The 144,179-nt window shown below is 42.4% G+C and overlaps 2 protein-coding genes across 3 annotated transcripts; one reads left to right on the forward strand and one right to left on the reverse strand.

Moving 5' to 3' along the window:
• Positions 1 to 5,717: 5,717 nt before the first annotated feature.
• On the reverse strand, positions 5,718 to 11,351 carry GDAP1 (ganglioside induced differentiation associated protein 1). The gene is made up of 5 exons (XM_066625277.1): positions 11,190 to 11,351; positions 10,614 to 10,787; positions 10,405 to 10,499; positions 9,167 to 9,281; positions 5,718 to 6,284 (listed from the first exon to the last, which is right to left on the reverse strand). The coding sequence occupies exons 1-5, from the start codon at positions 11,293 to 11,295 to the stop codon at positions 5,902 to 5,904; spliced, it is 873 nt and encodes a 290-aa protein (XP_066481374.1). The 5' UTR covers positions 11,296 to 11,351; the 3' UTR covers positions 5,718 to 5,901.
• Positions 11,352 to 32,832: 21,481 nt separating this feature from the next.
• On the forward strand, positions 32,833 to 120,565 carry JPH1 (junctophilin 1). Of its 2 annotated transcripts, none has more exons than XM_066623978.1 (6): positions 32,833 to 33,321; positions 39,564 to 40,320; positions 99,889 to 100,007; positions 110,919 to 111,541; positions 118,020 to 118,115; positions 118,234 to 120,565. In XM_066623978.1, the coding sequence occupies exons 1-5, from the start codon at positions 32,943 to 32,945 to the stop codon at positions 118,098 to 118,100; spliced, it is 1,959 nt and encodes a 652-aa protein (XP_066480075.1). In that variant the 5' UTR covers positions 32,833 to 32,942; the 3' UTR covers positions 118,101 to 118,115; positions 118,234 to 120,565. The 2 variants fall into 2 exon arrangements, with proteins under 2 accessions (XP_066480075.1, XP_066480074.1); XM_066623977.1 differs by having other exon boundaries at positions 118,293 to 120,565.
• Positions 120,566 to 144,179: the final 23,614 nt, after the last annotated feature.

A 144,179-nucleotide genomic window follows, 5' to 3' on the forward strand; every position in this document is an offset into this window, starting at 1 on the left:
GCTAGCAAAGAGGCTATCCTAAGTCCTTTTACATGGAAGGAGGGTCGGTCCACTGAAAACAATTAGGCATATTTCCAACTAAAGATGGTTAGTACTGGAAAATGAAGATGCCAGAGCATAAATGGTGGTGTTGAGTTAAATTCTCTGCCTGTAAACAGAGCATATCCAATTTATCAGCATTGCCAAAATTACTGGGCCATGAAGTTAAATTATATTCATCTGTTTTTACCACCTCCCCAAGCATAAAAGGCACCGTTTCCACAGTTTTAAAAAATGTTTCTTATTAGTGAGATTGAGTGGAGAATCAGAATCGCATTTTGCTAAACCATTAGAACTATTAAATAATTATCAGCAGTGCTCAACAAGTGACTGATCTATTTCAACCTCTGCTTTCATGCAGTCGATGAAATGGACTGTGGTCCACAAAGTCTTATCCAGAAATAAATCCATTTGGTTTTAGTGCTCCAGCAGTGCAAGGCCCTTTATGGTGGCACAAAAGGTGGACCACTGTCACATGCTGCTGGGCTGCTATCAGAAACAGTCAATGGTGCAGTACTGGCAGCAACAGCTTTGAAGCCTCTGCTGGTGCTGTTAAATTGGCAGTTGAGGCATGTGGTGGGCAGGGGGAGTTTTGGATGGGGAAGGCAGGGGGCTGGGAGAGAGAGAGAGAGAGGAGTGGATGTCAGTGGACCAGCATGCTCCAGATTCTGTTACCTCTTTCCCAGGCTGCTCTACCCCTTTTCTCTCCTTGGACCTATGCCAGAAAAATGGCCAGTATAGGTCCAAGGAGACTCATAGGTGATCAGTCATGAAATCTAAGAATTTTCAAGCTTGTCTACTATGTGGCCACAAAAAAGGGTATCAGTTACCATCTAAGGGGGGGGGGGAGTGCAATTCTCTGGAAAGCTCACAGCGCCTGAGCTGGAAGGCTCATCTCTGAAGGGCTTCTAAGACACCTTGGGTTCAGGCTTATCACTTGACTTACTAATTCATTTTTTCAGGGGACTATAATCTGTAAAAGAACAGGAGATAGCAGCTGCAGATCAAAGATCAACAACATCCTACAGGAACTTGAACCAAACAGAAGAACACTTGAGATATCAGATTTCTGGTCAATTTCAAGAACATAATACCTAGTTTTGGACACAGAGTCTAAAGCCGTTTCTGTATTTGCTTCTCACTGAATATAGCCATGCTGGAGTTTTAAGAAATATTGATTTGAAGTGCATATAAACATGGGGGGCCCTTTATCCACAGATCCCATATCCACTGTTTCATTTAGCAGCGGATTGCATCTGAGGCCCCCAGCACCCTCATCCCCTCCAGGTGTTCATTGCCTTGGTGACACTAACCATTTCGTCCTCTGCCATCATTTTGCCATCCATTCTCCTTTTGCCTTCAATTTGTTCCCTTTGTTTTCAATGAAAGGGATAGTCTCAACCAAAATCCCATCCCTGAAAGCCAAAACTGTGACATCACCATAATTTTTGCCTTGGTGCTCCTGCTCTTCATTTACTTCAAATCCTTAAAGCGGGGCTTTTCAAACTGGGGCATCGCGACACTTCAGCCTGTGGGCCCTGGCCTCTGCCCCCTTAAGGGGCGGGGGCAGCCTGGAGGCAGGGAGGAGGCAGCAGCATGATCCCCAGCATTGCGCTGCTCAGGGGGCTGCAGGGGCTTGGGTGCACTTACCCAAGCCTCCTGCAGCCTCCCCAGGGTGCGAGGAGCCTGGTGCGAACCTTTGGAAGGGCTCCCCGCAGCCGTGAAAGTGAAAGCGGAGCTATCACGCTCCGCTTCCATTTTAGCGGAAGGTTACATTCTCAGAAATTGGCATTTATATTGAAAATGCATTAATTGAAACGACTTTCCCCATAGGAATCAATGTAATTGGCATGGGTTCGGGTGGAAGTCTTTGAGTGCTCATGTTGATAACTAGGTATTACAGAGGGAGGCTACTGGGACTGGGATAATGAGGCTGCCAATGTCGATGGCTAAGACAATTCACTGTGAGGGGAAAAGTCATTTAACACTCATGCTAACAACAGGTGACTTGTACTTGCGCAAGATGGCGTAGGGGGAGGGAACCAAAGGGAGGCTGCTGAGAGTGGGAGTTGCTACTAATGTTGACAGCTGAGAAAGCAATGAGGAAAACAAAGAAACAGGTAAAGAAACTAAGAAGGCAATAAGTGACAGTGCTGTGAACATGTTTTATTATTTTTAATTTTCTGGCTTTAGAGACCACCCCTCCCCCAAAGGCTGCCAGGGTGTAATGCAGTTGCTCATTAGCAACTGATCAGCAGCTAATTGACCACACTATTTCAAAAATTACCAGCATAAATTAGACTTAACAAGTCCTAACAAGATAGTCATGCCATTTTGGATCTGTACTTAACTAGTCAAACTATTGGTTGATAGACCATTTTAATCAACAAGAAAATTGAATTACATATGGGGAACACAACTCCATTTACAAATGTGTGCATTTTTTCTGATGAAGCTATATTTATGGAAAAGACATGATCTGAGGCACATCATGGACTACATTCATAAAGAGGCACAAAAGATATGCTTATGTTATTTTTTAAAAAAGCCACACACCTACAAATTCTATGTACATAAGAACATAAGAACAGCCCCACTGGATCAGGCCATAGGCCCATCTAGACCAGCTTCCTGTATCTCACAGTGGCCCACCAAATGCCCCAGGGAGCACACCTGATAACAAGAGACCTACATCCTGGTGCCCTTCCTTGCATCTGACATAGCCCATTTCTAAAATCAGGAGGTTGCACATACACATCATGGTTTGTAACCCGTAATGGATTTTTCCTCCAGAAACCTGTCCAAGCCCCTTTTAAAGGCATCCAGACCAGATGCTGTTACCACATCTTGCGGCAAGGAGTTCCACAGACCAACCACACGATGAGTAAAGAAATATTTTCTTTTTCTGTCCTAACTCTCCCAACACTCAATTTTAGTGGATGTCCCCTGGTTCTGGTGTTATGTGAGAGTGTAAAGAACACTCTCTACACTCTTTATCCACTCTCTATCCACTTTATCCTTCCCATGCATAATTTCGTATGTCTCAGTCATGTCCACCTCAGGCATCTCTTTTCTAGGCTGAAGAGGCCCAAACACCATAGCCTTTCCTCATAAGGAAGGTGCCCCAGCCCAGTAATCATCTTAGTTGCCCTCTTTTGCACCTTTTCCATTTCCACTATATCCTTTTTGAGATGCGGCGACCAGAACTGGACACAATACTCCAGGTGTGGCCTTACCATAGATTTGTACAACGGCATTATAATATTAGCTGTTTTGTTCTCAATACCTTTTCTAATGATCCCTAGCATAGAATTGGCCTTCTTTACTGCCGCCGCACATTGGGTCGACACTTTCATCGACCTGTCCACCACCACCCCAAGATCTCTCTCTTGATATGTCACAGACAGCTCAGAACCCATTAGCCTATATGTGAAGTTTTGACTTTTTTGCTCCAATGTGCATGACTTTACACTTAGAAACGCATCTGCCATTTTTCTGCCCATTCTGCCAGTTTGGAGAGATTCTTCTGGAGCTCCTCACAATCACTTCTGGTCTTCACCACTCGGAAAAGTTTGGTGTTGTCTGCAAACTTAGCCACCTCACTGCTCACCCCTGTCTCCAGGTCATTTATGAAGAGGTTGAAGAGCACCGGTCCCAGACAGATCCTTGGGGCACACCACTTTTCACCTCTCTCCATTATGTAAATTGCCCATTGACACCCACTCTCTGTTTCCTGGTCTTCAACCAGGTCTCAATCCAGGAGAGGACCTGCCCTCTAATTCCCTGACTGCGGAGTTTTTTCAGTAGCCTTTGGTGAGGGACCGTGTCAAACGCCTTCTGAAAGTCCAGATATATAATGTCCACAATATCCAGTGCATGATGCAAAGTGCCTCTGAGTGAACCAGTGGTACATGAGACTGCTATGCAAGGATTATCCAAAGCACACATTCCCTTAAAATAGCTAACCCTCATGGATGATCAACGGGTCAGATGCCAAACTATTATTTGCACCTTGGAAAACTCCCTGCTACATACCTAGTATCTACTCATGCTTTTCATGTGCTTTCCAAATATGATTTAAAAGTGTGTTGTTGAGTCAAGGTACATTTAACTGACATACACTCTGTGAATAGAAACATTATGTAGATGCTACCCAGTGTATTTTTAAACAAATCACAGTGTAACAAGTCTTTGATGCAACAGTATGAAATTTCTCCACATGTACAAAACCAGCCTAAGCCCATTATGACCCTCCCATCCTATTTACATATTCATTTCAAAGTGACCTGATAGTGGTGGGCCACACTGAATTGTGATGAATGTGTAATTGTTAGGCAACTACATAAAATGTTTAAGGCTGCAGTCTTAGCTGCACTTATCTGGGAGTAAGCCCCATTAAAATCAGTGGGATGTACTTCTGAGGAAAGATGTCTAAGGACCATATCCTATCAAACTTTCCAGCACTGATGTAGCTGTGCCAGTGGGACTGGTACTGCATCCTGCTGTGGAGGGACAGTCACGGAGACCTCCTCAAGGTATGAGAACATTGTTCACTTACCTCAGGGTTGCATTGAGGCTGCATCAGCACTGGAAAGATGGATAGGATTGAGCCCTAAAATTAGCCATTTTCAACCACTGTGCTGTGGCACACTGGTGTGCCACAAGTGGTCCACAGATGTGCCACAGGGATTAGGGGGAAGGTCATTTATTAATAGGGCCAATGGGAGATGTGAGCCCCCACTGGCAGCATGGTGTGCTTTGTCAATTGTCAAAAACCTAGTGGTGTGCCTTGACCATTTTAGTGCCTTGTCAGTGTGCCATGAAATGAAAAAAAACTGAAAATCACTGCCTTAGATTCTGCTGGAAGAATGGCTTTCAGTCAAAATGAGAAATCTTAACTAATACGTCTTGTGCCTTATTACCTACAAGATCTACAGGTTGAAAAGTAAATTATGTTATCACATTTTCCTCCAAGATTTAGGATGCAATCCTAAGCGCCCCTTTGGCTGGCACAAGTCCCTTGCACCATCCAATGAGTGTCATGAAAGTGCCCTAAAGCACTTTCGTGCCACTCTTCAGGAAGATAGTTCTAGAGAATGGATGTGCACTGGCCTCCCCAAGTTGACACAGGCCCCTGGGATGGGTGATCTTGTGTTAACCAAGCTCAACCGGCACAGGGGTCTGGGGGGGCAGGGAGGAGGCAGGAGGGAGGCGTATCAGGACAGGAGGAGGGGGTGGTGGGCATTCCCGGGGCAGGTGGACGGGGAGTTGGTGGCAGGGCCAGGATCCAGCACTTATGCTGGATCTTAGCTCTGTTCCTGGGCAGCCCAGGGTAGTCCCAGGCTGCTCAGATTTGCACCACTGATTTTGGTGGCGCAGATCCAAGTAGCTGCTGAAACTCTTCCTGGGGTAAGGGAAAAAGTCTCCCCTTGCCTCGGGCTAAACATCACACAGCCCGAAGCTTGTGCTAGATACAGCGCAGGCCCACCAGCCTGCCTGTTCCAGCACAAGTTAGGATTGCGCTGTTAATTTCCTTGCAGCCCAATCCTAGCCAACTTTCCAGCACCAAAGCAGCCATGCCAATGGGATGTGCACTGATTCCTTCAGTGGGAGGAGGGGTAGTCACAGAGGCCTCCTCAAGGTTAGGCAATATTTGTTGCCTAACCTTGAGGCTGCATTGTGGCTGCATCTGCACTGGAAAATTGACTAGGATTGGGCTGTTAACTACTGTATTGTCAATATATTTCTGTAACAGCAGGTCGATACTGGTATATGACAATGTCATGATGGCCCAGTACCTCCCCAAGCATGTTCTTCTTTGGGATATAATGTGGTCCCTTCATAACCTGACAGAAGAAATATCTACACATAACTATGTCTTGTTCTAATTGATAAAAGCATGTTGCCAAACCTCCTCCGAAGACACACAAAAGCAAAATACCCTATTCCTGCTAAGAAGCCAACCAAAAGTGTAGTGCCAAGCACCCTTGGTGCCCTCTTTTTGGCCACTCGAAATGCAGTTGGAAGGACGGCTGAGATTAGTATGTTGTTGACATGTCCTAAAACCTTGTGAAATGCTTTTCTCTTCAACACACGCTCATAATAGGCTTCCAGGTTAGGTCGCTTTCCATTCCCCCAGTTTCTCCTTGCCAGTCCAATGAACTTCAGTCGATGCAACGTGACAGCTAGAGATACATCAGCCAAGCTGAAAAACTGGCCACAGAGCCAAGGTTGATATCCATTTTCTAATTGGAAATAAAGATGAAAAAAAGTTAGAAACCAATGAAATGCACTAGGAGTTGAAACACACACACACACACACACACACACTCACAGCAAGAGAGAGAGTCACATATTTGTGACCATTTTCTATATTGTACTCAAGTAGTCTTTGCAAAAGCATTCCCAGTGGATGGACAAAACATGCCCTGTAAGCTTCCACCCCCCCAGGCCATTGGAGCTATTCCAGGCAGCAAAAGCAGTTGGAGTAATGTTGCTTTCACCACCCAGAATGGTCATCTTGAGAGCATCACTTCAAACAAAACAGCCAGGAAGCACCTACCACTGGTAAAGTTTTTTCACCAAAAAGCAGTTTAATCTAACTTAGTGTGGGCTACGTTCGCTGAAGAAATCCATGCTTCTTTTTTTCCCCTCTAACACTTAAAATAGGATTGGGATTTTCACAGCCCAGGTGGCCAGCGAGTGACAGTCTGCTAAATTGTTCTGACCCTTATTTTCCAAATTAAGTTCAGTTGGACCGCACCAAATGAGTTCTTGAAACAGAAACAGCACATCTGTGTGTCAAAAGAAAGTTGTTCTGTGCAATCATCATCATCATCATCATACAGGTATTTCTATACCACCTTTCTTGGTCCTCAGATTTCTCCTTAGACTTTATTCAAGGCAGTTTACATAGGCAGGCAATTTAAATCCCCGTAGGGATTTTTACAATTTGAAAGAAGGTTTCTATCTTTCAAGAAACCACAACATTCAGATGTTTCTTTCTTGATCTGGTCACACATTCTGGCCTCCATCCTCCCACACTCAGAGCAGATAGAATAGCTCGGCTCAGCTTGTCAGATGCTTCAAGGTCGCATGGTGCCGGTGGCCTCGAACTGGCGACCTTTGGATGTTATCTTCAGGCAAATGGAGGCTCCGCTCTCTAGACCAGACCTCCTGCCCATCAACCATAGGCATGGTTATCAACCATAGGCATCTACAGGACTAGCCAATTAGCTATCTCAGGATAATTCCCATATGAACTTACAAATCTGCCTGATATTGAATGAGATCACTGATGCATTCTAGCCCAGTGTTGTCTACCCTTGACTGGCATCATATTTGAATCTGGAGCTCAAGCAACCACCACCCCCCCCCCAGATCCACAGATCCATATATAACTTTCTGTAGCTAGACCTATTTCCTCTGGTGGCATTGCCTACCTTCAAATGTTGTCCAGCTTCCACACTTTGCATCAGCCTGTCCTTCCTCTGCCTTTTTTTGACTAACTGCACACTAACTCTGCAGTACTTGAACTTAGCCCAGTTCTAAGCCTCACCTCACCAATAGGGCCAGTCACAAGGAAGGTGTGCCTGATCCAGTTGGAATTTTCTTATGCTCGTGTCTGGGATCCGGCCTGGAGCACAGCTCACCCAGGGTGCCTTACATGTTCATGTCTGGGATTCAGGGTGGGGGACTTACCATTGTGGTGGTGGTACCTGCAATGCAGGGCCTCCTTGCCTCACCAGCAGGGCAAGCCACAAGGAGGGCGCACTGGGCCCAGTGGCTGCTTTCCCCTGCAATCTACCTGCTGAAGGGACAGCAGTGGTAATGGCAAGCCAAGTGATGGGACAACCAGCTCTGCCGCTACTTCTGACACTGGGTGTGGGTGCCCTGCCCCTCCATCCTCGATCACAGGTGGGCCAGTCCCCCTGCAATCAAGGGAGAAGTCTGGTTGGACAACTGAAGTCCAGGCAAGGGGAGTAGAGATGCCATCACCAGATTCGGGAGGGGCAGAAGTGGCAAGTGCTCCTGGGATCAGGGGGCTGGGAGGCTGTCAGGCTGGGCCTCTATAGTCCAGTCAGGAGGAAGGGGTGGAGCAAGGGGCGGGGATGCTCCATATAACCCCACGCTAGCTGGTGATGAGGGCAGTCTGGAGGAGGCTAGCTAGCAGGTAGGATGCTGGCCAGATACTGAACCTGAACAAGGCTGCTGGCAGGCAGGGAGAACAGTAGGTGACTGAACCCCTTCCCCCTCCTCTGAGGCTACTGGATCTCTTGACAGGCTGGGAGACTGGAGGGAGCCCATCTACAACTTTCTCTGGCTCCAGCAGCATCCTCTCAAGACTCCCCAGTATCTGTCACCCCAGGGGTAGCTGTTCCTCCCCCAGAAGCAGGGATGGTTCATTTAGTGTTCCATTTACTCTTACTGAGAACTGCTGCTTTCATGATACTTAAAGAGAGTCTTATACTGAATCCACCTATTGACTGTTGTCATGATGACTGCAAACTACCTCTGGTTTTGCAGCAGTTGCCTCTAAATACCACAGCAGGGAAGCAATCGTGGGAGAGAAGTATGCCTTTCTCTCTTGCTTGTAAGCTTCCCAAAGGCAGCTTATGGACCACCGTGGAAAGCTGGATGCAGAGCAGCCTTAGGGCATGTTTGCACCAATTTGGGAGCTGGTACAGGGGACCTGTGCCTGCACAAAGCAACATTAGGATTGTGGTGCCCATCATCTTTTTGGCTATTGCATGTTGGCTGGATTTTTGATTTTAATGAAAACCTGATGATTTCAGCCTGCTAGATTTTTGTTTGCTTTGAGGATTGCTAGACTCTAGCCATGTAGGGATTCAAAGGCATTAACCAGCACTTTGAGCTCGTCCTAGAAAGCCAGTAGCACCTAGCTGAAAGCCAGTGCTACAATGTTTAAAAAAAAAAATGATATGATTTCTATAACTCATCCTCATCAAATGTTGCACCGGTTGCAGCTTTTGAACAGTCTTCAAGGGCTGCCCTATGCAATGCTCATAATGTAATCCAACCTGGCAAATATCAACACATCACACCATGATGACCAAACTAAAACAGTTACGCTCTAATCTAGAATTAAATTTGAAGGGATTCTTACCTGGTGTTTCTTCATTTCTTCTTTGCAGTTCTGTCTCAACCTGATCCAAAACTTTTTCAAGCTCATCGAGTATTTTCTTTAAGTATTTTATGTTATCATGATCCATCAGTTTAGACTAAAGAAAATATAAGGATTAGATATTTAGTTATGATATATGCAGTATTAGACCAACAAAGACAAAGTAGCAGTAATTAGCAGGGATGAGAACTTGAGTCAGGTGATTCAGACGAGTTGCGAAAATGCGCATTTTTCACTGGTTCATGAGTCGAGCATGTGGAAGACTCAGAAGAACACTTAAGTCAGGGTGCAGAGGAGGCATTTCAGGGAGGGGGAGGGCGGCCCCTTGAGCAGGTGGGGAGTGGGAGGCGGGGCCAGGACCCAGCAGTTAGGCCAGATCCTAGCCCCATTTCTGGGAAGCACAGAGCAGGTCCAGCCTGCTCACATCTGTGCTACCTCCTTAGGTGGCACAGATCTGAGTAGACCCATTGAGGTTGCTGTGGCTCTCCCAAGGTAAGGAAAAATTTTTCCCCTTGCCTCGGATTGAGCCTCAGACAGCCCAAAACTTACGCTGGATACAGCACAGGCCACTGGCCTGCCTGTTCCAGTGCAAGTTAGGATTGTGCTGCTCCAGAACAATCCTATTGGGTATTTACAACAGCAGAACTTACATTCTGCTGTCGTAAATGCCTCTGTCTCCATAAGTGGCATGAGCAGATCAGCATAAATGTTGAACACATTAGAACTGTTGGTACAAATCGTCAGAAGCTCTGCGCACCTGCCACTGACGGACCCAGTCCATGCCAGAGCAGGTATAATGACTGTGAGGTCATTGGTCACCAGTATATGGACAGTTTTGGTCAGAACATGGGTAGGGAGGGAACAATATCATTGGTAGTTGTGCATGCGGGATCCTATCCACCTTTCCTGGCCTGAACCTTTCCTCTCCTCTGACTTACATCAGCAAAATAGTTGGCATGGGTCCAGGTATATGCATTGGCAGTCATGCGGCCTACCAGGAGGTAAGTAAATGTTACTTTAATTACCTGTCTGATCAGACATACACACACCCCCATCATAGCATACAGCAAGAGCTCCATTGGTGGCGCTACATGCTGTGGACTGGTGGGGGATAGGTTTGGGCTATGAGTGACACATGGCATCCTATATTATTTAATATGTCCTATAGAACTCAAATATTCTTAGACAACTTTTGAGCAATCAGGCTCTTCTGTTCTTACTTTGAGACGCTTCTGTTTTGCTATGTATGCATCCTGCAAATCCGGGTGTTCTTCGGCGAGCTTCCTCAATTCAGATTCAGTGTTACCTATTTGGCCTGATAAAAGAGAAATAAGCTCACTAAAAGTTAGGATTGATACGCCAACATCAGAATGTCTTTAAAGCACTACAATGAAACATGAAATACTGATACTATATTAATGGCATGTACTACGAATTCTAGTCGTGGCATAGGCTGGAATCATAGAGTCAACAGCTAATTCAGGATGTAAAATGCAGCCATGTGTATACGCATCCATAGGTAAGGAATCCAAGAGCTCTCTGTAGTGCTGCACCCTTGGATAATACATGCTTTCTTCTTCCGGCATCAACTTTGGAGTTTTTTCTGGAAAAAAAAATGTATACGTGAATATTAACAATAGAAGGAAGCAGAGTTGTGTGTCCCATGTTCCCTCACTATTGTGATGCTTAGATGGGTGAAGTTATAGCTGCCCAACCACATCCTGCTAAACAGCTATGAAGGAATTGTGAGTAAGGAGGTAGTGATCACCCATGTCAGGCTGTGGCCATAATTTTGCATTGTCTGTACCTGCAGAGGGGTTTCTTGCAGCCCCTGTTTTCCTGTGCATGGCAAGAACCTAACTACGCACTACATTTGAAGTATCTCTTTTTTTTTTTAAGGCATGGCAAATCATTTGGGCATGTAAACAATATCTCATGTGACAAGATGTCATTTATGCACTGTATTTACATACAGTAAAATTGCCAATGTAATTGCTTTTCTTACCATCCACAAATGTCTCCTCAAGATAGTCAATGATCTGAGTTGCATCGCAAATTATGCTTTCTCCATGAATGAGCACTGGGACTTCTCCAGATGCATTTAGCCTCATGAACCAAGGCTCATTATGTTCACTCAGTGGGAGGCTTACATCATGCTCTTCACATTTCAGCTCCTTTTCAGCAATCACCAAACGCACCTGAAAAAGAGATATGAACTTGGTCTTCCAGGCTTTAATAATTGGTCACTTATGTTTAATGAAATGGCCGGAGTTAAACCCAAGCGCAGTCTTGTGTCTTTGTTGGGGGGTGCAAGGGTAAATAGTATGTCAGATGCAGGGGAGTGGCAGTCAGATACAAGTATGTTGTGGCCTTGTGTGGTCTATGTTGAGGCATCTGGTGGGCCACTGTGAGATACAGGAAGCTGAACTAGATGGGCCTTAGGCCTGATCCAGCAGGGCTCTTATGTTCCTGTTGAAGTTTTGATTTGTTGGCAAGGAAAGCAGGAAACAAATTCTTATAATAAATACAATAAAAAATACACCTCTCCAGTAAAACTAGTAAATTTCTCATTGATTCACAGAGATAAAACAGAGACCTGCATGAAGGACATTCATGTGGGAGGCATATATTGTGGGGGTTGTAACACTGACCAATTCTTTGATTTTTTTCTTAGCATATTCTTCTTTCAACCCTTTCACAGTTTAGTTTTATCTTGACTTCTGATTTATCCTGGAGTGGACCAAGACACAGATCCTTTGTGATTCATACCTGACATATAAAGCATTACTTGGTTTTTGTAATTTACCTCTGGGAACCTTCAGTTGTTGTGAGCTACTCTGTCCTGAGACGACAGAGCCAGAGCACAAATTATAGCTGTATAATTTAATGTTGTAAAAAAAAAAAGTCAGAGTTCCAAAGATGAATGATCTAGTTATAATACACAGGACTACGAACCACACTGTTCTGCATCATCACTTTGGAAATCTCCACACTGCTGGTGGATTCTGGCAGTAACCTAAGCACTCAGAATAGGATGGTATATATTCATAGGATAAATAACTCTATAGAACAGATGATGATTTTTTCCCATGGGTTGCCAATGTTGTATCAGTAATCAGTAGCATAGCTCGAGGTGGTACAAAGCGCTAAGTTTTGCAGGGAGCCTCACCATGGTGTGCAAGCAGTCCTTCCCCGCCTCTGTTTTGCTCCCATCACCTGGAATGGCTCTGAAGGAGAGGGGGGCTGCTTGCATGCTATGGTGAGGCACCCTGCAAGACTTAGTGCTTTGCACCCCCTCTAGCTACGCCACTGCAGTGAATCATGATTCTGATATATGCTGAGGCATGCAAAAGGAGCAATTTCCCTTGCTGTCTGCCCTGTATGACTTCTATAAAGAACTTCATGTTTCATACGAAGAAGCACACAGGTGTTCTTGTGTTTGAGGGCACCTATTCTTGGGAGCAGCTGATCACGTTCAAGTGGGCAACAGTCTTTCATCATTTTAAGGGCTCCGAGGCCTATTGAGAGAGGTTTCCGGCCTATGTCCCCTCCCTTTCAATCCACTCTTCCCCCTTCCCTCCTTCCTCTCCAGATGCCTGCATCATCTCCACTTTGCTGCGAGCCTCCTTCTTCCAAGCACACCAGTCGCATCCAAGGTGGACAAGATGGGCCGGGGGAGCTGTCCAGGTCCTGCAATCTGACACTCCTGGAAACTGGAAGCCCGTCTCCCCGCTTACCTTTTGGGAACTGAAGGACTGCGTCCAGTGATAGAGGATCAGCTTGGAAAGGGCTTTGGAATCCCCTTCGGCTGGAGGCATTTCGCCTGCACTCTGGTCTTCCTTGTCTTCTGCCATTTCACCCTCTCTCTCCCTTCCACTCCCCACCCAGAGCAGCTGCTCATGAGATCTCCTTCTCTCGCTGTTACTGAGGCTGCTCCATGGACTGAGCATGCTCACTGAGAGCAGAAGGAGCTACTACCCTGATCATATTCTCACAGTCTCTCCTAGAGGAATCATTGCCATCATTGTCCTCTGAGAAAAGTTTGAATCTAGGAAGATTTAGGAGAGGCATACAGGGAAACGTCAGAGACGAAAACATCAAGGGGCCAAAACCTACTTTAAGATCCTTCCTGCATCCCTTTTCTAATCTTCAAAACAGGAAAGCAGCCCATGTGATTCCAAACAGGTGCATTTTAAATGCAAAGCAGCAGAACCTTGAATGACAGACAACCCTCAAATGACTGAATAATTATTGTATATTGAGATTCACACACACACCTCTCCTTTTAAGAGGACTGGAAAAGGCTGTGCTGATCCCCTTGCAAACTTTGTCTTCCATATCCCAACTCCACAAATGAAATTTGTGATGAAATGAAATTTGAAACCCCTTCCATGAATTGTAATTGATCAGGATTGTGCTCTGTTGTGTTTAATCTATGGTATCTTTGTATAGTGGTGGTATGTATTATTTTTTCAGCAAACTTCTGACATATTTCTACGTGGACACATATTTGAAGGGAGTCTAGGAAAATATGGATCGCAGGCAGTGTGATAGAAATTGCAAATAAGAATAAAGGCTCTTTTTCAATCTAGGGTCCTCAACATGCATGCGTACATGAGAGAGAGAGAGAGAGAGAGGTGGGTTCATATTGTATATGATGAACAGGTTGTAAAGAATACCAAATAAAGAATATTAAATAATAAATACTAGGTTTTAAGAAAGTAAAATTAATGACAGCAGTGTACACAAAGTGATTAAAAGTAAGTAGAATGACTTAGGTGAGTAGCTTGGGAGAAGTGCATAAATACTATCTAGTGCACATATCTTGAAAACTTAATTTGATAAGCAACATTTATAAATACGTGATGAAAAAAAATACCACTGGTGAATGTCAGGATAGAATTCCAGAGGGAAGCTTCCTTAAGAGATTTATAATGGGAGTTTACTGCAAATACACAGGGTCTCCTTAATCTGTGAAAACTGAGCAAATCTTTTGGAAAATTCTGTTCCAGAAAAATAATCACATTAGTCTGCTGCAGTAAGATGTATTAGGGTGTAAACCAAACCTGCACTGGAGCAGGCAAGACAGGAGGCTTGCGCTGCATCCAATGCAGGTTTGTTTGCTGCAGCGGCTCAGCCAGGAGCAAGGGGAAGCTCTTCCCCTTACCCCTGGGTAAGGGTTGCTCACCCCAATGGGTCTCCTCGGACCTCCTCTGGAGGTGGCACAAGTCTGAGGAGAGCGGAACGGCTTGAAGCCACTCCATTCTCCGCGAGGATGGGGGTTAGGATCCAGCATAACTGCCAGGTGCCAGCCCCGCCCCGGCTTCCTGTGCACCCGCCCCCGGGGCCACCCATTGCCTGCCCTTCCCCCTTCCAGAAACATCCCCTCCCGCCTCCTCCCTGCCCCCCCCCCGCGCCTACCATTACCACTTGTGTCACTGCAAGTGCACTGACACAAGCAGCGGTGAGGAAGCCGCTGTGGAGGCTTCTGGTGGCCTTCACGCGTCAGCGCAGCTACATGTGCTGACACGACTTCCTCCCATGGAGACCCAAATGTGCTTTATGGCACGTTTGCGACCCACCCGGGGGACTTATGATGGCCTATGTGCCGGTTAGGATTGTGCCCTTCATCTGTTAACTGTTGAAGCAAAACCAAGAATAAGTCTAAAGGCACTTTAAAGACTGATGTATTTATTGTGGTATGAAGCAAGAGCAACTGATCAAGGAGGCTAATGCCACAATAAAGTGTCAGTCTTTAAGATTTTTAGAAGACTCTTCTTTCATATCTGGAAAAAAGTAAGATACAAAGCACAAAAATTAACGCTGACCATGTACCCATTAAATGGTTTATACTTGAATGACCACAGGAGGTCCTCGCAGCCCTAGAAATCATGAAGAAAACTTGAGTTCACAAAATCTGTTTTCTCCTGTGACGTTCAGAATCAATGTGTGGTCCACTTTTCTCAACGTAGTATTCTTTGTATTTTGCATTCAATAACACTATAATATTCACCGTTGTCAGTCCATGTGTTTCTTCTTCCTCTCATCTCATGTGCCTTTGAAGTATGGTTTCCAATGTATGTGCAACATAAAATGCTACTAACAAATGCACTATACCAGTGGTTCTCAAACCTTTTAGCACTGGGACCCATAGAATTACAATCTGTGGGGATCCACCAGAAGTGATGCCATTAACCTGGAAGTGATGTCATGGCCAGAAGTGAATATCATCAAGCAGGAAAATATTTAACACCTCCATATGACAAAATCAAATTAAGTAAATTAAAAATTTACAATAAGTTCAAAAAATTAGGAGGGTAGGAGGTCTGGTCTAGAGGGTAGAGCCTCCATTTGCCTGAAGATAACATCCGCAGGTCGCCAGTTCGAGTCCACCGGCACCGTGCGACCTTGAAGCAGCTGACAAGCTGAGCCGAGTTATTCCATCTGCTCTGAGCATGGGAGGATGGAGGCCAGAATGTTGTGACCAGATCAGAAAGAAACATCTGAATGTTGTGGTTTCTTGAAAGATAGAACCTTCTTTCAAATTGTAAAAATCCCTACGGGGATTTAGTTAGCCTGCCTATGTAAACCGCCTTGAATAAAGTCCGAGGAGAAATCTGAGGACCAAGAAAGGCAGTATAGAAATACCTGTATTATTATTATTATTATTATTCAAAAAACTATTTAAAATAAAGAACCCTCCTTCCCCCCCACCCCAGTAGTGGCTGATCTATTAAAAAACATTCCCCAAATATCCCAAAGGCTGCAGTCCTAATCACACTTACCTCGGCGTAAGGCCCGTTGACTATCATTGTTAAAAGAATATACATAGGAGCCTGTTAAAAGGGCATACATGTCACATTTCCCAAAATGCAGTCACATACCATGGTGGCATCAACCTAATATATCAAACATTAAATACACATTGACATGAATGGGGACCCACCTGAAATTGGCTCACAACTCACCTAGTGGGTCCCGACCCACAGTTTGAGAAACTCTGCACGATACGTTAAATATAGTGTAAACCAATTAAAATGAAGGCAGTATAATAGAAATTTTAGCTAAGCACATGTCCTTGTAGTCAGTCAGACCATTAGCATGATTTAGCCAAGACTATCCAAAGAAAATGTTGCCTTCAATAAAAGTGAAAAGTGAAATAATAAAAGTGAAAACATGATTAAAAAAATAAATAAACACTGTTTAAATAGTGAAATAAAGCCAGGGCAAAAAATAAAATGTTAATTTTGGACCCATTATGCGACTTAGGGCCCAGTCCTATCCAACTTTCCAGCACTGATGCAGCCATGCCAATGGGGCATGTGCTGCATTCTGCAGTGGGGAGACAGTCAAGAAAGCCTTCTCAAAGTAAAGGAACATTTGTTCCCTTACCTCGGGGCTGCACTGCAGCTGTATTGGCACTGGAAAGTTGGATAGGATTGGGCCCTTATAGTGCAATCCTATGCACATCTCTTTAGAAGCCCCACTGAGTTTAATAGATATTACTCCCATGGGTATATATGACTGAAGCCTAAGCAAAGTGGCATAAATCCCCACTTTAAATATTTGAGTCCTATCCTCCTAAGCTGGCCCTAAATATACTTAATAGTAAAATTCATTGGCTTCCATAGCACTTACTCATAGGTGCATGTCTTTAAGAGTAGGGCCAGGCAAATAGCATGGGATATTTCCAAGCTCTTACCCACTGGCTTGGTAATCTGTGCAAGTCACATAAGGTCTTGTTATGTAAGCAATGTGAAGTGGTATGTAAAACTGAAACAACTTACTCAGATCTGTTGCCTCTGTGGATTCAGGCTTGGATCCGATTACTTAGTGCAAGACTTCAGGGGCAGGAAGAAAGGTGGCTGTATTTTATTTCAATTTTAACAGCAGAAATTTTAATACTGAGAGGCTTATAATAAATCATATTAACAAAACTTGAATTGAATTTTTCCATATGCAAAATGGTTCTCTTTTCCTATCATATCTTATCCGTTCCTTTTTCAAAAGCTGCTCAATAGGGTGGCAGTGAGTTGCTTGAAGTCGCCATTATCTTTGAGATGCATTGAGGAACAAAACAGTTTGATCCCCTGCTTGTTAACTCAAAGGTCATGGATGGGAAGGAGAGGGCAGGGGGAGTTTTGGGAAGAATCAGGAGAGGGCAGGGGTAAACAGGAGGAGGAGGGGGTCAATCTTGGCAGCACCAGCATGTGTCAGATCTTACCCCCTCTTTCCCAAGCCACCTCACCCTCTTTCTCTCCTCAGGCATATGCCAATAAAATGGCTGGCATAGGTCCGAGGAGACCCATAGGTGATTAGGCAGCCTACTGTGCAGGGGGGGGAGGGGGGTAGTAGAAAGTATTTTATCATTGTATGCAATGCACACTGTGCCAGCATGATTGCATTGGCGCCAATGGTGGGGGATAAGATTGGGCAGTCAGGCTGTACAGGCTGAGTCTCAGTATTCACAAGGGTTCCATTCCCAGACCCCACGTGGATGGCAAAAATCAGATTAAAGCAAATCCATTTAAAAAAACAATTTCCTTTTGCTAGGTGGTTTAAAAACAGCCTTGCTGACCTTTGTGATATAAGACAGAGGCATTAGGCAGACAATCCATCAATCAGTCCCTCTCCAGGTGCTTAGAAAGGTTTCACTCCAAGACAGCAATCCCTCCCTTCACCCAGAGCGCAGCGCTGGGAAAGAATACAACGTGATTATCATTCTTTCACGTGCTCAGGGGGAAGGGAGGGGTTGCTTGCCTTAAAGTGAAGCTGTTCTAAGTGCCCAGAGAGAGAATGATTGATGGATTGTCAGCTGGCTACCCTCTCTTGCATTAACAAGGCTATTGTTAAATAACGTTTTTCCTTTAATTCAAAGGACCCTTCTCATCATGTTGAGATAAAACTGTGGGTGAAAACTCTGGATAATTAGGTTATACCTGCATTCCTGAAGAAGTCCCATTAAACTCAGTGGGTTTTAACCTGGGTAGAACATGCCTAGGATTGCACTTGCATTTCTTGTTCAGCACACTTGGGATTGCAGCCTAGGGTAACTGAAAGGATACTCTCTGTATAATCACAACCATGCTGTCTTAAAGCAAAGAGAAAATAGTATGAGTACACATTGGAGAACAAAATCGTCTTATGTACTATACAGTATAGCTCTCTTTTCTGGTATTTCATAAGAAGGCAAAAAGTATACATTCCAGTAACTTCTAACTTAAATAGAATGGTGTTTAGTTAGTATTATAAATCTTCTGTCTCATATATCCAGAAGGTCAAAGCACTTTACAGCCACAAATCCATAAAACCATAACCAATTCATAAAAACAGCCTTTCCATCCCCAAACCCAGACCACACCTGCTGCTCAGATTTACCAGTGTACCATTTACTGATTTCTCCTCTCAATGAAAATATGCAGGTATGAAGAGTCAGGGAGAAATTTAAATCCTGGCCTTGTAACTGATACAAATAAGAGCATGAAGCTAACTGTATGCCCTGTGTTACAACCATGCTGTGAAGGAGTCCATCTGGAAGAGCAGGGTTTATACGAGTTTTGACTCTTCTCTGGTCAGAGCACTGCATTATGAGTCAGTGCCCGAGACAGTGTCACCCATGAGTTCCCACGAATCTCGGAAAACGAGTGTTTTCACAACTTGAGTCAAGTCTGTAAGTCACCAGGCAAGGCGGGCATGCTGCCTCAGGTGCCAGGAAGTCTTAGGCTGGCATATTACATCTGAGCTTGTAAACCACAGCTAATAGATGTATCCTCCATACATTTTTTTAAACCCTCTTAAAGCCATCTAAGCTCATTCCTTCTCAGCAAGCTTTGTTCCTTTATAAGCCTCATAATTCTAGCTTAAATAATGCTTTCCACCAATTTACCCAGGATAGACATTAGGCTAACACAGGCCTGTAATTTCCTGGATATTCTTTGATTCTTATTTTAAAAATTAGAGTTCTATCAATTATCTTCCTGTTCTCCAGGAAGGAGGTCAATTTGCATATCTGGGTTGGAAGAATTTCACTTTCACATTTGAATTCTTCAAAACTGCTTGGGTACACATGTTCAGATTCAGTGACTTGCTGATTTTTTAATGTGTCAGCCCTAAAACATCACACCTTGTTACCTCTACTTGATTTTCAGCATAATCCAAAGTATGTCTACTCAGAAATAACTCCAATTTGTTGAATAGGGCTTACTCTCAGGAAAGTGTGTATAAGGTTGCAGCTTAGTTTTTTTTGTTTTTTGACACTTTCTGAGAAAGAAAGTGATTCAGAGGTGGATCAATGTTCAGTGACTTCCCAACAAGAGCTTAAGGGCCAAATTCTAGCCAACTTTCCACCCCTGGTGTAGCCATGCCAATGGGGTGTGCGCTGCATCCTGTAGAGGGAGGTAGTATGGAGGCCTCCACAAGGCAAGGCTGGGCTGTATTGCAGCTGCACCGGCACTGGAAAGTTGGATAGGATTGGGCCCTAAGAATCCATCAATACATTACCCACTGTGGTGGTAAGCTGAGTGGTAGAATTCTGGACTGCTCCATTTCCGGCTAAGGGCAGTGAAACTTTTTTTTAATTATTTGTTTAAAACACATCCTGCATATGGTAAACCATCAAATCAGGAAGAAAATTGCACTAAACCATTTCTCCAATGCAGTGAGATAGGGTTTTTTTTTTGTTTTTTGTAAGGGGAAGCAATCTAAAAACATGACCCTGCACCTGAAATGGAAAAGTCCAGAATTCCATCACCAAGCTTATTGCCTCCCTTGGCATAATGTGTAGACTGAGTCTATCACAAAGAATTCATTCAGTTTCAGCTCACTTCTCTGCTATCTCCCTATTCTCTTTCAGTAATCCTTTCACACTTTCGTTATCAAAGAGACTGCCTCTCTGGCTGGCTTCCTACCTCTGATGTATTTCTTATTGCTCTGATTAATGTCAGAGGCTGTAATGTATTTATATCAAAGAGCAGCACAGAAATGGAAGGTGTTGCTGTTCCTTTTTCTTTAAAACACTTCCTGTTTAATTGAAAAAGACATACACAAAATGTCACTCTTGCTGTTTCTTTTAGATGGCAAACTGACCTGGCCTGAGTTTCATCCCAGGAGAAAGTGACAAGAGAGTTGCCTAGGCCTCAGGGAATCCCTCCCCAATGGCGCTGCTCTTAGGGAGCACTGTGATGCAACAAACTCATTACAAACAGATTTTATTGAATACAGCCCTCAGCACAAAAAAAAACAAGCTAAGAGTGTAATAAGACATATGCTTTTCTAGCCAACCATTCTCTCACATTCACACATGCATATTCACCAGGGCTGACAAGTCATTGCATTGGCTTTTGCTGTCCCAGAGCAGGAGAGAGCCAGCTGCTTGGCACTGCTGCTAGCTTCCTACATTACCTTGTCTTTTAAATCCCTGGATCAGTGGTTCTCACACATTTAGCACCAGGATCCACTTTTTAGAATGAGAATCTGTCAAGACCCACCAGAAATGATGTCATGACCAGAAGTGACATCTTCAAGCAGGAAAATTTTTAACAGTCCTAGGCTGCAATCCTACCCACTCATACCCAGGAGTAAGTCCCATTTACTATCATTGTTAAAAGAATATACATAGTAGCTTGTTAAAAGTACAGGTCTGTAAAATTTCCCCAAATGCAGTCACATCCCATGGTAGCATCAAGTCTATTAAAAATAAAAATTGAAATGAATGGGGATCTACCTGAAATTGGTTCATGACCCAGTTTGAGAAACACTGCCCTGGATGATGCCTTTTGGTGTAATCATCAATTGCGATCCTGGCCCCTGTGCCACATGGGGCAGGTCCACAAAGTACAATCCCTTCATGCTGCTCCACCCTCCACTGGGCACGTCTGGAGATCTTCTAAGGGCCAAGGAGGCCATCCACGGCTTCCCTGGCCCCAGAAGTTCCCTCTGAGGCCTCCTGAAGGCCTAAAAATAACACTTCCTGTATTTGGTACCCTCTGAAGGCCACAGAAGGAAAGCCCTGGGGAAAAAACAGGTGGTGGGAGAGGCGTGGCACACCAGGGCATTTGTCCCCTTGAACTTCCCCTCAGGTACACAAGTTATAATAGCTTCTCATTGGCTTCCTCTCTGGCCATATCATATTGATCCTGTAGGAAGGGGTATTCTGGACTGGTCCAAACTGGATTTTTAAAAAATAAATGTTTGTATTTATTTCAATAGTCTTTGTTGTAGTTAATGTTAATTTAATTTATAGCCAGTCCATGACTGGAAAACCCAATACTGAATACAGTGCGTCTGAAACATCCCACTACTGACAAAAATGAAAAGGGGAAGAAAAGGCTCACAGGGTTGTGGGAAGAAAGGACCTAGATAGGAAAGCAAACATGTCTAATATCACAAGTGTTTTGACCCGAAGAATAACTTACGGATTAAGAAGGATAACAATTTTTCTGACTATTTTCACTGCAGTATTGTGAAATAGGCCACTAACAGGTCAGTCCTATTGGTACTGTACACTGCTGGACCCAAAGGTCCAGCTGTCACAAAAAGGAACACACAAGAGTGAACAGGCTGGCTGCTGCCACAAGCAACAAGCAGCCAACTCCACACACCTGTCCACCAGCCTAGTAAATCTTTGTAGGGAGTGAGAAAGAGGCAGGGATGAGAGGAACAGGCAGTGATGGGAAGATGAGTTGGGACTAGGAAGGGGGCAGGTTTGGTGGCAGCAGCCGCCACCAAATTCAAACCCCCTTCCTGGCCTTGATCCCCCTTCATGAGTCCACACTGTTTTGCCAGATTCCAAGGCCAAGCTCAGCCTAGAGAATTATGCCCACTTTCAGCTAATTAGCTGCTTCTTTCCCAAAAATGAGGCTAGTTCTGCCTTGCAGTACTGCTGAACCCCACCATGAGGGTAGCTCGCCTGTTTAACCTGCAGAGGTCCTCCTTCCTCCCTCTCCTGCCAGCAGCTCCTCCTGCCACTATAGCCGCACCTTGGCTGTCATGCCCAAGGCCTGCTGAGGATCAAACACCACTCTCAGTGTCTCCGGCAGTCTGTTCCAGCAGTCTCCAAAGTCCATTCACACATCAGTCCATCAGCAGTTCCATTACTTCCTCAGTCCATGTCTCCAGTCTCCCCTTCCTCAAGCTTTCTTCCTTCTACTACCCACACCAAACTCTACCTTCATCAGGTGCTTTCATGCCCGAGGGCCCTATTGCCTTCAAGTGGCTGCAGCTGTGCAGCACACTCTCTGCTGAATGCCCAGGCCACTGCTGACACCACATCCTACCTCCTTGTCAGATCTTCCATGATTCCAATACACACGAAGACTTGTGCCAGCTATGGAGCTGGCGCAGGTGTGAACAGACCCTGTGGCCCAGCAGGGGCTTAACCCAGGACAAGGGAATAAATGTTCCCTTACTCCAAGGAGGCCTTTAGAACTTGAAGCACCCTCATAGATTACAACAAACCCCAGATTGGTGCATTGCCGCATGGGGAGTTAGTTAAAATTAAGCTGCCCATCCACATGAAAGAAGTTGAGGGTTCAGAAGTTACCTAGGACTGCAATTCTATATATTCTTACCAGGGAGTAGGTCTCATTAAACCCCATGGAATTTATTTCTGAATAGACATAACTAGGATTGGGCTATCAACCACTGTGACTGGGCAAGGATTTGAGCCTCTGTTGAAATCCAGCACGCTATTCACTGGTCTAACCTTTTCTCCAAGGACTCCACATAAACAAGTCTCCAGTTTAAATGACCACTTCTAACATATCTGCAAAAAAAAACCTTAATTCTTTTTTTAGGACTTTTCTCAGGAGGTTTGAAGAAAAACTCTCTCAGAAAAACAGAAGGTATTTTCTCGCCATCTGAAAAACATAGCCACAAATACATGTGCATGCAGGGTGAATACAGTGCTGTATCATTTGAGAAGATATTTTAAATTAATGGGAAAGAGGAATGAAACACAGAAAGATGGAGATTGCCCTGCTTCATTTTGTGCTTGGTTGGTACCTCCACTGTGGACTGTATAACACCAAAGAAAGTCTTTGCAAAAATGTCTTTTAAGCCTTCCATTTGCATTATGCGAGGAGTTGCATGCTTCAGTCAGAGCCTTAAATAACACCAAGCTCCCATGCAGAACATGCTCCATATCCTGAAACACTGAGTCAGCTGCTGCTGGAATATATGGCCCAGGGAGCCTACCATACACCCTCCTCTCTTTTCACTTGATGTCAGCTTGATCAGGACAGGAATAAAGTCTCTCTTAACCACAGCTACATTTGCAAATGCTTTATCAAAGCCTTTTCATGCCTGGCAGCCAATGGCCCCGATGGGTCCTGGGAATGTGATCTGGGTCTCTGAGTGGAGGAGCAGCATGACCATATTTATGGCTGTTGCTATTCTGGGAGCAGCATGAGGCCTCCTCTTTCCTTGGCACCAGCAGGACATAGCCTGTCCCTTCGTCTTTCAACACTCACTTCTCGCAAGAGAGGATGAACCAAAATGTACAGTTTACACCAAGGGAAACAGCTAGCAGGCACCAGACTTCGGTTTTACAAATATCCCACCCATATACAAAAATAGGTTCTCCCCTGTATACTATAACAAAGCCTCGTGGGAACTGAAATGCATTTCTGATATTCAGACATTATATACCTCTCAGCTGGTTCTTTCATTACAAAATACAGCTAATCTCAAGTGTTAGGTCACATGGGTTCAAGGCTGTATTGGGTTATCGTCACCTACCATATCTTGGCTGGCAGTCATATTTAGCAGACTGTATAAAGTCAGTATCAGCATGTTAGTTACACACAGAACACAGACTCTCAAAGGTGGTTCAAGCATTGCAAAAAAGCCTTTTGTGGCTAGCTCTTCTGTGTGGGAAACAGCATGCAATCCGTGTGAAGATTATCCCTCATAAGAGGGATATGCCCATCTATTTTGCTGTATATACATGCACTATGAAGTTACACTTGGTTGTAGCTTCTGGACATAGGTGCGTGATTGTCATGCTGTGCTCTTTGGGGAAGATGGATATTATATTTTACGTGGAAATGTTGTCCATGTAGGGATTTTACAATACAGTAAGCCCTCAATTTTACAGACTAAAAGGATGGGGGTGGGGAAAGAGTATCTGTTAATGCCCGAAGTCCCTTAAATCCAAGTGCATTTATGCCAATGCACATGCACAAAACATATATGACTCATTTTTAAAAAGCAGACAATGCCTGTTGTTTTCAAAGTCTGTTAAATTAAGATCTGTTGAATCAAGAGCTCACTCTATTTAAAGGGTTCGTATGCAGTAACTCTGGCCATACATTTTTCTGACCCTAAAGGTCTGCTGTACATCCAACACTTCACAAAACTTCTTTAAAATGTAAGCTCATTTTGAAGCCTACCTAAAGAGCACTGAGAACAACTAATAGAAAGAGGCCCCCTGATATGTATGAGGCACTGCTCTCAGTTCCTCTTTATTAGCAATGAGAGACAGCCCCCCAGAGAATAGAAAGAACAAGTCTTCCTTTGAAAGTGCATTGGCTTTGCAGATTGAGAGCAGTGCACTGCTTAACCCATTTCTGCCCAGCCCACAGGCTGATCCCTTGTTTTGCCAGATTCCCAGTCCAAGCCCACTTGAATTATGCCTACTTTGAGCTCATTAGCTCCCCTTCTTTCCCCAAGAATGACCCTAGTTCTGCCCTGCAGCACTGCTTAACCCCACAACCAGAGTGGCTAGCCTGTTCTACCTGCAGAAGACCTCCTTCCTCCCGTACCCTAACCTCCCCTACCCTACCAGCAGCTCCTCCCACCACTACAGCAGCAAGTTGGTCCTCTGCCAGTCTTGGGCATGGTGGCTAAACATCAATTTCAGTGTCTCCAGCAGTCTCCACAATCCATTCACCAATCAGTCCAGCCACAGTTTCAGTAGTCCATTAGCCATCAGTTCTTCAGTCCAATCTGCCTCTCCTCCTTCTACCCACACCAAATGTTCCCTTCATCAGGTGCTTTTATGCCTGAGGGCCCTGTTACCTTCAAGAGGCTGCAGCTGTGCAGCACACTCTCTGCTGAATGCCCAGGCCTGACCCTGAAAGGGGCCACTGCTGACACCACATCCTACCTCCTCACCAGATCTTCCGTGATGCTAATACATCCCTGTTGCTTATATGCAATGTTGGGCAGAAATGGCTTCAATGCCAGTTACTGAACATCAAACTCCTTTGCCACTGACCTAAGCAAACAAATTTATCCTGTTTCTGTCCAGCCCACAGGTGCACACATTTGATCTCTGTTGCGTTTATGCAACATTGGGCAGAAATGGCTTAAGTTCCCTTGGTTGTGGTAGCAATTACTTGTGAGTGAGTCTGTTTAAAACAGAGCCTCTGATGAAACTTACTACATAAAACACCTGACTAACTTGTTTTGACAGCCACCCTTCAGTTTGCTGAACCCACATACTGTAAAAACTGATAGCACAATCCTGTGTGTGTCTACTCAGAAGAAAGTTCTATTGTGCTTAATAGGACTTACTTCCAGGAAAGGAATCCAGAGCAATTCTCTTTCTGTTAATTGCAAATAAGATTCTCTAGATTTATAACAATCTTGCTGCTAATTTAATTAACTACTGGACATTGTTTTCTCAGATCTCCATAGTCTTCTGAAAAGTATAGAGAACTAGTAAGAAATCATCCTTGCCCAAATTTATCCCAATTAGGCCCAACTCCTGTTAGGGCCTTGTACTGCCAGAACTAGTTTTCCAGCACTGCAAGATCTTTTACAGCTCTTGCAAAAGGTGATATACCATTTTGTGCAGCTGGACCACTGCTGCAAGTGGCAAGCAGCCATGTGCCAACGGCCTCTCAAGTAAGTCAACACAGGGGTGGGCAGAATGAGATGTGGAGGACTAGGGTGTGGAGGAGGCTGGGAAGGGGGCAGTATCCACAGCAGCAGTGCCACCTATCCCCCTTCCTGGGTCCACTAAGATTGGTGCCAAATTGCTGGCCCAGGTTTGAGTAGACATAGACCCAGCAAGGCAGTGAGGACTTATCCACTTGGTTAAGGGTTCCCTTACCTGGAGGAGACTTATGAGACTGTCTGTCCCAGAAGGATGCAGCGTGCATTCCAGTGGCTCGGCTGCATCTGTGGGGAGGGATTTAGGTAGGATTGGAATATTAGTAATATTGTCATATATGTGGTTTGTTGTTAAGTGAACGGTTGTTAAGCCTGTATACCAGTTAACAACCATGTGTACAGATGAATGAGTGCTGAACTAAATAGCAAAGAAAACCCTTCATCTTAATTTGAAATACACTTATGTAAAATATAAAGGAATAATTCATAGGAGTAACATCAGTGCAATGGATTTGTCACTTCTATGATATGAGGCGCTTTGGATCCCCTAGTTTGACACAGTGTCAATGCATCCTCAATTTGCCAAAGTAATGAGAATTTTAACAGGTTTTTTTTTTATAACTTCCTTAGGAAGAATATTTTCAATCCATAGCTGTAAAATGGTTCTCATTCTGCAGCCCCCTACACATGCCATATTTCTAGATTAGAAAGCAGATTCTTCTGGTTATTTGAAGTACAAAATAAGCACTGAAGCAGATTGGTTGCCAGCACATTTCTGTAAGCCTGAGGGCAGTGGTGTGTATGCTCTCTTGTTAAGTTAATGCATGTCAATGCTTTCAGCTGTGATTAGGATTTTTTTTCCTTTCTTTCTGTCAGGAACTGCACTTCAGGCTAAGCAAATCTGATTAAATTCCAATTCCATCAAAGAACCCCAATTTTAAAACAAATTAGAAGAAATCACAAATCTGCATGGGAACAATGTGGTTAAATCCATATTTTTTGCTATTTTTGTCAAAGAAAAAAGTTTCAATATTGAATGTGGGGGACAGTGGCAAGAATGAAGGACGGCATGATATCTGCATGTACAGTTACAATTAGAGTCAGTTTTGCCGTCTTCTTGTCAATAACATTTTTTTTAATAGGCCCAGTTATGGTGGTCAGGATTGAATGATTTGGGTATAGATGCAGCTGTAGGATCATCCAAAGCTGAGCAAAGACTCACCTCCCATCTGGGAATTCAGAAACAGCTGCACATCCAGGAAAACCCCGAGACTAAGGAGCTGCTCCTTCAGAGCAAGTGCAACTCAGAACTCGATGGTAGTTGGATACCTGCATCATGGATTTCTGGACCAGGAGAACCTCTGCCTTACCAGGATTTAATTTCAGCTTGCTTGCCCACATTCAGCTCCCAACTGCCTCCAAGCAGCTATCCAGGACTTTGACTGTCCCCTTGGAATCAGTTGGAAGGGAAAGAGCCGATTGTCATCAGCATATTGTTGACTGCCTATTCCAAATATTCAGATGACCTCTCCTGGTGGCTTCATACAGATATTAAACAGCAGGGGGGGGGGGTAAAATAGAGCCTTGTAGCACACAAGCCTTGCTTACTTACACACTTTAAGACCATCTTCCTTTTATCTGTTCATTTTTGCTTAAGGACTTGTGACTCATGACTCGAAATGACTCAGACTTGCGACTTGAAGAACTTGAACTTTTTCAAGTCAAGTCACAATGGGCACATGCTATGACTCACAAATTGATTCAACTCACGACTTGGGCTCAATGACTAGAGCACATATCTGTTCATGTGCCTTCTGTGTAACCAAGTGTTATACAACTGAGTATTAGCTTTATTCATAACACATACAAGTAGCTTTTGTAAGCAACAAATGTCTTGCAAATGTAATGAACTAATATATGCAGCTGTAGGGTACACCATCCTAAGAATTTCTGCTTAGAAGTGAGTCCTCCTGGATACAGTGGCTCTTGGCAGTACGTAATGGCAAGTTTCCATAGGACATCAACATTCATGTCCTTCCATCCTAGAAAGGATGGAACTGCACAACTCTTAATGGGACACTCTTTCACAGCTGCAAGGGACTATAGGACAGTCACAGGGTTTTCTTCTTCTTCTTCAGCATAATGTACATATGGGGGCAAACAAGGGGAAGAATAGCATCTATACGGCTAACCAAAAGTTCATACAAACTGCAGGACAGTAAAGTCAAACAATTCGCAAAAACGTTAATGCATCAGTGGAATCCTATGTAGTCAGTGGGTTGGATCCTGATGTTTGTGTGAATACAGGCAATTATTGTGGCAAGCGAGGGCAATTTTCACCGGTGCTTCCCTTCCCCCTACTGCCCCTGGTAATGCACATCTGAGGATTAGGGAACTCCCACAGCAGGATGGCACAGACTTCAAGAGGCAGGAGGGGGAACTGGTGAAAATTGCATGTTTCCTTGTATAAATAGAAGTGCTGTGCATTCATGCAAGCCAGTTTAGGAGCCAACCCAGTGTATTTAACAATGGTATATGTAAATAGAATAATAGTAGGAAGCTGCTTCCCAGTTTACACCTATGCAACTGTTGTTCACAAAACTTCAGGGAATGTCACTTCATTAATATTTCAGGTGTTCAATCATATTCATTACAAATTGTTCTCACAACAGCTTTTATTAAGCTAGGTTGGTATTATTATCCTCATATTGCAGGAGGATCTCAGAGAAGATCTATTGTAGTTTGTCTTAGTTTATGGCCGGAAATTAGCCCATTTATGGAGGACTCCAGAAGTGCATGGAGAAATAAATCGAGGACTTCCTGGTCCATAGTCCACATTCTTGTCCAACCACTCCATCAGTTCTGTTTGCCATTCAGCAGCATACACTCAACTTTGATTCTATGGTTATTCCTTGTACGAGACTGTAATTTTACCAGACACCCTCTTATGCCTCCTTGTGGGAAGGTGGACAGGGAGGGGACTGTCATTCCACTTATAGGGCTGTCATTTGGCTGTGATACTGCCATCCCACTCTGAACACTCAATCCTTCTGGTTCCTATGACAACCTACATGTGATTCCATTGTATCTCCAAGGCCCCCTTTCCTGTAGTTATTTTTTCCCTCTCCTTGTAATATTTATCCTCTTTTCCTTTTAGCATCCCATTGCCTCTCTTGTGCTCTTCTATTGTTCTGTCACCCATTCCTCAAGCTTCCCTTTCAACAGCTGCATTTACTCTTGACTTCTAGTTAAAAAAAAAAAAAAGCAAGCTTTGCAGTGCAATCCTATGTTTATGAGAAGGAAGTAGCACTGAGTTAAACACAAATAGGTAAGCAGTTTATTTTGTACTGACCATAGAACACAACCACTGGGTTTGACAGGACTTACTCCCAGTTGTATAGGATAACAGTTTTATTCTTTTTTTAATTTCATTGTTTCTTTACAGCTGCTGTGAGCATTCAGCTTATCATTCTGATCAGCACGTCTTGCTACTGAAAATGTTAAAAGCAGACTTTTGCTTGAGATAGGACTCACAAAATGACTGCCAACTATGTTATGATAAGGCATAGACACCTGTAAAATTATTATAACAGATTTTTAAAAAATCAACAGCTGCACATTTTCTTAGATCTGCAACTCTTTTCCACATTGAAAATTGTCTTCCTTGGTGAATTTCTGGCAAAGTTCCAGAAAACACAAAAGCTCACTTACTACTTTGTGATAGTTTAGAGTAAATCCTAATGAAGATATTAACACATTTTGGCTGTCACATACCTAATAAGAGTATGGGAGTTTTGCCAAGAAAAAAGGCAGCAACCCTAACCTTGGAAATGTTTGGATACGATCTACATATTTGGCAGACTGAGTTGAAAAGGAAGTGGCAGAGACCTGAGGGAACAAGATCAAAGGTATCACGACAGACTGCAGGTTGATAATGCCATTGTTGAATGCTTTCCATTATAAAAATTAATCCTTGAAGTTGCATCCTCTACATGCATAAGGGGGCTTCAGGATGCAGAAGTGATAGTGAAGTCCTTGTGCACATAAATCCAAATGGAATCCTAACTCAGCCTTGGGCTTGCGCAAACAACATAAGTCACACATAAAATTGATAGTACATCACTGTTGCACCATTTCTTCTGCATGAGGTTGCACACTGCAGCCAAATGCAAGATGCCACCTTATTTCTACACCTGTTCCTTAAGATGCTACTCCCTGAAAGTAGAACAGGGGTGTCAAACATAAGGACTGCAGGTCAGATGTGGCCCTCAGAAGCTTTTTATTGGGCTCTCTCTGCACCACCACCAGCTGCTGAGCTTTGCTGAGGTATCACACTGCTGATACCTGGGGGCTGGGGATAAGAATAGGCCCTCAGTTTGGCTGTACTTGTCATAAGAGGTGACTAAACAGCCACTGGGTAGATGGGACGCGTTAGCCTGGGAAGGCAGCTCATCTGAGAGAAGGAAAACTCTGATCCCAAACCTCCACTGCCTTGTGGCTACATCCAGTTATGGAAAAGGCTTCAGGAATCAACCTCGAGGCAAAATCCGGAGCCAGAGTCCCTGAGGCAGTTCATGGCTGAACACAGTCCCGTTCTGGCAACTCCTGCGACGCCACCGGAACCAGCCATATTGGCTTCTGCCTTTCCATTGGACCATTTCAGCGACGTGGAGAGGGGGATTTGCTGCATGGGTAACAGTCTATCCTCCATACCTACTTTACCCAGGCTTCGCACACTGGAGAGGACACTCTGTTCCAGAACACTATTCAGAGCACGATACCATAGTCTTCAGAGACTGAAGGATGCCAACAAGAAGACACTGCTGAAAGAACAGCCCATATGATAACTGGGCTCTTCCATATGTTGAAAATATGATCACGATTTGTGTATTTTCTCTTCTGCCTTTTGCAGCTAATGAGTTCCTAAGTGAAAAGGTTATTTCTCACTTAGGAACTCATTATTTCTGGTCATGACCAGCTTAATGACATCATTTCCTGCATAATGACATCACTTCCAGCTCTCAACAGGTATCATGAATGCTATTGGCTGGCTGCATGAAATGAGTTTGACACCCCTGAAGTAGAAAATAAGTCCAGTAGGAAGAAAGGTGGGAGTACCTCTCCCTTCTGCTATACTAGTTTTAAGCTTGCATGAAGGTTGATTGGTTGGCTGTGGAAGTCCCCACCAGGGGTTAGAGTTAGAGGCAGACGACCCAGGACATTACTGGGGCACTGGGCCTGGGGAAGTACTTCACTTAGTTTAAGTAAAACAAACATCTATATAGAGGAAACAATATTTTGTTTACTTACACACAGCATGGCAAATATGGATTTCTATAGCCACACATGCAAATATAATTATGTCATATGAGATACAGAAAATGATACCTGCAGATTGTACATCAAGGTCATGCAAATGGAAGAAAATAATTACTGTAGTCAGAAGTTGACTAAATGGAGGCAGTGCCAGAGACACCCCTTGCCTGGAGTACCATTCCATCAGAAGGGCCAGCCCCACATTCCCCAGGCCATAGTCTGAAGAGATTTAGGGCCCAATCCTACCCAACTTTCTATCGCTAATGCAGCAATGCCAAAGGGGTGTGCACTGCATCCTGTGGTGTGGGGGCAGTCATGGAGGCCACCTGGAGGTAAGGAATTGTGAGTTCCCTTATTTTGGGCTGCATTTGTTGCTTCAGTGGGGTAGGTCACTGACAGCTTGGCACTGCTAACCCTGCATTTCTTTCACCACTACCAATTACTCACAGCAGGGATTAAGCAGCAGGACAGAGCTTCACTCAGGTTTGCTTAACACTTCGAACCTCTCATTTGAGAAATGACTGGTTGCTTCAAAAAGTGCACTCAGCAGGTAGGGCATCATCTAAGAAGAGCTGCACTGAGGTTCAAGGGGGGGGGGTCTGGCTACCCAATCCTATGTATGCCTACTCAGTCCCATTGCAGTCAATGGGGCTTACTCCCAGAAAGGTGTGGCTAGGATTGCAGCCTAAGAGCCCAATCCTATGCATATCTACTCAGAAGTAAATGCCATTATAGTCAATGGGGCTTTCTCCCAGGAAAGTGGGAATAGGCTAACAGTCCAAGAGCCTGAGCCTATGCATGCCTACTCAGAAGTAAGTCCCATTAGAGTCAATGGGGCTTACTCCCAGGAAAGTGTGGATGGGATTGCAGCCTCAGTCAATCCTACGCCTGTCTACTCAGAAGTAAGTCCCATTACAGTAGGGTTTACTCCCAGGTAAGTGTGGATGAGTCAATCCTATACTTGTCTACTGAGAGGTAAGCCCCATTAGAATCAGTAGGGCTTACTCCCAGGTAAGAACGGACAGGATTGCAGCCTAAGAGTCAAACCTATGCTTGTCTACTCAGAAGTAACTTCCATTAGAGTCAATGGAGCTTACTCACAGGAAAGTGTGGTTAGGACTGTAGCCTCAGAACCCAAGCCTATGCATGCCTACTCAGCGGTAGGCCCCATGAGAGTCAATGGGGCTTACTCCCAGGAAGCCCCAGTCTCTGAGCGCAGCCGCACGCGCGTCCAAGCGCTGCCCGGCTGGCGAGGTCTGCGGCGCCCTCGCCCGCACACCTGGGCACCCCAGGCGGGAAGACGCGCTGCCGCTCCTCTCCATCGCCGGCAGCGGGGCAGCCCCTCGCTCACGCCCCGGCCGGCCGCCACCTGTCCCGCTGGGCGGGCTCCACCTCGCCCCCTCCCCGGGGTGGGAGCCGGCGAGGAAGGAGGGCGCGGAGGGAGGAGCGAGCGAGCGGGCGAGGGCGGGCGCTAGCCAGCCAGCGCGCGCCGAGCGAGCCGAGGAGCGCTGCTGGGCTGGGCTGAGCCGAGCCGCGCCGCGCACTGGTGTCGGCGGGAGGCGGCGCAGCGCAGCGCAGCGAGCGGAGCAGCGGCCGCGGTCCCTGGATGACGGGCGGCAGGTTCGACTTCGACGATGGCGGCACGTACTGCGGCGGCTGGGAGGACGGCAAAGCCCACGGGCACGGCATCTGCACGGGCCCCCGCGGCCAGGGCGAGTACGCGGGCTCCTGGGCGCACGGCTTCGAGGTGGTGGGCGCCTACACCTGGCCCAGCGGCAACGCCTACCACGGCTACTGGGCGCAGGGCAAGCGCCACGGGCTGGGCGTGGAGGCCAAGGGCCGCTGGGCGTACCGCGGGGAGTGGTCGCACGGCTGCAAGGGGCGCTACGGCGTGCGCCAGAGCCTCGCCACCCCGGCGCGCTACGAGGGCACCTGGAGCAACGGGCTGCAGGACGGCTACGGCGTCGAGACCTACGGGGACGGCGGTGAGTGGCGGCGGCCGCTGGGGGGCGCGGGGAGGGCTGCGCTCCGCACCTGCCGGGCGGCTGGCTGGCTGGCTGGCTCCGGGCTCTGCCTTTGACGGAGCCCCAGCAGAGGCGTGTCCCATTGCAGCCAGTGGGGCTTAGCCCCAGGAAAGTGTGGGTAGGATTGCAGTCCAAGCCCGCTCCTAGGCATGTCTGCTCAGAGGTAAGCACCATTGTAGCCAATGGGGCTTACTCCCAGGAAAGTGTGGGTAGGATTGCAGTCCCACTCCAAGGCATGTCTACTCGGAAGTAAGTACCATTATAGCCAATGGGACTTACTCCCTGGTAAGAATGTGAACTTTTAGTTGAAAAGCAGTATATAAATACTGTTAATAATAATTGCAGGCAGAGAACCCAGGGAGAGAGTCTACTCAGATAAAAGTCCCATTGTCTTCAGTGGGGCTTACTCTCAGGAAAGTGTGCATGCCTAGCTCAATCCTAGGCATGTCTATTCAGAAGTCCCACTGAGTTCAATGGGACTTACTCCCCAGTAAGGGTGACTTACAATCCAAGTAAGGATTGCTGCCTAAGGGCCCAGTTCTATCCAACTTTCCAGCATCTGGGCAGCTGCAGTGCAGCCCTGAGGCAAGGGAACAAATGTTCCCATACCTTGGGGAGGTGTCTGTGACTGCCTCACCACAGGATGCTGTGCACGCCCCATTGGTATGGCTGCACCGGCACTGGAAAATTGGATAGGCTTGGGATAAGTCCTTTTTCTTTGGCACTCAAAGTGTGGTGTTTCTTTCTGCCCCACACACCAATGGCTGGAAGAGTTCAACTTTCTTCCATCTCCAGAAATAGCAGTACCCATATTGCACCTTGTTTTTTTCCTATGTATTGGTGGGCCTGGTTGCCATCTATTGGTAACTTCAAGCAAAGGGATGATGATGATGTTGAGCTGCCTTCTGGAGTTGAAACAGAAGCGGACAGCGCAGAGCTATAACACCTTTTGCTACTTGATCTGCACAGGTTTTCCATGCCTGCATACAGAGTATCATACCCCTTTATTGCTTGATGTTCAAGAGAAACTGCCACAGCCCATTAGAATCCCCTTGTAAGCCTATATTGGAAAAAGATGGGGAGAGCCCACTCTTCGCCTCCTGCTTTTTGGTCACTCCTGCTTTAGAAACACAAGATGAAGAGACATGTTGAACTCAGTGATGTGAACTGAGCTCCTGAAAATGTTAAAGTAAAGATAGTTTGGGTTAAACTTAAGAGGGTGGTTTAAGTGGTCTCTGGCCAGTTCATATAAAGTAATGTCTCTAGGAAATTCTGTATAGCTTTTAGCCTATGCAGGGCCCAATCCTATCCAACTTTCTGGTACTGGTGCAGCTGCAGTGTAGCCCTGAGGTAAGGGAACAAGTGTTCCCATACCTTGCGGAGGCCTTCAAGACTGTCTTCCCAGTACAGGAAGCAGTGAATACCCCATTGGCACAGCAACACTGGCACTGGAAAATTGAATAGGATTGGGCACACAGTTATTCAATTTTTATTATACAGTTTAAAAAACACTTTGCAAGATGGTTTACTAGTTTAAAAAAAAGGCTGACACTTTCTCAGACTAAGGGTAGCTGATAAAACATGCTCATTTTCCTTTCTTGAGGAGTATCGGTTGATTTCAACAAAACTTGCAGCAAGGTAGAGCCCACAGATGACTAAAATGTCTGGGAGAGGGAAAGATGTCTCACACCAGGGTCACTTGAGGTCATCTGTATCACGCTACCAAGTGGTAAAGAGAATTTCACCACACTTTGACAGTTGGTGCCTGATAACATGGTTGTCTGAATAGGTTCCTGTGTACTGAGTACCATAGTATGTTTTTATATATACATCAGAATGATTTGTTTTGTAGTATGTGTATGACTAAAATAATAATCTTGAGCAGCCCATTAATAGAATATACAAAAACAATTTTAAGTTGAGATTAGAAGTGGTCAGAAAAGTGCAGGAATCTGGAAAGCTCTGGGTCATTGTTCACATTTTAATAAAGTTTGCGTTCATTTCTCTGGACAGCAAGTTCTGTATTTCAAGAGACCAACACACTGTTGTAATTCTAAAGGCAATTAGCTGTGTTTTCACAATATATACCTTACATTTATGCTGACCCAAACTCTTGATTAGCTCTGTTACTAGAAGTTCCATGGTAAATATATTGGCCACTTAATCCTGGGTTTCTTGTGGCATCGCAGTGAGCATAGCAAGAGATATCAAACAGAAGTTCATTCAGGTCAGTTAAGAGTACATCTTGTTCAGATAGACTGCTTCACTGACATACTGTACTTATGTCATTTTGAGCACTGTACAAAAAGCAAAAATAGGCCCGATCCCCTCCCATTTACACAGATGAAATTTCTTTAAAGCTGTGAAGCTGCTCTTGATTTATTCCACCCTGAGGCTATAATTGGATCAATTCTGATTTAAAGTGCATTGCATTGCAAGTCTTAATCCCTAAGCCACCTCATGAAGTCAGAGAGGCAAGATAACAGTATTTTAAGTAAATAAAATTTTGCTTTGGCAATTAAAATTGCACAGCATACTTTCTTGAGAGTAAGCCCCATTGAACAAAATAGGACTTACTTCTGAGTAGACCTGTTAGGTTTGTGCCCTTTGACATATAACTATACACGTTTTTCATTGCAACGAAATAAATATTGTTCCAGATTCACAGTGACAGTGTTGCTGTGAAATGTCCATATAATCCAGCAACCCATTCCTGCTCCTTTTCACTCAGTTGGAAGGCCCATGAATTTCAGTGAGAAGTTGCTTTCAGGACCATTTGCTCAGAATTGCAGCCTAATAATACAATCAACTGCATATTTTCTGGATGCAAGTCCCATTGAGTTAGATGGCATGAAGAAGGCCACTGAATGAATAAGCAAACTACATGTTACAGGCAAATACATCTAGCAGTTTCCTACATCTGCTACAATGCAAAAAAAGTTGTTTTGGAGAATGAGGAACTCGGAGCAGAGAAATGACAAGAGATGGAGAAGACACTTTTAACTTCTTTTTCTTTGCTCCAGATTCCCCCTCGAAGCTCCCCCAGAGTTTCAAATGCATGTTTGCTGTCACTGTATTTTGAATGCCACAAGGGCAAACCTACTTGGGGAAGTAAGATTTGGGGCAAAAAAGCTGTGGGTGGGGAAAAGTTTATGCATCTTCTCCCCCTTTGCCTGCATGATATTGCCAGGCTCAAGTCAAGGCATTTTTGTGTGTGTTTTGTTTGAAATTAATGAGGTTATTAATGAGGTTAAAAATCGGTGTATCATTTTGCTGGCTAATATATCAATCATAACTTTTAATATATATTTGAGTTATGCTTCAAAATATTCTCTGCATTTACTAGAAACATTTTTTAAAGTGGAAAATTTCAGTTTTTTAAAATCAAAAGGCCAATTCTTCCCATTATCCTCCTGCACAATTTATAGCACAGTTCTGTACATATTTACTTGGAAGTAAGTTCCACATATTCCATAGGGCTTACTCTCCAGTAAGTGTGCTTAGAATTGAAGCCTGAATTTACAAACAGCTCATCTATAGCATTTTTGAAAAAGTGCACATGTTAAAATATGCTTTTTAAACTCTGTATAAGTATGCACATACTTAATGGAAAGTACCAAATATACCTTTATGTGTTTTGCATATATAGATATCTCCCCCGTATCCGGAGGGAATATTTTCCTACTGCTACTGTGGAGGTCTGAAACCGTGAATAGTAGCAAACCCTACTCAAATTTCTCCCCCATCGCGCTCATAACTTACCTATCTTTGTTTGCCCACACTTTGCAAAAGGCAGCTTTTTCTCCTTTTTCTTTGGAAAAGGAAGGAGACAGAGAGAACCTAGACTTGTAGCTGCTAGAGGAGTCAACAGTGAGAACACAAACAGAAAGTTGACAACAGAGGCAGGCAGCAGAAATGCTAGACTAGGTTCTTGCTGTCTCCTTCCTTTTCTAAAGCAAAAGGAAGAAAAAGCTGCCTTTTGCAAAGTGTTTGCAAACAAAGATAGGTGAGTCACAAGCATGATAGGGGGAAGATTTGGGAGCCATGGATAAATGAAACTATGGATATGGGACCAGCAGATATAGGGGGATGCCTGTAAATCATTTTTTACTAAGTCAGTAGAAAAACAATAGATAAGAATGAAAAACAGATATTAATTCTGAACACTAAATAACAGTCCAAAGGAATATGTATACCAAAGATTCAGATTTTGTTTATTTTAAATTATTTGGTATAGAATGTTGACACTAGCTTAAGCAGAGAAACTAAATGGGCATCTATCTATTATCTCTGAAACTTATTATAGAATCAAAGATGGTTGAAAACAGAGAAATGAATGTTTAAATGGGTGACAGTGTTGAATTGGTGTATTGAGATTTTTTTAAGCACTGATTAGTATGAACTGAAATACATTTTGCCTTGTAAACTGGAGCTACTTGCATGCTAGACAATAACATATTGCACTGGTGTGCTTGTTATGTTTTTTAATTATTTATATAGTCACAAAATTGTATGTGTTTTAAGTCTGAAATTTAACTTGACTTCAGTCTGTTATAATATTGGTTGAATCAATTAGTAAATATTTTTACATTTGGAACTGATAAACTTGCATTGTCTTGCTGCCTAAACTTTTAATACAGCCATTCAATGGAAGACCATATTTTAAAATGTATGGTAAGGTGTCTAAGCTTATTCCATTGACATACACAATAATTGAGAAAGAGGATTCTTTGCCTGTTCACCCATTGGAAGTGATCCGCCCATGGCTTGCATCTGAATAGCTCAGAAATAAGAAAAAGCATTTCTCAAAAAAGTTGGGATATGATTCAATATATTTCCAAGCATATTCAAATTTAGCCTGTCCTAACTCCCATAAAACCGCAAACCAATTCAATTCTTCCCCTCCTCTTCCCTTCCAATTCAACTCTTTCCCTCTTCTCTTCAAATCCCATATACCAGGATGCCATGGCAAATACCATGCAGCACTTCAGCAACCTCAAGCAGTTGTGGAAACAGGAGAGATCTGTCCCTCTGGCACAGTGTGTAGCATTATTCTAGGACGGGGTGGCCAACCTTTCAACTAGGGTTCCTGGATCTTTAACAATTGTGTAGAAAAGGGAATTTCAGCAGGTGCAGCTTGTCATTCCACAGATGACAAATTGCACCTGCTGAAATTCCCTCCTCTACACAATTGTTGAAGGACAATTGGACTGGCTATGGATTGATAACCAGTGAGACAGGTATTCCAAGTGGCACTATAGGGTCTGTTCAAGAAGTGAAGAGCTTGTGAAACTTGGCTATAATGCAGCCTGGCCTTATCTCAGTTGCCTGCTTGCCAACCTAGTACTGCTCTGCTCTGAATCCCTTCCCCTTTGCACTCCCTCAGCATTGCCAGTCTGAGGGTGGCTTTGTAAGCTAACCAAGTCCAGACTATGAGAGAGGTTCCAGAGTACTCTCCAACCTGGAACCTTGGCATGCTTTTATCTCTAGTCTTCTGGATTAGGGAACAGAGAAGAATGTGCACCTGAGGAGAATAGGCCCCACCCCCTCTACACAAAAACTGGCCACCACTGCTCACTCATTGGGTTTTTTATTTCATTGAGGAGCTCCGTGACATAAGTGCAGTAACACATGGTGTCACCCCCCCACCATGTCCACCATTGGAGCTTTACATATGCTCAGTCTGCCTGGCCATCCATCTCTTTGCTCCTATCAGGTAGATCTGGCCTTACTGAAAGCTTAAAACAAAAGCGAATCAACCAGGAGGCCAAGTCAACCAGCATAGACCTGGGTTCGACCTCAGGAAGCCCAGCAGATGTGGATCTGGAGATCTGGGCTTGCAGCAGAGAAGTCCAATAGGGTAGCCAGGTGTGATGGGCAAATGAACCTGGGTTCTAGAGCTTTTGCTATCACCCCCCCCCATGGTGTCATGCAGTGTGGTCTGCACCCCCCAGTGTACGTCACTGAGCCCTACTGCCCTTTACAGTTGTTTTCACTGTAATGTTTACAGATAACTGTAATCTAGCCTGTTCTCGTTTTGCGTGTTTTTTTGCTCTGTATGCATGACTCACAACGAGAAATTGCTTCTTTTTACTCCAGTGTTCATATTTTAGTGATGAATATACGAAAGATGAATCTTCACTACAATTGATATGCTTTAAATGTAAGTCAGGTATTTATTGGTCGTCTTTACTTTTTTAAAGGTACATACCAGGGACAGTGGACAGGAGGGATGAGGCATGGCTATGGTATGCGGCAAAGTGTTCCCTACGGCATGGCAACTGTGATCCGTTCACCCCTCCGGACATCTCTGGCTTCACTTCGTAGTGAGCAGAGCAATGGCACTGTTCTACACGATGCTACTTCGGACAGTGTAGCTGGAACAAGAGGAGGGTTTGTGTTGAATTTTCACAGTGATCTTGAAGGTATTGGTGGTAAGAAAAAAGGAGGCCTGTTCAGAAGAGGATCGCTTCTCGGTAGTATAAAGCTTAGAAAGTCAGAATCAAAATCATCCATTTCTAGCAAACGTAGCTCTGTCAGGAGCGATGCCGCAATGAGCAGAATTAGTTCAAGTGATGCCAATTCTACCATTAGTTTTGGAGATGGGGACTGTGATTATTGCCCAGTAGAAGACCATGTTGATGCCACCACAACAGAAACCTACATGGGAGAATGGAAGAATGACAAGCGTAGTGGTTTTGGTATTAGCGAGCGCTCAAATGGCATGAAATATGAAGGAGAGTGGCTAAATAATAAGAGGCATGGATATGGATGTACCATGTTTCCAGATAACACCAAGGAAGAGGGAAAGTATAAAAACAACGTTTTGGTCCGTGGAATAAGGAAGCAGCTTATACCGATAAGGAACACAAAAACTAAAGAGAAGGTGGAGCGAGCGCTGGAGGGTGCCCAGCGTGCAGCTGCCATGGCGAGAACTAAAGTGGAAATTGCAACCTCAAGGTATGTCTTTTCAAAGCAGACTTCTTGCATCAGTTCCACAAATCAAGAACATGTTGTTGGTGACATTGCTAAAAGTGCTGAGATATGGTAAAGGTGCAGCTACGCAAGCACAGGTCTTGAATGGCATTATAATTGATTCAGTGGAATTGCATGTGTGACTTGATGAAGAGAATTTGGTTCAGCAGTTTTGAAAAGAAGGAATAAGGGTGTTCAAATAACAGCATGACTGGGTTAAACAGGATTGCACTGGCATTATTAGTGTTTATATTAGGGCATCTTGAGTCTAGGTATTTAGTTCAGGAACCCTGCCTTCCTCATCCACTTGCACTCTTCTTGAATTTTTTCTGTTGACAGTCCCTGATCTATGACATCCACTAGTGAGCACAAAGAGAACATCTGCCAGTTTAACTAAGGTCCCAGTCCTGTCCAACTTTCTAGTGCCAGTGCAGCCACAATGCAGCCTTGAGGAAAGAGGACTAATGTTCCCTTACTTGGAGGAGGCTTCCATGATTGCTCCCTCACTGCAGGATGCAGCACATGCCCCATTGACATGGCTGCACTGGTGCTGGAAAATTGGATAGGCTGCACTGGTGCTGGATAGGATTTGGCCCTCAGACTGTAGTCCTATGCACACTTACCTAGGAGTAAGCCTCATGGAGCACCATGGGACTGACTTCTGAGTAATCATGGATAGGATTGTGCTGTAAATGTCAACAGCCATTTCAGCATACTCTTAGGTTTGCCCTACTGGTATGGCCCATAAGAGGATCTCATTGTGATTTTTAGTGTCAAGTTGATCTGTCATCTGGATTTGTCTGCATTGTTGTTTCAGGGGTTATACGGACTGCACTTCCCATAGAGGAGGCCAACCAAATACATTTTGGTAGCATATTACTTTATTACAAGAGTGTCTTGTATAATTGCACAAGTGCCATATTTTTGTGTCTGCTTGTAAATTAATATAAAGTTCTCAAGGTTTCCTTGCAGTTCAAAATGTTTTTCTAAGCGCTGTCTTACATTTCTTACATATTGATTGCAGTTGCCACCTGTTTACTGGCTGCACAAAATTGTCTGTTTCAGAATTCCTGATGTAGCTGAAAGTTGTCAAATGTCAGTATGGAAACACCCATTAGCTGAATATTTTCATGGTGCTGACCTTTAAGCCTTTCACTGTTTGGGTCTAGGCTATCTGAGGGACTGCCCTCTCCCTTACATTCCGGCCCAATCTCTTAGGTCAGTGGTTCCCAACCTGCAGTACATGTGCCTCCAGAGATACTTGCCAGGACCTTTGGGGGGTACTTGAAAAATAATTGAATAATGGCAGGAAAAGGTAGGTCTGTATTGGAATTGTGGGGCTGGGAAGGCAGGAAGAAAAGCAGCTAACTGGCTGCAAAAGCCCCAGCAACTGCTAGTTTCTGGTCATCAATTTGTGTATTATCAGTTATGGATCAGTAGCTGAAAACATATATATATATATGAAAAAGCAAGTATGTTAATTGCAAACACTCTGCTAATACGAGGGGTACAATTTATGGAAATGTGCTGTCAAGGGGTATGCAAGTGAAAAAAGGTTGGGAACCACTGTCTTAGGTCATCTGAGGGGCCTTTCTTCAAGTGCCACCACCAAGTTAGAGGGATGGTGGCATGGGAGTGAGTCTTCTCTGTAGCGGTGGCACAGTGATGAAATTTTCTACCAGGGGAATTGAAAACTACCCCTTCCCTCTTGGCTTTGCAGCGAGAGCTCAAAACTTTTCTTTTTTGTCTTGTGGTTGTGTGATGTGCCCCTGTAGCAGTGCTTTGGCTCTATTAGTTGTGGCACCGCCCCCGTTGGATTGTATTCTCCTTATTATGGTTTTTTCTTTTTAACTTGTTTTCTGTATTGTATGCTTCATTCTGAAATTGTAAGCCGCCTTGGGCATGTGCTCTAGCATAAGATAGGCAGTGTATAAATCTTTGAATAAATATTTACTTTTCAGACAAGATACTCATGAATGTAGTAAATACCTTCTCAGCTGGTATTGTGAATTCTTTGGCAAGGTTCGTTAATTGGTTATCAGCAAGTTGATTTATAAAACTGAGGTGAAGAAATATTCCTGGAAAGTGGTATAAAGTTTTTAATTGCAGTCCCTGAACTATTTGTTCAGAATATTTTCTTTCAATCATTGCATATAATGTGGAGCATTTGCATTGCTGCAGTGGCAACAAAACATTCCACAACATAAATCGAAAGGAAGTGTTTGTGTTAGGCTATTTTAAAAAATGACCTTGTACAGCTGACCCTTGACATTTAAATTAAATCATCCTGCTTGTAGGCCATAAATCTTAAGTGGTGCATTCACTGTTCATGCAGTAAGGTTGATTTTTCAAAATGTTGAACTGGGCAGTAGTTTCATATTTGAGTGACATGCTGAGCAAACTGTTTAGCTGATCTATAATGTATAATTGCTTTATACAACTCAGCTTTAAAACTCTGCATTTAGAGAGGGAGGAGTACTTGATTACACTGCCCTCCCAGGAATGTTGGTATCTTGATTCTGTAAAGAAGTAAAAAAGAACTTGGCAAGCATTATCAGCTAGCAGAGTGTTGCATCAATAGATTAGCCTAAAATGTGTTTGAGGAACCATCTCATTAGACAGCAGATTAAAGGCTCAAGCCTTCTTTTTGTTTCCTGTTTTTTGTTTTTCTCCAAGTGTCCAGAAAAGAGCAATCTTAATAATTCCGCATACTTGGGGAAAAAATATAGTGTGATGTGATGTTCATCCACTGCATTTTTTTTTTAAACCTTAAACTTTCAAAGTTGAGTGTTTTATTCTTGTAAAACATCTGCAACCCAATTATGTACATGTCTACTCAGAAATAATTCCCATTGAGTTCCTTGGGACCTACTTCAGGGCAAGTGTGTGTAGGATTGCAGCCTCACTGTATTAAGAATAGTCAAAGGTTTGTGAAACTTAGTGGCTTCATACTAAGTCAGCCATTCCCAAACATTTTGGCAATACAACCCACCTCATCCTCTGCAGTGGGTCGTGACACTCCTGGTGGTGCTGGAGGAAGCCCAAGGGAACCTCCAGGAGGGCTTCTCCAGTTCGCATTGGGCTGCAAACCCACTCTGTCAGCCTCTGTGGGCCTCAGAATGACTCGCAGAAGCCTCCAGAAGCCTCTTCTGGTTTTGGAAAGCAAATAGGAAGCGGTTTTCCAAAAACCAGAAGTTGTTTCTGGAGGCTTCTGGGGGCCATTCTTAGGCCTGTGTGGGAGTGGGTCTGCAGCCCAGCATGATCTGGAAGAGCCCCCCAGAGGCTCCCGATTAGTCATTCAGCTTCCGGAATGGCTAGTACTGAAGCCATTGGAATCAGTTTGGGATGGCCCAAACTGTGACCCACCAGTGTGTCATGACCCACAGTTTAGGAACACCTGTTCTAAGTTACACCATTTGGCCCAGTGGTGTTTGAGAGCAGTACTCCCAGTCTCAGGCAGAGTCTTTCCCAGTTGTACTATTCGAGATTTTTCAACTAGAAGATACCAGGGATTGAAACTCGCACCTTCTGAAATCAAAGCATGTTTTCTACTACTGAACTGTGTTTAGTCTTATTGAAAAGATTTTTTAAGGTTCAATGTGCATTGCCGAAGAATCATGCAAAAGGCAACAGACCTTGAGTGTATTCCCTACTGCTGGAGGACTTACGTAGCACTATTATGTTGAATTGGAAAAAGTATGTTTAAAAATGACTAAAGGAAAATATAACTGGGGGTCAAACTAGTTGTTTGGGCATGTCCAACCCATTTTCCAACTTTTTTTTTAAGTGGCCTACTGCAGCTACTTTTTTTCCATTAGGAATTTTTCATTAGGAATTAAGTCGGCTGAGAAACTACCTACACAGTACCTGCAAATGTACGTAACTGTTGCGGGCAGATTTTTTTTTTAAGAGCAAGACTGACTGCTTTGCAAAGGGGGACTCTGGAACAGAGAGGCAGCCATTGGAAAGGGGATACTTCAATGGTTCCTTGCCAGTTCTGCACTCTAAACCACCACCCTGGAAACTACATCTTCCTTTTGCAGAGTTCAGCTGTCATGCATGTTTGCCTGGTAGAGGAGACAACAGCAATAGTATACGTGATAGCAGCCTTCTCTAGCTTTAGCTAGAAAAAGCTTCAGACTAGTGTAGCAATTTTTGACCTGTGTGCCATGAAAGATCTGCAGGTGAGCTGTGGGAGTTTGGAGCACAGTAGTTGAAAATTTCTGAAAAAAAAACTCTTTTGGGTTCTGCGACTGTTTTTAAGGCAACTGTCTGTAGTAACAAATTGTCCCTCTTCCTCTGCTGGTTCCTTAGAGTTGACATGCCCACCATACTAGCCAATGGCTCTTACAGCCAGGGGAGGAAGAGTGACAGTTTATTACTACAGTCACCCTAGAAATAGAGCCACAGAACCCAGAAGAGACTTTTAGAAGCTGGAAGTGACATCACAGGATGTGAAAACCATAGAGGTCAGTGTGCCATAAAGAAAAAAAATGTTGAAAATCAGTGGACATGTGTTTGTGGACTAGGGATTTGAAAGTTTGGAGCCAGCTTAGGGTAATATTTAGGTTGGCTGGGGAAAGCAGCTCTGATTGCCAAGATCCAGGCATCATTGCATGAGATGAAGGGACGTAGGAAATTTGTGAGCAAAAGGCTGGGGTTGTGTGCGTTGAATGATTTCCGTGACAGTGGGAGAATGAAGATACATGAATGAAGATACGTAAGGAATTGAAGAATGAAGTTGCTGATCTCTTGACTAAGGTATGCAACTTATCCCTCAAAATGGCCATAGTGCCAGAGGATTGGAGGATAGCAAATGTCACACCAGTTTTTCAAAAGGGAAGGAGGGGGGACCCAGGAAACTGTAGGCCGGTCAGCCTAACATCTATACCGGGTAAGATGGTGGAATGCCTCATCAAAGATAGAATCTCAAAACACATAGACAAACAAGCCTTGCTGAGGGAGAATCAGCATGGCTTCTGTAAGGGTAAGTCTTGCCTCACGAACCTTATAGAATTCTTTGAAAAGGTCAACAGGCATGTGGATGCGGGAGGACCCGTGGGCATTATATATCTGGACTTTCAGAAGGCGTTCGACACGGTCCCTCACCAAAGGCTACTGAAAAAACTCCACAGTCAGGGAATTAGAGGGCAGGTCCTCTCATGGATTGAGAACTGGTTGAAGACCAGGAAACAGAGTGGGTGTCAATGGGCGATTTTCACAATGCAGAGATGTGAAAAGCGGTGTGCCCCAAGGATCTGTCCTGGGACCGGTGCTTTTTAAGCTCTTCATAAATGACCTGGAGACAGGGGTGAGCAGTGAAGTGGCTAAGTTTGCAGACAACACCAAACTTTTCCAAGTGGTGAAGACCAGAAGTGATTGTGAGACGCTCCAGAAGGATCTCTCCAAACTGGCAGAATGGGCAGCAAAATGGCAGATGCGTTTCAATGTCAGTAAGTGTAAAGTCATGCACATTGGGGCAAAAAATCAAAACTTCACATATAGGCTGATGGGTTCTGAGCTGTCTGTGAGAGATCAGGAGAGAGATCTGATCTTGGGGTGGTGGTGGACAGGTCGATGAAAGTGTCGACCCAATGTTCGGTGGCAGTGAAGAAGGCCAATTCTATGCTTGGGATCATTAGAAAAGGTATTGAGAACAAAACAGCTAATATTGTAATGCCATTGTACAAATCAATGGTAGGCCACAACTGGAGTATTGCGTCCAGTTCTGGTCGCCACATCTCAAAAAGGACATAGTGGAAATGGAAAAGGTGCAAAGGAGAGCGACTAAGATGATTACTGGGCTGGGGCACCTTCTCTATGAGGAAAGTCTACGGCGTTTGGGCCTCTTCAGCCTAGAAAAGAGACACCTGAGGGGGGACATGATTGAGACATACAAAATTATGCATGGGAAGGATAGAGAGATGCTCTTTACACTCTCACATAACATTGGAACCAGGGGACATCCACTAAAATTGAGTGTTGGGAGAGTTAGAAGGGAGGGCACCAGGATGCAGGTGTCTTGTTATCTGGTGTGCTCCCTGGGGCATTTGGTGGGCTGCTGTGAGATATAGGAAGCTGGACTAGATGGGCCTATGGCCTGATCCAGTGGGGCTGTTCTTATGTTCATGTGATGTCTGGAATCTGAGGGTCTAGCTCAGTGTGAGCTCCTCTGAGTCCTTGGCTCTCCAAGACCATTGTTGGTCTCTGGAGCCGTTTCCAATCCCAAAACATTTTCAAACCGCTGTTCATGTGAGTTTGTGGACATACAGTGATGAAGCTTTATGGTATCCTGCCAAATGCAAGTAGCACGGTTTGCTTTATGTTGTATAAACTGTTGTAAGCTCATTGAAACAACTGACTTCATAACTTGGGTTTATATTGGTGTAATGGACTGCTTGAAGTTTCTAAAGCTTTAAGAGAGAACTTAAGAGTCAAAATAGATGTGACCCTAAACATGAAAGTAGGCCTTCTATATTTTGTTTTTCAAAAGTAAATAGTGTGCTGGGGGTGGGACAAACTGGGCCAGAACTATAAGGAAGGCAAAGTTTTAAAGCCCCCTACGTTTTGCCCCCACCCATGTGAGAGAGTTTGAGTGTCCCCATTCTATTTATGTTTACAAAACAGAATGCAGAAGAACTACTTACCTGTGTAGGGTCACACCTAATTTGATCCTAAATGTGTCATCCCCATTTCTGTCTTTTTAAATAAGTCTCTTTTAAGTCACTTTTAGATAGCTTAATCTGCCTTGTCAGTTTTGTGACAATTTTTTCCTCATTTTTGTAGGGTTCTTTTTCTTTCACTTCTTAATCACTGTTATAGTTGCTGGGGAAATGGCGAGTCAGTTGCGAGTCTCTGGTGAATGTGTCTGTGATGCACGCTTGTCTAATTCACATTTTACATATTTCAATATAAACTTAAAATATTTTAGTTGTAGCCGTAAAATGTATGTTGTGAAGTGACCCTTGAGCGTGATATGTGAATCTATCTATAGGAGGAATCCACAATCTGTGTGACACCAGATTACATAATGCAATGTATGATATGTTTGCAATTAAATACCTGTTCTCTCTGCATTGAAGGCACAGGTGTGTCACTTTCCTGTCCCAACTTTCATACCAAACGATGCAGATCTTCTTCAGCTTCAGTTAATTACAGTATATCTAAGAAATGGAAAGGGAGAATACTGTAGAAAGGGGGAAAGGCAAGCCTGAAAAACAAGAGGAAGTTTTAAAATATTTATTTATTCCATTTAACTCTTTTAGATTTTTAGTCTGGCTGTTAAAGTAACCCTTTTGGTTTGTTCATTAATTATGTGTGCTAATGAGTAATCCATGCTACTCTGCAAGATACAGAAGAAGAATTTCTAATTAATCTTTTTAATTGCAGCACATAGTACACAGTACATGTTTTTGTGAGAGGTACTAATTATCACACAAGGCATGGACTCTTTGGGCTCTTTGGGCTCATGGACTGGATTAATTAGTGATTGTTACTGGAGCATAAATTTTCAACATAAAATTAAGAGTCTAGACTCGGATGTGACAAGAACTTTATAATGACTAATGGCCCAATCCTAAGCTGGGCAAGTGCTGGCGCTGGGTGTTGTAAAAGCACCATAAAGCACTTTGCAACACCCTGTAAGTAAGCAGTGCAGGCAGAAAGGCACTGAATCCTGAGGAATGGCCATGGGGCCAGTCAGTACAGTGCTGAGCGATGAGGGTGGGGAGGGGGAGGTTCAAGACCAGGATGGATGAGGCCTCTGCCATATCTTAATCCCCATCCCAAGCTTAAAAGCCCTACTTGAGGCTTCTTGGACTTGCACCAGCAATTTAGTTGGCACAGATCCAAGTAGCTCCATTGGGCAGGCTGGGGCTCAACAGGGGTAAGAGAATAAATGTTGTAGTTCAAGTCATGATGGAAGAGTGATGCCATTGCTCCAATGCATGATTAAGTGGCTGTTCAACACTCTTAAAACATCCAGCCTTTGGAAGGCTTGCAGCAGCATGCTATCTGACTGTGGACCAGGTTGGATGATATGTCTGACCAGTTCCACTGATTCACATAGGGAGACATGTGCACTTGTACATCTTTTCTACCCAATCTGATGTACTATCCTAATAGTCTTTAATGACAACCATGCACCAGGTGCATTAGTAGTCTAACCTAGGTATAGTCTAATCTAGATATTTTTTAAAATGTTTTTCTAAGGGCCTAATCCTATTCTACTTCCCAAGCAATGCAGCCCCAAGGCAAGGTAACAAATGTTCCCTTACCTTTGAGGAGGTTTCTATGACTGCTCTGCCACCGCAGGTTACAGTGCATGCCCTGTTGGCAAGGCTGTATTGACACTGGAAAGTTGGATAGGATTGAGCCCTAAAGGGTTGTAGCTGGTGAAACAGCCAAAGCTGGTTAAAGGCACTTTGTGCTAGAGGTGATACTTTGGCATCCATCAGCAAAGCCAGATGGAAATGCTGCTCCTAAGCTGTAGCCCTAAACCTTTAGAGGCAGTGGAGTGCATCCAGAACAGGCCAAATGCCTTTTTTCTTGGTCTTGCTCTTTTCCCAGCCAACCCTATTTGGTCTTTTCTGGGTTGAGCTCTGGTTTACTGGCCCTTGTTCAGTCTGTTACCAATTCCTAGCACCTGTTCAGGATGACCACTGTTTCACCTGAATTTGATCTAAAAGAGAAACAGAACTTGGTGTTAACAGCCTACTGATCCTTTAACTCAAATGACCTCTCTAATGGCCTTCCATAAATGTTAAAAAGTATGGGAGACAAGGTGGAACCTTGCAGAGCCCCATAGCTTCAGTGGCATGAGTTAGAGCAACTATCAACCCTCACCATCTTTTCCTCTGATAATGATCAGTCAGGTAGGTGTGGGCCCACTGAAACACAGTACTTTCTATATTTAAATGTGGCATGCTACAATTAGAGGTTCATAAGAGCATTTCCATCTGCCTAGAACAATAGATGGTAGCATGTACATTGGAACTGCTTGCTTGTAAAGTATGTTGTGCAGCAGCTGTGCATTTCAGCACCCCTCTTTTTGAAAGCACTTGAATATTTACCAGGCTGTGATCAAAATAGCTTAGTGTGAGCTTATATCTATGAGCATTAATATCCTTGCCTTATTGGCACACATACATTTGAGATGTAGCAAAGGTTTTTTGAAGTTACACAACTAAAACTGAACCCCCCAAAATCCGTCTTACTTCAGCGCAGTTGCTAAATTTAGAAAACACAGGCCCAAATCCTAACCAACTTTACAGCACTGACATAGCAGTGCCAGTGTGGCGTACACTGCATCCTGCACTGGGGAGGCAGTCAAGGAGGCCTCCTCAAGGAAAGAGCATGTTTGTTATCTTACCTTGGGGCTGCATTGAGGCTAGGTCAGTGCTGGAAAGTGGGTTAGGATTGCACCCTAATAGAATCTAGGCTGGCAGTTACAGTATCGTGTTCTTATTTGTGGCTGCATGATATTTTTGATGGAAAAATTAGACCAGGGGTGTCAAACATAAGGCCTGGTGGCCGGATGTGGCCCGCGGAAGCTTTTTATCCGTCCCTCAGGCTCTCAGCTGCTGAGAAGTGCTGAGGTGTTACTGCTAAAAGGGCAGCCCCCATGAAAATTGGGCTCTCCCATATCTTGAAATATGATAAAGATTTATGTGTTTTCTCTTCTGTCATTTGTAGTTAATGAATTCCTAAGTGAGAAAAAGTGCTTAATTTTGGTTATGAGTTGTTTAATGACATCACTTCCTGCCTAACGACATCACTTCCAGCCCTCAGCAGGCATCATGAATGCCATTCGGCCCTCGGTATGAAATGAGTTTGACACCCCTGATCTAGACATCTAGTGGCCATTCTTCTTTGGATGCTGCTCCCAACGAAGATTAGCAATTGATGCTGCCAAACTGTGCTGAATTATGTGCAGGGCAGACAACTTTCCACTTTGGATTAGCTGACGCTGCCAGTCTCACTTTACGCAAGACACGAAATTGAGCACTTGGAAGCTTACTGCCTTGCAAATCCTTAAAACGCTTTACTTATTTTAGATGCAACGTGAACATTGTACTTAGGAACAGGATTCAGCTGATGCTGAGGATGTTACAATATATACTGTATATTTCTTTCTTTTGTATTAAGATGATAGCATTCTTGAGCTCAGTATGTGGAGAACTCAGAAAATCCATCAGAGTACAAGCCATGATTGGAGGTGAAAACAAGCAAAGTCTCTGGGATCCACAGTTCATGAAAGACATGGCACCAAGTAGACCGCATAAGTATAAAGGCTCCATCCTTCCTAGGCTTGGCAAATATTGTTAAGCTGATATGTTTGATATCCTGGTTACAAAACAGAAAATTTTGTGTTGCGTTTTTGTAGCAATAATGGAAGGTGGCTTACTTTCGGGGGTGGGCGAGTTCAGCACGGCTTGACTCAAGTCCTGATGGGCAAACTTTACGAGTTGCCCACAGCGTATTTGAGACTCAAAGACTTGACAATCATCATATTCCTGCTATTATATAGTGTCCACAATCTGTGCGGGACCAACTAGCATATCCATAACTATATTGCAATTTGAATGCAACTCTACTAATCTATCATCAGTACATAAGCAGCAACCCAAAAATCCAATTTATTTATATCCAGGATCCAACACATCAAGATTGTTTTGTATGAAACTAAGAGTGCAATCCTAGGCATGTCTACCCAGAAGTAAGTATCACTTAATTCAATGGCACTTCTGCCAAGTAAGTGGGTTTAGAATTGCAGCGTAACAGTACAGTGCCTATTTGCTATATCTATCTACTCAGAAGTAACTGATTAAATTTCAGTGGGGCCTACTCCCATGTAAATGTGCATACGACTGCAGCCCAAGGCACAGTTCAAATTTAAGGGAGATGGAGGTCAGAAAGGGCCCCCTAGTTTCATTCTGATTTTGGGAGGGTTCAGCTCACTTTCCGATGACAGTAAATCTTGATGTTAGAAAGTCCCCCTGTCCCGTCCCCCCTGTCCCCATCCCCGTCCCCCCCGTGGACTGCATTGGACCATCACAGTCCCCAATGTATTTTGGTACTATTATGCCATATCTGAGTCCATGTGGCCAAGCAAGCCACTATGTATTGCTGTTTTGTGTTTTTTTGTAATGTTCCTGGCATTCTTCTCAGTAGAGGGGGGAATTTAATATGTAATGTAGCATTTGTTTTTAGTGTAGATTTCCTGTCAAATCATCTTTGATATTTTAAGTGGTCAATCCATTGACTGTTGGGATGGTTCTTGTAATGTAATGTAATTGAGTGAAGCTCAAAGGGCGCAATCCTAACTTGCGCTGCAACAGGCAAGCCAGGAGGCTTGCGCTATATCCAGCACAGGATTGTGGCCAGCAGTGGCTTAACCAGAGGCAAGGGGAAACTTTCCTCTTTATTCCTGGGTAAGGGCTGCTGGTGCCTATGGGTCTCCTTGGACTTGCGCCACCTCCTGAGGTGGCCCAAGTCTGAGGAGAGCGGAGGGCTTCAAGCTGCTCCATTCTCTCCGGGAACGGGGGATGGGATCCAGCATAACTGCCGGATCCCAGCCCTGCCTTCCGCTCCACCCACTCCGCGGCCGCCAATTGCCCTCCCTCCTCCTCCCCACTCCCCCACGCCTACCTTTTGTCCTTGCATCAGCTCATCTGAGCCAACACAAGGAGCTGGCGAGAAGCTGGCACGGAGGCTTCCATCAGCCTCCGCAGGCTGCCGCTTCTTGGAGCGCCAGCCTGGCTTCCTCCTGAGGAGCCACAAACGTGCTTTACGGCACATTTGTGAACCTCCCAGGCCAGTCCAAGGAACTTGGGCTGGCATAGGGCACAATTAGGATTGCACCCTAAGGCTCTTAAAAATGGAATATAGAGTAGGATAGCATATGAGGTTGCTGCTACTTCTGGCTGAAACATCTTAGCTATGTGAGAATTCATTGCCATTTATTGCTTTTGTCTTTGCCATCAGAACTGTCAGAGACACAGTTGTGCCCTCAAGTATATCTGCGCAGTTTCTATTGATTTCTGTGAAAGTTGTTCATGCATATGTGAGGACAGAATTAGATTGATGAGCTGGAACAGCAGGACATGTTAAAACAGAAAAAATATTAACACCATGAAAGTCTAAGAATGTACTGATTTCGGATGCCATATTATGTTCATATATAAAGCTGACTGCTTGTTCAGGGTTTGTTTTTTTTCCATTCAGGCCCATTTTGCTTTCATGCTTTTGAATTCCCCTATTCACATAAGCTTTGCCAAACCCTAAGTTTCATTCAGAGCTTCACTAAAGTCAATGAGGTTTGAGTAAGCACAAAGCGTAATGCATCGATTGGTCTCTTTCCTGATACAGTATGCATGTACTTTTCTCAATAAGAGAGGTCAAAATTACTGACATAGTGTTTGCTCTGCACCTTAAATTCATTGTTCAAGGTTACATAATCATGATTTGAACAAGATTTTTCTCAGATACCTTATTATTGGTAATAATATTTAATGAGTGCTGTTAAGCTCTGTTCATCACATTTATGTGGGATATGTTATGGAATATCGGAAGCTGCCATATTGATTCAGACCATTGATCCATGTGGTCCACTGTTGTCTGCAGCGACTGGTAGCAGCTTCCCAGGGTTTGGGATGAGTCTTTCCCAGCTTCTAACTAGAGATGCCAGGCACTGAGCCTAGGACCTTCTGCACGCAAAGTGTGTGCTCTACAGCCCCTCCCTAAGAGACCAAGCTATGTTTTCTTTGGACAATGAATGTCATTGTTTGGAAAGTGGAAACAATTTAATATGATCTCCTGGAAACAATATTGGTATAGGAAGGACTGCATCATAGGATCATATGATCATTGTCCATGTGATCTTACACTTCTGATATTACCAGAGCGGTACCTGAAAGACATGTGCTATATAGTGGCAGCTAAGTCACTCAAAAAATTTTAGAAGGAGCACTAACTTGTTTGTTGCCTTGATATTTTGGGATAAAAACTCACATCTCATGGTCAGGCAGGTCACAGTTTCTCCCTGTTTGTAGGAGAATGAAATATTCATATCCTTGTGGTATCTGGAGTTCAAGCATACTTGTCAGCACTATGGAATTTATAGTATAAGCTTTGTGCTTAAGTTGGCATTGGGTAATATATGAATTCTACATATGGTGGTTAATTTGCAGTAGTTCAATTAGAGATGCAAGTCTTAATGAAGGAGTGCTAAACATAATTGTTTAAATCAATCCATAATTTGTATGAAGGAGAAAATAACAAAAATAAAGGAATGGGTTTGACCTTTCCCAGGTGCACTGTGTGTATTCTTGAGTATAGAAATGCTGTATGCTTTGTGTTGACTCAGGTGTCTCCTACTCACAAGTTTGAGCTCCTCATATCTTGTGAACCTTGATATGGTTCAGGCTACAGGCCAGAAGTACTAGTGTCATTATTACACATAGCACATATTACAGTACTTGTATAATTTGGGTATTTGTTTTTTACTTGACTAAGAATTGTTGGTAAAGGTGAGGGGGAGGATGAATCAGTATTTGAGAAAGTTCCTACCTGATTAACTTTGATTAAAACAGACTTTCATCAGCCCCATCTGATGAGCAGGCCAAGATGCTTTTTTGCTTGATTCAGATCTAGTAGCATCCATTTTTTTCATAGCCTTGGGGCTTGGGAATTCTAGTGTTTATGTGGACTTCTCTTGACTGAAAACTTTGAGGTGGTGCAGAATGTAGTAGATTTCTTCCCAGTAGATGTGGCTCACAGAGAGCACATTCATTGGCACTCTAGTGGTTGCAATGATGTTTCAGGTGCACAGACCAAGGTGTTCGTTTTGAATTATGAAACTGCTCCACACACAGCTTATGCTGAACTTGGCAGGAGTGGGGACTTACCACAGTCCAGATCAAAGGCCCCACCAAACCCAAGTGTTCTGCCATCTTTATGCCAGGTTCATTGACCCAGCTGTTGAAGACATTGGAATGCTTGCATACATATACTGATATAGAATGCAGCTAGTGGAGGGGGGTGCAACTGGTGGAGAAGTGAGAAGAGGGGAATGAGCCCAAGTTGTCGTTTGTGCAGTCTCTGTTCACTGAAATGTCACAATCTGGCACATATCTGTATTGTAATCGGTGTTCTGTGTATAGTTCTTTTGCTGACTAGACACATTTTCTGTTTACGTCAAAGCATTCCTCTTTTTTCATGGATTAAAAAGGCAGTTGTTGAATCCTTGTGTACTAATCTGAGGGAAAAGAAATTTAAGAACAGCGGTGTCCAAAGTTTTTGGCAAGAGGGCCACATCTGTCTGACACTGTGTTGGGGGCTGGGGGGAAAAAGGAACTTAAACTTTGAATAAATTTACATAAGTTTACATAAATGAATATATTAAAAATGAACTTATATGAATGAATGAAGGTCTTGCGATAGCTCAAGGCCTATAAAAGGCCTTGCACAAAGCAAGGCTGGCCTTTCCTTTGCTGCCACTACTGCATCACAGATGTGAAACAACAAGCAGTGGAGGGAACCCTCATCCCACAGCTCATGGGAGATGTCAAACAGTCTCCCTCAAGCTGAGAGCAATTGCATCAGGCCAGTGTGGGCTCCAACAAATCTCCGGAGGGCCAGAGGCTCATTGGAGACTAGGAGCTCCCTGAGGGCCGCATTGAGAGCCCTCGAGGGCCGCAAGTGGCCCCAGGGCCGGGGTTTGGGCACCCCTGTGCTAGAAGGAAGTTACAGAGGTCACTTGAAGTACCAAACATTTGAGTGCTTTTGAAACATAAAATTGTATGGCAGATTTACTGTTTGAATATACCCAAGAAAGGAATCTACCAGCCATATATATGAGGTACCTTTTATGCCAATAAAGGTTCTGCATACAATGAGGTATCTGTTGATCATAAGTAGAAAAGAGAAGTCTTTGAAGGGGAGAGACACTCGTTGACACAAGTATATTTGAGGTCTTCATTTCTTGACTGCAGATTTCTTTCATTTTGTTAGGCAGCCCAATTCTGAGCTTCCCAGAGCTGTGGGACCTAGCAGCTCCATGGAAGGCTCCCGCTGGATCCAGTGCCTCCCGCGCTACCGCAGGAGGGTCCTCGGGAGTAGGGAAAGTTCATCCCCTCCCCCAAGTAAGGGAAGCAGCCCCACAATGAGGCTAACTTTAGCGGTGACTGTTTGGTCGCCGCTAAAGTGAAGGCGCTCGTGTAGGGTGAGCAGCCCTGCCCGAGCACCTTGGATCCTGTGGAGCTTGGCTCCGCGGACCCGCCTCTCACCTGCTCCCCAACATGCCTCCCCCATGCCCCCAGCCACGCCTCCCCCCTCCCCAGAACACTTCCCCCCACGCCCCCGGACACGCCCCATCTCCCATTCTGCAGCCTGGTGGTCACAGAGACCACTGAGCCGCGGAACCCGGGTGCCCGCCACGTGCTGGCTCAGTGCCAGCCGGAGCTGAGCCAGCTCCGGCTGTAAGCCCCACAAACTTGCCTTGCGGCACGGACCACAGGATCGGGCTCCTAGTCCCTAATATTTATACCTTGCCATTCTTTTATCAGAAGTCTTAACAATATAGTTTAAAACACCCCTTTAAAAAGTCAACTAATTTCCAAAATAGCAGACAGAACTACAAAAACTCCTGAAAGTCTAACCCAGAGAAGTGTGTTAAATAAGAACGTTTTTATGTCTACACATACTCACATTGACAGTGTAGTTCTGTCTAATCTTTATTTACTTGAACATATTTTTAACTGTAACTTGGATACCTTTGTTGTTGTACCATTTGTGAACAAGGTACTTTACAGCAGATATATAACAGTCTTTTCAAAAATGTTTGTGCTCTTTGAACACCTCTTCTTTTGTTAATGGATTTCAATAATTTCTAGGATCAAATCTCCTTGAGGCAACGTTCTTATTTTATCAGTGAGCTATCCCATACTCGCAGTGCTTGCAGAGAGGATCTTCGGATAGCATATGTTTAAATGAGCTAGAAATGTAGACTTAGCTGTGTCACAGTTTCTGTGTTTGGTAATGTTGAACGTTTGAATCCATGGTCTCTTCCTTCTAACTGCAGTCAGACTATTTCATGATGCCATTTCACACTTTCAGCTGCATTGTCAAGGTATCCAAGTAATCCTTTGGTTATGTTTTTAGCAGCTTACACCAGATTTAATGTTAACATTTAGGAGGTGGATACATTTTTTTAAAAGCTATTTACTTATCTGCTAATGATCTTATTATATTGGCTGGTGGGATGGGACATGGGGAGAGTAGTAGCTTCATCTTCTTTCTGAAAAGATTCAATGGAACATTTTGGACCTGGACCCGCTATCCATGTAAGGAGACTGAAAGGGACCCTAGATGGCAGCCACTCTCTACTGAGAGAACAAATTTTGATACTAGTTCATAACACTCACCTGATGCAGCGGAAGTAGATAAGACATGATAGTGCCTTAAAAGGAAATGCCTATAGTTAAGAATTTTGGAGTGCAAACTTCCCCAGTTTGGAACTATTGGACTGTTTACAAGCCACTTGTGTCCAGTGTTTGTTTAGACCCAGCTTGTAATTAGCTTGATTATAACATCAGCCCATCCTACAGCTGCAGCCACCACTTCTTTCCTTTTGAAATGTACCTAGTTGAGGCAGTGGCAACAAGAGGGACTGTAGCTGAAGTCTGCTAGGCAGTGAAAATGTCCTGGGCAGTGGGCTTCCTTGGAATGAGTAAAGCCTGAAGCCCTGGAAAATTAAAATTTCCAATCCCAATAACCCTGCTACCTGAGATGCTGTTGCTGCTGCATTCAGGGGCCTAATCAAGACTGCAGCACAAGCCCTTCTTGTCAGTGAGACCTGAAGCTCAGAACGGGCCCAAGTTTAAAACAAGCCTATTTGGGCTCAGTTCAAATTATCTTTTATTAGGGATGTCTGTTTCAAGTCAAGCCCAGGGAAGATTGCTCATCACTATTGCTTTAAGGAAAAAAAAACAACAAGACACTCTGTGAGGGGAGGCCATCCTCTAGTGCAGCCATTTTCAACCACTGTGCCATGGCACACTGGTGTGCCGCAGGTGATCTGTAGCTGTTCCACAAGGATTTGGGGGAAGGTCATTTGTTAGTAGGGGCCCTGGGGGATGCAAGCCCCTGCTGTTAATGGGTGTGCCTTGTCAATTGTCAAGAAATTGATGGTGTGCCTTGACTGTTTTAGCACCTTGTCAGTGTGCCATGAAATGAAAAAGGTTGAAAATCACTGCTCTAGTGGCAAATGTAACACTTCATAGACTTGTGCCCCATGTAGGTTGGCTTAAATCAGTGTTCAGTCTTTAGACACAGGCAATAAAATAATCAAATAACAGTGTTTCAGAAAGTTAATGTTTCAGAAAGTTAATTTTTCAGCAGGTGATTCATGTTTTAGCTTTGTTTAAAACAAAAATCCTATTTTGTGAGCATAATATTGTCTAGAATATTGCTTGTAAAAGAGTAATGACTTCTCAAAAACAGTGCCTTTGGGTGCATTTACAAAAAGTTCCAGACGTGTTCATTTCATGGACCAACCTAGAGCCAGGTGTCACAAGTGGCAGAGGGAAGGGAAATTCTTCCATTCCTCCATAGAAAGTGAAGGGTCTGTGAGCCTGACTCTTTCATAGGCTAGCCAAGTAACAGCCACAGAAAGGCAAGCACATATATCCTGCTGTGTAAACTGATCCTTGAGTCTACACCTCAATCCTATAGATAGATATTCAGCTGTTTCAGAGCACGGAGCCCTGAAACATGGGTCAGTGTTTCTGCAGAGTCAGCCTATACGAAATACCTTAGTGCTGTATTTCGGCTGCATAAGTCGTATACATGTGTCTATTCTTATTCCATTCACTGTTCTGATTAGTTTCATTGATTCAGTGGGATTTTGCAGCACTTCACTGTGAAATGAATGGCAGAAAGCAGTGAATTATTGTGAATATTTTCCTTGTGATACCTTGATGAAGGAGATCCATAGAAAAAGTTTTAAGTTTCAATTTGCATATAGTAGCACCAAAGCAATTGGCAGGTAATAGTAATAGAGAATCATAGTTCTGGAGCTTGTAGCCTGCATTTGTAAGTGAAGATATCAGATCCATGTTTAATTGCTGTATTAATGGTACAGGGGGGAAAAAGCCTAGACATAAGTGACTGCATAAGGACACTATATTTAAAACTCACCAGCAGGTGCCCTAGTGAAGCTACTCAGAAATAGGACAGCATTGTTTGACCATTCTACAGTGGGATGTCTCTGCCTGTCCTCTTCTACCTCTCTCACCACAAGTTAGTATTCTCTATTGATGCAGGGAGAAAATGAAAACACACAGGCACACACAGGTCATGCGTTTCAGAGAATATTAATATTTCAGTGGATAACTTGGAAAATCCTGCCAATTTTTATAGCAGAACTATTATTTCAAAATGCATGCCCATGTAGGAGGCCAACTGAAGCAGACTGGCAGGGAGGCACCTTCTTCCATCCAACCATTTTCCTCCCCGAATTGGAAAAGGAAGAAGGGGACAAAACAGAAATATGAGGGGAAAGGACAGCAGTGGACTAGAGCAGGGGTTTCCAAACTTTTCAGTATTAAGGCAACATCACATATTTTACACATTCCCTGCCCCCCACCCAAAAAAGATAAGTTTTACGAATGAAATTTAAATGAATGAATAAGTTTTACTTGAATCTTTTTTATAATTGGCATGATATGATTCAGGAGAAATGTGTCAATTACAAAGAAACAGTGCCATGTGTAAACTTAGAAATGATATGTAATGAGTAAAAATGTCAAACATTAGCAAAAAAAAAAAGTTAGCAATAAAAATATTTTTTTAAGTTCCTGTGGGCCTGATGAAATCTTGTGGGGGGGGGCCACATGTGGCTCCCAGGCCGTAGTTTGGAGACCCCTGGGTTAGATTGTTGAGGAGCAAAGGTTGGCACATCACCAGGTAAGGGGGGCTGCATTTGGCTTGTTGTCTCGGGTGCCAGGAGGTCTTGGGCTGATCCTGTCATAGGGTGCAGTCCTAGCCCCTTATGTCAATGCTTTCCAGCTCTGGCACAGCAGTGCCAATGGGACATATGCTGCATCCTGCAGTTGGGTGTCACTCACAGAAGCCTCCTCAAAGTAAGGGAATGTTTGTTCCTTTATCTCAGAGCTGCATTGCCCTTATGTCAGTGCTGGAAAGCACTGACATAAGGGGCTAGGATTGTGCCCATAGTGTGTTTTATTTCCCTTAAAACTGTTTTTGAAGATCTGTAAATTAAATTGCTTACTACGTATGACCACAAGAAGAAAAGAACCCTGCAAGATTCTGAAATAAGATTAACAATGCAGTTGTACACATTTACTCTGACATTAAAGTCCCACTGTATGCAGTGGGGCTTGTTCCCAGGGAAGATGTGCAGTCCAAGGAAATACTTTAAGATACTCCAGTGTTTTCTTAATCTTATATTTCTTCTTTTTCAGTTTACATATGCAGTATTTCAACCTTTTCATACCTTGCCTGCCTATTAAGCAGAACATTGTGGTCCCAACTATCATAAGGTTTGAAGTATGTAGAAGAAAACTTATAGGAAATGGAAAGGGAGGCAAAGCAGGAAGGTGTGGGCAACGTGTTTTACAAGTAAAGGAGGTCTGCTTCATGGTTATATTTGGAAAAGGGACTGTAGCTCAGTGGTTAGCACATGCTTTGCATACAAGAGGCCTTGGTTTCAAACACTGACATCTCCAGATGGAGTAGAGAAAAATTCCTGTCTCTAACCCTGAAGAGCTACTACCACTCAGCGTCCATCCTGAGTTAGATGGGCCAATGATCTGACTTGGGACAAGACATTTGTTATGAAAACGTCTTTTGGCATAGAAGTTCAAGAATGGAAGCCACATTTTTCTGACAATTTATCTAATTTTTCTTCTGGATCAAGGTGATTTTCCTTGTTTCGACATATCCAGTCTGTGTTTATCCTGTTTGGATGTTTATGGTATGTCCTCCAAATACTGAAGTATCAAACATCTTCAAGCTTTTCATGAATACGAAGCCACTACTCTTCTCAACACTGGAACAGTATACGTGCATGTTGCTGCTGTCTGGTGGTTCGGCAAAGATGTTTGCCTAAATAAGGAAATGAATGAAATTAGCTTATCAGCATTTGACTGGAATATAGCCTGCTAGCTGCTGATACAGTTGCCCATCTTTTTGCTGCTATCACTGGCTCTCTTCATTATGCCCTATGTATGTTTATCAGTGAATGTGTTGCTGGTTGAACGTAAAACTTTTCTCTTCTACATTTTGTCAAAAATATTTTGAAATCAAATGGTAGATGCTTATTGACAGTAAGGAAGGCCTTCTCTTTCTTATTGACAAATCTTATAAAAAAGAGATCAAACAAACATATATCCTGTTTTAACCCTAAATTTTTCTGCAAACTCATGTTTCTAGATAACAATGGGCATCCCAGGTTTTCCTTATCTTCCTTCCTGAAAATGTTCAATGGAAGAAATGGATGATTACATATGGCTGCCAGTACTAAGTCAGAATACATTCTGTTCTAATATCCACAGTGCACATCACAATAACACAAAGGAAGTCAGCAGTAGAGGAGATCTAATGCTTGAATTTCATTCTCAAGACAGTGATTTACACTGAAATAAAAACCTTCTATAAGACCTTCTTTATTAACATTCAGAATATTTTAGTTTTAGCTTGGTGCTTAGTTTCAATTTTTATTGCACCGTCCCATCTGATTAGGTTAATGTTCTGTTTTAATGCCAGAATTAGGCCAGAGCATTAAATACCTCTTTTCTCAAATTCACTGTTGTTAACTAGTAATTAACAATAGGTTATTAAACCTCCGAGTTAAATTGATAAACTTCTTTTTAACCATAGGCCTTCTGGGAAGCTTACAACAATAATTTAAAACATATGCTCAGACTAGTAAGAAACAACAAAAGGGATCCAACAGCTATTCAAAACAATAGAAAAAAAGAACTGCAATAGAACCAGTTTCTATTTTTAATAGTGTGAAAACGCAATGGTGTGTGTAATGTCACATCTAGTATTATGGAGAGCAGAGAAGAGCCAACCACCTGGATGGCAGAAACTGTGAATGTCTCTCTAGTCGAGGGTAAGGATCCATCTACTTTAAAATCTATGATAGTAAGACTTATGTTAATGAAACCTTCGCTAGACCCCATCATCTTGGTATCCCAAAGATTTATTGGTCAGTTCCTAACTTGCAAGATATTCAAGTGAGTTGTGGCAAACCAACTCCAAGTTTTCCCGAATAACATGGATTATCTGGATCCTTGTCAATATGGGTCCGAGGTCAGTACTGGGACTGAGACTGCCTTGGTTGCCCTAGTGCAGTGGTTCTCACACATTTAGCACTGGGACCCACCTTTTAGAATGAGAATCTGTCAGGATCCATCGGAAGTGATGTCATGACAGGAAGTGACATCATCAAGCGGGAAAATTTTTAACAATCCTAGGCTGCAATCCTACCCACACTTACCCAGGAGTAAGTCCCATTGACTATCATTGTTAAAAGAATTTACATAGTAGCTTGTTAAAAGTACAGGTCTGTAACATTTCTCCAAATGCAGTGACATCCCATGGTAGCATCAAGTCTAATATATTAAAAATGAAATATTGAAATGAAATTTCACCCACCTGAAATTTACTTGCGACCCACTTAGTGGGTCCCAACCCACAGTTTGAGAAACACTGCTCTAGTGGGTCACTTGTGCCAGGAACCAGTCAGGGGAAATATGTTCCTGTTCTTTCTTCTGGATCTCTCAGCAGTGTTTGATACAACTGCCCATTATATCCTTCTGGGCCACCTTGCTGGGTTGGATTTAGAGTGTATTGTTCTGTAGTGGCTCCGTTCCTCCCTGGAGGGTAAGTCTCAGAAGGTGGTTCTAGATGTTCTGAGCTGTGCGTGTTTGATTTTTGACTATGTGTTGTGAGATGCCTTGGGGGCCGCTCTGGGTGGAAAGGTGAATATAAATCCAATGATAAACGAATCTAGTTTGGTACTTAGTCAATCATTTTCTTGCTCCTTTGATTCCCTGCCTTCTTATAAATTCTGTGCTTTTTGCTTCCATGCACCATTCCTCATTTTATCCCCTTCTTCTTTCAAGTCCATTTTCATCTTTTCCTTCCTAGCATCTTGACATCGCTTGTCTTTCACCCTCCCCCACTAGCTTGGAGGTATGTCTCTGACTCTGAAGCCCTTCTTTTTAATCCTAGACAATTGGTGACTGGAAGTGATTATTCACTGATGATAGGTCTGAACACAGACCAAGGCACTCACTCTCTCCTGTTTTCTGTTCTATTTATTTCAGAAATAAACCTTTGGAATTAAAAGTAGTCTGGACTAAGGTATCATTAGACTATATCCCCATGTTTATGAAGTTCTCCCATACTCATTAGAGATTTTGCATAGACCTGCCTATCTAGCAATAGTATTAGGGTTGTCTAAATTTGTCTTTTTTGACACTGTTCCTGTGGTTCCTTTGTTCTTTGCTTTGTTTAGTTACATTGGTTGGTTTGTAAGGGATTTATGGAAAGATAGACCTCTGCTTAGACAGTGAATTGTTCTGGATTATCTTTGCTCTTTTCTACCTCTATGGTGCTCATTTTTGTGTTCCACAGTCAATGGTTGACTGTTGTTGAAACTGCTTGCTATTTGCAGTCTGGAGGTAGAGTGGAGTATGTGTATTTTTTTTAACCTTTGTTTTAATGTGATTATATGTTAGCTACCTTTCTGAGAAATTTTTGACAAAGTGGAGTACAAGTATCTTAAATATATTTTATTATCTCTGTCAGTGTCACTATCACATTCTTTGGATGGTCATTCCTGTTTCACTGAGGCTGAAAATATTGTCTGGATGCAGCAATGTCATATTTTGGATTCTGAACCTCTCAAATGCTGTAACATTTGGATAGAGCTAGTGGTGGCAACTACTAAAGCAGTTTTAAAATTCACACAATATTGACTTTGGGTTTTTCTGTTTTGTTTTTTTTAATTCTAAGAAGAGCAGGAGTCAGGGTGGTTTGGTTTAAATGCTGGAGCAACTCAGGACTTCATGGCTACCTTGATGATCGTGGGCTTGTTCAGATGGTATCTGGCCCACCTCTTGTGGGCTATGCTCATTTTGGCTTTTGAAAAAAAAGAGTTGTCTGTGTATGGGGGGGAGCCAGAAATGGTTTGCTTTGGCATGAACAAACTTAGTAACTACCTTGGAATGCTTGAATGAGGAGGCAAGCCTCTTTAAAGGTAGGAAATCTGTGGTCTCTTGTTGGTCCAGGTAGAGATCTGCCTTTTTAACATTTTGAAGTTACTTTTTTTGAAAAAAAGAGTCAACTGTAAGGAGTGATAGTTTAACTGTAGCTCAGGAATAACATCAGACCTGGAAATACATTGGGGTTAACTTGTACTTGTATAGCAAAAAAGCCTAAAATCTTTTATTCTTTTGCTTCTTTGTTTGAGTAACACAGTTTCCCACTATCCTCTTCCATGTATCTGAACTTCTGCTGGCCAGAGGGGAGAAGGCTGAAGTAAAACCTAGGCCTGGGTCTGGCTGTTAGTAAAAACTAGCAAAGTTTCTTGCTCTACCCCAGGGGTGTCCAAAGTTTTTGGCAGGAGGGCCACATCATCTTTCTGACACTGGGTCGGGGGCCAGGGAAAAATAGAACTAATTTACATTTAAAATTTGAATAAGTTTACATAAATGAGTATATTAAAGATGGAACATATGAATGAATGAAGGTCTTGCAATAGCTCAAGGCCTATAAAAGGCCTTGCACAAAGCAAGGCTGGCCTTTCCTTTGCTGCCGCTACTGCATCACAGATGTGAAACAACAAGCAGTGGAGGGAGCCCTCATCCACAGCTCACGTGAGATGTCAAACAGTTGCCCTCACGTTGAGAGCAGTTGCGTCGGGCCAGTGTGGGCTCCAATAATCTCCAGAGGGCCAGAAGCTCATTGGAGACTGGGGGCTCCCTGAGGGCCACATTGAGAGGCCTCGAGGTCCGCAAGTGGGCACCCCTGCTCTACTCCCTTCTTCCAGGTACATCAGTCTCTGCTGGCCAGAGGCACAAGCTCATTGGTGTGAATTGAAGGGCAACTCAAGTTTGCTCTTCAACTCATTAATGGCCTTTGTTTTTAACCTTTGGCCCTGGATAATGGCCCTGCATCAACCATGGTGACCAGCAGCTTGCCATATACAGTGGTGCCTCGCAAGACGAAATTAATTTGTTCCACAAGTCGTTTCATATTGTGAAAATTTCGTCTTGCGAAGCACGGTTTCCCATAGGAATGCATTGAAATTTAATTAATGTGTTCCTATGGGCAAAAAAAGTCAGAACAAAGTCAAATTTGGTTTACAAAGTGTTGATTAAGTGCTCTTTAAAGGCATACGTACTGTACAGAGGATTTCAAAAATTTCAAGCACAAAACTTCAACTTTTTAATTTTAAAAATTCGTCTTGCAAAGCACTGCCATAGAAAAAATTCGTCTTGCGAAGCACGGCATAGAAAAATTCGTCTTGCGAGTCACTAGAAAAAATTGCAAAAACGCTTTTGTCTTGCGAATTTTTCGGTGTGCGAGGCATTCGTCTTGCGAGGCACCACTGTACAAAGGCTGTTCCATCCACTCAGATCCTTCTCAGTCTGAGAGTAGTTCCAGGTTTGGGAGAGAAGCCTAGTTGAGCAGGTTATCTGAGGTTTTGGAGTTCAGTGCCATCAGTACACTGATAACACCTAACTCTCTCTTTTTCCATCTACGTATGATCAGGAGGTGGTGGGTGTGCCAAACCAGTTCTTGAAATCAGTGAAAGATTGGATGTGGTTAATAAACTGAAACTCAATCCAGGCAAGACAAAGATGCTCTTGGTCAGTAAGGCAGCTGATTTGGACTTGAGAGTACATCCTGTTCTGTATAGCATTGCACTTCTCTTAAGGACCAAGTTTGCAGTTTGGGAGTGCTTCTGGATTCAACATGAACTCTGAAGAACCAGGTGTTGGCTGTGACCAGAATTGCATTTGCTTTTCATTGGCTGGTGTGCCAATTGCACCTATAGTTGATAAAAGCAGATCTGGCCATGATGTCCTATGCCCTCATCACATCTTGTTTGGATTACTATAATATGGGCTGCCCTTGAAAACTATCTTGGAAGCTGCAGCTGGTACAGAATGTGACTGCTCTGGGACTGTCTGGAGTCTATTGGTAAAGCATGGAAGTAATGCAGTCAGACCAATGACACTTGCTGCCAGGCCAATTCAGAGTGTTGATTGTTACTTTACATGGCTTAATGGTTAAATTCTTTAGAGACCTGCTGTGACCAATTTTTCAAGATATCTTGCAGATTAAAATTGTGGCTGTTCCTCCTTGAGTATTCAGAGCCAGTCGTGGTTGTCACTAGGGTGCTATCTCATTTTTATGGATGTTCTTCAGTTTGTGCAACCTGAGAATGTGGACCAGATTCTTTGAGAGGTATAATCTACCACATGTGCTCTTCTTGATCTTTGCCCCTGGGCAGGCCTAGAGGATTGGGTCTCTAAAGTTAGAACGCATTGGTGAGGTAGTTTGTCTCAGCAACTAGTTTTCATTCTCTTCACTCTCACTTTTATTCATAGACTGAAGTAGAAATGCAAGTTTGCTTTTTAAACACCCAGTCCATTTTCTAATCTGAATGAACAATTCTAAACTAGGAAAACATTTCTGTATCTGTAGGAGAGACACAGCAAAGTGCTTTGAAGTTCATAAGGAGGGCCATAAATTCAGTTATAAGTGATCATATGTTTGCTTTAAGTTCAGATTTCATTTAAACCATTTTATTTTTAAAAGAGAAGCATATTATAACTGAAAAAAACACAGTTCGTGGTCCTTGTCTATTTTATCATGTTCCTTTTCTACCAGCTTGTGGTCACCAGGGATGGCAATGTCGATGAATGTCACAAGTCGGGAATTGTGGTCAGTTAATGTGATATCGGACGTGTTGGCCTCAATGCGTTGATCCATTTGGATTCTAAATTTCCATAAGATTTTGACCTTATCGTTTTCCAGGACTTTCTCCGGCTGATGTTGCCAAGCTTTTTCAGACGTGTTGAAACCATATTTTTGGCATAAGGCCCAGTGTATAAGTCGCGCGACATCATCGTATCTTCGTTTATAGTCGGTATTGGCAATTTTGGGACATGCCAATTTTGGGACAAATCAGGTGGTTTACAGTCTCGTCCCATCTTTTGCATAGTCGGCATAGGCTGTTGTTACTGGTATCTTGAATTCTGACGTTAATCATATTCATCTGAAGGACCTGTACTTGGGCTGCAAACAGGGTAACTTCCATCTCTTTGCATAAAAATCCGTCCCTAAGCCAGGTCCAGGTGGTCTGTTTGTCACAGACACCGTCAGTGTTTTGAAAAACTGTCCATGTAAAGGTTTGTCGATTCATATATATGTATGCTATACCAGAGGACACTGTGACAGTTTATATTCTGCTGATGGGGGTGATGAAAGTGTTGGAAGGTATGTGAAATGCTTTCTTTATTCAAAATGTGCACAAGTTACTGAAGGCCTACAGTAAAATTAAACTATTGGACCCTGTGGTCATTACATTTAGCATCTGCTCTTGGGAGTATACAACCTGCTTTCAACACAGAGCTATCTTTAGAAAGGTTGTCCATTAAAACAGTTGTTGTTCTGATATGGATAGTAACTCATGAAATTTGTGAAAACAAAAGTTGCTTGTAAGGAGCTGCATTCTTTCACTTTCAAAGCACCTTAAATGAAAGGAGTTAGAATAATCTGATATTTTAATTGCTTATCATAGCTTTCACTCATTTATGAGGAGTTCTTATTTTTTCTTTTGTTGTCATTCCCCATATTGTTTCTTTAAATCTCTCAAATAAATAAGCAATATTTTAAGTATTTTTCCCTTATTTTGTGTTCCTGTTTGCATTGTTAAATCTCTTTGAATCTGTATCCATGCAGTTTTGGTATTAAGGCAGTTACCATGGTCATGGTCTCACCATGTTTGTGCTAGGGAGCACTTGAGTCTGTGCCTACACTTTGCTTGAGAAGCCTTGCAACCTGTGAAGTAGAATTGCTGCAGGGTGACTCAATGTGCAAAGGCATCATGATGCTGTTCTGTGATTTGAGTTTGGAATGCGCATATAGCTTCTGCTAAACTCAGACAGGAGTGGATGAACTGACAGCATGGCATGTGGGAAGCAGAGACTGAGAGACCAGACTGAGAGACGCTTCTTCTGCTCTAGTACCTCCAATACAAAGTGTGAAAAATTGGAAAATTGTGACTTAAAATTATTAGTCCCCATACGTGGAATTCTGTAAGGTATTGAGATGAATTAGGGCTGGCCTTACTACTGAGAAATTTTAGTTGTCTATCTAGGATAGCATTTGGTACAGTGCAATTCATATGGTGTAGTTAGCAGGTGCTGAGCACTCCCATTTTTTTATTTTTAGTTTTAGTTTCTACTGCTGCTTCTTGGAAATTGCAGAAAGACCAGAGATAAATGAATCAAGTTTGGCTTATGGGATAAGGGGAACTATCAGGACCTGAACTATCAGGACCGGGAGGCATGACAATAAGGAGCAAGTAACTTGCAAGAGGTTCCTTGAGATTCTCAAGAGAGGGAGACTGTAAAGGAACCAGCACTGATTAATCATGGACATGGAACTTCACCCCCAAATGAAGTGAACTTACTCTATTTCTCGAAAGATACATAAAGAACCTAATTTCACATCCCTTGACCAATACTTCATGTGCATGATTAGAGTGTGCATTTAATTGAGTCCAACATTCTCATTGAGCTGGAGCTGTTCTCTCTACCATTTCATATTCAGTGTTGGTGACATTATCTCACAATAAGTTCAGTGAATGCCTGTGAGTGAATTAAGTTTAGCATGCACGTATCTCGAAACGTCAGCACAGAGAACCCTATATGCTTGTACAGTATTTGTGTCTAAAAATTGTGTGAAATTGACACACAGTGCAGTGTGTATGAAGTTCTAGCATGGCGAGAAGCTAGAATTAATGTAGCCCACACATCACAGCTGAGTTCCAGCTAAAGTAGTTCAATCTTATTCTGTAAAGAAGGTGATATCCCTGGATGGGAATCTGAAAATCTTCATCAGTGAAAAGTTAAATATTTAGCTAAGTAATCATTGGAAGGATTCTCTCCAAGATCAGTCTTGCTGAGAGAGAAGAGGTACCATTGTCAAACATCTTATGCAGACATGTATTAATCTGACTGGTCAGTAGGCCTTCTGAGTAAACGTGCCAAATTCACAAAGTATGAACTATAGGTAAACCAGTATATGCTCCATTCTGTTGTACTTCTATGTTGACAGCCTGCTTCAGTAGTCCATAATCAGTTTAGCCTTTGAGCAAGCAAATTGCGTGGAACAGCTGTCATTTTCTACAGAACTCCAGACACTTAGTCTCTGTTGCTGTTGAATAAATGGCAGTCCTTAGGACTGATGCTTTCGTGTATCCTGGGATGTGGGTTGCCTTGGTTTGTGTTGCTGTTGGGGCCGTCCTTGGCTAGGCTTCTTAATTATGGGCTGATTTAAAATTTGGTAATGTTATAACATTGATGAAATGAGTGGTGTGCCACATGCCCAGCTCCACTGGATCAAGTCCACCCACAGCCCAGCATGTGCAAATTACTGTTTGTATTGGATCATTTTGTTTCTATGTCAATTACCAGAGAGGTGTCAAAGTCACTGCACCCAGTCATGAGTTGAGTCTCCGACCCCCTGACTCAAGTCAACTCACTAGTCATGACAGGTGGTTGTCGTAACTCATTCAGAGCTGCTATAGAGTCACTTTTTACTCAAGTTCAAGTCATTACAAGAAACAAATTATGGCGCAAGTCAGGCACAGCCAACTAAGAAAAGCAAGTACGCAAGCACCCACCTATACTCACTCACACAATCACTAGCACACACAAAAGCAAGTCAGGACTAGAGCCTATTCAAGTCATGGCTCTTTTTTGAGTCATTGACCCTAAGTCGAAAGTCGGGTCTGAATCAGTGACGTCCATGACTCAAGTCAACATGAGTTACGAAAAAACACGCTTTTGCAGCTCTTGTCAAGTCTTTACGAGTCAAGTTCCCATCCCTGAGAACTACCATGTTGGCAAATGCTCTTTGTTCTCAGCTTGAACATGCAGGGTAAATTGTTCACAGGCCATTAGGAGGTTCTGTCACTCCTAAATATGTGTCTCTGACTTTGAAAGAACTTGAAGGGGGATCAAGAGTGTTCATATACATGTTCTTAAGATACTGTATTGATCTTGCCTTTAATTTGTTATAGCTTGCTAATGAGATGAGGTTAGTTTGAATTGTAACATCTTTCCTTTTTAACACACATTTGTTTTAAAATAAATCCAAATGCAACTTTGAAGCTGTTTTGTAATTATGCCAAAATTACAAAGCTACTGGGTAATTAAAACAATTTCAGATATGCCTTGCTGTGTAGTGTCTTTTATAATTATGTGTTTTTTAAATTCTCACTGTTGCTCATCAAGCTGGTTTGCACACTTTGTGTGTGTGTGTGTGTGTGTGTGTGTGTGTGTGTGAGTGACAGAGAGAGAGAGAGAGAGAGAATTCAATTCTTTCCCCCCATGTAGGGGTTTTGCTTTGCAAACTTTACCAAATACTGACTTGGCATGTATGCATTGGAAGAGATTATTGACATTTGACTGTTAGTAATGTTCTTAAGATTTTAAAGTGAGCAATGTTTATTTAAAAAATGTTAAATGTAAAATAAAAAATATCCTGCATTTTTGTCATTACAATTCAGTATTACATTATTAAAGTAGAGTGGGGTGTATTTGTGCACACATCTCACAGAGCTAATCCTGCAGAATGTATTTTTAGCAATTTTGGCCTTCTGTGTAAATGACCAAGGAGAAACTGTATTTGAGATGGCCACGCAGAGGAGTGTTTCTGCAAACCACTTCTAGTAAGACAGCTCTGGAAAGTACCAGATCAGTTAGTTGGGAAGTTGACAGAGGCAGCTATTTGAAGAGAAAGGTGGTTTTGGTGGCGTTTACCTTCTGGCGACAGCATGCAGAGGAATCTGGAAGAGATTTGATGTACAGGAAGATTTCTCTCAACCTCGATCCCTTTCTTCCCCCCCCCCCCCAACCTGCTACATGTTTTTGGTACTCAGATCTACTCCCCATATTCCTATTTGGCAAAACCTACCAAAATATTTTCCTATTTATAGAAAGAAGGAAAGCTGTGCAGTTGCATCTTTCTTTCAGCAAGGTCTACACAGGAGAAATATCTAGTGACTCATGCCACTTAGGCTGCAATCCTATCGACGCTTTTCTGGGAGTAAGTCCCATTGAACACATAGGACTTAACTTTTAAGTAGGCATGCATAGGATTGTGGACTTAGTGAATTAATCATTCCTGCTTTGTGACTTTTTAATTCTACAAAAATTAAATTTGTTTTTCCTAGTTATGCAAACACTTATTGCCTGTCATCTAGGATTGTGTTCTGAATGCTTTTTTAAAAATCTTCTATTCAGCTAGTTCTTTCAATTTTCTGTTACAAAGTATGTGCCAAATTTGTTTATGGAATTTGTGCTCCTACCCTATTTTCTTCATAATGCAATTTTTATTCTTTTGATTTTTAAAGACTGCATAAATTTATCACATGAACAAGGATAATAACCAGGGTTATTCTCCCCCTGTTGCTTAAAGAGAGTTTCTACTCCTGTTGTCTATGCGCTACTCAACCTGAAAGATACATTTCCCTATGGGGAAAAATAATTACAGATTGATCATTCAAAAGTGTGTGATCTTGATTATACTTAAACACATTTATAAGAACTGTGAATCACAGCAAGATGTTTTAGAAGCCCAGACCAAAGTACCCAATTTTGCCTCAATTTCCCCTTACAAATGATGTTGTTGGCAACCTTCAGTCTCGAAAGACTATGGTATCGCGCTCTGAAAGGTGGTTCTGGAACAGCGTCTAGTGTGGCTGAAAAGGCCAATTCGGGAGTGACAGTCCCTTCCACACCGGGAGCAAGTGCAATCTGTCCCTGGTCTGTCTCCCTGGCTATGGGCCTTCCTTCTTTGCCTCTTAGCCTCAGACTATTGACCAAGTGTCTCTTCAAACTGGGAAAGGCCATGCTGCACAACCTGCCTCCAAGCGGGCCGCTCAGAGGCCAGGGTTTCCCACTTGTTGAGGTCCACTCCTAAGGCCTTCAGATCCCTCTTGCAGATGTCCTTGAATCGCAAGGACAAATAAGGTTGTGTGAAGTGCTTGGAAATTAAGTTCATTGTAATGAATGAATATCAATACTGCATCTATAATTTGTCTTTTCAAACATGCAATATTTTGATAATGTGTTCGTGCATAGTGGGCACAATCCAGTCTACCAGAGACTGGATGAGTCTCTCTCCTGTCTACCAGAGACTGTGCAGAGCACAGCACAGCACTTACAAGCTGAAGATTCCCATTAGTTCAACAGAGCCCAGTTTCCCCCAAGTCCCTACATAGCACAACATGCTCATGTTAAGGGCTGAATGGGTTGTATAAGGCCCACACAGACCCCTGTTCCATCTAGCAATCCTTAGGGAATCAGATTTTGTACCACTTGCTAGAATTCTAGATGCCAGACTCACTGTGAGCATATTAAACTGGATACCTGTATGCTTCTGGGCTCAATTCAAGGTGTTGGTTTTGACCCTTTTTAAGCCTTGAACAGCTTGGGACTGGATACTTGAAGGATCACCTTTTCCTGTACGTACCCCCCTCTGTTATACAGGTGTGCGCTGCTTAACAACCATTTGCTTAACAACAGACAGCATATATAACGGTGTTGAAAGCACAATAAAGATGCTCTTAATGAGGCAGTCGCTTCTCCCATAGCCGCAGCAGAGTATCTGTTTACACAACAGGGAGATTCTTAACGCAAAGAAGAGGCAATCTATCTCCAGCAGCCTGTGCAGCCAGCAAGTGTCTGGCAGGGAGTGTCTGTTTACACAACAGATTGGCCTGTATGTTCACTTAATGACCTAATTGCATAACAATGGGGATGGGAAAACATATCCCCGTTAAGTGGTGCACACCTGTACAGGTCCAGCCTATTTATACATGGATTTTTCATGCACGGATTTGACTCAACATGAATGGTCCCTGCAAATGAGAAGGAATGTACTGATCCCTGGAGAAAGGGAAAATGCATCCCTTTATAATCAGTTTAAAAACTGAACAGTCCTTTAACAATGGCCTCCTTTTTTATATATATAATGCTTTATTTATTTATTACAGGTACAGGTAAGGAAAATTGGATAGACTTAGGGCTAGGGCTACATAGCACACACAAGGGTGGTGGCCATCAATTACAACAAACATTAATCCAAACAAAATTAATAATTCAAAAATTATCATATTCATTAACCCAACTAATTAATACTTTAACATTCCATATTTTTCCTCTAACCTTATCTATCCCATCATTAAAAAAACACTTCAAACTTTTACTTATACAGTCTTCTTACCACTAAACTAGTCTCTAACATAAAATCTTTCTTATCTAGTTCTTAATTTCTAATATCACATCTAAAAAAGAAGTCTTCGATTACAATGGTATTACCCCTTCAATATCTCTTATAACATATTATACATCTTTTTCCATAACTATCCAATCAAAAAAGGCTTCAAATTTATACTTTTAAACTCTTCCTACCACTAAACTAACCTCTAAAATAAAATCTCTTATCTAATTCTTAATTTCTAATATCACATCTAAAAACAAATATCTCCAATTACAGTGGTATTATACTTTGCTTATCCACCACATATTTATTAACCCAAAATACAAATTTAATATTTTCTCCAAAATAAATTGACATCTATAATTCATTTTATTTACCTTCTCTTTTATAAAATAACCCTTTTATTTCTTAATACCACTTTAGTTTACACAATACTTATATTCCAAATTTACAATTCCATCTAATTTATTTCATATATTTACCACTTTAATTTTCACGATACTTATATTCCAAATTCCCTTTTCATCCACTTTAATTTAATCTAATTAATAAAATATTTATCTTAATACCACTTAATTCCCGCGATATTTATATTTCAAATTTTCATTTACATCTATTTTAATTTAATATAATTTTAAAAAAAAATTCTACTTATTACTCAACCATTTAAACCTTCTTATTGTTTACTTTGTACTCTATCTTATTGGTGTTCCCTCTTAGTCCTCCGACTGGTTCTTCCACTTCTTCTTTTTCTTCTTAAGCCCCCCCCCCTCTGTTTTCCTTTCTTCTTTTTCATTCTGTTATTCTTGAATTCAATCCATAAATTCTTCCTCTTCTTGAGACAGCTTGGTCTTTGAACATTTCCTCCTTTTTCTTCCTTAAGGTTCTTTGTTATTATGACAGTTGCTTCTTCCAACTCGTGTCCCATTTCAAAATACTCCACTTCTTTAACTTCACCGACAATGGCCTCCTTAATGAGAGAGAAAGAGAGAGAGAGAGGGCAGCTGGCTGACAATCCATCAGTCCAGGCAACCCCTCCCTTCCCCCTGAGCATGTGAAAGAAAGGTGATCATTTTGCATTGGTGAAGGGAGGGGCTGAGTGAAGTGTCTTTGTAAGCTCTTGGAGGAGGACTGATTGATGGATTGTCTTCTTAATGACTGTTATCTTTCATCACAAAGGTCAGCAAGGCTGTTTTTAAATCACTGGAGCAAAGAAACTTTGTTTTTTCAGTCAATTTGCTATAGTGCATTTTTTGCCATCCACGTCAGTGCTTGGAAAGAAACCCACATGAATAATTAGTCTCAACCTGTACTCATCTTAAAGAGGGGATGCAGTCCATGCTTTGCATGCAGAAGATTCTGGGTTCAATCCAAAATTTTCCTCTGTAGCATTTCTATTTGTATTCCTTCATATTAGATTTAATATTTAATCATCTGTATGACCTCCTGACTTAACTATCATAATGCAGGCCAAAAGCTAGGCATTTTAAAGTTATGGTGGTTGAGAAGTTGCTAAATTTTGGAGTATGTGTTGTGTACCAACTAATTTATTTGCAGATCTATTTAATGCCTTTCCCCATTTGATGAAACCTGGTGCCCAAGGTGTTTTACAACAGTATGATAAAAAAATATGCATAATCAAATCACAATATTAATAGAATTTATTTATATTAAATACATATTAATGAATTTTAATATCATAAGATTGGTGCAGGGATGGGCACTCAACTTGAATTGCGCAAACACACACTTTTTGATGACTCAAGTTGACTCGAGTCACATGTCACTGACACTGACTCAGCTTGCGGCCAGTGATTCTAAAAAAGAGTGGGGACTTGAAACTATTTGAATCCCAACTCTCTTTTGTGCATGTGTGTGTTCTTGCTTGCTTTTTTTTTTTTTTTTTTTTTGCCACTTCCACTGAAGATCTCAGTTAAATTACTGTGAAAACATGGGAAATTATTCATGGTTTTCCTTCACAATTAATCATTTTACTTAACTCTAGCCAAGCTTTAGTTGAACTACCATAAGTAGTTGTTAATAATGTGGAGTTGTGTATTCTTTCCTAAGAAGAAAAATTCTAAAGGGCTACAGTTTGAACTATCTGAGGACCTAGATCAGGAAAACATGCCTTCCTTTCTGATACCCCACAGAGTCATAAGGAAAGAGGCAGGTGAACTACCTAAAAGGATTCAAGCCCCTCTCCCCAGTTTGAAGCATCCTTCAGTTAAAGTCCTGTGATTACACACTTGATATTAGCATTGCTGCAATTCCCACTTTTTCTCCTCAAAGTTTGGAGTCTTTTTCAGATTCCACAGCTGGATCCTGTTTCATCAAATGCTCCCTGCATTCTTATGTAATAATTTTATAGTTGTCCATTCTCTTTGGCTCGCATCTTTGTTGTAGCTTTAGGAAGGCTTCTTTTTTTCTAGCCAATTCCTCCCAACGTAGCTGTAGACCTTTAGTACAATTGAGTTGCCCTTCTTATTTGACATTTTATCTCAGTGACTTTTACATATTATCTCAGGGTGAGTAAGAATAGTGGCCCACCGCCATCTTCTCCCTTCCTACCCACTGTTAGTCTTCCAAAATTGTAATGTAAGGTACCAATGAGAGCATTGCATATAACAAGTGCTGTTGTCTTAGCATCACTGCTGTAGATAGGCAAGAGCTATGTCGCACAAACAGCAGAAAAGGTTGTGTTATCCTTTCCCCATGCAGCAAGAATGATTCTGACAAGATATACCAAGGTGATCTTGCAAAACCCTATATTATCAATAGGAATAAACAGACAATATTTTTAAAGGTAGGAGCTGAAATTTATTTTTATTTTTTACATTTTTATACTGCCGTTCCTGCAAGGAGCTCAGGGTAACACCAGAACTGCTACACCATCCAACACCAGAATTACTACACCTGGTTCTCAAAATGCCTTGTTTGCAACTTATTTGTGATTTTACAAACCAGAATGTCTCTTTGAAACCAGGTTTACTTATTGATGAATGAGCTCTTGAACTTGTTGCTCATTTCCAAGTACAAGTTGGACTGGTGTGTAACGTCTGGACTGGACTTTAGAGGGCATCTAGAAGGATAGCCTTTTTTTAATACTGTGTATGTGGGGAGGGGTGAGCAAACAGCTGATTCTTCAGGGTCAATATCAACAACTTTCCACATAGCCAGTCTTCTCCCTTTTAAAGGTCCTCTTGTCTATATTTGATATGCAGTATAAACATGCTTGGAGTGCACAGCATTGTAATATACTAACAAATTCAAACTAGTTTGAATGAAGTATTAGGGGTATCTTGATGTATCTGAGAAACTTCTCTGTGCCTCTGTTACCTTAATTAAAAGAGGGAGCAGGGAGAGATCTGCCCCAGTCTGTACCAGGACAGTACAATCTGTTGAAAAGAATCTAATGCTTAAGAAATACCCTTCTCCAGGAAAAGGGGCACTTATTTCTTCCTGAAGCTGCCCATGAAATGACTGTGAACAAGGGAAGTGATTTATCTCTAGATGCATCTTAGCTAACAGAAGTGAGCTACACTGACCTATTGGTATATTTTGATGCAGACTATATGCTAAATAAGAAGGTTATCCAGGAATTTATTTCTTATTGCTTCATGTTTACCTGGTTGAAAAAAGCAAAATAGGAGGCATTCTTATACTTTGAAAAACAGGAATAATGTAAATTATATTTTCATTGTATGCAGGACAAAGTATTCAGGTCTGTCACAAGATGAAATTGAGAAGGATGAAATCTTTAGGTACACTTTTGTTTTGTTGCTTTTTATTATGTTGTAGGGTTAAAAGGTAAGAGACCTTTGCCAGTATTATTTGTACAGCACATGGCATTTTTTCACAGTATGAACAAGCAGATCCCTGATCTGAGTTGCTTAAAATCTTGTCACATCCTGGTTCACGCACAGAGTGTCTTTACCATATTTTAAAATGCCAACTAATGATCCAACAGGATTTACTTTATTCCACATTTGCGCAACTGGAGTTTTGTGTTTTAGTGGAGCTAAATCAAAAAGCCCTTTGAAGTCAGCAACCATTATAGCCATTTATAAGTATGTAGCCACTTATAAAGGAGAGTGAAAATAGGAAGATCTAAGTCTTGAATGACAAAGATCCCTGAGCAGTGTGCCCTCCATACTTTTTTTTACAGTCTCATCTACATATCAATTTAACCAGTTTATTTGAACTCTTTGCTGCCCTTTAAGTCAGTTTCCAAAACTTTGCAGTATTTACGTTGCATGTGGTTTTTTTTATTTTGGTTAGTAAAGTTTTGAAGTCATATTACTGCACATAAATCAATAAAGAATTGTAGAACTTGAAAATTAAAAATTGGGAATTTAAAATGCAGCTTGATAATATATTACAACATAGCAGACTTGTTCTTTAATTGGGGATACTTTGTGAATCCCTCTTTTCTTTTATGGTGTTTCCTATGCAGCAACCAGGAATATGGGTTTTTGCCCTTTTTAATGAGATTATTAGTTTTGTTTTGAGTACAAGATAGATGCTAATTTGACTGTGGTATGTTGTGGGCAAGAAGCATAGTGCATGCTAAGGGTTCTACTGGTCACATCACATGTGTTTTCATATCAAAGTAAATAGTTGTTTAGGGGGTCTTAAATCTGGGATCAGAATGAAGCTGTTTACATGGGCGAGGAGCAAAGGCTGCCCATCCCTCTTTCTCTCAAGAGAGAGATGGTTGCTATGGTGATTGCTGTTTCCATCTCATCAGCTATAACCTGGTTTTCCACATCAGCTGTATTGCTGCTAGCAAAACATGATCTTTATTCAATTATTAAAAGTAATGTTTTATTACATAATTGTTGTCTTGGGAATCAACATATCTCCTTCAAATATTAGTTCTGTAAGTATATACCAATGCAGTACATGCTTATTAAAATAAGCAGGAATTTTTATAAGTGAACTTGTATTGGAGTTTTTAAACAAGACTTTATGGCAAAAAAAAAAAATTTAATTTGCTACATCTTAAAATTCACAGAAGCTAAAGAATTATGTTTGGAGAAAACTAGACTCAAGGCTGTTTTTCAGTTCCTTTTAGTGTAGTTCTACCCTCCTGGGCATTGTACAAATTTTTAAAAATAATACAGTAATAGTGCCATTAAGAACATGACAAAGGACAGTATTGCTTTATACATTGCCAGAAATTTGTTAAAACATTTCTAGTTTTAGTTCCACTCATAACAAAGATTTTGGTAAAAGCCTAAGCTAGATCCCTTCCCCCAAAAAGATATAATAATCATGAGGTTAAATTCATACCCATAAGCACTGGAATCTTAGCTTAATTTCACATAGTACTAGTTTAATCAAAGCAAATAGGTGAGATATAGGCTCACTTGAAACAAGAACTTGAAAAGTTTAACATGTTCAAAGCTACTATAAACAATATAGGTAATATTTATATAAAAACAAGATGACAGTATAAATGTGTGAGAATTAAAATAAAACTATTATTATTATAAAACTATAAAGTCTTAGAAATGATGAATAAAGGGTATCTTCCTTGGATGAGATCTTATGTTTTTATTCTTGTTTTGTTTGAACAATGTTTATATCCTTGTTTTATATGAAGCAAGATAAACATAAGATTATAATCCTCAAGATCATACACACAGATTACAAATATGCTGCATCACAGGAAAAAAAGTATCATAGACTGGAAAATACAGTGATTGCAAACGTAATTAAGATCTGAAACTAATCTTGTGATAAAGCAGTGGTTCCCAAACTGGTGAGTCGTGCCCCCCAGGGGAACTGGAAGAGGGCTATTCCCCCTTAAAGGGAGTGGCCCAGAAAATGGGTCCCTGATGGCTCTGCCACAAGGCTTTTTTTAAACTTACCTGGGGGAGTCGACCAAAAACGGAAACTGGGCTCCAAATGCTGATTGGAACTATTTGGAGCAGCAGAGTGGCTCGCAGTTGGGGCTGCACGCCTCCCAGAAGCCAGCGTGACCCCCCAGGTAAGGGGTGCCCCACACCTGCCAAAGTCCAAGTAGGACTTTGGGAACCTTTGTAATAAAGATTTAGTCTAAACGGACAGTACAGCTTATAACAGAAGTGAACTTGTGTCTGTGCAGCAGCACAGAATTCCTACTCAGTCCTAAGAAGTAAAAGGGGAACGAGAAGAAATATTGTAAGAATTAGAAACGTGCAAGCAACTCTTAAATTTTTTTAACTCAGATTTCATTGGTTCCATTTCTGGGATTTGTAAAGTATTAAGTTGCTGTAGGGAAATAAAAAACAGACAGCATACCATGTAGCATCTGTGTCCTACAGTTTGATGTCATTTCCATCCATTTAATCTGACCACTTGAATGGAGCATTCTTTATTACAGATTTAACTAGGAGATGCTCTCTGCTTCTAGGTAGATTGCAGAAGTGTTCACAAAGAGTTAACTTCAATGCACTTAAATGTACCATAATAGGAAATTCAAATAATAAGTAGATTCTTAGTACTGCTGTATTTCGCTGTAACTATTTCTAAGCAAGTCAGTGTAAATCACTTTGTAATTCAGAGCTCAATCCTACGCATGTCTACTCATAAGTAAGTCCCTTATGAGCCAATGAGACTTACTCCCAGGTAAGTGTGTATAGGGCTGCAACCTCAATTAGGTAATATTTAACACCAGAAGCATAGGACCTGCTTCGGCTTATCCTGATGCCCATTTTCCTTCTCAGACCGTTGAGGCTGCATAACATTGTAGTTGGAACACCATAACTGAGTCCCTTCCTGTAGCTGCCAAATTGTCTGGTGACTGGGTGATAATGAAGAAGTTATGGTTTGTTTTTAGCCCAGGACTGCGTGTGGGCTGCTCTTCCTGTTCTACTATTGCTCACTTGCAACACAAGACAAAATTAATTAGGTTTCTAAGTGCATGGAAGGTACTGTATATGCACATTAACTGGGTACATTGACTGTGTGTAGTCCATGGTAACAGTCCTAATGCATTGCAGTAGATGTGGTTGAACTGTCTCATCTGAGGTTATGAATGTAGGTTTTGTATCACTGTGTGTTTGCTTGATTATATTCAAATTATGTATTAGAAATTAAAGACAGAATAACTAGTTCCTTGATCTAAAACGAAAGGGTGCTTCATATAACCTTAATACAGACCTCCAGAGCAGCCCATCACACAGTGATTGAAATTCGGTTACTATGTCTACTAATAATAGCCTATGTTAGCATATACAACATATTTGGAATCAATTGGTATGTGTGTTGCTTGCTGGAATCTGTTTTATGGTTATGGGGTATGAGCCAACCCATGACAAATCTTTTGCCTTTTGGAACAATGTAATGACATTTTGACTAAGTATGGTACCAGCGTTTGCAACAGATTTCAGGACTGAGTGTTGTACTGTAAATTGTTGTGTAGTCAAAATAAGTGTGAATAATCTCTTGCCTTGCTGAATAGACTAGATCTAATAGTATAATAGGGTCAGGTTTTGGAGAATCCCCAGTACACCATCATGATGGATGACACTGTACTCTTAGATTTCCTATGCAGACATATCTTTTTGTGCTGATCTACCAGAGATTGCATTATTTGGCCTACATGACGAGCACTGGTGCCCCACAGAGGTAGAGTTGTCTCCTATTTTGCCTCCTACTTCTCTGGCAAAGCTAGCTTTCTTTCAACTGCATTTTTTTTTAGTGTGAAGACACAGTTATAAGACAAACTGCACTTTAAATTTTTAGCTGTCATTCAGCTATTAAAAGGGGCAAAGGAGAAAAATTCAAGGCAGCTCTATGTGGCCTTATGCAGAGTGGGTGAGGAAATGGGATGGCACTGGCAGTGGGTTGGTCCATCAGTAGCCTTGCTGTATGATATCCCATGGTCTTCTAGAGCAGGGTCCTCTAAACCACGGCCTGCAGGCTGGATCCAGCACACCAAGAAAAGACTCCTGTGCGTGGTATAGTGGTGGCTGAGCCACCTCCCATCTTTGTGCCTGATCTTTGTAGAAACTTGTGCTGGGTAGCTGCTCCCTGTGACAAATCGGGATACAAAGCCTTCTTGGACAATTGGCAGTGGAAACAGCTGCCTGGCATGAGTTTCTACAAAGATCAGGCACAAACTCGGAAGATGGCGGGGCAGTGCAGTAAGGCTTCGCCACCGCCACGCCGTGCCCAAGAGGCTTTTCTTGGTGCACCATGGGTCATAGTTTGGAAGCCCCTGTTCTAGATGTTGGTAAAACCCCCAGAGGCCTCAGCTAATTGCAAAGGCAGTCTTTTGCCTAAAACATAGGATAGCACTGAGCAGCTGTTGTCTAGTTGTTAGGCACATAGTGTTGCCTTAACAGTGTTTCTAATAGTGCTGCTGCAATGAAAGTGGCTTATGATAGAAACAGGTGAAAGGTGTGTCACACACACACATAGAAAGGAGAGCAACCTTGTAGTCCTTAGTAGCTTCTCACTGGCCAAAGAAGTGAAATACTTTTACTTGCATGTACCAGCATATTTTGCCAATTTCATGCTGCTTTTGCCAGCTGAGAGGCAGGAAAAGCACTTGTGAAGACTGAAACTCAGCCCTACCCTGACTTTGTTTAGTTTACAGGCACTATTCATATGCTTTCAAGTTACTCTCTTCTACCACGATATCTAAAAACTTGCTTTTTCTAAAAGGGGAAGAAAAAGAGAGCTGACATTTTTAATTTAGCAAGTTATCTGGTGTGCTCCCTGGGGCATTTGGTGGGCCGCTGTGAGATACAGGAAGCTGGACTAGATGGGCCTATGGCCTGATCCAGTGGGGCTGTTCTTATGTTCTTATGTATGGCACTCCTGCAGATGCACACCCCCAGATATGGACTATACCATGGTATGGTATGGATATGGTATAACCCACCTCTGGGGGTGTGCATCTGCAGGTGTGCCATACAACTTGCCAAATTAAAAATGTCAGATCTCTTTTTCTTTCCCTTTTAGAAAAAGCAAGTTTCTAGATAGATTCCCAAATATGCATGCATAGGTTTGTAGCCTAAGTTAAAAGTGCTGCCAATTAAATGTTACTTGACATCTGGAAAAATTCTACTTATCTTGCCTAGAATATTATTTTTTATTTGTGAATAGAAATTCTTGTTGCCAGATCTAAATGACGATGTGAGGTTTCGGACAATGAGTCTTTTTGCTGCATGCACTTGACCCATATTTGCAGTGAAACAATTTTGCCAAGTAGTGTCAAATGCCTTCTCAGCTAAAAAATATTTCATAGGATATTCTGTGAGTCATCCTTTGCACAAGTACTGTATAATTGGAAAATTACTCAGTGTTCATTTCAATAAGATCATCTCGGTCTGCTCTGAAGCTGGAATGAGGTACTGCAGCGGAAATGTGGAAGATATTGAGAGGAGCTAGGATGTGGTGTCTGCAGTGGCTCTTTGCTCTGGCGAAACTAGGAAACAGAAGATTAAAGCCTAGGCTTTAACAGTAAGTGGGCTGCACAGCTGCAGCCACTAGAGCCAACAAGGTATTCAGGGTTATAAAGAGCACCTGAAGCAGGAAGAGTTTGTGAGTAGTAGAAGGAGCAGAAGGTTGACAGAAAGAGGGGGGCTTGTCTAGCTGACTGATGTACTGACTGACCTGGCTAATGAACTAAGGACTGACCAACGAACCTGCTGACTAATGGACTGGCTAACTGTCTAAAGGATCTTCTGGCTGTCTGACTGACAGACTGATTTGACTGACTGCTGGCTGGCTGGTTAATGAGCAACTGTGGACTACTGGAATTGCTACAGCTGGAGACTGCTTGTTGGTGAAGAACTGGAGAAACTAATTAGCTTAAAAATGGACCTAACTTCTCTGGAAAGTTTGGAGAGGTGACTTGAGCAAAACAATTTCAGCATCCATAACATTTAATCTTTGGGGTCACTGAATGCTTATGGCTTAATTCTGCCATTTGGCCTTGCAGAAAAAAAAGTGGATATCTTTTGTAGGAATGTTCATCTAAATCTAAAATGTCCATCTAAAGCAAGAGAGGTTCTAGACCAGTGTTTCGCAGCATTTCCCCTCTGCGGTATCACTTCACATAGTCTACCTATTCCAAATACCCCGGAAGTAACTGGCATTGCTAGTTACTTCTGTGCCATCATTGCCAGTTACTTCTGTGTTGGGAGACCAGATGTGATGTGACAAACACCAGTAAGAGGCTCAGTGTAGATGGGGTGACTTTTTTGAGTGTGGAAAAGCATGCTTTGGAGCTCTGCCCATCGAATGTTGCATCATGTTCTTGGTCTAGCTTGTGGGGGGCAGGTGTCTGAGGTTGAGTACCACCAGACACCATCTCAAGTACCACTGGTGGTACCCATACCACTGGTTGAGAAACGCTGTATTAGACTGACTTATAAACATACGCTCAGATATCCATTTGAAACAATCTCACGGCTGTATCAGTCTTTCAGTTGAGTCATACCTGGGTTGGTAGGGAGAAGTCTTGTTCACTCGACCAAAAAAAAATTGTTGTTTAATAGTCCACCTTTTGGAAAGGGTAGAATAGTGGTTCTCAAACTCTCTGGGAGAGTTTGAGAGCCAGTAAGTCTTTGCAGGGGCGGTGGGGAGGAGGCAGCAGCGGTGGGGAAAGGCAGCAGCGCAGTCCCCAGGATCGCACCACTCAGGGGGCTGCAGGGGCTTGGGTGCACTTACCCAAGCCTCCTGCAGCCTCCCCAGGGTGCAGGGAGCCCGGCACGACTTCTGGCAGGGCTCCCCACAGCAGGGAAAGTGGATGCTGAGTGATCGCACCCCACCCCTGCTAAAGCGGAAGTGGAGTCCTTGAATTTACTATAGGTAGTGGGAGTTGTAGTTGCTTTTCCCTGTTCACTCTATCCCTGTAGCATATCCCCTCTTCAACGGAGAGGCACATATTGCAAGGTGGTTGGGAGTTTTTAACCTCTTGTTTCCTATTTCTTCCCCAAGTGACTAGTTGGCTGTATTTTTTTTCTTTACACTCTGTTGTTGTTAATGCTCAGGGAGTTTATTTTCAAAGTATCCACTCTTAAACCATGGCTCCATTTGTGAATGTTAAATTGGTGTCCAGTTAGTAATTGATTTGTAGGACCAACTATGGAAACTTTTATATTTGATACTGCGCAGACATAAATCTCAATTTTGTATTTTCTTGCTTTTCTGCTTAAAAATTGTTCCAGATTTTTGTTTAACTCTGCATTTAGTGTAAGTAACCTGATTAATTAAAGAATTCTGACACTGCAACCTTATGCATGTCTACTTGAAAGTAAGTCCCATTAAACCATTTCTGCCCATATATGCAACAGAGACCAAATATGTACACCTGTGGGCTGGGCAGAAATGGGTTAAGTTCAATATGAGTTACTCCCAGAAACTATACCTAGGATTGTAGTCTATCAATTAATCATATGAATTCTAGCAGATTGATTGTTCATATGCAAATTTTAATTGCTTAAAAGAAGTCATTTTTAAACTAAAGAACATACTTTTCCAGATAATGCTTATGTGTCATAACAGACATAGTTCCTTCCAGTGTGTGAAAGAAAGCAGAATGTCTTGCTTTTAAGAGGGTGCTTGCCATCTGCAGTTTTTCTATACATTTATATTAAATATATATGCAGGTATCCTTCCTTATTTGCAGATCAAGTATCTACGGTTCCAATTATCTTGTGGTTCAAAAATCACCCCCCCCCCACTTGCGCAAATTGCTTATCTGCTTCAGAATTCAGCCTTCCTGTCACTCTTCCTGGTCTCCTGGCTCTTTGCAAAACAGATGAAGGAAGCATCTGAAGCACTCACAGAAAGCAAGGTGGGTCTGAGAAGAACGTGGCATTAAGCTTTTTGAACTCTGTGATTAGCATCACAGTTTTTCAGCTTTGCCTCACTTCCTGTGAGTGCTTCTACTGCTTCTATTTTTGAGTCACCAAAGAACCAGGATACCAGGAAGAGTGACAGGAAGTCTGGGGCAGCAGTTCCCAAACTGTCCAGGAGTTTGGGAGCCGCAATAAGTCTTTGCAGGAAAGGGAGAAATGCAATGGTGAGATCTCCAGGATTGCACTGCTGCCAGGGGAGACAGGGGCTTTGTTTTACTCACCACCAGCAGCAGCCTCCGCAGGGGGTGCGTGGAGTCCCACCGAAACCTCCGCAAGGCTCCCCAAGCTTTGGAAAATCTAAAAATAAAGATTGCAAACTTGGAAGCGGGTTGCAATCTTATTTTTAGATTTTCCGAGGCTTGCGGAGCCGTGCAGAGGCTTCCGTGGTGCTCCCCACACCTTTGGGAGGCTGTTGCTGCTTGTAAATCCCTGTTGCCCCTGGCAGCAGCACAACCCTGGGGATTGCACTACTGCGTTTTCCCTCCCCTGCCCCTTAAAGGGACAAAGACAGAGCTCCTCAGGCATGGGCATCACAATGCCCCAGTTGGAGAATCTCTGCGATGGAGGGGTTTTTGAATGTTTTTGTGAGGTCCCTGTTTGTCCATGGTTTTCCCCATGGGATTGGGGAACATTTCCTCTGCAGATATGGGTGTGTGTGTGTGTGTGTGTGTGAGAGAGAGAGAGAGAGATATGCTGGCTGATCAATTTGGATCACTTTTATAGTCAGTCAAAAGGTTCTTATAATCAATTAAATTGATTTAACTTTGCAGCCTTAGTCTTTTGTGAACAAGTTCATCAGTGTTGACCACAATCTGTAAAAGTAAATATGAGCAGATGTCTTGCTCTGCTTTCTGTTTGCTCACTGTTGCAGTCACCATGGCTCTACTTTAGAGCCAATATGTAGCTAACCAACCTTGTTGGGATGACTTTGGAGATTTGTGATTGAAAAAAAATGCATTACACAATAGCTTTTGCTTTGAGCTAGACGGAATATTTTGCTTCTCAGCCCTGTAAGAACCTCTGTGCCAGTCCTTTAGAATAAAGTTTTAAAGCAGTGTAGTACTGCCTGCTTGCATCTCTAGCTTGAACTAAATAGCCTTTATTTGCAGAGGTATTATGTTACTAAGATCTCTTGCTCATCTTCCACCTCCCCAAAGTAGTTGAAACCCTCCCACCACATAGGCTCCAGACTCTTATTATTTTCTTGCAACTTTCTGAGCATGAAATATTTTCCCCATGCTTTTAACCTGCACTCTGGTATCAGGCTAATGAACAAAAAATATTTTATAAAGGTTGATGCTCATGAAAGACCATGTTCCGTTTCTTCCAATTTGTAAGTAACAAATGAATCAACACATTATTTGTATCTAGTGTTCTATCTTAAGTGTACCTGTTACTACAATTCTGAATCCTGAATCTTTCTTTTCATCTTTGCTCTGTAAACAGCTACTGCCTCTTGAATTCCCTTTGATACTATAGTGTGTATTTTAGTGGTAAAGATCCCTTTCTCAAAATCAAAGCATATTCTATTATCCTCTCTCAATCACTCAACAAGATGTTTCATTTTAAGCCAACAGGCCTCTGGGAGCTATTATCCTTTCCAGGAATCAAATTATCTGCTTTTTTTCAGGTGGTTTAATTACCCCATGAAAATCGTTCCATCTCAAGCCCTTTATACACAAATGCCGGGCCGCAGTTAAAACAGTGTAACCACCTCAATAGTAATCTTTTTTGCTTTTGGGAGCTGAATCTGAGGAACTTCTTCCCTCAAGTTATTTTATCAGAAATGTTGCAGTAGGTTAACCCTCGGGAGAAGAGTCAAGTTTCAAGAGACAGGCTGCAGCCTTCTCAGAGAACAATTTTGATGTGATGTCCATTCCAACGCCATGTGGAAAGCAAATTTTTCTTGAATTAAGAGAATATGACAATTGCAGTGGAGCTGCTCCCAGCCCACTGGGGCTGCAACAAACCTGCAAGGAAGCAGGCCTATGATAAGGAGAAAAAATGAAGGATAGGTTATCCTTGCTTCTGATGGAACTATTGATGTGATGTACCCACATTGCAGATCTTTGAGCCAGTCTTGCACAGAGTGAGATGTAAACTGAGATGATAGTATTCTGGACTGTTCTACCTAAAGTGGCAGGTGTAGGATCATATATCTTGAATGGTTCTCCATGCCAAAACACACACTTTCTCTCTCTCTTAGAATCATGTGAAGCTATCTTATACTGAGCCAGACCACTCGTCCATCTAACCCAGTGATTTTTAACTGGTGCTCTCTGGCACATTATTGTGTCACAAATGTTATTAGGTGTGTTGTGGAAGTTTGGAGTCTTGTAATTAGTAGACCATTGGGGATGTGAGCCCCCTACGTGCATTGTGTGTTGTCAGTTGGTGATGTGCCCTGAAATTTCTTGTCAGTGTGCCATGAGGTGAAAAATGTTGAAAATTGTTGATCTTCTAGCGCAATGTTGTTGACACTGACCCTCCAGAGCAGCGATTCTCAACTTTTTTCATCTCACAGCATGCTGACAAGGCACTAAAATTGTCCCAGCGTATCATTAGTTTTTTGACAGTTGACAAATCACACCACGCTGCTGGCAGAGGACTCACATCCCCCAATGGCCCTACTAATAAATGACCCTCCTCAAACTCCTGCGGCACACCAATGTGCCGAGGCACAGTGGTTGAAAATAGCTGTTTCAGGTTGAGTGTTGGTACCTGTCACTCTTGTAACATTTTGTAGTCATTAGTTCCATTAACAGATGTGATGAGCTCAGGAGGTTGTCCAAAATCTTGCCAAACAGTACCATCCTTTTGTGTAAGGGTTGTATGTGGTGGTTTTTTCTTTGGTGATAACTGAACTGTGTCATGTTAATCCAAAGTCAAGTGGCTGACAGAAAAAGAAAACAGGTGCTTTATTGTTTCTTTGAATGCTCTTCACCCTATAGCTAGCTAGCTATCTGTTTCCTTACAAGTTTTCATATTTTCTTAGTACTTCCATCTGGTGATTAGCTGTTGATTATAGTACATGCTCTTGAGGAAAAATAGGACTGCAGTTCAAAAACCATTGTTCAGAATTGTTTGAAACTATGCTAATGTGTCATGTACTTCACCTATCCTATATGATTAAACCCTTCTTAATTATATCCTCACTGAATGTTTGTGTGTGTGTGTGTGTGTGTGTGTGTTGTGGGGGGGGATCCACTGAAAGAGCATTCTACTCTTTCATTAGTAGTTCCATTTTACCACTATACAGTTCTTCTTAGGCTGCAGTCCTATCCACACTTTCATGGGAGCCCCATTGACTATAGTGGAAATTACTTCTGAATAGACGGATCAGGCCCAGGAGGGGGCAGAATTGGTGGTGCCATATCTAGACTCCCTGCCTGGGCCCAATCAACGTGGGCTTGGTCTGAGTTGACCTGTTGTGACTGCTGTGGGTTACCCTGGGCAAGGGGGAAAGTGTCTCTTTACCCCAAGGTGACCTCCAGCTACCAAAACTCCCCTGTGGGGTAAAGTGAGGCCGCACTGGGGCTGTTGCATCGCCACAGATTAGTTAGGTAGGATTGGACTGTGGGTATCTTAACCTACTCCATAAGTTTGTATGACTGTAAAATGGCTGGAGGGGAATGATGTGTGCTACCCTGAACTTGCATAGAGAAAGAAATGTTAGTATTTTAATACACTATTGCTCTAGTAGACAAAGGTGGATGAAAAGGTAGACAAAAAATGAACTGGAGAAACTGTCTGGTCGTTCACTGAAGCTATTAGAAAGTGATGCATTATTCTTCATACCACACTTCAACAAAACAAAGCACACAAAGTGGTTTACATAGCAAAGGAATAAGATGATGGTTCCATGTACCCAAAAGGGCTGATAATCTTTGAAAAGACCAGCAAGCAGCCATTAGAAAATATCCTGTGTCAGGATGAATAGGGACAATTGCTCTCCCCCTGCAAGACATAGGAGAACTTCGTAGCAGTTATAGTCTCTGAGGCAGCCATTTTCAACCACTGTGCCGTGGCACACTGGTGTGCCACGAATGGTCCCCAGGTGTGCCACAGGAATTTGGGAGAGGGTCATTTATCAATAGGACCATTAGGGGATGTGAGCCCCCATTGATAGCACAGTGTGCCTTGTCAATTGTCAAAAAGCTGATGGTGTGCCTTGACCATTTTAGTGCCTTGCCAGTGTGACGCGAGATGAAAAAGGTTGAAAATCACTGCTCTGAGGTATAACCTGGATAAACAAATGGTGTCAGATTGTAAGCTTAATCAGTTACCTTTCTTACCTCCTGAGATCTCTATTTGTCTCTGTAGTTTTGGCATTTAGGGAAGAAAACCTCTTTTAAACACTTTACTTTCATCTTAAAATACTCAAAAGTAGCTTGTTTAACAGAAAAGATTAAAAATAGCAAACATGAGATACTCTGCAGCAGTAATTTTGATTATTTGTTATTAAGAATATTTTTATACTGTTTTTTAACAGCAACGAAAAAGCTCACAAAGTAATTTGTCTAGCAGTATAAATGAAAACATGGTGGATCGTGACTTGGCAAATGAAAGCTTTTTGGGGTGCCTAGAAGAACTTCAACAGGATTTGGACACAAATAGGGTTTGCTTTAATAACAACTTAACTTCACAGCAGGTAAAAAAAAAAAGTAACCTTTTGCTACACTTAAAATGCCCTCATGCATCAAAGATATCAGGAAATGTTCTTCTTTCGGTAAAAGTTGTTAAATGTTTTGTTCGTTCCAACCTTTGATCATTCTGCATATGGGTTTTCATAAGCCTATGATACATTAATTAGGAGCATGCAAGCTAGGTGGTGGGGCAAAAGGTGATTCCTGAAGTCATTTGATGGTTCAATGTAGTTAAAAAATTTTGCAAATCACCCCTCTGGAGCTCTGTCTGATGAAGAACTGGCCTCTTGTCTACTAACATTCATTCTGCAATAAACCTGATAGTCTTTAGAAGGCAACAAGATACTCTGCCCTGGTAAGACGTTCATTTCTGAACCTGGAATGAACAAGTCTTGGGCTCTGCATACGCTCACCAGGTGAGGAAAATGTCTAACATGATGCAGTGCCAGATCTGTCTGTACCTGGGATTTTCCCAGAACCTGTTAACCATTCCCTTGCTTGCTCTAGAGATCACAAGGTGTAGGTCATGTGATGGCTATGTTTTCAAATTCAGTGAAGCATTTCCATGGGAGTGTACTGTACAGAGCTAAGTACACACTCAGCTTGGAATGTTAGTTTTAGAGGAGCTAGTTGAAATGTATTTGGATTTGTGACAGATTTTCCATTTGCTTAATGTGTTGTAGTTCTTACATCATGTGCCATAGTCAAAATCTTTCCATCACCATATCCAAATACAATACAGTGTCTTTTCAATTCAGTGGAAATTATGCGTTTGTAAACAAATGCTGGTCGTGAGAAATAACATTTTAAAATATGTCGGTCTTCAGCATGTGACGCCAAAGGCTTGATTAATTTATATCACATTGCAGAAGTATACAGCATTAACATCAAACATAATGTGCTGCTAGATCTTGCTCTTAGAGATTAAATACAAGTGTCTTGGCTCAATTTCCTATATTTCATTTTACTTTAAGGCATTTCATAGCTTTCTGATAGAATGTTCAGCTGGTTTAATATGTTTATAATTCAGTTACCAAGACGAGTCAGTGAGGGCAGATTGGGTTGCAGTTTTTCCCAGGCTGATCATGCGTGAGGTATAAGCATGAGCCCATGAGGGTGTGATTGGTGTGCTTCACCAAGTTTCTTGATGTATTTCGTGTTACAGTGTTAAGGCTTGCGTTTCGATATTTTAAATAACTGATTAAAGATAGGATGATACCCTCCTTGGAAACTGTAGCTGCAATTGTGTGCACAGGCTGTTTAAATCTTATTGGTTACTTAAATCTGTGGCAGTTGGTACCCTATCTTTTCCTTTTCTGGTATACCCTGTCCCACGCTAATAATATACCTCCTATCCCCTAAATTCTCTCTCAATTTATTTATGTTGCAACTTCCTTTTTCACCAGATCAGTACAGTGGGCCTGCTGTATCCGCAGATTCAGGACCCACAGATTTCATTATCTGCAGGTCAGACCCACATGGACCTCTGGAGAGTTATCTACAGGTTTTCTTACCTGCAAAAGTTCCTAGAATCGAACCCCCATGGATAATGCAAGAGGCCCTGTGTATCTATCACACCACCCCTATCGATGGTGTAGTGATGCTGGAGTTGGACTTAGACCTGGAACTTGCACGTTCAAATCCCCGCTCAGCCATGAAGCTTTCGGTGTGACTTTGGCCAGTCACTATCTCTCAGCCTCACCTACCTCATCTACCTGTGAGGACAAAAAGAGCAGAGGAACTATGTATGCCACCCTGAACTCTTTGTAGGAAGGGTGGTATAAAAATAGCCATTGTTGTCCTTTACTGTGAAGGCATAAAACCTGTTGATTTGTCCCAGCCAAGCAGAAGAGATCAGGCTAATGATTGAAGAGTTGAGTAGAATGGCTTTAATTGAAGTCAGTTTCTTTTTTAAAAATTTATTCACTGAGGATTGTGTTGCCACATGAAACGCTGGAGGCCGAAGAACTGCAACAGTCAGGCCAAGTGATATGGATCAATGTTGGGCTATGGGGGAAGACAGACATTTTGAAATGTGGTAGATCTCATTGGAATGCATACTTGCATTTGTTGTCAGTGCCCTGACTGTGTGTTCAGACCACTTCCACCATACTTCAGAATGCAAGCTGGTGGCACGCTGTGGAGGGTGGAATTTTCTGTTCCTCTGTGTGGCAGTAAGGGAACAACCAGATGGCGAACCACCATTTCAAAGATTAAGTTTTAGAAACATAAAATAACCAATGCAATCTGGTAACTTTTGCAAAACCAGACGAGTGATTCTTAGAAGAAATGGCATTGCTGTAGTGATATCTTGAGTTGTATGCCTAGAGTGATACAGATCTTTAATTTGCATCTAAAAGGTTTGTTCCAGGTACTCCTTTCTTAAAGATACGGGCAACCTAGTTTAACATACTCAAAATGATCTATTGGTTTTAGTATATTTTAATGTCAATGTTATTTTAAAACATTGAAAGCTGGAGAAGTTCTTTTTATAAGTGTGGTTATACTCAGAACAGTGATGACAAAAACAGCACATTCTTATTCCATCTGTCAGTACTTTCTGTACAAAGATGTGACGCACAAGAGTTCTGATAAATGTCCCAATGCGTAGGAGCTTGCACTTGCCAGAACGATGAACTATGCATGAGAGTACAGTGCTAATAATCCTATCTCTGGTGTTGCTAGGCTTCAAAATCAAGACCTGGTGTTGTACCTGCTACCATATTGTCCCAAAGTTTCACTCCCAGAATGGTCCCTCTGCCAAATGTTTGCTTGGAAATTAAGAAAGGGCAGGCTTAGTATAATGGAAGATTTGCCCTTCTTTTCCATCACCTAGCAAAGTAAACCAAAGCTTAAGGCAGTGGTTCCCAAACTGCGTGCTGTGGCTCCCTGGGGAGCCACAGAATCCTTGTAAAAACCAGCTACCCTAAACAATGTATAGGATTGTAGCCCTAATGGGGAGCTATGGCCAATGGCCCAGTAGGTCAAGGGACTCACCAGTCAAAAAAGTTTGGGAACCACTAGCTTCCTTTATTTATTTACTTACTACATTTGTATCCCTCCTTTCTTCCTGAAGGGATCCAAGGCGACTTACAGCAATAAATAAAAGAATACAAGAAACATAATCACAATTAAAAACACAATTAAAACAAGTTTAAAACACTTCACAAAAAAATCTTAAAATTAACAATCAGACATTAAAAAGAGTAAAAGAGCAACAGCAGCAATTTTATAAAAACCCCAAGCCTATAAACCAGATGTTAAAAAAGATGTTTAAAAGGCAAAGAACTCAACAGACTTGTCTAAAAGGAAATGTCCTCAGGCCTCGCTGGAAAGTTTCAAGAGAGGGAGCAGTTTGTAAATCAAGGAGGAGGGAATTCCATAGTGTTGTGCCACTACTGAGAAGGCCCTATTTCTTGCTGCCGCCCCTAACTCCCTGGGCGGTGGCACTTGTAAAAGGGCCTTCTCTGATGACCTAAGGGGACGAACCGAACCATATGGAAGTAGCTGGGTCTCTAAGGGCTTTAAAGGTCAAAACCAACACCTTGAATTGGACCCAGAAACGAATGGGCAGCCAGTGCAGTCACTGGACAAGTGGCCCGACAGAGTCAAACGGCCTACCTCCAGTAGGCATTCTGCACTAATTGCTGTTTCCATACCATCTTCAAGGGCAGCCCCACATAGAGCTCGTTACAATAATCTAACCTCGATGTCACCATGGTGTGGATCACCTTGGCCTGGTCTGCACAATCCAAGCACAGCCAGCGCACCAGCTGAAGCTGAGCAAAGCCCCCCCCCCCGCCCACAGCTGCCACCTGGGAATCCAAGAGCAGCTGTGAGTCCAGGCTGACCCCCAAACTGCAGACCTGATCCTTCAGGAGGAGTGCAACCCCATTCAGTGCAGGATGATACACCAGCATTTGCATCAAGAATATCCAAACCAGGAGAACTTCTGTCTTATCCTGATTTAATTTCAGCTTGTTAGCCCTCATCCAGATCCCCACCACCTCCAGACAGTGCTCCAAGACCCCAACCACCATCCTGGAATCTGGAGGAAAAGAGAGATAGAGCTGGGTGTTATCTCCATATTGATGGCACCCCATTCCAAACCCCCAGATGACCTCCCCCATTGGTTTCATGTAGGTGTTAAACAGCATGGGGGACAGAATTGAACCCTGTGGCACCCCGCACCTCAAGGGCTAGGGTGTCGAACAGGCATTAACATTTAAGGCATACATTCCCCTCAATGGAAAGAGATTTGAAACTTCTATGCCAGATTTAGAACAAACTGCAATTTGTTGTTCCCTGCTAACTTTGGTGTGTTCAAACCATAGCTTTTTAACAAGCTAGAATACTGCATCAGGATTGGATCTGAACCTGGCCATTGACTGTAACTTATACGCATAGCAAAACGCACATGTGTAAACTGGCTTTGTTGATCTATGTACAGGGTTTACTCAAAAGAAGGACTTCAACATGTTACAAAATTGAGTGAGGTTAAAGATAGGAAGTATTGGGCAAAAAAGGAGTAAACTAAAACAAACCTCAGATGCCAGTCTCTACTTCCTGAAAATGATAGGCTACGTGTCAGGAAGAATGAATGGGAGCCAAGTGATATGGGAGGTCATAACAGGAAAGACCGAATAGAGGGCAAGGAGCATGAAATGCAGGTTAGGGGTCAAATGAAGGAGCTTTTATATGCTGGCCTTGAAAGTTTCTTCTGCGATGAATTTGAAATGTAGTTTTTTTTTAGGAGGGGTTGGGAAGAATAATAGAAAAAGGCAAATGAAAAGAGAAATGAATGAAAACTTGGTGGATCATGACTCATCCAATCAAGTTCAGGTATTGTTCATCAGCCTGCTTGCACTTCTTTCCACCCCCCCTTTCCCATTTGGCTTAATTCCCTTTCTTTTAGATCAACGGTGCTCAATCTGTTGACCGCTACACACTGGGAATGTGTTCCCCGGCATGGTCAGCACTTTGAGTTCCAGAGCGTTGCATCTCTCTCTGTCCCTAGATCAGGATGATGTGACACTTTGGGCAGTCATGTCTTTGTGGAAATCTGGGTGCAGTGTCTGCTGGGGCATTGTACCATAGACATGACTGCTCAGAGCATTGCATCGTCCCAATCTCGGGACAGAGAGAGGCACGGCGCTCCAGAACAAGAAGTGCCGGTCATGGGAGGCAAGGATTCAGCTGAATACTAGATCTGGCCCTCCAACCAGGGTTTGCCTGGCTCTGTTTTAGATTCTTAATAAACTATTAATTTTTGTTCTTGCCCACCTAGTCCGTGTTCATGGGTAAATCAGCAGATTGTGTGTCTGATCACTCTTGATGCTGCTGCTATGGTTTTGACTTCTAATAAAAATACTCAAGATACAATGCTGTCCTTGGGGCTGGGGGTTTCCCAGACAGCCCCACTCTAATTCAGTGCACAGCCCTGGGATGCACTGGCCAGCAGATAGAAACTACCAAATTTTTCCCCATTCAGCTGCTAAGAACAGGAAAAGAAAGCAGGAGGGAAGCTTGAGAGCTAACCAGTAGGCACTACACCCTTGGTCAGTTGGCCTTCTTCCAGTATGATTGCGTACAGTAGGCCACTGTTAATAATTTTTGAGTTGCTTTGAAGATAAAATTGATCCCTCATAACATAAGCACCACTTTGTTTTTTTCCTGATGAGGTTCCCACCGCAACTGCTTGACTTTTCATTTGGGATTTTTTTCAGCTTGTTCAGTCTGAGGTTGCGGACAGGATTCACCTGCATCCTTGACTCTTTACTCATATAAAAGCTGCTGAGGAGGACTGATTGAGTGGCTAGGGAGGGTAATCAATTCTTTCTGCCTGAAATTGCAGTTGTCTGCCTTATTTTGAAGAAACCATCCCTGGAGTCCCTTCTGATATTGGTCAACCACTGTCCAGACTCCACCTTGCAATTTTGGGGCAAGGTGTTCGAGTATGTAATTGCAGTTCTCCTCCAGGAAACTTGATTATCTAGTTGAAATTGATGTCCTTGTTCAAGACTGAAACAGACTGTTGTCTTTGTGAGTGACTTGTGCTGGGACCTGGGCAGGAGGTGTGAGTTCAGAGTAGGCTCTGCTGACCTCACAGCAAATTCTGATACCTTTGAGCACAGTATCCTTCTGGATTGCCTTGCTGAGAGAGGATTCAAGGACACCATATTGTGGAGGCTCTGATCCTTCCATGAGCATAGCTTGCAGAAGGTGGTGTAGGGAGACTCCAGAGCCATGACCATTGGTCTGTGTTGTCCCACAGGGTTTGGTTTTGTCCCTCATTTCTTTTAACATCTACATGAAGTTGCTGAGGGAGTTTCTCTGCAGTTCTTGAGTCATCAATATGCAGATCATACCCTCTTTCATTTGAGTTCATGGAACACCTGAATTGGTGCCTAGAGGCAGTGATGGAATGGATGAGAGCAAACAGTCAATCTATTCTGAATGAGGTTGGCATTTCCTTTGAAGGACCAGATTTGCAACTGGGGAGCCTCTTGGACTCAACCCTGAATTTCAGTATTCATATGTTGGTTGTGGCCAGGAGTGCCTTTAGGGAGCATATGCTGGTGTGTCAACTGCATCCTTTCTTGGAACAAGCTGACATGGCTATGCTGACCCATGCACTGATGAAATCTAGGTTTGATTATTTTAACACACTCCACTTGGAACTGCCTTTTGGAGATGGTCTGGAAATAGAATGCAGTCTGGCATAGAATGCAGCTGCCATGCTTTTAACTAGGGCTAGGGATCAAACTGCTGATGATGACTTCTAAAGCCCTTAACAGTTTGGGGCCTGTGTACCTAAAGAACTGTCTCTCCCCATGTGAGCCTGCTTATCCTTTTTGATTACTGTGGATGGCCCTATTGCAGGCATAGTTGCCAGTGGATGTTTGGTTTATACTGGACCATGATGGTCTTTTCTGCTGCAGCATCTGGCCCATAGAATCAGAGACCTGGCAGAACAAAAATGTTTTAACCCCCTGTTAAAAAGCTTAGCAAGCCAACTGAAAGAACTGAAAGTTCAGCCAACTGAAAGTTCCGTAGAACGATTGGCTTTTCTGGCTTTCTGACAGGGTTAAAACGTCATTTTGCCACATTTTAAATTGTAGTCCTTTTCTTGAACTCTGACTTCGTGGGTTTTAGATTTAGTTTGCTGTTTTTCTCTTTTTGAGTGCTGTGTTTTGGAGTTGTATGCTGTTGACTTTTTTTAATTTCCTCCTGTTAGCCATTTGAAGCTGTCCACAAGAGTTGGAAAAAGTGGAATAAAAATATTTTAATAGAATAGCACACATGTGTCATGTGACTGACCAGACATGAATACACAATGAAGGGCCAAACCAGACATGTGACAAAGATGCATGAATGAATATTTTTCTTTAACATTTTTACAAATAGCAGCCTAGCAGTGAGGAATCCAGATCAGAACCATGGAGGGGAAGTAATGTGTTTTCCTGTGTTGTTTTAAAGGTTAAGAGACTCCAAAAGCTGCCCCACTAGGAAAAACTTGCTGCATCCTGATTAGGGGAAAGGCAGGCAGAACTGCTGTCTGTAAAACTTGGGTGCAAAGGTGTCAAACATAAGGCCCATGGGCAAGATACAGCCCTTGGAAGAACTTTATCTGGCCCACATGACAACTGGGCTCTCGCTGTGCTTCCCTTTCAGCAGTGCTGCTTCTGCAGAGAGAGGCAAGGAATGCTATGTGGGGGTAGATCAAGAAGGGTGAGAGAGGGAGATGCTGCTGAAAGCCCAGTTTTCTGTCATTTGCAGCTGAGTAGTTACTCCATGAGAACAAAATGCTTATTTCTGGCCATAATCTGCTTAATGATGTCACTTCTGGCCCTCAGCAGGCATCATGAATGTTGTTCAGCCTGCTGTATGAAATGAGTTTGACACCCCTGCTTTAGAGAGACAAAGATGAATTCATTCATTGCCTCTAGTATAGCTGTAAGTATCCCAGAGACTTAGAAGAACTTAGTGAAAAAAATGCTTTTGGAGATTGTTTGCTTTATACATATAGGAAATAAGGAGCTCTTGTATTTGCAGGCAGGGAAGAGAATCATCTTCTGTTTCAGAATGAAGGAGCACTATTGATGCTTTTGAGAGAGGGCTGTTTACACAAGTTTTGCATCTGTTAAGCTGTCTTCTGTTTAGGGAATTAAACAGTGAGGAAAAACATATGATAAGTTGTTTTAATTGTATTGGTTGAGAAGTATGTACTGAAATTAATGCAATGTAAATAGTAATTTTAAAAACATTTCCATTCGGGTACAATATTTGAAAAGTAATGGGAAAAATCCCCTGCAAATTCCATCTGTCTGTCTGGGCACACAAATGCATATACAGTGTATTGCTTTGTTTACGTATTCATATGGTCATCCATGCTTCTTAGTTAATAGTGTACCGTTGGGGAACATGCAGGTTATGAATACCGAAAGCTGTGACGTAAGTTTTTCTTTCTTTCTGACAGTTACCCCCATCTGCTTTGATACCAGTGCAGTATTTAAGCATTCCTACTCAGGTTTGTAGTTTGATACACTTGGCCCCTACCTCAATGTGAATGAGGTAACAAGACATAAACAAGGATAAATAAAGAACTCAGACTCTTATCCACCTTCTCTCTATGTTGCTTGCTCCTTCAGATGCATATGCAATCCTTTGCAGCCACCTCTTAACTTTATCCATAATGTTTAATATTCTGTGTATAAACTGATATATCAGCAGTTCCCAAACTGTGGGTCCAGGACCCAAGTTTTGTGTTTTGTGTTTTGTGAAACTGTCAGAGTAGATTAGGGTATGTGCATTGAGGACTAAACAAGCTGCTACTTGTGGGGGTGAAGCGCTGTTGTCTTGTCACCATTATAGCTGCACTCCTTGGCAGTTATAAATCAGGCGGCAGCCTCTAGGACCTCTAAAAAAAGTTTGAGAACCACTATGATGTAATTACATCAGCAAATGCCTTTTCCTGCACTCTCTTTGCATTGCTCTTCTTCTCTGGGGTCCCTGTAATGAATGGTATTTCCACTTGTTTCAATGTGCTGCTTGTCTTTTTTGGCATGGTGTTGAAGCTTATCTACTTGATTCATTGGAGAAGGCAATAATCCTCATGCTTTTGCATTTGCAAACATTATAACCTAACAAGGTGATGTTTATCTGGTGATGTGCCAGATTTCACATAACTGTCTAGTTGTACTAAGATTAAGAATAGCAAATAATGCTTCATAATGAGAGAAATGGGACATGTCTGCACCATTGTATCTCACTCAGTTTTGGAACACTGTCGTCTCACATCATTGCATACAAAGTGTATGATTTCTCCTCCTGAAGTACAGTTGCATCTTAGGAAAGCTGTAACTTGTATATTACTTTAGTACTGTGGGTTGATATGTGCTGATGGCAAAAATAATACTTAGACTCCTGTACTGTGGCTATGGCAAAATAAATGGAAAAATGGCTACAGCACTTAGAATCTTCTAGGATTTACATAAGCAAAATGTGTCAATCCTAATTTTTTTCTCCAGTGTACAATATTTGTAGTGCAAAGACCCTGTTCTCAAGCATCATTCATAAATGTTAGTTGATATGGCATTTACTTCCACCTTTTGCTGGTTTTCAAGGTTATTCAGTGTCACTAGGAATAATCAATATAAACTAAATACAAGTTGGAATTTTCCAGATAATTACAGACAATATATTTATTCAATTTTACATACAGTTGACCCACATCTTATGTGAGGGTTATGTTCCAGAGTCAGCATTTAAAGCTAAAACTGCATTTCCTTAAAATTGCATTGAAAGACGCTTACATCCAAAAAATATGTACTACCTCTTGTTGTTGTTTTTTAAGAGATGTGGGAACTGAGATTGAGGTATGGCAGGTGGAATTGCCTGCACAATTGAAACTGTTTTTCTCTGGTCTTTTTGTTTGTTTGTTGAAAGCCTATTAAGTGGGCCTTCAGTACCTGTGGACACAGCATCTGTAGATTCTATCATCTGTGGGTGCCTAGCCTCCGAAGGTATCCAGGATGCATCCAGAGGGTGGTCTGAAGCAAAGGGAGGCCTGCACCCCACTCCACGCACCTCAGAACACTTCCAGGACTCAACTGGAATTGAATACATGAACCAGGAGTGGCTTCTGGTTGCATCCTAGAGGCCTTCTGAGGAGGCAGGAAGGCCCATGGCATGGGCCTGGTTCAACCTCCGAAGTGCCCGGTGCGGCTCTAACATCATTGCAGTGCCTTGGCCTTGCCCCACCACATGGTCCAGTTCAGCAGATTTCAGTATCCACGGTGGGTCCTGAAATGGATTTCCCACAGATACTGAGGCCCACTATACTTGAATTTGTGTGAGTAGAGTGCACATAAAATGCAGGCAGACTGTGCTGTTCTATCCTGTAATCTCATTTTAGTAATTGAACTTTCAAGCAATAAATAAGGACATGTGTTCATAAACACTTTTTTTGCCCTGTACAGAACAGCACATGCAAGAGCTAAAGCTGATGCTGCAGATCAAGCTGCCCAGTCTGCCCGTCAGGAGTGTGAAATTGCTAGAGCAGTCGCCCGAGAACTTTCTCCAGGCTTCTACCAACCAGGTAATGCTTCGAATGTGCATTTCAAGTTGTGCAGGAATGGTGCCTTCTGTTACATCCAAAAGCATTTATAACTTGGGAGACAGCATGTAGTCACATTACTAAAGAATAGATGTTGCTTAGAAGGGTTTTGTATAATGCGTTCTTTATTGCAGTGCTAAGCTGGGAAACATTTCGCTATTAGATTAGGGTGACTTTTAAAGCTCATCTATGTACTGATGTTTAGTTCGGGATAACTGGGGATAAGCATGAGTGAATGTAGCTATATTTTGTAATTTTAATAGGCATTATGTTTTGCATATATACAAGCTGTCCATAGAGATAGTAAGCTTCCATAGCCACAGTAATAGAATATAGTTTATCCAACATAATCATCTCCTTATTATGGGGTGAGTGAAACAGCATGAGGTTGAGAGATAGTGGCTTGCCTAAGGCCAATGAGAGTTCATCTCTGACTTGAGATTTAAACTGGGTCCTTCTGGCTCATGCTGTTCATGATACTATACCAGCTCCCTGAAAGTACACCGGTCCCTTTTAATAAGTGAAGACAAATGTGCCTCTAGTACAGTATAGCAATGACTCTGTAAAGTCCTATATCTTAATACAATTATTTTTAACGACTGTACCACAACACGTCATTGGCCATGAATGGTCCGCAGGTGTGCTGAGGAGTTTAGCGCAAGGGTCATTTATTAGTAGGGCTAATGGGGGATGTGATTCCCCCCACTGGCATCGCAGTGTACCTTGTCCATTGCTCAAAAACCGATTGTTTGACCTGACAATTTTAGTACCACAGTATGTATGTTGGCAACCTTCAGTCTCGAAAGACTATGGTATCGCGCTCTGAATGGTGGTTCTGGAACAGCATCTAATGTGGCTGAAAAGGCCGATTCGGGAGTGACAATTCCTTCCACACCAGGAGCAAGTGCAGTCTGTCCTTGGTCTGTCTCCCTGGCTATGGGCCTTCCTTCTTTACCTCTTTGCCTCAGTCTGTTGGCCAAGTGTCTCTTCAAACTGGGAAAGGCCATGCTCCACATCAGTGCTGTGAAATAAAAAAATTGCTGACCTAATAGATAGATCTTGTTGTACTTCCAATTTTTAACATAAAAACAATTTGTTCATGTTTTTTCTACTAGACTCACCCATACCCTTACTTCTGTAATAATTCACACATTTTAATTAGTTACAGTGTAGAGCAGGGGTGTCCCACTCATTTTATATAGTGGACTAAATAGTATTTGTTGCACCTGCTGAGGGCCGGAAGTGGCATCATTAAGCAGGAGGTGATATCATTAAGCAGATGGAGTCCAGAAGTGAGCACTTTACTCTCATATAGAAACTTATTATGGGGTGTGTGCCCATGGCGGTGCTCCTATGCCATGTGCTCCTATGCCATGGCTCCTATGCCATGTGCTCCTATGGCGGTGTGCCCCAAGGATCTGTCCTGGGACCGGTGCTTTTCAACCTCTTCATAAATGACCTGGAGACAGGGTTGAGCAGTGAAGTGGCTAAGTTTGCAGATGACACCAAACTTTTCCGAGTGGTGAAGACCAGAAGTGATTGTGAGGCGCTCCAGAAGGATCTCTCCAGACTGGCAGAATGGGCAGCAAAATGGCAGATGCGCTTCAATGTCAGTAAGTGTAAAGTCATGCACATTGGGGCAAAAAATCAAAACTTTAGATATAGGCTGATGGGTTCTGAGCTGTCTGTGACAGATCAGGAGAGAGATCTTGGGGTGGTGGTGGACAGGTCGATGAAAGTGTCGACCCAATGTGCGGCGGCAGTGAAGAAGGCCAATTCTATGCTTGGGATCATTAGGAAGGGTATTGAGAACAAAACGGTTAGTATTATAATGCCGTTGTACAAATCGATGGTAAGGCCACACCTGGAGTATTGTGTCCAGTTCTGGTCGCCGCATCTCAAAAAAGACATAGTGGAAATGGAAAAGGTGCAAAAGAGAGCGACTAAGATGATTACGGGGCTGGGGCACCTTCCTTATGAGGAAAGGCTACGGCGTTTGGGCCTCTTCAGCCTAGAAAAGAGACGCTTGAGGGGGGACATGATTGAGACATACAAAATTATGCAGGGGATGGACAGAGTGGATAGGGAGATGCTCTTTACACTCTCACATAATACCAGAACCAGGGGACATCCACTAAAATTGAGTGTTGGGCGGGTTAGGATAGACAAGAGAAAATATTTCTTTACTCAGCGCGTGGTCGGTCTGTGGAACTCCTTGCCACAGGATGTGGTGCTGGCGTCTAGCCTAGACGCCTTTAAAAGGGGATTGGACGAGTTTCTGGAGGAAAAATCCATTATGGGGTACAAGCCATGATGTGTATGCGCAACCTCCTGATTTTAGGAATGGGTTAAGTCAGAATGCCAGATGTAGGGGAGAGCACCAGGATGAGGTCTCTTGTTATCTGGTGTGCTCCCTGGGGCATTTGGTGGGCCGCTGTGAGATACAGGAAGCTGGACTAGATGGGCCTATGGCCTGATCCAGTGGGGCTGTTCTTATGTTCTTATGTTCTTATGTTCTTATGTTCTTATTAGCTGCAAATGATTGAAAAGAAAATGTGCAAATTTGGTCTTATTTTCAAGATATGAGAGTCCAATTATCATGTGGGCTTTACTTTCAGCAGCAGTGCCTCTGCCTAGGCATCCCAAGTCATCAGCTAAGGAGTGAAGTGACACTTTGGTAGAAGTGGCACTGCTGAAAGGACAGCTGCATGATAATTGGCCCCTCCTAGCACTTCAGCAATGTCTCTATCTCTCATCTCTCTTGGACTGCTGCTTACAATGTAGTACTCCTTGCCTTCTGAGGCCTTCTTCTGTCTCTACCTCCCAGAGCCTTTGCAGAAGCAGCACTGCTGAAAGGGCAGCTCTGAGAGAGCCCAGTTATAACTGGGTGGAGAAAGAGGTTCTGGGGTCACATTCAGTCCACAGATGTACAGTTTGGCTCTCCTACTGTAGAATATACCTGAGCTCTACTGCATAATGAATAGATTTGTAACCACAACTAGTTATGGCTTAACATGCTTTTCAAACAGAGCACTGTTTCACAAAGCTATTCTGGATTTATTTTGAAACTAGCTCAGAGCTCTTATCTGTTGCAAGTTATTTTTCATGTCCCAAACCAATTATCTTGTAGCAAGTCCAATGATTGCTGTTTGCTGTTATAGGAAAGCAGAATTTCTTTCATATCCTCATGTCGGTTCTGGGCCTTCAGATACCCTGTCTCTATAATAGTTGTTTATTGTTTAATGTTTGTTTTTATTTATATTTATAAACGTTATAAATGTTTTTGTTTTTGTTTTTAACATTCCCTATTAGGGAAGCTTGCACATACAGCCAGCTTGACCTGGAATCATCTACATTATTCTAGGTGGGGGGGCATTGGGCTTTATGGGTGGGTAGAGTTGCCCTGGAGCCTAAATCACAACTCAGGAGACCTCATCTGTAGCCACAGAAGCACAAAGAGATGAAATCCCTGGTTCTAGCCTTAAAAGCTCCACATGCTCCCTACTTGTTGCCTGTCATTGCATCAAATTGCCCTGAAAGCAAGTATTGGGGGAAGATGTAATTTTAACAATTTGTGAGTTAAATCCTTGAGACACAAGATTTGAGTTGTGCAGTGGTAGGAATGCATTGAGTTCTAGCATTAAACCTACCATAAATTGTTAGTACAAGTGCACACAGCCTTTTGCTCCTGGTGCCTCATTTCCCTTTAACAGCCACTGCCAAATGAATATTGATTTTTTTTTTTGCAAGACATATTTGATAACGCATTCCTAAATGTTGTGTTTCCCCCATAAAAAAAGTAATGGCCGAATTAGACAAGTTGTTAAAACAAAGCATCTTCCAGTTAGTGGCTTAATTCTACTTTGAAATAGCACCTATGCAGAGTTTCAGTCCAGATCAGGACTGTGACTCAAGCATTGAGCTATTTAATCTGTCGTCTCTGTGTCATTTTTCTGTGAAAAATCTTCTCCAAAGCTGCCGTGGGCCCCTAAAGTTGCAACAGTGCATGTAGGATTTTTTTCAAGAACTACATCTTCAAACCTCATAATGCATTATTATTGCTATTTTCGATAAAGAATGAGATGGCTGCACATGCTCATTTTTCCTTGTTACAGTCCTTGGAAATGGCTGGGAGCCAAGAACAGGAGGAATTAGATGCTTTTGCATGAGAGCACGTTCAGCATCTTTATTCTAAATCTGTATTTATAGCTGTCATAAATATTTGTTCTAAGTTGTAGCCTTGCTTTCAAACTATGTCAGTGAAAAGGGTTCTTGTGTAACATTTGCTGAGATATTACATTCATCTGTTTTAAGGACATCATGTTGTTTGTATCAGCCAGAATTTTTCTTGCTTGATGAAATTATTCTTTCTGTGCTATGTGGTGCTTGGCTAAGTGATGAGACAGAACTAGCACACAGTCCTGTTGCTCTCACATTCTGTTAGTATTTTCAGCTTACAAAAATGACTCAGTTTTGAGTTGCCAGTTATTCTTGCTAAATGCCTGTTCCATTCGCCAATTTATAAGTTTTTAAGTTTCTCCGGTATGGGGTGAAAGACTACTTAAAAGATGTTTTGTGCAAGATTCAAGTTCCTTAAAGCTGATTGAAAATTATTTGACCTACAAAATAACAACTTGGGTTATCTCACATTTGCAGAAGGAGCTGTAGTGTTTGGGCAGCCTGCTTCTCAGACCACTTCATCATAAATGAGAAATTTTGGGAATTTTAATAGCCACACATTTTAGTTTTCATGAATTATTTCATTTTCTACTATATATTCTAATAGTCTGGTAAATAAAAAAATGCACTAACTGATCATAATTTGAATACAAAGGTGCCCAGTGTGTGTGTTTGTCCCAAATTCATTCTTCTAATATGAAGCTTTGAAAGAGATGTGAACAAGTTTGTTGTCCTCCACAGTGCTTTATGTCCTGCTAGTTTATCTTCATGATGGAAAGTTGCCACAGTTTGCCACTGTTGAACTCATGATCATGTCCCACCGAATCAATGGCAATTTAGTTCTCTTTGCAGCCTTTTGTTTGGGAAGTTTACCAAAAATCTATATTATGTGCGATAACATTCTGTGTGAGTTTTCATTCTGTTCATAATTTTAAAGATTCTGCCAATATACCAAAAACAGCAATATAGTTCTAGTTTGCCAGTAATGCCTTCAATCCACTTTTCACCATAGTATATTATTTATTTATTTAAAAAAATGTGTATCCTGCCTTTCTGCCGATGGTCTCTGAGATGGCTTACATACAAAATTAAAACAGAGTAATACAAGGAGCTGCCTGCATTCTTTTCAGCAGCCTCGGGTGGAAGGGCTGAATGCTGTATGTAAGAAATGGACATTTTGATGGGAAAAATGCAAATGTATTGATAGAAGTTAATGGCAGCTAGTTTGTCCTATCCCTGGTGACTGCCCTTGGGGAGGCTACTTCTGCCCAGGCTAGAGGGAGTGACTGCAAAACTAGTGTAATCTTTACAGTTTTTATGGGATGCTTCCTGCTGTTGTTGCAGTGTCAACCTAGAAAGAAACCTCTCCAAGAATGCATTCCGCACTTCTTGTGTGTACATCTGTATGCATGTATTTTTAGTATAGTTCAAAGTGAGTGGCACAGGCACTAGTAGTGCATTTCATGTACAGAAGCAGTATGCCATTGAACACTGGTTGTAGGAAAGCAGAAGTGAAAGAGAGCTCTTGTCTTTATGCCCTGTGTGCTTTCTGGAGGCATCTGACTACGATTGTGGAAAACAGGATGCTAGACTAGATCTTCCTTTCCTCTCATGTGGGGGGAGGTGTGACTTGTTCTCATAATGCAAAGACAGAACAACTGCTTCCTTTGCAATTTGGTAATGGTCTGGTTCAGTGCTTCCCAAACTTTTTAGTACCACGTCCCACTTCTTAAAACGACAATTGCAACCTACTGGACAAAAAAATATGTAATTTTTTTAAATTAATAATAATTGGGGTCCTGTGCTCCCAAGGCTGCTAGATATTGTGTGTAGATATTTGCTGGACCCTCCCTAGAAATGGAGTTCAAGGATTGTTCTCCAAACCTTACAGTCATTCCAGGGTACATAAGAATAGCCCCGCTGTATCAGGCCATAGGCCCATCTAGTCCAGCTTCCTGTATCTCACAATGGCCCACCAGATGACCCAGGGAGCACAAGAGAACTCATCCTGGTGCCCTCCCTTGCATCTGGCCTTCTGACATAACCCATTTCTAAAATCAGGAGGCTGCACATACACATCATGGCTTGTAACCCATGATGGACTTTTCTTCCAGAAAGGGAGGGCGTCAGGATGCAGGTCTCTTGTTATCTGGTGTGCTCCCTAGGGCATTTGGTGGGCCGCTGTGAGATACAGGAAGCTGAACTAGATGGACCTATGGCCTGATCCAGTGGGGCTGTTCTTATGTCCAATCCCCTTTTAAAGGCATCTAGGCCAGATGCCATTACCGTATCCTGTGGCAAGGAGTTCCACAGACTGACTGAGTAACGCTGAGTAAATAAATATTTCCCAACACTCAATTTTAGTGGATATCCCCTGGTTCTGGTGTTGTATGAGAGGAAAAAAGCATCACTCTATCCTTCCCATGCATAATTTTGTATGTCTCAAAATTTTGTATGTCTCAAGAAGACTGAACTTCCAGGCCAGGCAGAAGGCTGAAATTGGGTTCATAAGTGGTCTATGGCATGCCAAATACTAGAGAAAGATGGAAAATGTGACATTTTAATTTGGGGGTATGAAGATTACCTCACACCACAGTTTAGCATTCCAGATAACGATATTCTTCTGCAAACCAGGCAAGGATGCTTACAAAGTTGTTTTTTTTAATTTACTGTTTCAAAAACTTTTTGTGACCCACCAAAAATCACCTTGTGACCCACTCTCTGTTCCAACTCACTGTTTGGGAAACATTGGTCCAGTGTGCAACGCTATGCTGCATAGATTCTAACTTCAGCTGCAAAACTAGGAATGTGATATTTTGAAAATATGTCAAGCATGAAAGCCAGCTATTCCCACCGGACAGGCACAGTATACCATTGGAGCAGATGGTGGTTCCCATAAGTCCATGTTGCCAGCCAGCAGACCTGTGGATTGACAGAGTGTTTCACTCAGTTTCAAGTCCACCAATGCTGGAGCCATCACCATTCTGCCATTATTTTTCTTGAGAGCAATACCCACCTTCCCTAGCATACCAGTCCATAGATGTATGTGTCCCATGGAAGTAAGCAGTTGTTTGTTGGGTGAGCATCTTCATGGTTGTTGTCTTTCTGGGCCGGAGATTACTCTGAATCATCAGGACTAGGGATGCATTCTACAGTAGTCCTTTCTAAATTATGCACATAGTTAGATTGGGCTAGATTGTTAGGAACCTAAGAATCAGACAGCAGTAAATTGTAGCAAGTATTGTTTAAGCAAAGTAAAACACTGTATATTAAACTGTCACATAAATACTTAGCAAAAGATTGAAATAGAAAGTTCAATTAAAGTGCGACTTGCATCAGATAGTAATGTTGATGGGGGAAAACCCAAAGAGACGCAGAAAATGACAGTTGGAATTCCGCAGCTCCTGGGATCCACTCCTGAAGGTCACATAATTACTTACCTGGTGCCTCTGGAGGCCTCTTCTGTGTCACGCTGTCCTATTCTGTTTGCCTTCACGGGCCTCAGAATGGCTTGCAAAAACCTCCAGAAGCTGCTTCTGGCCACACCAGAAGTTGACTTGAAAAACTAGGAGTAGCTTCCGGAGGCTTCTACAGGCCATTCTCGGGCCCGCGAACCCCAACAGAGTGGGTCTTCGGCCCAGTGCAACCTAGGAAAGGCCTCCAGAAACTCCAGGTAAGTAATTGTGGTGAGTCTCCACAGGCACCTATGTGGACCCTTCTATCCAGGGATGGTTAAATCTGCAGATATGGGATCAGTGAAGGGTCCACTGTAGTTATCTGCATTGTTGCCTTCATCTTCTTTCATTTTTTTCTTGTTATGCAAAATCCTAATTATCATTTTCCCCTTTTTTTAAAGGTGGTCTGTTCATGCGTTCGCTTTGGGCCTTGAGTTACTCCTTCCCATACACTGAGCATGCTGCACTTGAAACAGAACCTCAGTTCCACAGTTTTTTTTTTCCCCAGCACCAGGGAATTATTAGAACCGTATAGCTAGGGATGTTTGGACGTTCCATTCCTCCTTCATGAGCATGTGGAATGCAGTGGTGGGCAGTGGGTAAGGAATTGTGCACACTCTTGCTTTTAATTGCATAGTGGCAGAACCCTTGGACAGCATCCTCCAAAACAACCTACAGTTTTCCTGGTAACTATTTACATAGGAGAGATAAGTAATCAGTGGTTGCAGACAGGTAAGGGTTGCACAATCTAGCTCCAAATGGAAAGCTTAGAAAGAAATAGAAAGGAAGAAACTTGATCGAAAGTAATGCTGTGAAACAAACTTGGAGGTGATAGGAGTCAGCAAATTAGATGAGAGACGTGATCCTACACCCATTGAAGTGAACTGCCAAACCCTGCAGGCTCAGCCCATGTATTTGAAATGTGATACAGCAGCAAAAGTGCTAATGCTATTTTAGGCTGTGTATGCAAAGGCAGGACGTCATGGAGAAGCAAAGTAATCGTCCCTTCTTTGCATAGGCACTGAATTGGGCACTGGACATTTCAGTACTGGAAAGATGTAGACAAGCTGAAGGGAATGCCAGTAAATAGTAATGGTGGAAGGTAGCTTTTTGTTTGTTTGTTTTTAATTATGGAAGCTGTTCGTGAAAACTGATACTGCATCTTGCTTTCGCTGTATGTTATAAGGATTGTTGCAATTGGTGAAGAATTTTAAAGCACTAAATACAGGTCCAGCCTTGTTATACATGGATTTTTTTATACATGGATTTGTCTCAACTTGAATGGCCACTGCAAATGAGAAGGGGTGTGCTGATCCCTGGAGAAGGGGAAAAATACATCCCTTTAAAATCACAATTTAAAAAAGCTACTTTTCTTACTGTTGTAGAGAGACAGTCATGCAAGCCAATACAGGTATAACCTAATCATCCATAGATTTTTTTCTCTCTCAATGCAATGAGAAGCGCCCTTTAAATTAAAAGAAAACAGAGAGAGAGAGAGGGAGAGGGCAACATGCTGACAATCCATCAATCATACTCTCTTCAGGCAGCTTCAGCCCAAGACCAGTCTCTTCCCCCTGAGCAAAAGTGAAAGAAAGATACTTTGCATTGGTGAAGGGAGGGGAAGGGAAGGGAGTGAAGCCTTTCAAAGCACCTTGAGAGAGACTGCTTGTTGGACTCTTAATGACTCTATCTTAGTATTACAAAGGTCAGCAAGGGTGTTCTTAAATCACCTGAGCAAAGAAACTTTGTTTTTTAGATTGATTTGCTATAGTTCGTTTTTTTTGCCATCCACATGAGTTCTTGGAATGGAACCCTCAAGAATAATGAGACTCAATCTGTATTCGGAAAAATTCGGTGACAATGTTGCCCTCACCACTTCTTTGAAGGCCTCACTTGATGTAACATTCAGTATGAAAGGATTCACTTTTTGAAATGATATGGAAAGATATCAGTATTGGTTTTCACATCACCTTTCTGGGATGAAACTGTGGAACCAGAGAGAAACTAGGTTCTAATTCACTGATTTTGCTTCAGAATACAGTTTCTGATATACGGTTTTCATTTGTGTGTACTGCCAAACACAAAGTGGTGAAACTGTGGGTTTAAAATCTCTGTGAATACAGGTAGTTTACCTCTTACCTGGACATCCAAAATCTGAACAATTCTGAAATCCACACATTTTTGTTGAAGACTAACTTTCTGGAGTGTGAACACTATGAGGTCTTGTGCTCATTCCCATGTACAGTGTAGGTGCACACTGTAAGTTCAGGCTGTAAAGGAAACAATGAAAAGAGCACAGGGAAGCATTTCTCATTAGATTTATGCAATTACTGTACAGTGGTGCCTCGCATAACGAAATTAATCCGTTCCGCGAGTCCTTTCGTTATGTGAGTTTTTCGTTTTGCGAAGCGCGTTTTCCCATAGGAATGCATTGAAATTTAATTAATGCGTTCCTATGGGCAAGAAAAGTCAGAACAAAGTCAAATTTGGTTTACAAAGTGTTTATTAAGTGCTCTTTAAAGGCATACATACTGTACAGAGGATTTCAAAAACGGGGGGGGGGATGCTGAGTGGGGAGCTTGAAGGCTGTAATCCTGTGCAAACTTTCCTGGGAGCAAGCACAATGGGACTTACTTACATAAAGATCCTCCCCTTACTAGGGTGGGCGGGATCATAAACTGACATGAAGATCCGCCCCTTACTAGGGTGAACGGGATCATAAACTGACATGAAGATCCGCCCCTTACTAGGGTGAACGGGATCATAAACTGGCATGAAGATCCCCCCCTTAAGTCAAACCAAAACAAACAAACAAAAAATTCATCTTGTGAAGCACGGGTCATAAAAATTCATTGTGCGAGTTACCAAACTTCGCAAAACGCTTTCGTTCTGCGAGTTTTTCGCTGTGCAGGGCATTCATTATGCGAGGTACCACTGTATTCCAAAATCCAGACAAATCTGAAATTAGACACCTTCCTGTCCCAAGCAGTCTGGATAAGGGGTACTCATACTGTATTGGTAAAAACTTACTAAGTTTTACCTGAATGATGTACTTAAATAAAAGCACGTGTGAAGCAAATCTGCTGTAATTTTCTGTTTTAAGACAAAATTAAAATTGTAAAAATGATGAATCCAGAAACAAACTATCCCACAATTAGAAAACAAAGCAAAATCTACAAGAGCATTAGATTAGAAATATGATCAACTTCGTTTCAGTAATTTTATTTCAAGTTTTCCTTTGAACTGTTGTTCATTACAGGTCCTGATTATGTCAAACAACGATTTCAAGAGAGTGTGGAAGTTAAGGAAAACCCTGAAGACAAAGCTCAGGAAAAACCACTTTCACCAAAAGAATCTCCTCACTTTTATCGAAAAGGCACAACACCTCCAGGGACCCCAGAAAAGAGCCCAAGGCATAGTCCGATCCCCTCTGCTGCACCTTCCCCTGAAAAACAAGTGAAAAAGCAAAACTCCATCTCAGAGGTCAGACTTGTTCAAGAAAAAAAGAGTTCAGCCAGTGAAAATGTTACACCAGTGGTCAACAAGCCTCTTCATTCAAAAGTACCTGCAACGGTAAAGCACCAGCCAAAGTTTTCACCCCGCAACAATCCTAGCAGCACAGAGAATGGAGAGCTGCATGAGCATTACCATGGCTACTATGTGAAAACAAATCCAACAATGTATCCCTACGAGGTTGCGGAAGAAGAGGGTCATGACAACCCATCATCTTCAGCACTTGCACTAGTAGCGCAGAAGGGAACCCCCATCAAACCTGCGATTCAATTAGATGCCAAAGAATCTTTAAAGAAATCTGAATTTGCTGCACCAAAGAATCCAGCTAATAACGACTTTTATTCTTCAGTAGAAAGAGAAGTCAATTCGGTAGGTACTGTAGATTGAAAGCTCAAAGACGTAACATAATTCCTGAAAGAATCTTTTCATTTGGGTGAGCTTGCTGGCTATTGTATGGATTCAACAAATGCATGTTTGCAGGGTGTGCATTACACCACACTAGCCTGGAAGCTAGGATTGACTGCACTTACCCAAGGGGTATACATTTAGTAGGAATATAGGATTGGCAGTATGTAATGGGTGAGGAGGTGCTTATTTCAGAATGAGATGAGTCCAGACACTCCTTTTTTACTCCCATTGTAGTATTTGATTTGCTCCTTGGAACTGTAAAAGCACCTTAAAGTAAATTCAGGAGGGTAGCATTTCACATAAACAGGGCTTTAGGGCTCACAAAAATTTAAACGCACAGATCACAGCAGCAGATATTCAGAAGCATCAGAAAAAAGGAATAAAAGTATTTCGCACTTAATTTGTGCACTTCATAGTTTTCCTAGCAGCTATAGCTTCTATATAGGAAGATGCAGAGGTGTAACTAGGATGGCGCCTGAGGGGCACCTGCCCCAGGCACTATGCCAAGAGGGGGTGCAGAAATGCTAGCAGCACCACCTCCAGGCAAAGCTCAGAAGTGACTGCCTTGCACCGCTTATGGTTCTCCCGGACTAGGGGGCTCTCGCTGTGGCGACTTCACGCTCCGTACGCTCACTGTGATGACTTCACACCCTGTGGCAACTTCCATGGGGGAGCCTTCACAGGAGAAGGAAAATGGGGGGAAAGCCACCAGCACCACCTCTGGGAAGAACCCAGAAATGATGTTGCTGCCCTGGATGCTGGGGCTTCTGGTTACACCTCTGGGTAGATGCATGCACAGTATGACGTGAAAAATATTCACAACTCTTTCATAGTGTCTGCAAGTGGTAAATGAACCCATTACATTTTTTTGGTACAATGACAGCCTGCGTACGAGACAGGAGCAGTAGCAGTTTGGGATAATGGTCATGTACATAAATTGATCAATACTGTAGTTACTAAAGTGTCCAGAAAGTTGAAGAGTCTTCTGCCATTTGAAGTACAGTAACTGTCTTGGCACCATTGTTGTATGAAGTGTTACTAACAGTGCAATCTCATACAGGTTTACTCAGAATTTAAGTCCCATTATATTCAGTGGCATTTACTCTCAGAAAATGTATATAGGATTGCAGCCTAAGGAATATAGGTAAAATTTTACTATTTCAAACCAGGTGTCAAAGATGAAATACTATGGTATATAAGCTTCCAACATATATAAGCTTCCAGATAGAGCAGGGGTGTCCAAACTTTTTGGCAGGAGGGCCACATCCTCTCTCTGACACTGTGTCGGGGGCCAGGGAAAAAAATTAATTTATATTTCAAATTTGAATAAATTTACGTAAATGAATATATTAGAGATGAAACTTGTATGAATAAATGAAGGTTTTGCAATAGTTTAAGGGCTATAAAAGGCCTTGCACAAAGCAAGGCCGGCCTTTCCTTCACTGTCACTGCTGCATCACAACATGAAACAGCAACCAGTGGAGGGTGCCCTTGTCCCACAGCTCACGCGAGAGGTTGAACAGTCACCCTCAAGCTGAGATTAGTCACGTTGGGCCAACATGGGCTCCAGCAAGTCTCTGGAGGGCCAGAGGCTCATTGAAGACTGGGGGCTCCCTGAGGGACCGGATTGGAAGTCCCCGAGGGCCGCAAGTGGCCCCCGGGCCATGGTTTGGGCATCACTGATCTAGAGCAGTGTTCCCAAACTTCTCCAAGGGAGATGGGAACCCTGTAGGTGCTGGCAGTAGCAGAGTGTATGTGCCTCAATGGCATTGCAGTGCTTGGGGACCCAGGCAGTTGTAAACATAGCTGGGGTGGTTGTGAAGCCTCCCAGAGGGTCCTGGAGGCTCGTAGCCCCTTTGCGAGTCTCCCTGCTACTGTACTGAGCTCCAATCAGTGAGCAGACCCTCTGGGGAAGCTCCATGACCCTTCCAGATATGCTTATAGCCCCTTGGGTCCCCATGGCACAGCAAGTGCTGCAGCACCATCAGCGCACCCATTTCTGGGCCACTCCCCTTTCCCACCACTTTCGGAACAGTTGATGCATTTCTCTAGGGGGGAAATCTTTGGGGGGTGTTCTGAGGAGGGTGTTCTGAGATTTATGCCTTTTCTAAAAATAGATCAAGTGTGCCACAAATCTGATAGTTCCTCTCTCTCTCTGGTTAGTTATTTTTCTTGAAGAAAAGTCTTCAAGATATAATAAGATAATTGCCTGAAATTATATTAAGGAACAGGTGTGATTCCCAGTGGATTTGTGTCTTTGCAGAGTTCAGTAGGCAGAGAACTTTATATAACATTGCTTGCAGGTTTTACTCTCTTGTCTTCAGCACTGCCATTTCAGCCACAGGAAAAGAAATGATCTTCCTCATTCTACCTCTTCTCCCAGCCTTTTCAGAAAAAGAGAACATCCAGTGTTTCAGTCCAAAGAAATGGAAACTACAAAGCTATTGGAGATATAATCTGATGAGGTTTGGTGGATTAATGAGAACTGCCAGAAAATGTTTTGAGCTGCTTTCTTAGAAATGCTGAAATATTTTACTTATGTTACAAAATATTGGTTTTAAGTATTGCATAGTTTATTAAAGTTACATAGACTGAGAAGAAAAAACCTCATTTACAGAAATGTGACTAAATTGCATGCTGTGCTTGGACTTTAGGGAGCTGCATTCTGTAAGGTCAGATTATTGGCCTATTAAACCAATAAATATTGATGGATGTCTCAGGCAGGGGTCTTTCCCAGCCCTGATCCATAAGATTTGTAACTTGAAGCTGTAGTGGCTAGGTGAGCTGCACCCCAAGTCACAGCTTTGTTTTATAAATAAACGAATTTTGACTGTGTTCTTTTTTCAGATAGAAAATAGGAGAAAGTGACATTTCTAGCATGCCTCAATCATGCTTCTAGTACTGTTCATTTAAAAATGACTAAATGGTATCCAGTCATACAGAACTCGTTGAAATCAATTGCGTGGAGGCTGTCATGTCATAAACAAAATGTATGGAGGTCGCCATGTTCTTCCCAGAAGAAATAAACGTATGGAGGTGTCCATTTTTTCTAGCACCGAGCTCGCATTTCAGATTGCTAGTGTGTCAAGCACATTAGAATGCGAAAAACAAATGCGACCTAAGAGTGCTGGAAAGTGGAGGGGGGGAGCAGCTCTCTAGTGCTTCTAGAATTAGAAGCTGAAAAAAGAACGCAGCCTTTGTGTGTGAAGTTAATTACAGTTAATGACACAAATATTAATTTTGCCTTTTCCTAATTTAACTCTTGGATATGCAGGGTGCCAGTATTGAGTAAATATATCGCAGATTAGCTCAGCAATCTACACATCTTCTTAATTGATCCTTTTTGTCTCAATCATGCAATTGTACAGTATATGCTTCTTCCCTTTGAATGTCATAAGCTTTGCTGTTATATAAGAGCTGAAGGGACAGTTCTAGGCATGCATAAAGCTTTTCTGTTACAGCTTCTTTATAACACCTGTTCAAATCACTCATGGAAATCAGAGACTAATTTTGTCTTTTTCTATTTTAAGCTAGTGTAAAGCGTTGAAGCCTTATTTATGGTGCTTCACCCTAAAGCATTTTGGACTCACACTATTAATATTTTAAAAGACAGAATTAGAGTCATATTTTGAATTTCATGGGTTGGACAGAGTTTTCTGCAATTTGCTTGCTCAGTCATGGAACCACAAAAACTGCCTAAGCAATTCCTTAAGACTTTCTTACATATTCCTTAAAGTAGCTGCTGCTGTATCTCTTTTTTCTCCTTGAAACTCTCTCATCATTTATTTTTTTTCCTGAAGAGCCAGATGGACAAGTCTGCAAAGCATCAAATTTTACTCTTGCTTAATCCATAAACTTCGTTCCGTGATATCACTAACAGTTCTGGGATTGCATTGTGCTAGAAACGTGTTTGCCTTTGCAAATTAGCTATGGATTAATGCATATATTGGAATTAAAGGCTTTTCTATTCAACTTGGACCTGGAGAACCTACTACATACCACACAGAGACTGATGTCTCATGTTTATTTAGCCCTTCCATAACTATGACATATAGCACTGGCCATCATATCATTTTGGTGCCTGCAATGGACCGTTTTCGTACTGGCATCCTTTATTCCCCAGAGGTGGTAAACCTGGCAAGTGCTGTCTTCATAAGAATATAGAAATCTGCTTTCTGGAATCAGATAATTAAACCGCCTAGGACAGGGTTGTCTACAATGGTTGGCAGCAACTCTCCAGGGTTTCAAATTTTTCTCAGCCCTACCTGTAGATGTTGGGGATTTAAATTAGGATTCTGCTTCTTGCAAAGCATTTGCTCTATCATTGAGCTACACACACACCCATACAAGACACCAGAACAACATGATGGCTGGCACTGCACTCTAGAGCCATAACAAAATAACAGCCCAGTCCTGAGCTGCCCAGAGCTGCAGGACCCAGCGGCTCCACAGAGGGCTCCCGCTAGATCCAGAGCCTCCTGCGCTACCACAGGATGCTCCTCAGGAGAAGGGGATGTTCATCCCCTTCCCCCGAGTAAGGGAAGCAGCCCCGCAATGGGATTACTCACTTTAGCAGCGACTGTTTGGTCGCCGCTAAAGTGAAGGCACTCGTGTCGGGCGAGCAGTCCTGCCTGAGCGCCCTGGATCCTGTGGGGCTCAGTTCTGTGGACCCGCCTCTCCCCCACCCCCGGGAACGCCCCCCACACCCTTGACCATGCCTCACCCCTCCCCACAACACCTCCCCCACGTCCTCAACCAGGCCCCCATTTCCCGTTCCACAGCCCAGTGGTCACAGACCGCTGAGTCACGGAACATGGGCACCCGCAGCACGCTGGCCAGAGCTGAGCCAGCTCCGGCGGGAGCCCAGCGGTAAGCCCCGCAAGCATGCCTTATGGCATGTTTGCGACTGGTCCGCACCACAGAGGCGCAGCGCGAACCACAGGATTGGGCTCTGAGTCATCACACTTAGGCCATTTCCTCCAGTATATTCGTAGCATGTACTTCAGCTCTTACAGAGGAGGTACAAAAAGAGAAGGATCCATGCAAGACACAAATATTTGACAATATATTAAAAGTTTATAGTGGGACCTTGGCCATACAGTTGAGCCTTTCATATGAAACAAGAACACTCTTTATCTACAGAGAATTAAGATATTATTAAATTTTTCAGTTTATAAAGGTCTCATGGCAATTTACCTAACAAAAATAGAGGGAGGGAGGGAGTGAAAATGATTTCCCATCCCAAAAGGTGTCACAATCTAAACAAAAACTCAAGGGAGACACAAGCAACAGCCGCAGGAGGGGAGCGATGCTGGATAAATGGGGACAGTTCCTCTGTCCCTTCTAACTATACCTCTTTACCCAGTTAGTAGGAGTAAAACTCTGCTTCTGTTCACTTGGAGAACTTAAGATGTGTTAAGTGTATAAAATAAAGCATTTATTGGCTTTGACATGATACTAAAAAACACATATGTGACATTGGCACAGGTAGAGAAGCTTTCTGAGTTGCTATATATTCGACCAATTCATAGCAGATCCATATTAGTTTCTCTTAATACTTTAGCTAACTGTTTAGTACCAGTAAGAATTGCCATTTCTTGATGATGCTCATAAAGTGATAAATATGAATAACAACCTTGTGTTTCTGAGAATTCTCATGTTCAGTCCTATCGATTCCCTTCAGTTTCCTTAAGACAAAATCTCTAGTCACCCTAATATTTTAAAAGGAGAAACCAAGACGAAGGCCAACCATTTTCAATTGTGGATGAGAATGCTTCACCCGGACACCTGGCATCTTTCTGAGCTTGTGTTTGTATCAGAATCTGAAGCCAAACATACTTTTCCCCCCCAAACGCATACCCTGTTTTCAGTAGTGGACTGCACAGAAGCTCTTCATTGTAGCTACAATCTTTCAGATGGTGTTGCAGGAAACATGTTTCAGTCCAAGATGGATGTTAAGGTTTGGTTGCATCACTTTTGCAAACATAAAGCAATTATTTCTGCATTAAAAAGTAAGGTTTAGGTGATGGCAGGAAGAAGGGCTAACATATTGCAAATGCTAACATTGACACTTTTAAAAAAGGATTTGACTGTTTGAGGTTTTAGTGCTATTCTGTTGCCTTTGCACAAGTGGATTTCCATGAAAAGCAACTTGGTTCTTACGTGATTAATATGACCGGGTCATAACCTCGCCTGTATTTACTTCCTCCATTGTGTATTAGAAAAAGACTGGTGTCTCAGTGGATGTCTCAAGAAATAAATGTAAAGGTGTTTTTAATCTGGAGCTAAATCTTTTGCTATCAAGATGATTAATCTTTAAAAAGTGCTGTAAAAAGATATTCATTTTCTTTGCTATTGTGGCATTATTTGAAAGCAGTAGATTTTGTCATTATCTTGTTTTTTGTGATCATAATCAAAATTCATCTCGTTTCATTTTCAGGGTCCTAATTCAATCATGATAGCCCTGGTAATGCTGTTGAATATTGGTTTAGCCATTCTTTTTGTCCATTTTCTGACTTGATTGGAATTAGGAAAGGTAAGAACAACCTTTTTATATAAAATTCTAGCCTCCCCAACTTCACTTTGAATCATTCCCGTTGCAAATTACAAAGCTTTATTTGCAAACTTTTAATGTTCATCTATTTTAATTTTAGCTATGCCTGAATGTGATTCAACCTAGTTACTTAATGATCTAACTGTTTTGATTCTTCAGTGAAGTCATGACAACTAGTGGCATAAGCCCACAATTCTCGGCAGTTCTGTCATCAGCCTTTTAAATGGCACGAGTCATGTTCAGACAAAGGGAAGGAGGCATGGAATTAGGATGAGACACCAGAGAGATGAAACTTGGAAAACTCAGCCAAGGGCCTGATCCTCTGCTGAGGACTTGTGGCTTTGGGGTTCTCTCAAAGCTGAAGCAAGCAGCCATGTTGGGAAAAAACACAAACGCACACACAAAAGCTTACTGAAGCAACCCAACAAGTGAAGTGCGTTGGTTACTCCATCTGTTCCAGCAGAGAGTGTGACTAAACTGGAAATGTACGGAGCTGCACTTTTGTTGATGGAAACTAACAGCTGCCTTACTATTTTGCCGTCTGATGTTTTTGGTGGGGGAGATGGGAAAGTGACTGCCAGAGGAATGTGGTCAGAAGATTCTGTTGCTGTGGAAGTGATTCCAGTATTCACTCCTATCTCATTAGAAGTAGTAGTTAGCAGCATCACTCACCAGTCTTATTCCATTACCTGCTGCTTTTTAAATCTCCTTGCAGTTTTCTGGGAGATCGCGTTTCATTTGCTTATGCATGAATCAGTTCATTTGCTATTTATTTAAAGCCTATGTACAGCCGTAAGACAATAATGTAAACCAGTCTTGAAAACATCATTAGTTTCCACTCTGCATCAGAAATGCCAAATTAAAGCCTGTGCGAAGAACATGTGCAAAATTGGTATTTTCTTGGAAGGGTCGGCTTCTTCCTAAATTTATTTTTTCCCCTGAGCTGATAAAGTGACCTTCCTTTAAGATTTAGCAGGCAATATGTGACAATGTTCTAAGCCATTGTTTTTATCTTCTTTGTGACAGTAGCAAGCGTAATTAATTTAAATGCTGCAAGGGTTATCAAGCCGTATCAGTGTACTGGATGAGTGAGGTAGAATATTCTGGAAAGGGTCATGCCACTCAGCAGTTTGAGTCGTAGCTCAATACTGAAAATTTTTAATGGCATTTGAAGGCTTGCCTGAGTGCACAATGGGAGCTGTTAACACTTTTGGAATAATTATGATGAATTCAAGCTTCACATTGAATACGTTCAGGTATGACCATTTAAGTCTGTCAACCATGTCTGGTTATCAGTTTAATGCCTTTAATGTTGTTAAAATGAGTCTAATCTTACCTCAGCCAGTTAAAACTTAAGCCTCAAATTTTCATTTGGACTCTTTGTCTTAACTAGGTTTACAGTCCTGTGTTTTGATGATGTGATCCATGTTGGGTTCTCTCCCCCCCCACTGTAGTTGCTGTATTCCATAAAACTCTAAAGCATGCTTGTTCACTTATATGAAAATTGTACATGGTGTGGTCATTTTGAAAGTCAGCATTTTAAGTAGAAACAAGAAGTTAAAGGGCTTGGGTTTTGTTTTAGCTCCTTAAGAAAAAACCACTTTTCGGGGTTTTATCCTGTTTGTAAATTATTATTATTTATTATTATTTGCATGGTTAAATGGAAAGGCTTTTGCCATAAATTATATTAGCTATCATAAGAAGCTAGCCCATCAAGTGGAGATGAGTGTGGTATGATTCTTCTGCCCTGGAGCAGCTCAATGCAGGACAGTAACACGGTGACATTTTTTGCAGAGGTGTGTTGAGAATCCTGCGTTTTGACCAGTGTGTGGAATCAAGAAGAAAGCAGAAAGGCAACAAATGAAAATGTTTGTTTGTTTTTTTTTAAAGAAAGAAAAACATGTTGTACCTCTAAATCTAGAAAAGGAAATCTTATGTATCAGGTTTTAAAACTGTAAGGAGCCTTGATGCCATAGATAAACACTCTTATCTATAGTTTACCCCAGTTATTGCTTAAACTAATTTTATAACTGACATTTAAATACAGTATGTTTATTTAAGATCTAAAAAATATGGCTTTTGAAAATGTTTATAAATTTAAGCATGTTAGTCCATTTATAAATATGTATGATTTATAAGCTTTTTTAAAAAAAACAAAGCTTCAATCAAAAATGTTGGTATTTTTCTAAAATGTGCACAGCTGTATTTTACATAAAAGCCTATTTATAGTTGGTTAGTATACTGTACACTACATTTTGTACAGCTAATATGTCTACCAATGTACTTAATGATATGTCACTTTGTCTATTTAAAATTTTCTTGCTGTGAATGAACTCTCTATCTAATGAGCATCTTTATTTATAATTCTGGAACCCAAAATGGATAATGCAGTTTTCATAACTGTATTTGTGCTAATAAAAAGAAATTGGTTACTAATGTGTAGATGGGTATTCTCTTTATAAATGAAGCATGCTTTTTTCCCTCATTCAATGTATGCAAAATTGATTTAGGAAAAGAGAAGTGTGGTTTACAAGTGGAATATGCTTGTGTCTTCATCTTTCAGACTATACTTTTTATTATATGTATAACTTTCCTTTCCATTGCTATGACTAATACTTTTATGAAGTGGATGAGTAAAAGACTAGAGCCAGGAAATAGATTCCCATTTTTGGAAGAATTATGTAGGATCAGACTAACTGACTTGCATTTGAGACTCATCAAGGCAACGCACTCTTTCTATATCTTTGTTCTGTGGCTTTTCAAACTGTCCCTTATTGAGAATAGGAAAAGTTATCCCTGACAACATTTACTTAAAATGTCATCTTCCTAAACATGAAACAGGAACAGTGCCTCTGTCTATAGCACAACCCTTTTCTGTATTTCAGCCTTCTGTTCAGAGACACAGTATATGAGCATAACAAAGCAACATCATTGTGGAAAGCACACCAGATGACCTTTTAATTTTGCTAAGGTTCTGATGGCCACAGTGAAATTTCATCCGTCTTCCCAACATGAGCTTAGTAACGGCATGAAATGCAGTCATAGTACTGTGAATATATTAATTTGCATGTAAATCATTTCAGTGAGGAGCAAAGCATTTACATGGGGTGGGGAGAGTTTGCATAATCATATTTCAATTACAACTCTTTTCTGTTTTACTAAACTACTTATTCACTCTGCCCTGATCAGAAACCATTCACATTTTACTTAATGATAGGATGATCTTGTCCCAGTAACTGTTCACATTAACCATATTTTTCTTTTTCATTTAATGGTGTCATTGAGTTGCTTGCTGACAAAATATACGGAGGCACATGCTGGTAGTCCAGAGCTAGAGAGGCATGTGCACAGCGTTTGCAGTCCTACACTAACGTTTTTCCTTTTTTCCTTTCATTTAGTGACAGAAGAGGGTTTGTTTTTTCTTGGGTGCTTTTTGTTCTAAAAGCTTTTTGTTTTGGCCAAAGTGGGGGATTAAATGTGAGAACAATATTCTGTGCTACTTGAACAAAATTACAGTTATAACTGAAACAGTTGACAATACTGAAAGCTACCGGTGTCCAACCACAACCCTCAGCATGCTCCCCCAGAGTTAATGGGTTATGGAATCACAGTTAGTTTCATTGCCCAAAACTTTGCTCATGTGCAGTGTAACACGCCTCTTCTACTGCTCATCCTTCCATAGGGATAACTTGACATTGGTGGGGATTGGGAAAGATGTGTTAGGATCAAGGAAGAGGGGGAATAATGCACTCACTTAGAAAAGATTTTTCCAAGTTATCACTGCAGTCATTGGGGAAGTGACCCTGAATACTACCTCTAGCACCCCTTTACTTGCCATCCATTGACCTCACCTCTGGATTCTTTCAATGTAATCCCTTAAATTGAACTTCATCTTTACTCACCCACACTGAGGACAGCTGTTCTTGGTGCTTAATCACTACATCTCTGGCTTGGCTCACAGTAGGGCCAGGAAGCTTAGGGACCTGAACACTTTAGGGGCCCTGGGTGGCAAGGAATGTGTACTGTAACAAGGGCCAGCAGCTGCTTGTCATCCCCCATCGTCCCCCTACCTCTTGCCTTTCCACGCCTTCTTACTCCATCCCAAAGGGTCTCCACCCTCACCTGTCTGACTCTCCTCATCTCGTCCTTCCTTGCTTCTGCCCCCATCTGTGTCTTTCCTGGGCCTTATCCTTTTGCCTGTTCCAGCTTCACCCTCTCCTGCTATGGAAACTGGCAGGACTCTCCTGTTCCTGCTTCAGCCAATTGACACTCAGCAATGATGTCGCCACCAAGCAACTAAAATGAGAAGACAATCTGCTCCTTGGCATCTCATGGTACATTAGAATGACACAGTGGCTCAGGGTGCTGCATGCATTCACAACAAATAGGTGGCATCTGTTAGTATTACTCTCTAGAACAGTGGTTCTCACACATTTAGGACCAGAACACACTTTTTAGAATGAGAATCTGTCAGGACCCACCAGAAGTGATATCATGATCGGAAATGACATCATCAAGCAGGAAAATTTTGCACAGTCCTAGGCTGCAATCCTACCAACACTTACCTAGGTACAAGTCCCACTTACTATCATTGTTAAAAAATTATACATAGCTTGTTAGAAGTACAGGTCTGTAACAGTTCCCCAAAAGCACATAGTCACCATGGATGCATCAAGTCTAATATATTAAAAATAAAATATTGAAATGATTGGGGACCCACCTGAAATTGGCTCATGACCTACAGTTTGAGAAGCACTGCTCTAGAATAATAAGTATAGGAAGTGAGAGACAGTTAAGTTATATAATGGCCAATTCTGACAGTAGCCTGAGTACATGATTATCTGCCTGCAGAGATTGTCATTATTATGAGATTGCTCATCCTTGTTACTAACCATGTTAGTATGGGGCTAAAACTGTGGAAGTGCTTGCTGAATCCTTAATCCAGCCATTTTCAACCACTGTGCTGTGGCACACTGGTGTGCCGCGAGTGGTCCACAGGTGTGCCACAGGAATTTGGGGGAAAGTCATTTATTAATAGGGCCAATGGGGGATGTGAGCCCCCACTGGCAGCATGGTGTGCCTTGTAAATTGTCAAAAACCTGGTGGTGTGCCTTGACCATTTTAGTGCCTCATCAGTGTGCTGTGAGATGGAAAAGGTTGTCAATCACTGCCTTAATTCATTTATTAGTGAGACAGGATATGGTATGTGAAAATGATAGTGACAGCAGCCCACTAGTACAGCAATACATTTAACAAAAGAAAAGGTAAATGAGAGATAAATACAGCTAACTAGTGGATCAGAGTTTTACATATCTTATCCTTTTTAAAATTAAAATTCTATAAAATAGTAAAAAAGCAACAGTGTATTTCCAAGCATCCAAAATCTCCTTCAAGCTGTGTTATATGGAGTCTGACCATTGGGCCGTTTAGGCCGGTATTGTCTATACTGACTGGCAGCAGCTTCCTGGGTTTTCCAACAGGTCTTTCTGAGCCCTACTTTGGAAATATTGGAGATTGAACCTGGGACCTTCTACAGGCAGAGCAAATGATCTACCAGTAAGCTGCGGCTGCTCCCCTTAGTATTCCAGTATGATTTTGCACCCATCCAGAACATGCATTTGGAGTGATAGCAGTTCACACCTTTTCCCTTTAGTGTTAACACAAATAAATTTTTTGTGTTCAAAATTGGGCTTAAAAACTAAACTGCATTGTGTAAGCAATCTGTTCCACACATTACAACAGGAAAATGCATTTTGCACATGGGTGCACAACTGCTGAAGGACTTCTCTGTGTATCCCTCTTTTGCATGTGTTTTATTGGAAAACAACTGTTACTTTTATTTTGGCATATACCCAGTAGAAATGTGTGAAGCTGCTCTATCCTATGAGCTCAGAAAGCCTTGAATCATTTCTATTGTTCCCAACTTTGTACTGTCATCCTTTGTACTTTGCCATGGCACATACTCAACAAAACACTGGCAGAAACACAATGCTACCCTGAGAGATCTGGAAACCCATTGCTGCTTGATAAATACCTTGTAACAGCTTGACAAATACTGAGGAGCATCCACGTTTTCTTGTAGCGTCATGTCATGGGTAATAAATCTGTTCATTTGCTTTAATTGGGTGAGCACTGCTATAACCAGTGACCAAAACCAATCCTATTATTGCTATGGAAAGTTTGCTTGAACAGTGGTAGGTCATAAAGCTAACATTTCTGCTGCCTTGGGGCCAACAATTTCCTTGGCCCAGTACATACGGCTTGCAGGAGCCGCAGCCACCGTGCACTTAGTATCCCACGCGGGCAGCAAGTTCAGGTGAGACCGGAAAATAGAAGATCCCAGGAAATTTATGGGGGCCCTCCTTTGGCTCCTGGGCCTGCTTAATGACCCTGGGCCCAGGTACAAATTACCCCCTGAACCCCTTCTCATGGGCCCTGCATGCAACCACCATCCCTTCATACAAAAAAATACAATTAAGTTTGTAATAATTAGAGAAGATTTGTTAGAAAAGTTTTAGATTTATTATTTATAGTGAAAATTGTGGGTTGCTGCTTTTGTTGCTGGCTGCAGGCAGTTCATTCTCTGCCCTTTCTGGTGGTCCGTGGGAGAGCATGCTGAAAGGAATCAGGCAATCTTTTTTTTTTTCTTGTCCCTGAGACTTTGTGGATCACTTCTCAGAGTCTCATAGACCGGTGCTTTAAAGCCTTTGGTATAACTCTCACATTTCCATCAGCCTCTTTCTCATATAGACCAGATGCCCGGAAACATACAATCATGTATCCATATGCTTCATGAAGCAAACAGAAAATCAAATGTCATTTGGGGTCCTGCATTTGAATATTTCCCTGCATCACAAATTCTGCACATGGAATGCTAGTCTGTCTGGGAGATGCTACTATCACAGCAATTTTCAACCACTGTGCTGTGCCTGTGACACATTGGTGTGCTGTGAATGGTCTGCAAGTCTGCCCCTGGAGCACAAGTGTTGAAAATCACTGAAAAAATCTCTTCTGGGTTTTACAGTTCTGTTTCTAGAGCAACTGTAGTAACAAATTGTTCCTCTTCTCAATTTGTGAAGGTGTACAGACAGGTTGTTACACAGAAAGCTGGCCTAGAAACAGAACTGCAGAATCTGGAAGACAGACGTGACATCACATGAAACAAAGACCACAGAGATGTTTCGTGTGCCATGAGATTAAAAAAAAAATTAAAAATTGCTGTACTATTAGGGCATTTCTTTCTAATGTGTTAGCTTTCCCCATGCATAAAGTGTTTGGTGTGGAAAGCATTCATCTGCTGGTAATCTGAAGTACATCCTGAACTTCATTGGAACATTTTGACTGACAGAGTCTTGGGCATGGTTGCTTATTTAGCTGTAAGTTCAGCCTCTTTGTGGAAAGTAAGGCTGATTTTCAAAATGAGAAGATTTGACTGTTAATCAGTTGGCATAAGTAAATTTCATTCTATGTTAGATTTGGACCAGAATATAAATATTCTTGGGGTAAAGGACGCCAAGAGGTGAATGTGTCAGTATGAAACCTGTTTAGTTGTTGGAACTAGGCCCAGGTGTAGGCTTTCCTCTTCCATGAGGTGTGAAGCAAAAAGCATTTTATTAATACTGGTGTCTTTTTCTAAATTCCAGCAATAAAAGCTTCCTGCTTATGATCTGCATGTGACCATTTAAAATTCAAGGATGTGCACTGAGCACATCTAAGTTGACAGCCACAAAAAATTTACAATCATTTTACCACGTACCCAGCTCACTGTGCAACTTCTGAAAGTGAATCAACCAGGGTGTAATAAATGTGGGTTCAGCCACAAGCTGGTTGCGGTGAAGCTATTGCGCAACTATCTTGCTACAGGCCCAGATCAGTATGGAAGAGTACAACAAGGTGAATCCACATCCCAGATATGAATAATGATGTGGCTTGGCCCAGTTCCCAAATATCAACCTCCTTTATTCACAGTATAACTAAGGGCTTCCATTCATTCATTCATTATTATTATTATTTATTTTTTATTATTTTATTAATTTATACCCTGCCTTTTTGCCCAACGGGCACACAAGGCGGCTTACAAACACTTTAAAAATACAACATTAAAAACAATCATTAAAAACAATTTACATTAAAAACAATTTACAATAATTAAAAAATCTAAAAACAAACAAAACCCGTGGATTTTCATATAAAAAGCAAGAAGCAAGAATGCCAGCCAGCCTGTCAACAATTAAAAGCTTTCATTCATTCATTCATTCATTCATCTGACCAACAACAAAACAAATGACAAACCATTCACATAACCTAAACACATAATAAACAACTAAAAACAAAAAATTTCTTAAACACTTAAACAGTGTTGTGTGTAAAGTATTCTTGCTGTTGCTGTCATATATAGAGGTAACGTTTCAAAGTTCTTTCTCACAGTCCTCAATCATAACCAACAAAAAATGTTCTGGATTCAGTTGTATATTTACTTGAAGAATTAACTATATCTGTGTATGAATCTATACTTTCTTGCTTTACCACAAGTCCACCACATACAGTAAAAGGAACAGCGATTTTCAATCAGTGTGCCACAAGTGGTCTGCAGGTATGCCGCAGCAATTTGGGGGCAGGTCATTTATTATTAGGGCCACTGGGGATGTTAGCACCCCACCAACCATGGTGTGCTTTGTCAATTATCAAAAACCTGATGGTGTGTCTTGCCAATTTTAGCACCTTGTCAGTGGGTCCCAAGATGAAAAAGGTTGAAAATCACAGATCTAAAATAATGAAATTCACATTTAATATAAAGCTTAATAAGAACTTATAAAATCATTTACAGGTGGTATATGACTCCATTGAGACTTAGCAAAAATGTATGAAAATATGTCAAATAGATGTAGGAAATGTAGGGAACTCATTGGTTTTATACCATTATTTTTCCCATTGTTCAATTAAAATAACACGCCCCACATTTTTGGCTCATTGAATCAAACATTCTTTAACCTGTTCATCCTCTGTCTCATATTTCAGTTTAGAATTGCTAAAGGGCTTCCCATCAAAGGACATATATTTCATCATCAAATGCTCTGAATTTTTTTGAATCTCTCTAGTAAAGCTACCAGATTGCCCAAGATGAATTCACCCTTGAGCAATTAACCTGAGAAGTTTTCTTCCTCACAGCTGGTGTAAAGGCCTTTGGAAGCTGTCTAGCCAGTACTTTTGCCCTTTAAAAAAATGGTTGATGCCCTTCTTTTCCATGTTCAGTTAGTGTGCTAATGTTCAAGCAAGTTCCTGACACAAAGTGCATAGAAGGGAGTCAATAAAGAACACAGAGCCTAGATTGTTTATATTGATTGCATAAATTACTGCAAAAAAGGCTATCCATTCTTTATATTAATATACTGAAGTGGGAGGGAAATGAGAAAAGGAGGTAAAACCATGTTTTAGATCAGGACAGATTGAACCTGGCCCAGGAGCCTGATCCGGGGTTCAGGTGGATCTGTCCACCAGCTGAGTGGACCTTTCAGTTCCACCCAGGTGCCACATGAAGTCCTCGTTAAGAGGACAGGATCACTCTGGGCAGTCATGTCTGCCCTGATGTTCTGTCACGAAGCCTTCTGGGACACCAGGCAGCAGATGTGACTGCCCAGAGCATCCCTATCCTCCAAACAAGAAGGACTTCATGCGGTGCCCAAACGGAACACTCGGATGTGGTCCAGACGGGGATCGCATTCTGGGTGCAAAGCAGTCACAACTGAGTGCCGCTGTTTTAGAGGATAGCTTCTGAAACACATGGTTCAAGGGTCAAACAGAATGCTTCTTACACTGACAACATTGGAAGTCTCACAAATCTGAACTGTTCCAATTATCTTTTGTCCCAAACCTGATACACACTACATGTGAGTCACACAAATCATATAAAGTTGAGAAGTACACTCAACCACTACTTGTAATATAAAAGCACCACACTTGCATTTCTCCTGCCACCCCACCTTTTTTCTCTGAGTATTTCTTTTTTTCTCATTTCCACCTGATTGACTCTGGGTGATGATGATTCATAGCTATAGAGTTTATTTAGTGCTGGAAGGCACCACATGGCCATTTATCCTGGGGATCTGGAACTGTCAGATACTATCTGTAAGAAAGCACTAGGCCATCGAGTGACACCCTTCTTTGTGATGTTTCAAGTACTGTTGTTTCAAGTGTTTCAAGTTTCAAGTACTGCTGTTGTTTTGCAAGGGGGGAAACAAGTGATATTTTGCCTCAGAAAGTTGACCTCAGTAGAAATATAGCTTCTTATTGCACAATACACGATAGCAAGCTAAATGTGGAGAAACTGTCAGACAATAAATGCAGTAGATGGGCCAAAGTTCAGGTTTCATAATCTATTTTATCCATAAGAAACAGGAAAAACAAGATTTTTTCCCCCACATATTATTCACATTCTGCACTTTTGCTTATGTTGTCTACTAATTATTGCCGTGGCCAATGCTTTTAGTGTCGATATGGTTTCTAATTATACAACAGTGCAAGACAGGACCCCATAAAACAATGTCGCTACCATAACCTGCAGTTCTTTACTGGGAATTACCAGTGCCGTGAGCCTAGGGTACCTTGCTTCCTCAAATTCATGGTTCTTACAGTCTAAGGTTGGCAATCTTGGATGGCTCAAGTGTGGGTTGTTGCAAAGGGCACAAGGTTCTTTGTTGTGCCATCTTCCACCACTACCAAGCTCTTGAAATCAATGAGATAACCACCGTATCCATTTCTCCAGCATCCTTTAGCCAAGGACCTTAAAACATGCCGTGTAGTCATGTGCATGGTCCTGCTCTTCCCTGTTTCTTTTTATCTTCTTGTCCCTTGGCCAAGGAGAAGAGTGAGTGCTGCCAGGTGAACTGTCTATTTTTGTTCTGGCTTAGTTATACTTCAGGAGGCTCAAACAGTTGTTTTCATGACTTACGGGAGGCTCACTGGGACTGCATTTCAAAAGTTCCCACTCTCCGTTATGCCAAAGGTAAAGGAGGCTTACTCATGCGTCAGCTCAGTGTTGATCTTATGAAAGCTGAAAGCACTCGCACCAGAATAGCAGTGATGAGTCTCGTTGACTGGTACTACCACGTAGTTGCATCACAGTGTTCCCAAGTCTCTGCCAAAAGACTGATACGCTGATACATTTATCTCAAGAGCAAGCACTATACATTATAAAAAGCATGGGGTTGTCGATTGTGCTGGCTGACCCCATTCTCAGCCACTACGTTCAGCAGAAGTTACGAAAAGAAGTTCTGTGTATGTGCAGCTATGTCTATATGCTCTTCCACATCACCCAGAACACAATCATGTCAAAAACCTATAGACACACAGCTGTATGAAGGCAGAAGCTCCTTTTACTCCTACTGTTGCAGTAGCAGTCGTCCCCCTCCCCGCTCCCAGGGCAAAGGTCCGCAAAGCCGTCCCCCTGCACAAGATGCCGCCACCCACCTTTATAGTGTGAAGGAGCCTCACACAACTTTATAACCAACTGAGGAAACTTTGTAAGGCTTCCCTGTGGTCTTAAACTGTGCTTCCAGAAAACCGGAAGTGAAGTTTCCAACCACATCGGGAAATTTTCCACACAGTCCTAGAGGCGCACTGGCTCAGTGCCCGGGGCGTTTGCCCTGTTCCCCCAGTAATAGGTCCGCTGCTGTACTGTTGAAACTTTGGTGGCCAGGAGTGGGCCCAGTGGCTACAATCCTGCTGCCCCTAAATATATGCTCCATGAATATATATTCAATATATGCACAGATGAAGGTGTGCAAAGTGCTGACATTTGTTCCAGATCAAAGCCCAGTGTTCTATTCCAGACTCCAGCTGATGAAGAAGTTATCTTCTATTTCTAGCATTTTTGTGTTGCATGAAGTTATTTTGAGACTTGGACCTTTTTTTTTTCCTTTCCCAGTCACACATTTGCCACATCTGTCAATGCAATGAGAAAACCATATTGAGATATTCCATTTTAAAATCTCTGCCTTCTGCTTTTCAGACCACCCTGACTATCTTCAGAATAGATGCATTCCAGACAAAAAGGAATTTTTAAATGTCACTCATAAACATGCCATTGGCCTAAGTCAGACATTTTGTTGTCACGTTTATCAGGAGCTTGGCAGCTAAGTTATTTTTTCCTACCAAACGGCTTGTAAGTCTTTGTCACCACTTCCATAGCCATTTACTGTATATCAAAAGGATTCCCTTGTGCCCAAGTGAATAGGGGCAATATAGAAATAGCATTTATGACCTTTGGCTCAAAAGGATAGCATGCTGCCTTAGAGAACTATAAGAGAAGCATGCCACTTATTCAGCTCTGACCCAACATGGATGGTTGAATTAAATCCACTCCAGACACACGTGATGTCTGCCTCCATGGCATTTCAACCTGCAGAGGGCAGTGATGCAAAAATGCTCATCTCTTCGTCACAGCTACAATCTCCTGAAACCATAGGTGATTACAGCATGCCACAAATACTTTGCAAGCTGTAATGGGAGTCAGTTGTTGCGTCTAGGCTCCAAAGACATTTCCAACATTCCTGGCATGCCTCTATCAAAGCTCTGTTGACACAACAGTTTGTTTCCTTTCAGGAGCAGCTCAAAAAGAAGGAAGGCCATCACCAAAAAATTGCAAGATAAAAACAGGAAGAAGATCCAGTTTTTTATCCACATGGTCTGCACATTTTGACAGCAGGCTGAATACCACATTCAGTTTGCATCTCTCAGGAAGGAAGTTGCTTAAAAGGACTGTCCGGAAACTCTCACTGGTCAGTGACATTTGAAGAATGAATGAATGAATTTCATTCTGGTTGGTGAATGGCTATTGCCCATTCTTCTGCATAATCTAAATTACAAAATAGCTACCAGTTTTTGTGAGAGTTCAAGAAATATAGATGGCATGTATGCCTGCTATATCATTCTGATCTTACCACAGGTGTGATACCACAGTGCAATTCTCTGTACATGAGATCAGTGCACAAATCGAAGATCTTCCTATGCACATCCAAGAGGGAAGTCCACACATGCCTGTTAATGGCTGCACTATCAACTTTTGATTCAGATCTATGGATACCATCACAGAACAAAACACCACAACTAAACGTTTCACCTCGTATAACCTTCAACAAGTCTTTTTAAGTCAGTTCACATGTCCCAATATCAGCCTGATTAACAATGAGAAATCAATTGATACAAATGGTATCATGTTATCTTCCTTATGCTTTGTTAGGCCAGTGCATTTCAAAAAGAGAAACCCCAATGGTATTGATGGTATTTGAGGTGTCTACAATTAGCTAAATAATTGGATCAAGAAACAGTAGTCAATGTATGAATATGTCTCAGTAGAACTGTTCTCTGCATATATAGTACTGCATTAATTAGTCTATAAAAATTGATAAAATAATCAGTATTTTAATTCTACCATGAACAGTTAAAAGGGGTTGTGAGGGGTGCCCCGAAAAGGGGGGGGGTCTCAGGGTGTCATCTGGCGGGGTGCCGAGGGTCAGCTGGATGGTCTCATGGGACCCCTGGGTGGGGTGTCCACCTCCCTGGGGTTCTTTGCAGAGGAAGTCTCAGACCAAGCCAGGGGGAGGGGGTTCACAACACCCTTGTCCTCCTCCCTGGAGGCAGGACCTGAGGCCCTTGGTCTTCAGGCAGGGACTCCAGCCTTCCCTCTCCAGAACTACCTGTCATCACAGGCCTCCCTGCTTTTATCCTTCCCAGCCACACCCTCGGCTCCTCCCCTTCCTCCCTCTCTAGGCTTAAAGGGGCCCTGACCCTGGCCTGCTTCCCTCCTCTTTGGTGGTTAATGGTGACCCGGCCCTACTCACTGCTCAGGTCAGGTGAGCCCTGGGGGGACAGTCTCTCCCACCCAGCTGCCCTATGTTTTACCTGGTCAGCTGGAGAGGTGTTGGTGGCTCTATGGCCAGGCAGTTCTGCCCCTGGCCTGCAGCCAGGTAAGGCAGGGGTCGGACAAGGGCTCGACCCCTGACAGGGTAAAGGAATTCTCTATTAAACATCAGTCTGGAATCCACTGATCACTGAGTGCAATTCAAGTTGAACCATTTCATTGACGAGACTCCCACTACACCTATTTAGCTGGCTTGCCACATGAGACTGGCAGGCTTTTCTTAGAAATTGAAAGCATAGGCGGTAAACATGTGCCTGGGTAAAAAAGATTATTCATGTTTATTTGGCTGTTGGAAGCCTTGTTAAATGAGTCTTGCTGTTCATCTCAAAGAGCATGGCAATGCATGCTGAGTACCGAGCAGACTACTTCAGTTGGGCAAGATGGCACAAAGGCAAATTGCTATAGCACTAAAACGCATCAAAATAGAACCATTGAAGCTAACATTTTTAATGGAGTACATGTACAGGGTTGCCACAAAGTCCCTATGCATGAGATTGGCCACCTTGTACAGTTAACAAAAATACAGTGAAGTTATCTCCTCTACAGTTTATCTTTCTTTATTTGACTAGACACTAAGGGTCACATCCAAAGTAACTTCCATGAACAGAAATACATTCTGTAAACCTAAGCTCCCTCTGAGAATGGAACAAGCATCCTGCGTATGGAAAGTGTCTCTGAGCAAGTGCAAGGTGCCCTTTGCATGCATAGAACACTTCAGTTCACAGAGTGCATTTCTGTTCACAGAAAATCTGTTTCTTTGGATGTAAACCTAAGAGTGTAATCATGAAAGAGTGGAGCACTTGGTAGATCCCATTGATTACACTGGAACGAATTAGACCTATTCAGTCTCATTTAATTTTGAAAGTGTCCTTCTATTAAGAAAAAATTGTCCTTACCTCCAAAAATAAAATGAAAACTGAATAGGTGAGCTGTTTCCAGTTCCATACCTTAATTTTATTTTACAATTTTTTGATGTACCAGAATACTTCCATACTCAAGCAGGGTGCCAATAAGACCACTGACCATATAACCCTACATACACCAGGAATTATTTTATTGAAAAGCAGTATATAAATACTATTAATCACTGTTACCATCATCTAACATTTTACTATCACAGAGGCTCATTTAGTTTACAAATGGCTGCACTTTCACAAATTGTGCAGTTTTACAAACTCTCCAATAAATTACAAAGAAAGACCAATTTGCACAATAGGATTTGTTTACTGTTTTTCAAAAGCTTAGCTTTAATATCCTTGGAAATTCTCAAACTTAACTGTTTTTAAGTTCTATTGCTTTTGTTGAGAGAATTAAGAGCATATTAAAACAGCTCCTGTAAAAACCAATGGAATTTGCTTCAATGCATACTGGGTTAAAGCCCACCCCTTGTCCTTGGGATGATTTCACTCTAGCTACCCTGAAAAAGTTCCCATTAGTGCAAATGAGAGCTTGTTCCCAGTTCAAATAGCAGCTGGATCAGGCACCACCATGGATCAGGACCATAGTAGTAGTAGGGTTGAAGTCCTTCACCCATCTACCCACCCTCACACACACACTCTCCATAGGCCCAATCCATGGGAGAGTCTGATCCAGCTGCTATTCCTTTAAGAACATAAGAAGAGCCCCACTGGATCAGGCCAAAGGTCCATCTCCCTGTATCTCACATGCCTCCAGGAGCACACCAGACAACAAGGTATCCTGTTGCCACTCCCTTGCATCTGGCATTTTGAGGTAGCCTGCTTCTAAAACCAGGAGGTTGCACATACCCATCATGCCTTGTATCCTGTGATGAACTTTTCTTCAAGAAATTTGTTTAATCCCCTCTTAAAGGCATCTACTCTAGATGCCTTCAGTACATCCTGTGGCAAGGAGTACCACAGCCTGTTTTTAATGTCACATTTTTAAATGTCAATGTAGTTTGGCTCTTAAAAGTGTCTGGAACATGCCTTAAATCATGAATGGTGCTACTCTCGAACAGGGACAAGTATGAAACATTCACACCAGGACTTCTGAGGTCTCTGCAGAACTTTATTTCCACTTTCCTCAGTGATCCGAAAGTTACAAATGACAACTATCCAAGCTCTCCTTCAGTTCTCAACACTTGCTTTCATCTCTTTCATTTCTCCATTAAGAAAATCTCTCTGATGTTTGACGAAATGTACAGGTTGTTTAAGGACACGGAAAATGCTAGCCATTATTTCTCCTTGACTTCATAGGCACTGTTCTTGTCAGGATCATATGACATCAGGCTGAATACCAAACCATTTGAAAAGTTCAAGTAGAACAAAGTTGAGGGGGCTCTTTCCCTCCCACTGATGAATGTACAGGCTTCATTTGAAATACAGCAACAAAAAGAAATGTACATAACCAGTTCCGGAATCCATCTGGCTGCAGCACATATTACCATCCTAATTGCTTCATAATGGATTAAAAGGCAGGATTTTTCATTATACTCATTCCATCGTGCTAGCTCGGAAATTCTTCAAAAAATAATTTTTTAGAAACCTCTGTAAAAGAAAGGATGAGAAAGACTGACGAGCTAATAATGTTCACTGGGGTAATGAGGAAAAGTACAAGCCATGCCCCCCAATCTAAACTTTTCTTATGGTGCTGAACTTTCATTTCTATTTAACTGAGAACTCAAACAACTTTTCCCACAAACCCAGTAATATGAGAGAAAAACCAAACTTTCTTCTCCATTTGAGGGGGTGGAGAATCTACTGTGCTTTAATACTCTGTGGGCACTAAGAGCCCAATCCTGAGCTTGCACAGTTGGGCACTCCGCCAGCAGTGAGTGTTGCAAACATGCCGTAAAGCATGTTCAAGATCCACAGTGCAAGTCCAGCGCTGGTACTAGCTCAGCACGAGTGGATCACCAGTGCTTCGTGGCTCGACAGTTGCACAGATCACCAGGCAGCTGAGAGGTAGGTGGGGGCGCAAAGGGAGGCAGGCAGAGGGTGGGGAGAGTCTGGGGACGAGGCATGCCAGTGGAGGGAGTGGAGTGGGAGGGAGGTGGGACCAGAGGAGCTCTGCTTCACGATATCCAGAGCCTCCAGATTGGGTCACCAGCCCTACATGGAAGCTCTAGCCCCATTGTAGGGTTGCTTGCCTTACCAGGGGGAAGGGAACAAAAGTCCCTTCCCCCAAGGAGCTATTGGCGACTGCCTGGCTGCACTCAGGACGCCACGGCAGCCATTTTCAGCACCGCGGCAACCCCATGCTCCAGGCAGCATAGGATTGGACTGTAAATCTCTAATTACCAAATATGTTTCATTTCTAAGTTTTTCAGTAGCAAAACAATGTGTTGTTTTGAATCAACAGGCCAACAGCATCATTTCACCTTGATTGTTCACAGGTCTGGGTCCACCCATTTAGGTGCTATAAGAAATGCATTCCCATTTGTTCCTGTCTCAATGCAAGTGTGAACTTACATAGCATAGTCAGAAAAACCCCCTCTGGAGGTTATTTTATCTACTTAGAAGTGGATCGAATCAGACGTGCCATTAAATACTTGCTGACTTCTCTCTTTTAAACCCACACGCTCTTCATTTCTTTCATCAGATACGAGATGTTTCAGTCATACAGCATTCAGTATCAGGTTCCCTGCTGAGTCCCAATCAAGGATAGAATATCGACTCTCATTTAGACCAACATTTAACCATATAGACCAGGGGTGTCCAAACTTTTTGGCAGGAGGGCCACATAATCTCTCTGACACTGTGTCAGGGGCCAGGGAAAAAAGAATTAACTTACATTTCAAATTTGAATAAATTTTCATAAATGAATATATTAGAGATAGAACTTATATGAATGAATGAAGGTTTTGCAATAACTCAAGGCCTATAAAAGGCCTTGCACAAAGCAAGGCCAGCCTTTCCTTCACTGCCACTGCGGCATCACAGACGTGAAACAGCAAGCAGTGGAGGGAGCCCTCGCCCTCAGCTCATGCAAGACGTCACGCTGAGAGCAATTGCGTTGGGCCAGTGGGGGCTCCAGCAAGTCTCCAGAGGGCCAGAAGCTCATTGAAATCTTGGGGCTCCCCATGGGCCGGATTGGGAGTCTTCAAGGGCCACAAGTGGCCCCAGGGCCAGGGTTCGGACACCCCTGATATAGACTATTGAAATGTATAATGAGATGCTCAAGAATGGAAAGATCTCAGGGTGGCAAAGCAGTGAAGTTGTGGTTGTTCAGTGAAAGAGCACAGCGCACAGAAAGAGGTAATTCAGATTAAAAAATGTATCCACTTCTCTTCTGGTGAAGGAGGGGGAGAGAAATCAATTCATTATTTCAGTGGTTCTCAAACTTCCCTGGAGATTTATTCCCAGGGTAAGTCTTTGCGGGAGCAGGGGCAGGGGCAGCAAAGCAGTCCCCAGGATCGCGCCCCTTCGGGGGGAGGGGGGCTATTTTTTTCACAAACCATACATGCTACATAAGAAGTCAGTCCCAGTGGGTTCAGTGGGCCTTAGTGGGTTCAGTAGGCCTTACTTCCAGGCACTGGTATGGAATTACAGCATGAATCCTGATTTTACTGATCATCTGATTTTGGGAGAAGTGCATTTTTTGCCCCCTCCTTCCACAACCAAAAGGGATACAAGCACATTTTAACAGTCTAGCCATATTTCATACAGCCGAGACTTATCTGTGTTTTCAAGTTGAGCCCGGCATCAAACTCGTTATTTATAACTTTACATGCAACAAAATATTTATTCCACCCTCCAATAGGGATGGCTGTTATAAATGTCAGTGGATTATTTACAGCGTCAACTAAATAGTTATTAAAATGCCTCTATTTTGGGGACGGGAGGGTTTGAATACTTGTAGGATTATTTGGGTATTAAGATGCTTTTGAAGTTCCTTAATATTTTTTTATTCTTTTTTACCACAATATTAGAGTTATGAAGAAGACTATGCCAGCATGATATGAAAGTAAACATATAAGCGTAATTTTATTTAGCTTTGGTATTAACAGTACTCAGCTAAAATGAATACATCAGTACTACTGAATTATAATGAAATTGCAATGGAAGGATGTAACACCCCACATGAGCACTCTCTGTATTTATTTCAATCAGTCATCTGCCTAACAAATGAAGTGAATATCAGGGGTACAAATGAAATATAAAGGGAGTCCAGCTGCTTGCTTTCCACAATTAAAGTGCCCGTTTTTATCCTGGAGTTGCCCACAAAAGGAATTTAAAAAATTTAGAGAGGAGGGTATATACTGATGTGTTTCACTTCCCTTGTTTTGTGCTTTTAACTTTCGTAAACATTTATTGTCGGGACCTGCCCTGCTGTCGGGGGCAGATCTTTACAGCAGTGGAAGAGTCTTCCACTGTCATAAAATGACTGCCAACAGAGTGCGCAGCCCTCTGTCGACCGTCATTTTCCAAGCACTGTCACAACAGCTGGCAGAGCTCCAACTCCACTGCCACACCTAGTAAGGCAGTGGGGGGGGGGGGGTAGGCAAAGAGGAGGCGAAATGAGGCAGGGACGGGGGAGGTGATGGGAGGGGTGCATCCAGCAGGAATGACACATGCTGGATCCTATCCCCTCTTTTTCAAGCCTCCCTCTCCCTTTCTTCTTGGCCTTGCGCCAGCTACAGAACTGGTGCGCGTCTGAGGAGATCCCTGCAAAGCAGGAGACTAAGTGAATGGTAAGGGAAAATAATTCCTCTTTCTCCTACAAAGTCTTCTGGTCGTCCCCCCCCATTGGATACAGTGCTCACCTTTTTGGCGCAGCTGCATCAGCAGGTGTAGTGGTGGAAGGATAGGATTCAGCTCATAGCAAGGCTCTAGATTGAAATAAATAAATAAAAATGTCTATGTGTCATGCCAAGTGAGTTTATTGCATAGGAATGACTCACTGTAGACAATCAAGTGACAAAAAAGCAGCAGCTTTTATTCAGTTAATTAAATCTGGTTGATTGGAAACATTTCATAAACTGGGGCTGCAATCCTATATACTTTTACCTGAAAGTAAGTTCCACTGAGTGGAATGGGACCTACTTCTGAGTAAACATAAATAGGGTTTTGCTGCTAAAGGGCTGATTGATTGGGCACCAGATTTTAATATGTAGTACTAGCTGAAGTACTCTTCCTTCAAATTGATTAGAAAATTGAGTACTTTCTATCCTGTTTAACGTCTAAGATTTGAAGAACTCCAGTTACGTGGCTAGTGTTTCTTGGTATGCTATGTTTGTAGCTTTACCTCCTGACATTAATATCACCAAGGCTGCAATCCTAACCACACTTACCTGGGAGTAAGCCCCATTGCCTATAATGGAACTTACTTCAGAGTAGACATGCATAGGATTGGGCTGTAAGTGTCTAATCTTTGAACACACTACAGGTGGAGCCTGTTTATCCGCGAGTTTTCATCCATGAATCAGGCTCAACACAGGTCCCCTGGACCCACATTGAGCCAGACTCGGCTTCACCTGAGTCCTCCGAAGAGACTGGAGCAGCACTCCAGTCCCCTCCAGAGGGCCTTCTGAAGACTGCAGAAGCAGCGCCTAAACACCTGCAGATTATAACCACCATCTTAGAAGAAGTATTCCCCTTTGCTCTCAGATGGGTCTACCACCCCCATCCCTGATGACAGCTATTACAAAGAAATAACCAGAAGGGCAAAGATGTGTTTAAAATCATATCCAGTTTGGCCCCAGTGATGTCTCCCACAACACATGCATGCAATGCAGTGCTCAGAAGACAAATACGGTGTGCCTCCTATTTTGAAACAATTGTTTTCTGTAGATATAAATTTTCCAGAAATGGAAAACCGACTTCCTCTGAGTCAGGCTGTTGGCCCATTTAGCTCAGTATCTTCAATGCTTGCTGGGAGATGTTTTGCAGGGTTTCAGAAAGGAATTTTTCTCTACTTGGAGTTGCTGGGGCTTGAAACTGGGACCCTTTGCATGCAAAGTATGTGCTTTGCCACTGAATCATAGCCTCACATCAATAAAGCCAGTTGCATCAGCTGATTATTCAGTTAGTACCTGAAACTCATTTAATTAATCCACTCAGATTTATTTGTGTGATATCTCTAGTACCTCTGTCTGAGTAATGAATAGAGCAGCCAAAAACAAAGGAGGACAGGGCCTCTGCAGAGTTGAGACACCACAAAAAAAGAAGTTCAGCTTGCGCAGATTTTCTAACTTAAGCAGGGCAAGTTGCACCTGTCACAGTTCCCTCTCATACGTAGCTATTAAAAAGGTTAACAAGTGCCCTATTGCCTACACACACATTTATTGCCTGCTTCCATTCATCTCCCTTTCATCACAGAGCCATTTGGTGTCATCTCCCTCTACTAAAAACTGAGATCCAACATTGTACATTCATGCCACACCCAAATGGCTGTTAGTCTCCTTTCTATCCTTGGAATACAATGGCCTCATCTATTTTCTTTGGGTCTCATAATATAACTAGAAAATCACCTGCTGTTTTGCCTCTCCCAAATATACAGAAACAGTGTGCATTCTCTCCATCCTCCCAAACTTGCTTCTAGAGAGTGTGCATTAAATTAGACTTATAATTCCTATCAAAGTACATTTGGTTTCAGAACTTTTTTCAGACACAGTGCTTTTTAAAAATGAATTGCATTCTTCCTAAGTTAAAATACAGCCCATGTATGCTCTGCACTCACAACATACTTACTATGTTGCTCCATATTTCACTGCCATGTGAGGCAATGCACAAGAACAGAACCTTCTTGGTAGGAGTGCTCAATGTGTGCAATTTGTAGCTGTGGGAGATCAGGCTGGCTGCCTTGTACAAGATTGGTGGCCCCTTTTTCCTTTACTAGTGTAGGTTCCTTGTTCATGGGGAGCAGGCTATCGGGGAAAACTTAACTTTTATGCTGGATGGTACATATATATTATTAGCCCAATGCCCTTCACTTTGGTGTGCATACAAGTGCAAGGAGGAAGGGTTTTCATTTTGAAAGATCTGCAGTATAGGTCTGGATGCTATGTATGCAGAGGTGCAATCGCTGCAATAATGTCCTGAACGCCAGCACCCAACTATGTCCTATAGAAGTGACTTGCATCCATTCACTTACATGGGAGAAAGTACAAGGGACGTACTAAGTGTAAGGCATGTCTGTTCTCGAACCCAGGAACTGAAATTAAACCTTCTCCTATCTGCACATTCTTATCACCATCCTATGCTCCTCTCTTGGTTGCAGCAAAGTGTACAGAATATTGGAAACTGACTTTTATATATGCAGATTTGCTTCACTGCCCATGGCAAATGGAGATCCAAATGAATGTTAGATATGAGGTCGCTTATATGGCAGCTGGTTACAAAAAAAATACAAAAAGAACTGGTTACAAAAAATTATGAGATCACTTATATGGCAACTAGCTATAAAAAAAGGATGGCATAGAACAAATTGCTTATTTCTTAGCCTCCATTTCCCAACTGTGAAATGGGAACAGTAGCTCACTGTATAGGACTGTTAAGAAAACAAACAAGGTAAATATTTTAATACAATTTGAACATGAAGTGTTTGTGTCAGTGATTGACGATATGCCCAGTAATTACTGTCAAATTACTGTTAATAATTATAGTATTAGTATTAGTATTTATATACTGTTTTTCAACAAAAGTTCGCAAAGCGGTTTACAGAGAAAAATCAAATAACGAATGGCTCCCTGTCCCAAAAGGGCTCACAATCTAAAAGATGCAAAACACCAGCAGACAGCCACTAGAAAAGACACTGCTGGGGTGAGGAGGGCCAATTACTCTCCCCCTGCTAAATAAAAGAGGAGCACCCACTTGAAAAAGTGCCTCTTACCCAGTTAGCAAGGGTTAATGAAACCAGAAGTCTAATTAGAAGTTTCAAAGATACCACACTATTTACACAGTGATGATTTCCATGTAAGAATTTAAAACAGCCCCAAGAACTGAATGATATCCACAGGTGAATGCACACATCTGATGTTACAGGACTAAGTAGTTTATCATGCCCTTTATGTTTTATTTACTGTGCACCTATGGTGGGTTATTACTCTAACTTTGCTGGCTTTCAAGACTGGGCAAGCACAAGTAAAAGAAAGGAAGAACAAGGATCTGGGTTGACTGCTGTGCTTGAGTTTCTGTTCTGGTAGCTTAGATAGTGCTCTTTACACTTTATAAGATATAAAAGGTAACATTTAAAAGAGTTCTAAAACTCCATTGTGATAAAGTACAATTAATTTTGGGCTGTGTCAATTGGAATTAGAGTCTAGTCATGCCATAAGAGCGGCACAAGAAGCGAAGCTCCGTCTCTTAATTGCTATGTGGCACAGCGGCTGAAAGACATACCTTGTGCTTTTAAAAACAATAATATGTAATTTTGTCATTCGTGCAAAAACCCACAGCCACCCATTTGCTGAACCAATTGTTCAGCGAAGCTCTTCTTCAACTTTGCAGCCTTGTCCATTCAGCAGTAGCAGGTTGGCTTCCTTCCCACTCACAGTGGGTGGCTGTCTTTCCGTTATGCAGGTTACGACCACACTGTGGTACTGAAAGCGACATCATCGTGGAAAAAAGGATTCATTTTCTAATTCACTTGTTTAGGAGAATTTGACTCAATTCTGCTAATCTAGTGACTGAATATTAGTGAATCCATGAAACATTCAAAAGAGAAAAAGTACAAATCTTTTATCTGTATGACTGGGGAAAAAAGCAGGAGAGCCAACTCAACCAAAAGGCTTCTCAAAAGCAGTATTGAAATGAACAGTGTGGGGCCAGATTTGTGTGGGACCATTAGTGGTGGGACACGGCAGCCCAATGACAGATGCAGGGCCTAGGAGAGGGGGATAAAGGGGGTAATTTGTACCCGGGCCCAGGTCAAAAAGGGGGCCCAGAAGCCAAAGGAGGGGGTCCAGAAATTTCCTGGGATCTTATATTTTCCACTCTCACTCAGACTCACTGCCCACTTGGGATGCTGGATCCACAGCTGCTGCTGCTACCAAAAGCCATATGAGCTGGACAAGGAATGCACATGACGCTCCTTAACACATTGTCAAATCTTGAAGGATACTGGCTACAGTAGCTCTTTGGTTTGTGGATCTGCTTGCCATGAAGGTGTGTGTAGGAGCTCAAGGACACAGCTGTGGGGCTACAGCTCTGCAGATCCATTCTAGTGTGAGCTCTAATATGATGATGCTAATTTTCTGCAATGATTTTCTATATAAATTTTTAGAGAGACTTAGGAGTGTATTTCATTTTCCATATAACTGTATCTAGCTGCTGATGCTGCACAGGTGGGTAGACCTGGGCTCTGCATTGGAAACCTGGTAGACCTGGGGTCCAAAGACTTTTCTGACTATTGCTGCCCTCCTCCTTCCCTGTTCTGCCTTCTCCCCACCCCTGTTCTGCCCCCCCCTTGTCACCACCCTCTCCTTCTCTGTTTCATCCCCTTCCCTCCCCCTTTGGGAAGGGGCCCAAACAAAACTTTGTACCCCCTGATAAAATTCCTCGTGGAGGCCCTGGACAGATGCCATGCAGGAATGCAGTGCAGCCATTCCTGTTGTTGTGTCACTAGCAGCAAAAAGGATGGGTGCTTTGCAGTATAGGTAAACAAAGATGGCAGTAACCAGCAGCATCAGAGCTGCAAAGGAACTTAAGCCCTGCTTGATGAGGTCACATGTCCACCTAGTCCAGTATCCACTTTCCCAGATGCCTCTGGGAAGCCCACATGCAAGATAGAAAGGCAACCGCCTCTCCTGCCATTGATTTTCTGCAACTGGCATTCAGAGGCATGCTGCTGCTTAACCTGGAGGTTAGCCATTTGAACTGTAGTCGTCAGTAGACTTGTCTTCGTAAATTTATCTAAACCACTAAGGTAAGCCCCTACAAGTGTTCAGGGGAGGCTTACCTTGCTGGCAGTGGCCATGGCAACTGCTTGGTGTACTTATCAGCAGGCAAACTGAAGACCCCATCTTATTTCACCAGGGTCAAAAGGTCTTTGAGGACTCTGGGCCCCAGGACAGTAGCCCAGTTGTCCAAACCCATATGCTTGTCTTGAAAATGAATAGCAAACATCCCCCAAGGTCTCCGCCCTTAGACTATACTTTGGGCAACATGTAGACATTTTTTAGTGTTGTTCTTTAGCAGTTCATCTTTAAAATGAACAAGTGAGAACAGGTGACTAGTCGTGGGTCTGCATTCAAATCATTGCTCAGTCAGTACTCAATTTTCACTCAATAGGTAGTGAATAGGTTGGACATATGATTAAAGTAGGTGAAGTAGGTTGTTATCTTTCTTCCTGTGTGTAGTTACTTCCCTTGCACACAATTTGTAGTGTAAAGTGCACTGGCAAAGAAAGAAATCTTTGCAGGTTCACTGAAGGATATGTTTATTATTGATCAGGTTTCTGAATACAGAAAAATGGGGATGCACATACTTTATACATGAAACCTATTAGCTTTTCTCAGTCCTGTACTACCACTATCATGATGTCATTCATATGTTTTTATTTGAGAAGTCCTTTTATTTTTAGCAACAATGTAACTGCAAGTGATCTTTGAAAACCACAGAGCACTAAGAACCATTTCCCTGACTAAGTTCAATCAGATGTTTTCTTTAGTAGATGATGCCATTGAAGTGGTATCCAGAATTCAGGTTGCAAAAAACTCTTCCCCCTCCTTTTTTTCTTCTTTCAATTCTTCATTTAGGGATTAAACACAAGCAACAAACCAGGGCCAAAGGGCCCAATCCTATCCAGCATTCTAGTACCAGTGCAACCATGATGTAGCCCTGAGGTAAGGGAACAAACATTTCCATACTTTGAGGAGGCCTCTGTGACTGCCTCCCCACCACTGGATGCAGTGCATGCCCCATTGGCACGGCTGCACCGGCACTGGAAAATTGGATAGGATTGGGCCCAAACACACATTTGAAGAGCGGCTGTAGAGAGGCGGTGTCTGGAAAAGAATATACAAAATGAGACTCTAAAACCTGCTTCACCTCCAGCAATGGAGGTGGCACAAAAATCCACACTGGAGTAGGAGATTACACACAGTGGCGTCACTAGGATTTGCATCACCCAGTGCAGGAGGTCTGCGCATCACCCCATGTAGTGGGCGGGGCAATGCCCCAGGTGGGCGTGGTGATATGCCATCACCCCGCTCCCACCGGTTTTTT

This window comes from Tiliqua scincoides, chromosome 4, assembly GCF_035046505.1.
Source record: "Tiliqua scincoides isolate rTilSci1 chromosome 4, rTilSci1.hap2, whole genome shotgun sequence".
NCBI lineage: Eukaryota > Metazoa > Chordata > Lepidosauria > Squamata > Scincidae > Tiliqua > Tiliqua scincoides.

Excerpts from the sequence above, each read along its gene's own strand:
- GDAP1 (XM_066625277.1), bottom strand. The coding sequence starts at position 11,295 with ATGAGGCTAAATGCATCTGGAGAAGTCCCAGTGCTCATTCATGGAGAA. Across the intron at positions 9,282-10,404 it reads CAAAACAGAAGCGTCTCAAA|TCTAAACTGATGGATCATGA; the intron begins GTAAGAACAGAA and ends TATTTTCTTTAG. Across the intron at positions 6,285-9,166 it reads AAGAAATGAAGAAACACCAG|AAAATGGATATCAACCTTGG; the intron begins GTAAGAATCCCT and ends ATTTCCAATTAG.
- JPH1 (XM_066623978.1), top strand. The coding sequence starts at position 32,943 with ATGACGGGCGGCAGGTTCGACTTCGACGATGGCGGCACGTACTGCGGC. Across the intron at positions 33,322-39,563 it reads CGAGACCTACGGGGACGGCG|GTACATACCAGGGACAGTGG; the intron begins GTGAGTGGCGGC and ends ACTTTTTTAAAG. Across the intron at positions 111,542-118,019 it reads TAGAAAGAGAAGTCAATTCG|GGTCCTAATTCAATCATGAT; the intron begins GTAGGTACTGTA and ends TTTCATTTTCAG.